Source organism: Chanos chanos, chromosome 1 (genome assembly GCF_902362185.1).
Source record: "Chanos chanos chromosome 1, fChaCha1.1, whole genome shotgun sequence".
Taxonomy (NCBI): domain Eukaryota; kingdom Metazoa; phylum Chordata; class Actinopteri; order Gonorynchiformes; family Chanidae; genus Chanos; species Chanos chanos.
Genome location: NC_044495.1, coordinates 40,539,694 through 40,683,030, shown reverse-complemented (window position 1 = coordinate 40,683,030; position 143,337 = coordinate 40,539,694). Strand labels below are relative to the sequence as shown.

The window sequence follows — 143,337 nt, the reverse complement described above, 5'->3', positions numbered from 1 at the left end:
CACGGCTGCCCCACAAGTGTTTACGCAACAGGAAACGATACTGATTGGATCTGATATAAAAGCAAGGACATATTGTGCTACATGGATGGATGGATGGATGGATAAACAAATCTTTGGATGGATGGACAGAGGGATGGATGGATGGATGGATGGATGGATAAATCTTTGGATGGATGGACAGACAAGAGGATGGATGGATGGATGGATAAATGGATGGAGGGTTTGAAATGACTGTTCCCTCTCTCCTCACCTTCTCAATCTGATCCGTCTGCAGAAGGTCACTTGGTTCATTCAGATTGGGCCTAAATGTTTCCGGCTCTGGATCATTCTTTGCCACCAGACCATGTTTGGAGTTAATGTCTTCCTTGGTCGTGATCTAAACGGGGGAGACAAACCGTTAAGGCTACACATATCAGCAGATAACACTGCCAAACCAAGGGGAGAGTCACAAAGCAAAGTGGGATAAGTAAGGAAGGAACAGGACCAGGGCGGCACTTAGTGGCACACACATTCCTCTTCATGGGACACTATCAGAGTGTCCCATGGTTTGGGCTATGAGAGCCAAAAAGTGACAAACCGAGAATCAGATGATGTGTGTCTCTACATCAGCAATACTTAATATACCAGCTGATGTAGATGGGGAAGCTAAATGGGTCGACTGTAGGGCACAATTACAGGATGAGGACGTTCATGTTAATAGGTTAAATGCTGTCTTTTTTTTTTCTTTTTTTTTGGGCAGTTACAGTGATAAGCTTTCCCATGAAAGCATATGATGCGGGGGGGCTTCACACATCTGTTGTAAGAGGTTAGACTGGCAGCGTAGCAAAAGGATAAGAAGGAGGAATGGCAAATGCAAATCAATGCAAATATCCAAGAACTACACGAGATAGGCAATCTGTAATCTGACCTCTGTCCTGGGCTACCTGGTCATAAACAGTATTCTATCACGCTTGAGTTCTTTTACTTCACTACAAATCATGAGGACAGAAAACTGGCTCTGTCTTAGTCTTGGATGTTTGCGCCATGCCCATGCTGGTTGGGTATGAAGTTAGTGCGAACCAAAGGCACTTTGAAACCACTTTGCTGTTTTGAGAGCAGAGAGTTTTTTTTTCTTTTTTTAAAAGAAGACTGAACAATTTACGTCAACGTCTACCCTATTAAGGTAAACTTGACATTAGAGTATGACACTACTCAATAGTTGACCCAGATCCTAGGTCTAAAAATGGACATACCTAATGCATAATAAACACCACAAAACAGAAGAACCTTCACCTAGGGTGAGTCCCACTACTGGCCTTTCTCAAGCAGTATTATCCCAGCATACTACAGTTCCATTCTAGACTCTCCCTTCTCTCCTCCCTAAAGTATGTGGAGAAGCAGGATTAGAATGATTTGGGGAGCTGATCTGAAGGATTGGACAGGGATGCCCTCATAGGTTCATACTGAAGGAGGGTGTTTTTTTGTTTTTTTGCATCTTAAGCCAGGATCCTATCTCTTCACACTCAGTACAGATACAACTGCCATCTGCTGCTCCTGGGGGAGGGGCATCACCATGGACACCATGGATGCCATTAAAAACCAAACATTTGTTCATAAACTTTACTTTGAAGAAAAACAACTGGGTTAATTTCCTGGGAAAATCCACAAATATATATATATTCTAGTTTGATATGATATAAAATTTATATTGAAGGAAGAGCTTGCCAATTCAAAATGTATAAATATCCATTCCATTATGATGTCATAAATAATGACAATGTGGTATACAGCGTTGCCAAGAGACAATGCCCTGCGTGATATTAATCCTGCCAATCACAGTTGTCCAAGAGTATGACATCAGTGCCCTGGCTCTGCCAACAGCAGCAGACTGGAGAAGACTCTCTGTCTGAGGAGAAGAGATCTGTGTGCAGTGCACCTGTAGGCGTTTGCAGAGTGATCGCAGATCCTCACTGTTTAGCGCATCAATCCGCCGGTAGTATTCAGTCACTGACACTACCTAATACAGAGACAGAACAGTGGTGACTGCACCAATTACCCTAACACAACATGGAGGGGACCAAAGGCACGTTAGGAAAACACAGGATAGGAGAAGTCACTGAGGTTTTATGTTGGGAATGTTAACAGGTCCCTGGTTCCTCCAACTGCAGCCACTGGACCTTGTGCAATCAGAAAAGCACATGAGTTGATGTTTTCCTAACCAAAAATCAGCCACACATTCACAGACTTACGGGCAAGAACAGCCCTTAACAAAAAAAGGTAGAGTAGAATTTCCATAAAAACGCGTTTTGGACATTACATACGTCTATTTATGATTTTGTCCCAACATAGACAAGTAAAACACGACTAAAATGAAAACCCAAAACGTATGATGTAAGATCCAAATGCAACGCCAATATCGATTAATGCAAAACCTAAAAGACATCATCACGTCTCAGCCTGTTCTCTACAGCTGGCCGATCGACACAGTGCCGCAACAGCAGGCACAGAGTTCAGATGCGGAGCCAATCAGATTAATGTAAAAGGATTTACCCAACAAGAACATACTGCACCGTCTGACTGAACAAGCGTGGTCTGTCACAAGAGAGGCGCTTCATGGTCAAGTTAACATATGAACTTAGGCTACGTCAAGAAGCCGCAGAAAGGTTAAGAATCTTAGTATTACACAGTTACAAAGTGTATGGGCGCACAATGAGCCAGGGAAAAGGGGGCCAGACTCATGCGTTCTTTCAGTCAGCACAAAGTTATTAGGATATCAGAACATCAGATTGAATGTAAGCAAAATGATCATCCATTTAATATCCAAATTTGTTGACCAGATGTCTTTCCTTTGCAGTGGTTAAGTGAAACAGACGACGGTGGCCTTAATACCACATAAGTTATTTGACGTAATGAATACATTCAATTGCAAAAAAATCAAAACGTCTCTGCAATATGTCAGAAGTGACTAATCTCTGGCTAACTTTAAATAACCGGTGATTAAATTCAAAAGAGATCACATATTATTAATACTTCAGACGCCAGCTCTGGCTTTTAACCGAGTTGTAATTTCGGTCACAACGAAATACCCTCATTCACATCACACAGAAATGTGTCGAGTACGTTTCAAGATAAGACTTCACATGCAAAGTTAGCAAATCCCTCATAAATAGGTAACCGTTTCTCTATAACACTGGCCATCAAGGACTAGACATAGTTTACTAATATGGTCTCAAAAGCACATTGTTGTCGTACGTTATCCTGTACTATCATACTTATACGCATATATAAAGCAAAAACATCTCTGTCTACTTCGTTTGATTTTACTGTTTCTTACTACTAGACACGAAGCGTAAACGGATTTGCATTTGCCTTTTAAACTGACATTAACTCCCCTGTGTCGGTTACTACCGCAAGTGCAGTGCACAAGTCACTTGCGACTTGACAACACGGCAAACTCCGACAATATGGGAAACAAACAAACAAACAAACACACGGGGGCATGTTTTACCAGGCCAAAGCTGTACTTCGGTATCAGCTGGCATCCTTCTTGAATTCTCCTGGAGAAAAACATGTCTCGCTCAGTGCAGAACAACTCCGTGTCATATATGTTTAAAATTACTCCACCGTTTCGTAGTCAGACGCATCCACGTTCAAACTGCTAGTCCCACATGAACCCGAGCCTTTAAGTGCACTTGGCACGCTCTCTTAGTGTCTGTCATAGACCAATAGGATTACGAGGCTACTGAAAAGTCAACTCGAATTCACCACCCATTCGGATACTAGTGTCATGCATGTTGTCTGCATTTGCTGTAAGTAGGCCAATGTAATTCATGCGTTTAACGCTCTTCAGGTAAGAACAGCAAGTCAGATAAATATCCAGTCTGGCGCGAATAAAAATGACACAGATTGTGCATGCGGCGAATTACACTGGTAGACTAAATCGACAGCTGCTGTTACAATTGTGTCAGGTGTGCTCTCCTTTTGAATATTCATTTTAAATATATTGTTGTTGTTTTTAAATTCTTCAGTTATATAGTATAGCATCCTACTTATTTCAACATACATGCAAGCACAGTAAGACAGACAAGAGGGGGAGGAACCACTCCCGACCAATACAATTTCTCAGAAAACACATATGCAAACAATAATTGGTGCAGTCACTATGGATACAGTCTCATAAAGCCAAAGCAAACGATTTTAACACATCAAGCGTTACCAAGGTACATACCGTTTAAACGTATCCTTTCAAGAGAAAAGAGGTCTGGACTAAAACAAGAGATTTTAAGGGACACTGACAAACAGAAGCATTCGTGCAGTCGTACTGCGACACTAATCTGTTCACGAGCAGAAATCTGAGGACATAAACAGTTCGGATGAAAAGAATACATACGGCAGAGATGAGCTAAAGAGAATAACAAACAGTTAAACATGTTGCAACAGGGCAGATATTCATGACAACAAACAACAACATATCCATGACAACAATCAACAACATGGACAAACCCAGCATTATCAAAAAACAAAACAATACAAAACAAAAGAAAACATCAACACTCAGTGAAAGCATTCATATTTTACAATTTACGCGATATAAATGTTGCCAGCATTAGTAAAACGTAACAATAAACAACAAAACAAAAAAGAGTTAATAAGGACAAAAAAACAAGAGCACCATCAATAGTTAAAAACGCCCAGAGGAGGGCATTTTAACTGTCATGATAATATGTACAAGACTGTGTAAGACAGATAAATGTCGTATATAATGCACGTATTACAGATACAATAAATGATTTGAGAGGAAGGGATGAAGAAGACTGAAAAGACTGAAAGAAAAAAAGGAATTTCCTTACCTCCCACTCTTTAGCCGTGATATCAGGTATGGGTCTTTTCTCCTGCCCGTCTCCGGCCTCCTGGTTTTTCTTAACCACCACAAACCCAGGCTCCCTTTTAACCCCACTCATTTCCTCTCCGTAAACGTCGGGTGTCCACTGGACAAAGAACGCATACAGGTGGTCTGACCTGGAGGGTGCAGAGTGGCTTTAAGAAATGGAGAGACTCTTTCAAACATCTCACAAAAGGTAGAGGTAACAAATGATTTACAAAAAAAAAAAAAAACCTCACAGTCTCTTGACCCAGTGTCCCTAAAATGACAGCTGACACTTATCTTAACTAACCTATTAATTGGTTGTAATAAAGTTGTATTGTTAATTTGTAAGCACTTTTTAAAAAACTGTTCAGGATTCAGTGTTTCTGAACTGAAGAAACTGTGGAGAGCTTAAGTGCATGTTCACTGATATTGTTTGCTTTTATAGAAATAAGAGGCATTTCTGTGGTTGAGAAGAGTCTAGGGTAAAGGTCATATATCTTAAACTAAAACACTGAAGATGTGTTGAGTTGTCAGTCATTATTAGTGTTACTTTACAATGTTATGTTTAATCCCAATAGGACATGGCCCTCCCAAATGCTGCAATGGAAAATGCTAAATATCAGTGTGTCCATTCTCAGAGGATTAAAACACTGAAAAATTGAAACAGACTCACATATAGAGACACATGCACATGTACAAACACAGATTGGTCATATTTGTGATTTACACGACATCCAATGGTAAATATTAACATGAAACACTGCCATCTTTTGAATGCCACATTCTCTTACCATTGTTTATGTTAATTCTGTCGTGGTCTGTGTGTTCCGTGTTGTGCTCTAACTGTGCTTTGCTCTAGATAGTTTCTTTGCGCTAGACTGTGCACTATCCTGATTGAGCTGTGTCCCAAGTGTGCTGTATCTTCACTGTGCTGTCTAGACTGTGCTTTACTCTTACTGTGCTGTGCTCTGAACTGTGCTGGGTTTTAAACTGTGTTCTAAACTGTGTTGTGCTCTTACAGAACTACATTTTGTGGAAGCACAGACATCTCTAAGCTGTCCACCGAACTAGGTCAGCCAGGAAAGATTTTCTATAAAGTCTTTTCAAGACAGGAGCCTGAAATCACTCACTCACACACACACACACATGCACACATGCACACACGCACACACGCACACACGCACAGGCAGACAGTGAAAGGAATTATCTTTTCATAAAATGAAATCATAGAAGTGAGAAAATGACTGATGCATGTATCAGGAATTCAGCCAAGCTGCAGACTCAAAAAACAGGTTCAGTGTTCCATATTTTCTCCCTTGCTCCATTCCAGACAGTAAAAGCGAGCTTTGTTGTTTTCGAGTGTGGAGTCCTTAATAAAAATGTCTGATTCCATTTCTTCATTAAATGTTTTGCACAGCGTAAACATGACATGATCTCACAAACTGGCCTTTAATGCGATTATGCTGTTAGGGCATATTAGACAGATTTACTGCCCTGAAAACGAAAAAGAACATTCTCCAACCACACGTAATTGGTTTCTGAGAGAAAAACAAGTTTCTCCAAGCTTGCCACTGATACAGGACAGATACACAGAATTTCTCTGATGTAAGCAGTCGGCATTCACCTCTGCATGGCTAAATCGATTGGCCTGGTTATGCTCACACATCAGTCATTACCAATCTCTCTCTCTCTCTCTCTCTCTCTCTCTCATTGGATTAACAATACAAAACCTCATACACGTGTCACTGACTGTGACACTGAAGAAAATGATATTTCAAGGCGTTTGAAGCAACCCACAACATTTTGAAGTGCCTTTTTCTGAAATGTTTCTCAATGTTTTTTTGTTTTTTTTAAAGAACAATCATTGAAGCAAAAGAATCTTGTCCTTAAGCTGGTTGCTTGACCCATTCAGCCCAAGAGTTGTCAGTTCTAAGTCATTATAATGTATAATAGAATGTATGTGTCCCTGTGGCTGGAAAGGATCTGCCCAGGCCTGTAAAAAGCGACTACTGCATCAGTAAGAAAATGACAACAATTTTGACTTGCACCATAACCTGATCTCTGACATAAACTGGTCATGAACTGTCATTTTACCAGAAAGTTATTGTCACTTTCTGTCGATAAGAATATACCAATCTCAACCTTTTTTTCCGCTAATGTCCTAGTCTCTGTAACCTGCCCACCCACAAAAAAAAGTGACAGTCCAATGCATAACTAACCTCTTGCCCTTTCATGTTTAAGTGTGAACTGAGTGTGTCCAAACTCTGCTTTTACATAATCATGTCATTGTACAGGTTTTTCTAGGCAGCATTGCTCAAAAACACGGAGAAAGAAAGGCCTTTTTCAAAGTTGTGTGGTGCTTTTGGACAAGCTTGGGATTCAGTTAGCTTGGGACTCAATATTAGTTAATATAGTTAATACCCTGATAATCATTCAGTCTTTTCAGATTTGCGAAAGGTGTCTAGGGTGAGGGTTTAAGGTTTAGGATTTAGGGTTAGAGAAGAGTTCTGGGTTGTGCTGACAAAGTATTCAGCTAGGGGGAGCTCTTGTGTAGATTTAGAAAGATAGCACAGCTATAGCTACATATATATATATATACACACACACACACACACACACACACACACACACACACACACACACACACATATATATATATATATATATATATATATATATATAGCTGAGACTGTAACAGACCTCTCCGATGGGACGGCGAACCAGTACTCATGCTTCCTGTCTCTCTGGGCGTACTGCTGCATAGACGCACTGGCATGAGACACAAAGGTCTTCCGCATGGCCCTGCCAACCCGCAAGCACAAGAACTTATGGGACTTGGACCTCCGTTTCTCCTTGGACTCCAGCACACCTGGGATTAGGAGAGAGTTACATAAGCGTGGTGGGAACAGTTTGGTACCTGTTAGCGGAAACAGGATTTTGTGGTTCTGTCACTGCCAAAAGCAGGGAAGTCTGCAGCCTGACTGGGGGGGGGCTACAAACTTGGACTGAAATGGTGAGATGTCATTAAACAGGTACCATGCTAGGTTTGCCTGGGCTGAAGCACAGAGAGGGTGTTGTTCATGATACTAGGCTGAATAGTAAAAGCAGCTCCGACAAGCGTGAGCTGTTTGTCTGCATTAAAATCCTGATAAACAGAATCATGCTGAGCTAATAATTATTTTTTAAGCAGAGACAGAAATATACACCTATATATGTAATATACACGTATTACCTTCCTCTGTTGCTTTCCCCTCCTCTGCTGAATCCGATGTGGTCTTGCCAGTGGTCACCTGCTCTCCTTCCTTCAGATTATTGGCTGACTCTGTGACATGCATTTCTTTTTCTGCGGTGGGACCAGGTGCTGACCCAGGATCTTCAGCGGCCACGGTATCTGAACACTGTGACTCTGAGGTGGTGCGAGATTTGGGTCCTCCTGCAGGCTGTTCAACGGACATACTCTCCGGAACGTTCTGCGTTGAATGTGCAGTTAAGGTGTTGCCAGTGCTCTGCTTTTCTCCTTCAGTCACACTCTTTCCCTCTCTCTCTTCCTGTCTCGTATCTGTCCCTTCACACTTGACCTTCCTCCCTCTGGTATGTTGGGACTCCGCGGCGCCTGTGGCGGTGCCGGACGTTGGTTCGGCCTGGTTGACTGTCTGAACCGATTCGGACGAGGCTCCGGACGACTTGTTCCTCTGCAGCTCATCTGAAGAGGTAGCGGCGTCGTCGCGAACAGGTGAGAGCTCGGACTCCGTGAAGACGTCCTCGGAGAGTGAGGCCTCGGTACTGCGTGGGGCAGTGCTGGCACTGTCATTGCCTGTTTCGCGTGGGTGCTGTCCCACCTCCTCTGTGGCCCCCCGTGGAGCCCTCTTCTGGTGGCCCGATTCAGGACCTGCCACTGACAGATCCAGATATCTGAAGAGGAAAACACAAGATCATGGTTCATGGGAGGCACTGTAAATGAATACGAGTGAAGCTAGATCTTTAAAAAGTGTAAGAAATTACATATTATTTCTGGATTTAGAGACTGTTGATTAACTGAGAACTAAATAGAATTTATTATTAGCAAATTCATATTTTCTTTGTTGGCAAAAGTAACAAATGCTTTTTATAAAATATTTATCAGATACTTTGTACTTAAAAGAGCACAAAATATTTGTTAAAAGAGTAAATCCATAATTAAGATTTCGAGCTGAAAGTTCATATTTCAGAGTGCGTGGATGAAGAGAACCTTTTTCTACACTGACATATTTTGTCTTCCACCCAGTGTCCCTCAGCAAGTTTTTAAGGGGTCGTTTGACCAAAGATGTGGTCCCGTTTTGGTGAACTTACGGGGGCACAAGCTCCCGGATCCTGCCGTCTGTGATCTCCGTGCACATGGCGGCTGACTGCACCTCCTCTAGGGGACACATGATGCCATATTCCTCGCAGCCCCTCTCCTGCACCAGGAGGTCAGACTTATGGGGGTCGAACATGATGTTGTTGGGAGTGACGAGTAATACGCCACTCACTATCCCCTGATGTGATGTGTGTGTGTGTGTGTGTGAGTGTGTGTGTGAGAGAGAGAGAGAGAGAGAGAGAGAGAGAGAGAAGAGGTGTGTGTGAAAAAGAGAGATGTTGGAAAAAAGAATGAAAAATAAAAGTAACAAACATATAAACACATACACACACACACACACACACACACAGTCTCACCTTGCCATCAGTTATATATTTGCAGTTGATCTTGAGGAATTTCTCCGTCAGCGCCTCCTCTTCCTCCGAGGTCGAGGACACAATGCGGGCTGGGCGGGGCAAGGGGTGTGCCAAAGAGGGCATGGCCAACCTGCGATGGGCGTCGTCAGAGTCCTGCCAGGAAGTGGAGGAGAGGAAAGAAAAGGAAGAGGCAGAGTACAGGGAGGGGCAGTTGTCTCTCCCAAACCATTGCATGTAAACACAACATGCAGAGGAAACACCAATGCATGCAGAGAACAGTACATCGATTCCGGGTTCAACAAAGCCAATAACAGCCATAGAACAATAACAAGCCTTTACTAGCAGGCAAAGTGGCTCCCAGCAGGCCTGAGAGCTTTTCCAGTGCAGTAAGGTCTCTGACATGGGTGAGCCCATGAGACTGTGCCTTAGAGTTCAGAGCTGAAAGATGCCCCCATGGAGTGAGTTTTATTACAGCAATTTGTTCTGACTCACATTAACACCCACAGAATCACTGAGGGGGCCTAAGGGCCCATAATAAAGCATTAGAACACATTAAAATAATTCTCGGACCATCCGAGCGTTTTTCCTTCACGTCCTTTAATGTTCTGTCTAGTCTGTATCTGGCTGTATCTGTATTGATATATTGCAGTATTATCAAATGATTATGAAATGGTTTTCAAATTATTGCTCTAAGATAAAAAAAAACCTCATCTGAGGAATGATTCCATTTAACTTAAGTTACTACACTCAGTTACACACTCAGCGCTGAGGTATTTAAATACTGATAAACTTACACCTCTAACTGACAAACTTAAATCTTTTATTGACAAACTTAAAGCTTTTCCTTCAATATTTCTGTGTCAGTAGTAAAAGTTAACCTACTTTTCAGAAGCTAGAAAAACCGTGACATGACAAACGAATTTATTCTGATTTTTACAGATGATGCAGGTGAAGTCAACTAGAAGCCAGTTTGCTATGGTGTGAAAGTCAAGTCCTTGTTTTCAAGGAGGATTTTTTACTTTTTTTTTTTTTTTAATTAAGCGTGGCACAAATACCTCTTTGGACACAATGCTGTTACTCTTCTCCGTTTCTGACCTAACAAACAAGCTGTTTACCAGGGAAGAGGAAAAACTCTTGTTTACTGAGGCTGTTTACCCTGGTTCATAGTCACAGCATACATTCACTGTGAGTCTGCTGTTTGGTACGCTGAGTCACTGTTTGTCAGAGTAACCCATATACATGACACACAGAGTGTGTGTGTGTGTGTGTGTAGGAGAGACAGAGAGATTAGGTGAAGGAAGGAGGGGATGTGTGTGAGAGAGGTATGGATACAAGTTTCATGAGTGTGTGTGTGCGTGTGTGTGAGTATGTGTGTGTGTGTGTGTAGGAGAGTCAGAGAGATTAGGTGAAAGAAGGAGAGTATGTGTGAGTGAGGTATGCATATGAGCGTCTTATCCATATGTGTGTGTGTGTGTGTGTGTGTGTATGTGTGTGTGTGTGTGATGAGTCATAAGAGGAAATGTGACCGTGTGTGCCCAAATCTTCAGCTTGGACACCCAGTCACCTCCATCCATGACCATCTGGAGCATACAATACACACACACACACACACACAGACACACACACACACACAGACACACACACGCACACTATGCACGCATGCACATACACACATGGACGCACACACACAGACTCACACACACACATTCACATACAGATCCAACTCATAGCTGACATAAGCCATTTGGCCAGTATGTTTCTGATGCGTTAACCTGCTAAGACTCACAGATAAAGCTCTGGAAGAAACTGGTTCTCTTAAGACTGAAGACTGGTGATTGCAGTTTCACAATAACACCTTTTATCACCCCAATTTGTTTTTGTTCCTTTTTTTTTATCCAAAACCTTTATCCACCAACAGCACATGATTGCAACAATACGATAAAACCAGATCAAAAGGATCAATGGCATGATCTCCTTTAAAAGGAGATTCCCCCCCCCCAAATGGATCTTTAGTGGCTTACTAAAGGATAAACAAAAAGACTCATTAATTTCAGGCTTGATGCTTAGGAGCAGCACTGCAACAAGAAAGATGGAGATATGTATTTACACTGACTGTGGATATGATTTATCTCTACAGTTGGAAGCAGAGGCTCTGTGGTGCAATGGATAGCGCGTTGGCCTTCTAATTGCTTGGTGAAGCCACTTAAAGGTTGTGGGTTCGAGTCCCACCAGAGTCACATAAAATGAGTTCTATCTTACCTAAATAAAACAATAATTTCCTTCAGGATGAATAAAGTTCTATTTTATCTCAACTAAAGCTGCAAGAGTGCTGCAAATATCACTTGTTACCACTACTGCCCCTTAGCGGTTATCAGTAATAACACCATTTGGCATTAATATCCACTGCACTAACAGTGGAGAATATTGGAGTAATTCCAGTGTGATTACAGAAAGATTACACTGCTAGCTGTATCATTTAAATCAATGTTCTTCCACAGTCCAGCAGGAAATAATTTAGATCTGGTCTCCCACTTCGCAAACTTGATCACGTTTTACTGCATTTAGCTGTCAAATGATAAATCCTACTTCATAAAATATCGTGCAGATACATTTGGGAGGGAAGATATAGAAAATGGAAATGAAAACAAAACAAACTGTTCAACCAGTTTAGGTCACTGAATTATCACAGCCCTACACAGCTTGAGTAATTGCTTGACTAATTAAGTTTCCAATGTAAATTGCTGTTAGTCAGCAAAAACACCAGCGGAGAAAGAAACAGAAAACCTTGGGACAAGGAAGTCTGCGTTTTTTTTATTCACTGGTGGTCTTAATACAATTCATCAGAGCACTGTTCTCTGCATGGATGCCTTAAGAACAAGGAGAATTAAACAGGAGAATTAAACATAGATTTTAGTACATTCAGTGGCAGCTTTTGTGTGTTTTAGATGGCTTGGGCAATGTCTATGGATTCAATTAATCAGTATTTAAACCAGCAGGAGTTTTAAGGAGAGTAATTGCCTCAATATTTATGCGATTTGGATGAGAGCTGAACTTCAGAGAGCAGAGGGAATCCATTCACTGCATGCAGAAGCACATTCGGAGCATCTGTCTTTCTCTATCTCTGCCCATGTCTCTGTCTCTCCCTCTCTCGCTCTTTTTCTCTCTCTGTCTCTCTAGCGCTTTTTGAATTTTCACATCATGAAAAGCTTTCTCATTTAGAGCCAACTATATTCCATCTGAGCCCATTGCAGCATATCATTAAAATGATCTCGTTAAAAAGAACCCAAAAAAACAATCAAACCCCACAAACTCCTGCGCTCTATGTCACTGTTTTCATATTAAAGCAGTCTGAACCCATTACTGAGGTGACTGTGGCTCCCTCTCATAGTCTTCGCTATGCATGTGTGTATGCATACCTGTAAGCCTGTGTGTGTGTGTGTGTCTGTGCGCCTGTCTCTAATCATGTTCTGTGTGTTTCTATTGATCTTTCCCTTCACTCCATATCACCCAATTAGTCTCCATTCAGCCTTCAGAACTGTGTGTGTGTGTGTGTGTGTGTGTGTGGACACACAACCCATTTCCTCAGCTAAATGTAATTTTCACGCATTCCATTAAAATCCATGTGTTTCCACCCCTTTGACATGACCTCCATAGTGAAGACTCAAGTCATAAGCAGCCCTTTACCTGGTGACCTGGTGACCAGTTCCCTAACAACCAGCTGACTGTGACTAAAGGCTTTTCAGCGTTACTGTTCATTCATGCTGAGTGTGTGCATTAGGGGAAAAAAACACAGGGCAGCAGATTTAACCTACATTCAGAGGCCTGGAAAGGTCAGCCAGTGACTCAGGGTTAAGAGTATACTGGTTTCCAACAACAGGGTCAGAGATATTTACAGTCACGCTACAGTAATCTTAGCATGTCACAATTCATTTTACATATTCTGCCCATCCTTGGTCTTAAAGGTGATGCTTTATAGAATGTATCACTTAGAATGTATTGGAGTTTTCAGATTCATTTACTGTTTTACAAATTTCAGAGATTTCTACTTGATGCCTTTTTTTTTGGAAAACCATCACTGCTAAGATATAAAATATACCTAACCTGGATATTTCATATTCTTCCATCAAGGAAATGACTTGGAAATGCAAGAGATACATGTGAGGATTCCTCGGTTTGTCATCTCTGCTGATTCTGCCAATTTGACATGAACAAGCTGAGGATAAGTAACGATATGGTGTTGGATAAGAGTGTGAAATATATCAAATTTATGCTTGGAGCTAGAAGGGTAAAGATTTGAACCAGCGATTAGAATTAGATTGAATTTATTCAGTCGAGCGGCTGCAAATTAAACGCCAGGCTAAGGACTTGGAGAATTATTGAAGCCAGTGCAATGTGCAAGCTAAGCAGACTGCCGGTCTCTGAAGACAGAGTCAAGTAGAGTGAACATACGAAAACTGATGCATACAGTAAGATAGTGGGGACACACATAGACTAGTGTATGCAGTAAGATAGTGGGGGGACACATAGACTAGTGTATTACAGTAAGATAGTGGGGACACACATAGACTAGTGCATACAGTAAGATAATGGGGACACACATAGACTAGTGCATACAGTAGTATTGTGGGGACACACATAGACTAGTGTATACAGTAGTATTGTGGGGACACACACAGACTAGTGTATACAGTAAGATAGTGGGGACACACGTAGACTAGTATATACAGTAGTATTGTGGGGACACACATAGACTAGTATATACAGTAGTATTGTGGGGACACACACAGACTAGTATATACAGTAGTATTGTGGGGACACACACAGACTAGTATATACAGTAGTATTGTCGGGACACACGTAGACTAGTGTATAGAGTAGTATTGTGGGGACACACGTAGACTAGTGTATAAAGTGGTTTCGTGGGGACACACATAGACTAGTGGGTGCAGTAGTACTGTGAGAACACATATAGACTAGTGTATAGAGTAGTTTTGTGATGACACATATAGACTAGTGTGTGCAGTTGTACTGTGGGGATACATATGGACTAACTGCCCATTTCTAACATGGGGCAGTGTGATGGAGTAAAAGACTGAGAGGGACAAAAGAAATAAAACAAATGGAGTACATTACTGTTTATTGCAGTGGTTCGAAACTCCAGTCCTGGGGACCACCTGCCCTGCCCTGCATGTCTCTGTTTTAACCCTTCATTATCACAGCGCACTAAGCTAATCAGGGATTATGATGATTATGTTGATTATGTTATTATTATGTTGATCAGTGGAATGAGGTGTTCAGGTACTAAACTGAGACAAAAATGTGCAGGTCATGGGGTCCAGTGGACTGGATTTGACAACCACTGGTCTATTACGTTATCCTCACTGGTTACATGGATCAACAAACATTCAGTGCAATGTTGCTCAGCAGCTCAGAATCACTAGCTCTGTCCCTATTCCAATGACATGGCGCTGTGCAGATCCGCCTCTAAAGTGCTAGTATTGGTCAAACCATGTACTCACATCCCCCAAAATGTTGTGATTGGTCAGCAATGCAGATCTCCCTGTTGTAGTTGGAAGGGATCACCAGCCAACTGCTCCTCCTGAGCTTTCAATGTGAGCGTCATTTAAGGCATGCTGCGTGTGATGCTGCTGACGGAGAAATGGGCTGCCTGCACTTCTAAGTACAGTGTGTCATCTAAGTTCATCATTTCAAATATTCATGAGCTACATGGCCATTGAGCAGTTAGTGGGTTAAGCAAATAAGATGCTAACTCCATACCTAAAACACGCAGGTAATGTATAAATTCATTGTTTCAAGTTAATGCCCAAAATCCTTTTATTGTTGCTCTTGTTGTGCAGCTTTCAAAACAAAGCAGTTTTAGAGTTATAGAATCTGACATACTCTTCATTATGTCATGGATCAGCATATTCAGCCTTCACTTTCCTCTCAGAAAGAGCAAGCTTCCCATCTGCTAAATCATACAGCCTGGCACATCATTAACACTGGCCATCTTAAAGGATACACCATACCGCTGCATCAAGTGCCTCAGAGTGACCTCTGACCTATGAGAGCCATCCTGAGAATCCAGAGTGAGAGAGTGTGTGTGAGCACGTGGCAGGACGACAGGACAGAGCGTGACTCACCGTGGTGGCCTTCTCCACGTCGGCCTCTGAGGAGGTGGGGGAGAGGGGGCTGATGGGACTGAGGGAGGGAGAACTCTCAGCGCTGGACACATACTCTGGATCAGGGACATAGAGCACCTGTGATACACACAGCCGCACACACACACACACACACACACACACACACACACACATGTACGCATACATATAAACACACACACACACACACACACACACAGGTCAGCCAACAGAGGCATATCATAACAAAGAATATCAAGAAAAAAAAATAGAAAAAGTCATGTGAAATCCATAAGCTGCAAAAACATCAATGAAACTCTTGAAAGTACATATTGTACTGAAAATATCTGCACACAGCTGGTTGGGAGAGGGCTCCTTAGGGAACAGGGTAAACAGTCACATTGTGAACATTGGGTGGGACAACTGTCACAAAAGCAAAGGGACTTCATGTCAATACAGTATGCTGCACCGAACCGGATAATCCTACTGTACATACAACCCAGAGCATATACGGGGATTAAAGCAGGTACAGCTGTGAGAAAAAGTGTGTGAACTCTTGGAAATTGTTTGGATTTCTGCATGAACAGCTCCTAAAAGGTATTGTGATCCTCATCTAAGTCACCTAATCATAAATAATAATGACAGTCTTATTTAACCAACAACATGCATGGTGTATTGCATAGCTGTATCTACATTTGACAAATGGTTTAAACAACTGAGGTCATTGTTGGAAAAAGCATGTGAAGCTCTGTTTGGTAACTAGCGGAACCTCCTTTTCTGGCAATAATCTCTAACAAATGCTTTCCCCAGCTACTTATAAAACCCTCAAACACACACACACACACCCACACACTTACAGAAGTATGTAAGAGCTGAAATCACCCAGCATTCATAGTGAGTGAACCCCCACGGTGTGGAATCATTTCAGCTCCAATTAGAAGAATGACATAAGCAATCCTAGACACAGTGGGGGAGTAATTGGACAAGAAAACTCCCAGCGTTCCACAGTCTCTCTTTCTCTCTCTCTCTCTCTCTCTCTCTTATCGGAATGTGTTATGATGAATTATTTGCATCCATGGAGAGAAAAGACAGATTGTAAGAAGGCAGAGGAGAGAACAGACTCGTAAAGGTTTTAGCATTTCTCCAGTGAACCTGACATGAAATCTACTGTATTGATCTCACTCTGAGAGACTGCTCTTTCTGGGTGTGTTCACTTACTCATGATTTAGAAAAGGAAAAAAAGGAAGAAAATCAGTGTATCCCTCAAGCAGTCTTCTCACACACACTTTCATTTCTCTTTGCATTGTGCTCCCCTCCTTTTCAATTTCTCTTTCTCTATCAATATCCCTCTTTCCTGCTCTTGATTACTCTTTCTGGCCAGCATAGTACTCCATCACCACTAAGGAATTGTGGGAAATCGATATGAGATGACATGTCATTTTACTGAAATCACTTTTTCTTTGTCTTTCACAGAGCTGCAAATGCATGGTCAGTTTTATGCAGGTTTCCATGGCGATAGAGCCATAGTGATTATCTACATCCTGATGTGTCATTAGCCATCCAGCATCTAGATGCATTTAATATTCCACCTGTAATATTAACTGTTCCTTCTTCTTTAAATTCACTCTTTCTTTCTCTCTCTCTCTCTCTCTCTCTCTCTCTTTCTCTCTCTCTCTCTCTCTCTCTCTCCTTCTGTCTTTCTCTCTCCCCCCTTTCACTCACACACAGAGTCTCCTTGAAACATAAATTATATCTCAGTTTCTCTGTCTTCCACCATTCCTCCTCTCCATACTGATAGAGACTGTATGTGAATGTGTGTGTGTGTGTGTGTGTGAGGCAGTGAGTTTTACCTTGCCTGGTACCACAGCTCTTGAGAAGAGTTTATTCAGTTGGACAAGTTCATTGGGTGTGGTGTCAAACTTCAGGGCGATGCTGTTCAGTGTGTCTCGAGATTCCACCTGTGTCAGAAACAAACACAAGCCCATCATATTCCACTGTCATGCACCACATACACCCACACACTAACACAGCACCTACTTATATTTATATACATCACACAGCAGGCATGACCTCCACCCAACACCACCCATTTTGCTTCATCATTCTTTCAATTAAACACAATTTCATTGACTTGTATGTCTCCCCATTCTCTGACAGGTCAGCCTGAACACATAACACATGCTGTTTAAAGGCTGGGCAATATTTACCAGTCAATATCACAGTCATGATCAACTGTGGGATGGCACACCAGATTATCGTGTGAAACTTGATCTGTATTTCAATACTAGGATCTTTAGCATACTGTTTGGCATACAGAAAATCTCTCCTCACAGAATCTCTCCTCTGTCCACCGAGCTGGGCTGAGCACTGCAAACTGACTGAATATTTAAACACTGAGGGGCAGAGTTACATGTTTCAAATGCAACATGTGGTGATTGGATCAATACTTTGTTTAATAGAAATCTGTATAATCTGTGGTGATCCATGTGGCACATAAAGGGTTAAACATATTTTTGCTGAGTTAATGTGCTACAGCGTGCATCCATACGGTCTGTTTCTCTAAGGGTTTTTATACAAACTCTTCACACATCTCCACATTTTTGCCGGTGACTGCACAATGAGCACCTGAAATGACCTGGATGCAGCGCTCTACGGTACCCTGGCACCGCCCAGCAGAGCAGAGCAGAGTCTAAAAGAAATCAGCTTGGTTTGCAAAAACCTGGAAAGGGAACCTCTTCTACTGTTTCAAAACATCCTGCAGAGCACACATCAGCCGGGCTACCTTTGTCTGACTGACTGTAAAAAGGATTTTTACAGTGCTGTTAATGCTACGGTGTGCGGAACTCTCAGTGGACAGTCTGATTGGTCAAACCAGCTTGACTGGGGGCGGGGTTTTAAATGAGATTGTTTTTATAGGTTAAACAAAAAGAGGAAGAACATGCTCTGTCACATATGGGCCCTACCGTGCTATCATTAACAATTCACGATTACAGATGCAGACGTCTTAAGCCCCAGCTACATTAAACCACATTCACCATTTTGCTTGTCCGTTTCCAGGAAGAAGAAAAAAACATTTAGAAAGCGTGTGTTCTGTACTGATATTTCAATTGCAAGACAAACATTCTTGTCATTCTCTCAGTGTCTGAATATACACACATTGTAAAAGACCCATCTGACATTACTATGAAATACGTTAACCTGCTCAGACAATGGGAATCAGTAAAAACATCCCAGTTCAACACTAAGGCTGATACACACTGATGACAAGACGTACAAGGGTGCAAATCTGTACCGTTTCTTATCTCTTTCCTCTTACACAGGCAACTTTAACAGATCTGAAAGACATCAGCAGCTACAACCACTTCAACATTAAATTCACACTGTGGTCTCATTAAAGGAGAACCAGAACAGAATATCACTGACTATACTCATTTTTCATATGCTCTGTGTCTCATTTTGACTTTAAACATTCCAACTCATTACCTGTAGTCACGCTTCCTCAGAAATGTGAGATTTAACACAGAGACTAATTTAATAGGGGATGCAATTATGAACTTGGTGAAGAACTTCAAAGTGAAACCCTGTCGTTTAATGAAATTCTAATGTAAACATTCTTGTGTTTACACTATCGAGGCAAACAGGATTTTTCAATCACAATGTTGATCCTGATTTAGAAATATTCAACTGTTGCTCCCTTTGTGTCCAACACTATCCAGCCATTTAAAATTCACCAAAATCTATTTGTACATACAGATTATATGCTTTCCAAGGGTTTGAACATTTCTACACTGAGGGCATTTTTGGTTTGAAAATTCTGAGTGGCCCAAACACAGAGCAACAGGGGAGAAATCACTAAGACAACATTGATTGGTTATTTCCAACAGCTGTATCGGGTTTCTCTCTGCAAACCCTAAAATGTTTGGCAACAATTCTGTTTATGTAGTGACCTTGATTATAATGAGTCAGCAAAAGGTTTTACTGGACAGCCAACCTGAATAATATTTTCAGCTAAATCTTGTATGCTATTCCAGAATTTTCCCAATCTTGCATGGGCTTATTTGAGTGTTTTCCCAAACTCATCTCCTCTTGTTACAGACAGGAGTTTGATAAATCCCCAGGTGGAAGGATCTCAGATCACCTGATGGCTCTGTCACCTGATCTGAACTGATGAATCTCATTGGGTATCACTTCCAGCCTCATGAATAATTAAGCGGCAGGCTGTATTCGCTCCATCATGTACAATTCCCCTCTGGAAGAGGTCATGTCTGAACATCAATCAAATGCACAGACACACACACACACACACACACACACAAATTTAAATATGCATATAAATAAACATAAAAGGAGAGGAGCAGAAGACCAAACAACACTAAGCAACACTTATGTTCACAATCAGTGACCTGGACAGGATGACAAGCATTCACTCATAATAAGAATATACATGAATGTCAGAAGGTCACCGGTCTTCTCAGCTGTCCGTTGGTCCCCAGTGTCATGTGACCAGCTTTAAATTTCAAAGCATGCACATAAAGCAGAGACAGAACATTTCTGCTGTTGTTGTTCTGTTTCCACAGCTGAGAAGTTCTCCTCATTCAGAAATCTATTCCAGTAAATATTCTTTTGTTCCCACAGCAAATGAATAAACTGCAGGATGAAAAAGTTGACAGACCTGTTGTCTATCAGGAAAGAGAGGTGGAATAAACCTACGACGTTAACAAACTTTCACAGTATGTGAACTGCTTTGTGTCCAGTTGCGGTGGTAGAGTGATCCAGTGACCAATAGGTTGTGGTCTTGATTCCTGAAGCATGATGGGTAATGGATCCTTGTATAGAGTGCTTAACCTCATGTCAGCCTAAAGAAACATTTTACTTCTCACATAAAAATTAATCATACATTATTCTGTACGAGAGCATCCGCTTATTACACGAATGTTATGTAAAAATGTGATTTTGAAGAAGCCAATATTTAGGAGTTTGTGTCATGAAGACAAGTGAGTGAAACCAATTAAGTTCAAGAAAAAAAAGAAGAACAAAAAACCCATCAGATTTCATGAAGATCCCAAGCACGAGAAGAGAGATTTAGTGGAGGCCATGACAGTTTCATTTTGGTCACATGGATGCTGTGTTTTTGACAGAATAATTTCCATTTAGTTTCCATTTCCTGTACATAAACTTGTACAGTATGAAGGGAAATGTATTGATTCCATCAAGACTTTTAGAACAGGTTTCCTCACTCACTGGGGTTCCTTGGTTGCTGGAGCAACATGTGGATGTGACTTGTTTTAGAGAGTTTCTCTGTACTGTACTGTGTCTCTGGACTGGTCACATCATAATTAAAGACAGCCAATGGGGTTTCTCCACCTTAAAGTAATCTCCAATGAGGCCTCGGTTTCGCCCTGGCTCAGTCTTTTTGACATGTAACTGTGGCAAGACAGCTGAAATGCTAGAGACTCAAGAGGCGAAAATGTTTGCTCCTCACTTTTCTTGCATGTCGAGTAGTTTCGATAAAGTGAAATGTGTATATTTTTGTACTTGATTTTTCAATATTTCCTGTGTGGGTCAGTCTCTTTCTCTCTCTTGCTCTTTCTTTCTCTCTCTTTAACATCCCCCTCTATCCCACCGTTACCACGGAGACGCTCCACCTGATTTGGGGGTCATTTCAAGAACACATGACAAGGCACGGCAACAGCTCAGTTACCAGTAAAGGAACAGGATCTTGCGCTCTCTCTCTCTCTCTCTCTCTAATCGATGGAGATGATGAATGGGGGGAAGGGTCATTTGTGAGTGCAGAACTGAAATGTCTTCTGCTCTCACATAAAGGAATGCCCCAACAGAGATGAAGAAAGAAAGAGGAAGACAGAGAGAGTCAGAGGGAGAGACTGAGGAAGACATAGAGAGACAGAACAGGATGACAAAGGGGGACAGTTGCCTTTTGCCAAAATGCCATTTAAAATCTCTCTCTCTCTCTCTCTCCCTATATATATATATATATATATATATACACACACACACACATATACATATCTATCTACCTACCATTACCTTAAATAATATCAAAAGTATGATTGATTGATGTTGCTGTTTGCTGTTTTGTTTTGCTGTAATGAGTAAAGCACAAAAGGACATAAGAAAGATAAATCTTTGACAAAGAAGAATGTACTGGAATGTATCACAAAACCAAACAAAACAGATTTTACCGGCTTAGCCACTAACAAACAGATGACAGCCCTTATACTCCTGCACGCACACACAGACACACACACACCCAAAAGCATACATATGCACGTTCATAGTCACTCAGTATGCACCTATGCACTGTCTCCAGCACGCACACACACAAACAAAAACACACACACACACACATACACACACACCTCAAGGCTGAGCGACCACTTGTGCTAATGTAAACAAAAGCCACCTGGCGCCATGGCAACGCCCCCCCCCCAACTCACCAAGTACTCCATGGTGCCTTTGGGTTTCTGGAACGATATGCGTCGTCCATCTTTCCTGTCCACTGCACTCTTCTTCTGACCCGTGTCTGAAATGAAGCGAGGAAGAGTACGGGTTAGACTCGACATGGTCTTCCTCTCCCTTCTCCTCATCTCATCTCCTGTTCTCCCCTAACCACCAGTCTGTGCATCCACTAGCATCACACACAGGAGAGAGAGAGAGAGAGAGAGAGAGAGAGAGAGAGAGAGAGAGAGAAAAGCGCAGGCTGGAGTCCAGCACATGGAGGAGTGGCTCAGACCTCTCTCTCTCTCTCTCTCTCTCTCTCTGCCATCACTCCTGCACAGGTCTCTCTTCACCTTGTCACCCCCCCACCCCCCACCCCCCCAGCTCACTGTAGCAGCAGCATCAGAAACAGTCTCACTGCTTTCCTCCACGAGCCCAGTGAATGCCTCCACTCTACAGATATACTCAGTGTATGAATATGGAATATATGCCTCACTGTGCATATGCGCATTTAGTGAAGTCTATAGGTTAATACTGTATGGTGCCTTAGTGCAGGTGACTTGTGTGTTTGTTTAAATGTGTATGTGTGCATGCCCCATGGGAGTCAGCCCTGTTTTAATCTCTGTTTGAATGTAATTAACCGACACAAGCAATAAAAGTAATTAACAGTCCCGAGCACAGCATAGGACAGAACACACTCAACCTATTTGTACAAGCAAAAGGAAACTGCTTTTATCAATAAGTCAATATACCGAATGCTTCCTCTCTAATGTGATGTATTGTGTTTTGTGAGCATGTGTAAAGGGGGACTCTGCCTATTTAAACAAATAAATGTCACTATGTGACATCAGTTTATTTGCCGTTACCTTTACGTTCACAAAGAGGAGTCATACAGTTCATTACTGTACATCTACACATCCTAAACCTCTTCACATATGGTGCAAAACCGGAGCATATAATCACAATGAAAGGTGGAATGCCAGTTTTGGAGTGGTATTTTAATGTGTGATGTGGTTCATGTGTTCATGTGTGTGTGTGTGTGTGTGTTTGTGCATATGATTAATTGAACTGGTTAAACTCAAAAACAAAAGGCTAATACAAAAGACCCATGTTTTCCTTTTAAGAACCATTCCCCTTTTCTCACTGTAAATTTTATATAGTTTATGTATCTTACACCAATTATAGCAGAGTAGGAACTTCACACTAGCAAAAACAACTCATAAATCTTGCCAGAGAAGTCTGGTTATGCAAATGGAGAAGGAGGCAGTTGTGTTTCATGCTCTCCGTTCTGCAGGTGCAGGGCATTTCTCATTGCACATGCCACGGCTCTGTTGGAGCCATATTAAAACATCGCTATGGGGAGAATTTTGTTCTTTTTCTGCATAATAATCAGTCTTTCTGAAGCATATTCAGATGACTAATGTATCTCAGAATCACTGTGAACAACTAACGATCTCTTTCTCTCTCTCCTGCTATCTCCTTCAAACACTCACACAAAAACACACACACACAGACACATACACACTCTCAAAAACACACTTTTTTCTCTATAACTCAGTGGATCCTGCTGGATTCCACTAACTAAAGGCTTTTTGGGCACAGGCCCAAACGTCAAAAAGAAGGGAACATTCCCTTTAACGTAACATATTTATACCTGTAGATCTGTGATGAGTCTGTAGTGTAAAGTCAGTGAGATTAATGAGATCAAAGCCACACAGACACTCAAATCCCACAGATGACAGGGCTTGGTCCTGTGGCCAACTCTGTGCCTCTAACAAGCCTATTTTTAGCCACTGGCTCCAAGCGTCGACGGAAGTGCCCCCTTCGACCAGCTCCCAGGACCAGATGCCTTTCACAGGCGCACGCTGAAGGTAGACAGCGGGGTAGAGGTCCAGACGCTTCCGGGGGCATATATCCTCCGTTATTGCCATGGTTACGCGACACACAGGGGGACAGTCAGGCCTAGTGACTGCACTATCCAATCACACCCAGTCAGAGACGGAAGAGGTACTATAAACAGTACTAAAACTGGATTACTTTTTCTTTCTTTTTGCTCTGAGTTTTTACTTGTGATAATAGTACACAGCGATCACACTGGAGTGGAGATTCCTAGAACTAGAACAGACATAATTTAATAATGCAATTAAATTGACACATTGACTCTAAAAAACTTGCTTTTGACTGAGTTCAATCACCACCAGGGTTTCCTCTGCTCCACCCAGCTACAGAAGGTAGTAAAGCACCAAAAAAGGCCTCATTCTTCACCTCACCACCTGCCTGACAGACTTTAAGCCTCTTTTTGTTTGTCAGTATGTGTCCTGTTTGGAGCTGTTGACTAGAAACAGAAGAATTGGCAGAGCCTTTGAAATGCCAGCTTAAGTAGACAGAGACACTCAAATTAGCCAGCAGGGAACAAGTACTCTCTCACAGAAAACACTCAGCAATAAAGACCGGTCAGGACACAGACAAAGTGATACACACACTCACACACACACAAACACACACACGCACACATCCGCACAAACACACACATGCATGAGCGTGCGCGCGCACACACACACAAAAACAAACACACACACACACACCTAACTGTCTGCTAAATTAATACTAAGAGTGACACAGAGAGTCTAAAACACAGAGACGCTTTGGTAAAACACTTTGGTAATGGATACATGGATGTATCAAATGAAACTCTTTTTCTCTTAGATGTCATATGTTCATTCTGAACGGTGATGTTATACCTGAATTGAAGTGAAGATCAAATGTTTTAAAGAATGGCTTATGCCCATGTCTGTGTACCTATGGTCAATGAATAACTCTTTAAAGATAATGTCTTCAAAATACACTGTGTGAAATTACTATGCTTCAAAAATAAATGTCACTGGCGGAAATGGGCTGGAAAAGTAACAAAAAACATACATTCTCATAAACTGTTGATGAATGTATCAAATGTACTACTATTAATCTCCAAATTAGCAATGGAGCTCTTTTTTCCCCCCTGTATGCAAATATCCCCTGCACCTGATTGGACAAGAGCAGGTGCCAAACAGAGGCTCTGAGCAGCTGAGTTGTGGTGAGTCTCTTGTTTCCATGGAGATCAATAAGTAAGAAAGAGACAGAGTAGGAAAGTGTTTAGGTCAGCGTGAAGAAACACAAAGTGTGCACTTTCCTCTCTCCCTTTTACCTGTCAGATTACAGTGGAGATTGCCTGTTTCCTCTGACTCTCTGGCAGAGGCTGAAACAGCTAAACACGCTCCTGTTGGAGGGAGGGACGGATCATGAATCTCTATGATCTTGGGACAGGAGAGTAACTGACCGCCTATCAATCTACGCCATCAAAATCTCTCCTCTATCACAAGATCCAGCACCAAAGCCTGGGCCCAGGCTGGAATCTTTTCTCGTTTACAGACATCGTAGTTCACTCCCCCAAGTTTAATCTCAGAGTTTCTGTTTGGGGTTGTTTTTCTCTCCTGTTTAAAGAGGACGAGACCATAAACTTCAGTATATCTACGACATGTTGATCTGACAAGTGTTGCCTGCAAACTGTTATATGCCATCTGGACGGTTCCCAAACCAACCTTATCACAGTGTGGGAACGTGACAGGTGGAACTTAGATTCAAAGAGACGTTCTCTTAGGTTTTACTCACACGCAGAGCAATGTACTAAAAGCTTAATCCAAAAGGATTTTCCAGAGTCAAAAAGCTTTAAGGAAAAGATTCATTGTAATTCTCTGTCTATGATACATAAGCTGAGATGTGCAAACTTTTCAATCAGATACAGGCCACATTGCATTGATTTATCAGAGCATTAATTATACCTTTAAAAATCTGAAAACCAATGTGAATAGTGTATTCATAACTAACTACACTCCTGAAAAAAAAACAACTTCTTGTTCCCTTATTTCAGAATCCAGCATCAGACATTTAGTTTAATGCCTAGATAATAATGTTAGTCTGAGAATAATGCTTAGATAGTCACGTACAGTGCTATCGAAACACATCATATTCAAATTTAAGGGCATCATATAAACACATTAGGATTCAACGACAATAACTCATGAGATTTCTGCGCAATGTTATGATAAATACTTTTTTAATAAACAAACCTTTTGATTGGTCACTGGTACTGCACGTTCCACTGTCATCATCTCCAAAGGAGTCTCTGAAGTAAATCTGACGGCGGGGAGAGCAACGGCTCGTGAGAGACTCCGTGGCGGACCGCGCATTCTTCACGCTCAAGGAAAGTTTGAAGTTCATTTCACTTGTCAAACAAAACTTTTTTTTTTTGTTAAGGAAACAAATGTAAAAGGAGAGAAATGTTGCACTTTGTGTGTGTGGTCAACTTGCTGACTCCACTGTCACTGCATGCTCCAACAGGAACTAAAAAGTTACAAGTAAGGAAATCTTTGCCTGTTGGCATGAAGCCACACACACACCCACCCACATGCACACACACACACACACACACACACACACTTTGCAAACTCATTGTCATACTGGTTTTTAATCACTGGTACATCTCTAGTGAGTACAAGTTTACATTTAATGACAAGAAATGAATTACGTCTTTAGAGGTTAAGGTTAGTTCTTTTTTTCAGGTTTCACAGTTGAATATGTGACAAACTCTACAAATAATTCTTGCACCATTTCATTCGCTCTTTAACCTTAATATCTGTCACAACATATAAATATTTCATTAATACACAGTTTTGGTTTGTGGTGGCTGCATCTAGATACATATATATTTTTAAAAAGCGTGTTTAAAATTTTAGGCTTGACTGTCCTACCAATCTTTCGGAGTTGGTCATAATTTATAGAGGGGAACAATGCACAAAGCCATCATACACCTTACCAGAGCTAAAGCTAAACATCTGGTTCCTCCTCGACTACTGGACATGTACATTTTTGAAGAAACAACTGTTTTTTGTCCTTTCATCAGGCTTGAATAACTCTCACGCATTATGTATAAAATTACATGATTTGGAAGAAAAGAAAACTCTAATTTATTTAGCCTGAGGTGGCTTTTTTTTTTTTTTTTGAGAAACATTCTGTTGCTCTAAGTTATACAGGATGGGAAGTGTGTCCTTTCAGAGTTTGGAGTGTTTTTCCAGGTTTACTATGGCGCCACCTAGGGACCAATCAAGTGCCCTGCAATGTGTATATCATTTACACCATTTGGCATGCATGCCAGGTTTAAAACAACAACAACAACAAAATTTCTGAGAATTGAAGGAAGAGGAGGAAGAAAATGAAGAAGAACTGGTGCAATGAAGTGCTAGAGTATTAAATACTCATTCATTTTTCTTATTCTCCTGCCAACATGGCCTCATCTCTACCACTGTTCTTTGTTTGGGAAAGTGACTCCTAAGCCATACACAGGACCAGAGGGTATCAGAACAGCGAATGCACAGGATAACCACATTCACACATATCTGCATACTGTATAACTTTGAACTCTCAAAACTAAGCCTTCAGGAGAAGTTTAAAAGTTTTAACGAAGCAAAGGGAGAACTTGTGGGTAGCAAACAAATAAGGTAGACAGTGAAGCCAATTAGCTTTTCTTAGTGAGACTGATTGTTGTGTAATTGCTTGGCTCTGCGATGACCGCCTCTGTTTGGCATGTAAACAGGACGGTAATTTGACAGACCCTCTAAGGGACCTGGTTTGCTCACTGTAATGTGTCCCTTTTTATAGGTTCTACTGAATCACATCACAAGCATAAAATGTCGTCTCTGGTCACGGGTGAAAACTCAGGCAGGAATACAAGATGAGATTTGTGCTTAATGAAGACGGTAACGAAGGGGAAGCTGACCCACGGTTAATGGGGGCTTTACACATCCCCATTTCATCAAGATGAGGACTACAGTGGAAGGGGCAAGGGCAAAACTCCCTGGGTGGCCCAGAACAGGAATATTCATCTTCGGGTATAAAAATGCCTCCAAAACGTTTACACACCCAGGGACAATTCAGAGTCATGTGGTTGCCAAGGGAACGGTGATGTCTCCTTCTGTTTTAAGTTTGGTAAAATACGTAAGTCGCAGACTTATCTCAGAATGATACAGAACTCTCTGTCTCTGTCTGCTTCTCTCTGTCTCTTTCCCTTACTCTCTCTTTCTCTTACACACGCACATGCACACACACACGCACACTCACACGCACACACACGCACAGAAATAATGAAAAATAGCTTGTGTGTGGCTTCAGGTGACAGCAGACGTGGAATACTGATCAGCTTCTAGTAGGAGAGAGGGAGAGAGAGAAAGAGAGAGAGAGAGCACTAGAGAGAGAGAGAGAGAGAGAGCACTAGAGAGAGAGAGAGAGAGCGCGCACGAGAGAGAGAGGGCTGAGTGTGAGAGAAGGAGAGAGGAAATGTGAATGAATAATAGAGTCAGATGGACATGGATCTCTGATGTGCAGCTCTGCACTCACACACACACACACACACACACACACACACACACACACATACACACACACACACAAGGCAAGGCAGTTTTGATGAAACCCCCTGTCAACTCACAAGCTTCCAAGTGGAATGCTTTGATGACTCACTTTTCAGTAGGACTTCGGCAAAAGGAAAACGGGGAAAAAAAGTGCTGGGTTAGACACCACTCCGCCCTGAAACACCTCCTTAACTCTGTGTGAAATCTCATACACATATAAGAGTTCGGTGAAATACCACAGTATCATCCAAACTGAAAATTCTAGGATACTGACTTGAGCGTACAGAGAAGTCCTTACAACTTAGGGAATGTTACCTGCGCCCATTTTCGGAGCACAATTTTGTTGTTTTAAAGTTCCTTTGATGTTTAGATTTTCTCCAAATGCACCAAGAACATCAGAGCGTGACAAGACAATCTACTCTATGTTCCACTTCATATTTATACAATCTTACCTGAAAATTACATGCAAAACATTTTAAATCTACTGTTTAGAAGAGAAACTCTTTGAACGTCCATTGAACATAATGCTTTTGGCAATGAATTTATAAGAACCTATCCAAGGTCTTGGAAATACTCCTTGCTAAATCTAGGACACTGCTAAAGTGCACATCCTTTCATGAGTGTTTCCTCTTTACTTCTATATCCACAAAATGAAACTACCAGAGGCAATGACTCATGTTTGATGAGCGCCTCATCCCTCTTTCCCCAGCCAAGGTGAGTCAAAGTCTGTGAGTGTGTGTTCACCAGACAGCTATGAGACTCAGAGTCAGTGGACAAGAGTGTTTTAAAGAGCGTTTTCATCTTCTCCATTTTATTGGCTGCTTTTACGACCGCTCAGTGTACTGTGGGGATCAGTTAGAGAGATGGAGCTTTCGTTTGTCAGGGAAAGCTGTGTTTGTCCAACAATACTGATAATGTGGAGTATGGGTCACACACACACACACACACACACACACACACACTGGACTGGTTGCACCAGTACACAGGAGAATCATCAGTCTATCCAATCCTCCTTGTCTGGAGAAATGATTATAAATATTCAAAATCAGTGACATCTAAATGAGCTGAATGGTTTATTCTGTGGGAGTCTAACACACTCGAATAATACAAAACGTGTGTGTGTGTGCATTTGTGTCTGCGTGCATGTGTGCCTGTATATCATTGGCATTATTGACAATAATGTCTTATTACTACTCATAATATTAATATTTGATTAAAATTGTCAATAATGGATACTACAGATACCATTATTACAATGACTGTTACATTTGAACAATGCCAATAAAAATCACAAACATGATGATATGTTTGGAAGTGTATATATATCACTTTCATATATGTCAAATATGTAAATTATTTAGCATCGTAAAGTTGTCATCTTGTATGAGTGCTTTTAAGATATGATGTTTATGTACAGAGCACCTGTGAATGTTTTTTCCACACTGTATGATGCTGGCTGGAAGCACAGCAACGTTCTCCGCTCTCAGTGCCACGGAAACGAGACTAGGATGACGCTGAACGTTTCCACGGAAACAAGACTGGGATGACGCTGAACGTTTCCAACGCCCTTCCCCTGGGGAAGAGAACACTGGTCTCCACGCCGACCAGTCGCCGTCAGCAGGCAGCGTGATCTTTACTGCTCTGGCCCCATGAGCCTACTCACTTTAAACCAATGTTTTCAATCCGCTAGACATTTACATATCTTTAAATCCAACCCCAGTGGTATAATCTTTAAATGAGTGAGGCAGGCAGGACAGCCAGTCCAGGTGACACGGAAACACATGACGGATTGTCAGTTATGCAGGTGACAGCCAAGCTGGTAACTCAAATATGTAATTTACCCTGTTCTTATTTTTTTTTGGGGGGGGGGGGGGGGTGGTAAACATCAATTAAAGATTATTTATGTTTTGTACAGAAAATATAGTGAGTTGCATTGGTAAAAACCTCAAAAGGTTTTCTATATACCTATGTATGGGCAGTGAATGGATCAAATAGATTACATCTACGTCTTAGAGAGATTATTATTGCTTTTTGGTGAAGGAGGCAGACACAAAATGACAAAATGCATGAACAACAGAGGGATTGTGTCCCATGGTATGATGTGTCCCTTTTATGCTTCCTCCTTTTTTTCTGCCCCTCCCTCTCTCTCTCTCTCTCTCTTACACTTGCACACATATGCACATGCACATGAACAAGCAAATAGGAAGCGTCACTCAGGTTCTGCCCCTGGCAGTAATTAACATTAAAATGCAATAGCTCGTGTTTTCTGTGTCCAGTATCGCTTCCCAGAGATGGTGTACGGCCAACATCTGTCACCGCCACAATGCCAAAACCCCCTGAGAACTCACGTTCCCCAAAGACATTGACTGAGACTCAGTCTGCATTTGGGAAGTGACCATAAAGACAATGCTATCGTACCAAATAATTCTGGTTTCTAGAATCAAGATTCAATTCTAGATTTCAGAAGCCATTGCAAGAGTCTGCATCAATTCCATTACAATTTTGCAGAGTTGCATTCTGCAACTCTGCAAAATTCATAAAGTTACCACAGTGTAGTTCCTGCTTCATTACTCTGAACATCAGTGTTAAGTCTCAGCACTTATGTTTTATATATATATATATATATATATATATATATATATATATATATATATATATATATATATATATATATATATATGAGTCTGCTCTCCCACCTTAAAGCATGTTTTTTCCCCATTATCAATAGTGTATCTGATGGAGAGGGAATATTATAAATTGAAGTACTCTGGTCCAAGACTGTTCTCTGTGCGCCTCTAAACATAAAGTCAATAAGAGCGTGGGCCTGCATGTTAATACATCTTCTAAATAATCTTTTTTAAAAAATCTTACAGAAGTTCTTCTGAACGACATTAAGGTTTTGTCTCACGAGCCCAAAAGGAACCGAACTGCATTACAGTCACTTCCCACAGAATGAGGAGGAAAAATGTACTTTTGCAAGATGCAAGATGCATAGTGATAAAAACAAAACTCTACTGAGACTTCTCCTTCAGCTCGCTGATGCGGACGTCATTTTACAACACACCTAGGACACGTGTCTCAGTGGTGCTAAAATACCGACATCACTGCCGAAGCCTCTCTCTCCACCGGCTCCTCAGAGACATCCAGAGACATCCAGAGATGTCTGAGTCCTGAAAGAGAATTACTTCCCCAGAGAAAAAAAAACTCACCTGCCTTTTTTTTTTTAGCTCTGAAGATATTCTGCAGTGGAAAAGCAGGGTGGCAACTTTGTCGCAGAAATGGTCTTTGAGTGCACTGAAGAAATGAAAGATTTTTACCTGACTGTCAATCTGTTTGCTCTGAAACCCTCCCCAGCCACCGACCCTACAGCCCCCTTAACAAAACAAAGAGAGGGCTATGGGACAGACTTTTCACTCAACATCTAGTGCCGCACCTAACTTTGCCCTCACTTCCTTACAGTTCCAAACAATGAAATATTGACTATACAGATAAAGCATATACTGGGACTGAACAACTATTCTCATTTGGCATTACTACCAGCTATTCCTCTCTGCCGTTTAATTTGTTTTAATTTGCTTTCACTAATCACTTAGTGAAATGTTCTGGAGCACATCTGATCCCATGACACTTAAACAGAAACTGCACTTCACATTAGATTCAAATGAAATTGGAAGTAAATTGTGATACACATTCAAGTGCTAAAAGAGGCTAAGGGAGAATCAAACACCCTGACACTCTGAATGGTAATGAGCGATGAAAAAAAACTAGACATCACACACAAACTGTGAGACTATGATTGCTAATTTAACATGGCAGCCCACTGGCACACACTTGCTGGAAATTGGATAGCATTGTTCTCGACTGAAATGCCTGACAGACGAGATCGGTGAAGAATCCCTTTTTATTTTGGGCTTGAGTGTCACGTCCACACCTCTCACATGGCTTTGTGGTTTTGTGGGAAGAGTTTTGTGGGTAGAAATACCCTGCTCTGAGGACAAACCAAAAGTAGAACATGCGTAGTTAACCCAGACAGGATGCAACCTAAGAGTAATTAATCTCTCTATCTCCTTCCCTCTCTCTACCTCTCTTTTTCTGTGTGTGTGTACGTGTGTGTGTGTGTGTGTGCGTGCAGGAGTGAATGTGTATGTGTATGTGCATGTGTGTGTGTGTATGCGTGTGTGTGTACATGTCCACTGAGAGATGAGATCCAGTGCTCTCCTCTGATTACAGGCACTGAGGGATCTTCTTTCCTCTCACGATGAAGCAACATCAGTCAAGAGCATAATTAAGCATGTCCCTGGAGACTACTGTTCTCCCCAAACACTGAACCAGAGGCTCAGTATTTCCTGAGGACACACTCATACGGCCTATCAGCCACAGGCATAAGGTGGAGTAATGAGAACCCTACTCAGAAAGGCTTAAAAATAGCTTTCTAGAGGTTTCCAAAAAAAAAAAAAAAACCAGCTATCACAGTTCACTTAGCTTAATTCCGAGGCATCATTCTCAGCTGTAGTTCTGGGTGCCAACAAGACCGCACATTTGTGCTGTGGCTCAGGGCTATCACACCTGAATCACCTGATTAGCTTGAGAAACAGGTGCACTGGAGTTTCATATTGGCTGCAATGAACTGGAGCTGAGAAACACCAGTTCCCTATAACACATTACCTATGGTATAGCCTCGTTTAAGCTCTCCACGACGTGGACTGCGAACCCGCTGGATGTTGGTGGAGTTGTTTTCCAGTTCTTCAGTGATGGTTGACCGGGCAACATTTCTAATGATGGGTGACGCGAGTCTGTCTTTGACCAGGGGACTGGAGTATCCCTCCTCCGGTATGTCCACTGACTGGGACTTCTTCTTCAGCCTGGTCAAGGAAAAAGGAAAAAGAAAGAACACAGTTCTTAGATAAAGTAGACATTAGTCATATCCAATATACATGAACTATCCGAGCCAGATGTTTCAGATGTGTCGATCCCTCTGGTTGGTCAATATGTAAAAATTCTTAGTGTGTTTTTGCCTTTTCTGTCTCTTTTTTTCTGTGGTTTCTACAAATGAGCTTGCTAAAGTTTCTTAGCCCTCTTAACAGCTTTGAAACTCTAGAGTGTATGCAAATGGATTGATGCTAAAACAAACAAACAAACAAACAAAAAAAAGGTGTTTACAGAATGTGCACCCTCTCACTGCGCACTAATTACAGTAAGAGAGAAAAACAGGATCGCCAGCTGCGATCACAGCACAGCAAAACTGAACAGGAACAGAGCAAGCGCTGAGTTAAAGCAAAGCCCCTGGAAAGATGCGGCTGGGACATGAAAAAGAGAGCTGGAACAAACACTGACTCTAGTCAATCTATACATCACTGACTGTATGTTCCAGTGTACTGTCTGCCACTCCAAGACTGGCACAGACTGGCAAGACTGGCATCTCAACATGTGCTCAAGTCGGAGGCAGGGGCAGTGCTCTATACGCTTATGCAAACTGACATCTTGGACTCCTCAGTCACAGAATTTCCCTATGTTGGTCGTCTCTCTATGTCATATATTAGAATACAAAACATTTCCGCATTCCCACAAAACCAACCTTTGATCTCAACATGAAGTATGTACTGTACATGGTGTTCTTTCTTTTCCTCTTCCAGCAGATCAAAAAAAATATTCATTATCTGTGTGGAATTCGTGAGTTCAACTAATTAGTCAAGCACTGTTTTTTTTGTTGAGTCAGCTAAGAGTTTTCCTTTGTAAAATATTCAAATTTTCTCATTAATGCAAGCGATTGTAAACATGTATATTTTTAACATTCAGTTGATTTAGCATAAAAGTATAACATAAACGCAGGAGGTTGCTAGCACTATGACACTACAGTTAACGGAGCTTCTCAAATCTCTGAGAACATGACTGCTGAAGAAATGACTGCTACAGCTCTGACTCCTCACTGACTGATTCTCCCAAACGTGGGGGGGGGGGGGGGGGAGAGATACGTCTCGCTCCTATGTTTATGAGGTTCCCTGAAGGCTGTATGAGCCGTCCGCACGAGTCCAGCCTGCCACATCTTCCACCGAACTCAGCTCATCTGTCTGGATGCCACTACCACACGTCAGCGACGGACAGATTGCACTACCGCTCTTTCACTCCACATCCCTCCATCCCTCCCTCCGCAAGGCCAAACTGTAAATGCTGTAGCTTTGCTGAATAAGACCCTTGGTTGTATACATAAGCCCTGAAATGTCAACTCATTTGCTAAGTAATAATATTTTTTAAAAAAAAGCCCAGTGTAGAAAGCCTGTAGAAATTGGATGAGAACTTCAGAATGTTACACGGTACTAATGTCTCTGGAGACAAGTGAATGTCTTAGGGAGAACAGTGAAGATATGGAGACACGGCCCTTTTTGTCTTTGTCTTTGTCTTTCTGAATTTTTTTTTCTCTAGACTTTTATTGTGCCACATCCTCTCATAAAGAGTTATAAATCTGGCCAGAACTGATTAGCTAATGGACTTGGGTCTCTTATTTACAACGTGCAGATATTTACTTTCACTGGATACACGAGATGGTCAAACAGTCTACCGGCGGGCCAATGCCTCATCCGCTCCCATGAATAACACAGTCTCCAAGCAAAACCTATCCAGGTCTCTTCTTTAATCTACGGTTATCTGGTCGTTTCACCTTTTCTGCTCAAGCGTAATGGGTTGGAATTAATCCAGATGAGGACACTGAGTGAACCTGAGTAGATATGCCAATGTTCAAACACAGTCTCTGTTTAATCTTCTCGGAAAGCGTTTGTGAGAGTCGAGGGAGGCAGCAGGGGGTGGGTGTTTTAGAGGATAGGCTCTCTTTCTGGGGGTCGCCCTGCGCTAATGAGGGTGAAGGGTCTGGGGCGTGAAATCGAGTGGGTTCAATCGTAACAGCGATTATTGTAGTCCTCTCCCAGTAAACTTGATCAGCATCTGTGTAACCAGCGTGTTTCACAGCCCTCAAAGTGAAGGTTCAACATCACGACAGCTCAAAAGGGGTTCAGATATCACGCAGAGCATCTGCTGTGTGCTAGTGTGCCACAAAATGCAAAATAATCTAAAAGCTTATTACGTCCTGTGTCTCAGACATGCTGATTTTTCTTTGTCTTGTATATCGTCCTTAAGTAAACAGTAAAACCACAAGAATGCTTGTACAGTTAGGTGTTGTAAATTGCCTCCCATTAGGGAAGACCTTTTACTGTAACTAAAACAAAGTAAGCCAACACAGGCCCTCAGCCTTTCTCTCCGTGTGCTGAGTCTACAGTTACAACACCCCATTGCCTATCTTTAACGGTTATTTATTCCACTTTGTTTACACCACTGGCTTAAGCGACCGCACCAAGGGTGATAAAACTCCAAAATGAACAACCATTAAATAGCATAAAATAAGTCTGAAAAAAAAAAGAATTACAGTGCAGTTTGCAAGACATCCTTAACAGTATGTAGGGGATATTGTAATGCTTAATTTTATTGCAGCTTTTGATTAATTAATTTGCAATTAACTATCGTCTGATAAATATGGACAGTGCTATCAATAAATTGTGAGCTGCAGTTCAATTAGTCAAAAAATGATATCCATAGGAATTAAAATTGAAATTTGTGTTAATTAAAATCTGAAAGCAACTCATGAAATCTTTTAAGTATGAGAGCTTGACTGCGGCATAAGAGACATTAGTCAACATGGAATGATGTTTAACAACAGAAAGAAGAAGACGAAATGACTGTGATTACAGCTGATATGCGGATACTGTAGGCAAACATAATAAATGAGACAGATAATGTGAATTAGAAGAGCTATATCAGTCTAGCAAAAGCGAGCTCGAACCATGTACAGATCAACATTGTGATAAGAGAAGAGAAATGGGAACTTGTCTCTGGGAAAAAAAGGAAGTCGTAAGAGTCGTTACCGCCTGATCAATGTGCTCTACCTATAGCCGAGCAGCTGTGAGAGGACATGACTTAGACAAGACAGACAAGGCCTTTGGAAGAGTGGGAGGGTTTGCTGCAATAATACTGTAGCTGATGAGAGGCAGGTTTAAATGATGCTCTAGTCAAGGGAACGAAAGGTTGTGTCTGATTCTGGAATCTAGGTGATGGAGGTCATTGGAAAAGGTTTGTGCAGAAAACCCTCAATATTCAGAACAGGTTGAGATCCCAGAAACTCCATTTTCTGTGGATGAAGTGTGTCACTTCAGCAGTGTGTGAGAATGATGAGGGATCAGAAAATTACACATGCAGTAAAAAGAGAGGTCTACTCAAAGTGTGGCTGGTTAATGAAGCAATGTATGTCACCGAAAAAACAGGCCACCAGAACTGTCTGGGTTCCAAAGACTGACTGTTCCTTTTCTGTAATCACACCCCTGAATTTATGACAGTGACATAGCCCGTGACATTTACAGGACCTATTTAGTGATTTCCCATCATGAATTTAACGCCAATCAAAGTGTCATATTCTGAGGCCCTGTGATGTTGTTACTATTCCTGCATCTGAGAAATATGTAAACCTGAGGCAAACAGGCAAAACATTCTGACAAAACATCGCGATTCAGATTCCACAGTTCCATATCCGGATTCCGCAGTTCCATATCTGTCTTCTGTCACATATCTCACTGTGTTTTATCATTTGAATATAAATATGAACATCATTTGAATATGAATAGAGGGGACATTCCTTTGTCTGTATCTGGGCCTTGCCAATGTGACCCATTCCGGGTGGTCTCTGGCACCCTGTGGACACTGATATTTCAACTCCTGTCTTTTGTTGGGTCAGGCATAATAGATATTGGCAGCACAGTGTCTTTTGCTCTCTCTCTCTCTCTCTGATCGCTGTCAGAGGGTTATTGTAAAATTAACCGGTCTTTTGTATGAAATGGCATTTCCGACGTTATCTGATCCAGATTGCTGGCCTTCCTGCAGTGAAGGCAATCTCAGTGTGTGGCGTGCGCCCATTATGCAGGTACTTTGGAACAAATTCCACGTAATCTACACAGGAAAAGAGGGATCGCACATCTCCTCCAGTCTCTTTTGGTTCAGGATAGTTTGATGAGGGCTGCAGCAGCCAAGACTTGATTAAATTATGTCTAATCACAAACGAGCCATGCCATCGTGTTTACCTAAACAGTAGCCCCAAAGCCACTTACTACACTCCACTGCATCGCAAATCTCCTGCAGAGGGGAATCACAGAATTAGAGAGTTAAGTTTGGTAAACACGGGCAGTCACGCAGTGGGCGAGGTGAAAAGTTGAACAAATTTTAGCTGAGCAAAACAAAAGATCCCGATAAATTTGATCACAAACTATAATTTCCACACAAACCCACCTACCTCAGGGAACCTTGAAGAAAACTGAGAAGCATTTCAATCAGTCTAAAAGTTATGATCTCTCAGCTCAACTTAACCACACATGTAGACAAGGAGCACACTGTGTAATGGCAGTGAAAATAACACCGTACAGTTAACAGCCTGTATGTGCCAGTCAAAGCAAGCACACAAATGAAGTCCACCATTCTTATTCTCAGTCACTCAAAAGGACAAGGGGGTTGAAGGGGGGGGGGGGGGGGGGGGTAAAAAAGAAAAAAAGTGTTGTTTTTGAAGACGCCTTACTGAAGTATTCATGAACCCAGAGACAGATCACATCATACTCCGCTGGACGTCTTAGCCTGTTTTATGCAATTCCAATATTTATTATTTATGGACCAGTGCCAAAGCAAAAAAAAAAAAAAAGATTGTGCAGCATGGCGCAAGTCTCCATGTGTCAGTATCTGATGGTATTCATGTCTTTGTTACTTCATTTGAGTTTCACATTAATGTGGAATTCGCATAGATAACGGGGGGGGGGGGGGGGGGGGGAATCTGAACATTTAATAAAAGAAGTGTTTGTGTTGAACTGGATTCTTACACAGAGAAATGAGTTGCAGTTCTGTATTCCATCCATTGGAGGCCACTATTTCTCCTTTCTCAAATTTCATTTCCATTGAGAAGAGATAGATACAAGGTCACGAAAATAAAGGTTATGGTTTGGGTCAGGGTTAGTGACTAGTACCCATGTGTTTTCAGAGAAGTTTTCACTGGAAGTTATTCAGAAAATAACCACGTTGTGACCTGGCCAAGTACACCCATCAGGTTGAGTCAGGAAAATCCGGTTTTAAAGACATGCCAAAAGTTGACAGATTATTCCTTTCCTCCATCTAATAAACAGCTGTAATTCTCTATTTATCAACTTCTCAGTGCAAGAACATTCCTTTACCAGGTATCTCATTACTTGAGTATTTAGTCTCTAGCATTTAGCCGCATGAATGCTGATTTCCACAGTGTTGAAAGCACCAGTTCTGTCACACAATGGTGTCTGGAAATAGTTGTGTTTTCAAGGTGTCCACTAACTTCTCATTTCACAAGAACATGCTGAAAAACATATGTATAAGACGTAGGTATGTGTTTTCCCGTTCTTGCTCACAGTTGACAGTTTTTTACAGTTGGGTCGCCAGCACTTTGAGGTCTTTGAACAATTTCTTCAAACAGTATGTTGATATGATAATGTGCTTGTCTCTCTGACAGGACGGTGCTGTTGTTGTTGTTGTTGTTGTGGTTGCTGAGTGGCCTGGCATCTGTCAGGACATGCTACTAGGTAAATCATGAATAAAAATATCTCCTTCTGTGCAAACAGTCCCGAGAAGGCTGCTCTCTCCTGATGTTGGAATAAATAGAAAATGCAAACACACAAAACCATCCCTGGTTCAGTCAGTCGCTGAGAAATTCTGCGATGTTTTCTTGTCCAGGCTTTCATCTTAGGAGATGTCAAACTGACATCAACGACGCACAGCCTCAGCTCCATCTGCTCAGACAGATGTTTAGCGATGCTAACGCTAAACTTGAGGGAGTTCACATGCTGTCTGAGGAGCTGAAGATTTGTATTGATTATTCCTGCCCAGCTTTAAAAGGGTACGTAAGCCGTCCGGTCGATAGAGAAAACACCAGAAGACAAGTGCCTTCTGTCTGTGAATGTTAAGTAGCTCATTACTGACGGTGAATTCTGGTGGAGCTGTCGTTTCATGTGAGGGCAATGAGTTTACTAATGTACATCTCACAGCTTTGAGGTCACCACAGCAACCAGGTGAGGTTAAGTTCAAAGTTAATCTTACCTAAGGGCAAAGGTATCCACTCGATCTTCGTGGAGAAAACACATTAATACGTGATAAGGAAGTAATAAGGAAACAGCAAAATAAACAACTGAAACGACTGCAGTTCTGTTTGCGTTATATGTATAGTTAGGAGAAACATGCATGGATAAGGAGGTGTTGGAAGAGATATGATCTGACAATCAGAATGGCTGGACCATCTCTGATTTAACCTTCAAAACTTTGTGTTCTGTATTTTGAAATTCTGTTGATGGCTTTTCAGTCAAAATGTACAGAGGCCATTCACTTTTATACAACACACTCTCCCCCTACCTTCACTCCTCTTAATCCATTGTCAGATTTGACTCAAAACTTACGCTGCACAAGAAGTCACACAGCGATTAGTGGTATAATATGTAGGGGAGGACAACTGAGTTTAAATGGTACGGCTCAGCCACAGCATAATTACCAATGAGGTGACACGTCCAATTAAGACTCTGTATTGACACAACATGTCGAGGGTACACAGGATGTTCTAAATGCCAAAATAAGCAAAGCGTCCATGAGGCAGGATGACATCTTACTACTGATCATTGAGAAAAACACAGCTGCTGCTGCCGCTGCTGCTGTTCTTGTTAATTAAGAAGAGGAGTTCAGTGCTAGTGTCCCGTGGGATTCATTCAGTGTTCAGATAACTTCCAGACTAACAAGGAAAAGTTCTCAAGATATTTAAGTAAAATTAGGGGTTTCATTTAAAACGCGCGCGCGCACACACACACACACACACAGAGTGATTTTAAAATGTAAATTTTTTTACCCCGGTTTAGCTCATTTTCCAAGTCTCTCTTTAGACTGGGCGTGTGAGGCCACCACACATTTCTTCTGATACATGCTAAACCAGCCAGCAAATCTGTCCATACTATGAAACACCACTATTAAGCAATGCACGCACACACATACACACACACTCACACACATGCAGGAGAGCACTATGTATGCAACAACAACAAAAACAACAATGATAACCATAACCATACAGGAAGCTTAGCATTAATAACCACTGATAAGGAAAATTCTTGCCTCTCATTGGTTGGTCCCTGACCCTGGCTGACACGCCCCCTTGCTCTATTATGTGTCCTCAGACTCCCCTAACCACAGTCAGTAAATACATCACAGTCAGTGAAAACGTCACAGTCAGTAAATACGTCACAGTCAGTGAAAACGTCACAGTCAGTGAATACGTCACAGTCAGTGAATAGTTGAAGCCCACAGCTAAGAACATGTCTCTGCACTTTGAGACAGACACTTAACCACATGCATCAGTCATGCTTTGTGAAAATCAGTTAAACAGTTCTACTGCTATAATATCCTGAACTCTTTGGCTGTTGTTTCTATAAACATTACAAATACTTGTGGTATCTTATCTAAGTTTGCTAAAACTGTTACCTGGGCTCTGAGCTTACAGATTCTTGCCTTTGCCTCAACGTTTCGTAAACAGTGAGCGTACTGTAATACTACGGCGAAGCGTTTGGCATTTTCATAGAAACACACGTAGGACAGGTGTGCCATTGGTTAAGACGTAAGATTAACTGCTAAAGAGGTCTGTCCTCCTGCTAGCTAACCCTCCTCAAACATTACATAACAGCGACAGATGCTGAGGAGTCTCTATGGGGCAATCTAACAGGACAACAGGAGCTTTGACCCAGATGAATGGATCTCCATGTTATTTATGGCTCTAAACATTAACCATATATATGACAAATAAAACATGTTAAGAGCACACAGAAGAACATCTGACATGTTTTTTTTAAAAGGAACATTGTTCACACAAAAGCATTGGACCATGCACCAACTACAGAACTTGAACCACTGACAATGAAACTACATCACACTGGTATGATACTGAATTTAACATACAAAGAATCTGCGATGAAAGCCAGTGACATCAGTGTGCACAGTCTTTGGAAATTAAAAGAAAAAAACATTGAACATAAATTACCAACTCAATTTCCACTGCATGGTAGACTGTATTAAGCAATCAGTGTGGAGGCACAGAACACGCTGATCAAACAGAGTTATCAGTTGGGAGAAATCAGTGTAACAATATCACAATGGAGCAACCAAACCAACAGATAAATTATTCCTCAGCTTTTTTCCACATTCCAGGATAGACACACACTTAGGAATTCTGTGATGAAAAAAAGAGGGAAAATATATTAAATATTAAATATTAAATTTCCAAGTCTTTGTTGTAGACGGTTTCAAACACCAAGTTCTGAACTAGGTCAGTGTTTAAAATTTAAGGCTTATGCACACAGCAGCTGCTGTCAAAGTCTAAATGCTAAAACAGTTGAAAAACTGGCACATATTGTCACTATTATTACATGTTCAAATGTAGCTTTATTTATCAAAAAATCCAGCTTTCTGCCACCACCGCATCGACAAATTCTATTCGCACAAGATCTGAAAAATTCCTTTTCCCATCACAAGCAGAGAGACCCATTACTTTTCACCTTGGAAAGTATTCTTTGCATCGTGGCAAAACTTATCTTTCCATACAGCCTTGCTCAAATTTATTTTCTAACCCCGCCACCACCCCTCCAGCATGGGAGTCACATCGTACTTTTTTTTTTTCAGGTTTAACATATATAATAAAGTTACAGACAGGAGATAGATGCACAGACAGGTGAGTGGGGAAGGGAGAATAACAGACAGACAGGTGGACAGATAGGCAAGCAGACAGATAGAAGGACAAAATTGATGAGAGGCAATAAGAGAGCGAAGGATAGAGAAGAAAAGTAAATAGATAAATGTATACGGGACAAGACAAAGGAGTGATAGAATGATGGGGGAAGTCATAACTCAAAAATTCTTAAACGTTTTCTGTTTAACCTTATTTCTTTAATGACATAGGTTTATCAGATTTTGCAAGCAATGTTTAAATGTTGTGATTAGTATCTAAGGTTTCTTTGGACAGCACCAACTACACAAATGAAGAAACTATGCATTGTGTTCATGATTAATGAATATCAGTGTTTCATGTTAAAGCACTTCTCCTTGGGCTGTTCTAAGAGATCGGTTTAAAATTCAGTTATAATCACCACATGGAAAAGGGAAAAAAATAATCTGAAATAGATGCTGAAATGCAGTAACTAAAGGAAGTTCCGTCCATGGTTCCGATATGCCGACATACCTCATGAATTCTAGAAAAGGTTCCATCAAACCTGAAAAGGCTTGTTCAAACACGACATCAGCAGTTCCTTGAGTCTTCAGCCAACGCCGCTGTCATTTGACTGTTGAATGAGCGGTGAGTCAGGAGTGTCTCGGGTCTCTTTCGCTGTCAAGCCAATTTACAACCCTAAGCACCACCCCAAACTGGGACCAATTAAACAAGATCAGGACCAGAGCACTAAAAAAAACAACAACACCATGACAGCTGGAGAGGAAACTGGAGTCTCAGCACACCAAAGGTGTGTGGATATATTAGTGTGTGTGCATGCATGTGTGTGTGGGTGGGTGTGAAGGAAAGAACATGAGAACTACAGATTAATGGGCTTGTATGAAAGCTTCTCTATCCATGTGTTACTGAATCAGAGGTGAGCATCATAAACCCTCTGTGGTTCATAATTTGAATAAAGCAGGTACGCAAATAAATAAATAAACTCAAACAAAGGCCCAAGAATAATAAACTGTGGCTTACATAATGGATGCAATTCAAACAGAATGTCAGGTATGAGCAGAGAGCAAACCATATGCCCACGCTAATGGCAAGACATTTACAGTAACGTATGTATTGTGTGCATAAACAGTGCTTCCTCCACAACATGACAATTACACAACAACATCACTCAAGTAATCAGCACTAGCACACAGCCAAGATCATCTTTCTCTATGCAGCCACTGAGTTTCACTGTGCCAGCGTGGTTTGCAGGTTCATCCCTCACTGTGAAATACTGTTCATTTTGTTCTAAGGTCAAGACTGGGGACAAACAATGTTTTTTATGCTTTTTGACAAGTTACTCACCACTGGTGAAGTGATGAAAAAGTAAAAGGGCATACATCAGCTAAACATTACCATATGACATATCTGCAAAGTTTTCATCAATCAGGATAGTCAACTGCCCATGTACCACTACCAAAACATGAGAAACATGCCTAGATCAGCAAATTTCCACCAGCACAACTCATCATATGCGTTCAGCGTGCATTTGGACATGGGAAAGAAACTGTATAGCGCTGTCTGTTGGACCCACCAATGAGAGATGAGCAACATCAGTCTTGTCTGTTCATTTATAGTCTCAGCAATACTGAGAGGAGAAATCTTCATTTTTCCACTGCTCAAGCAGCGGCAGAATCACAGCATGTCCCTACAGGAATGTCAGATTCACTGAGAAAGTAAAAAGTAAAAGAGAGTCAGAGAAACTCTGCTTGGCTACCAGTGTACTTCAAATTCAGTTCAAACCTATTTTACCCTGGGCTCTGGTTCAAAAGAGGATCATGAAATTATATCACATAAAAGCTCCACATCCCAGATTTAATCATACTTTTTTTTTTTAACAGTCAGCAAATGTAAAATATGTTTGACAATGACAGCAGGTGGATTAAAAAGTGTTTAAAGTATGTGTGTGTGTGTGTGTGTGTTACTGATGCCACCAGAGATGAAAGGGAATACTCTAACCAGAAATTGCCAGAAGATTCTTAATACTGCACACTGAGAGATATGAGTTGCTTTCCAGCACTGTGGGCACGTGGACCTACCCTTTTAAGAAAGCAACCGTTAGGATGAAGCGGAGGTAAAAATATATTCTCTCTCTCTCTCTCTCTCTCTCTCTCTGAACCTGAGTGGTGAGGTTTTATGGCATTTTAAGGCAGACTCTGTGCGTCAAAACAAATAGGATGGAAATCTACTAAATCTACTGCTAAGCCTCTACCTCCAGAGGGAACTGTGGCTTTGTTCCAGAAGCTTCCAAGGTCATGCAAGGATTATCACGTAAAACGTCAGACAATGAGACAGCCTCTAAAAATCCTCCAAGTAATTTGTGTATTCCTCATAAAGAAAAAAAATCAGTATTTAGGAAATGAAAATGCTACTTGTTCTTCCTTACAAAAAAAAAAAACTTGAGGGATTTTGGCAAGAATGAACTCTGAATAGCCGTCAGTCACTCAGCTAAGCCTGGTTTGGGATGGATGTGTGGGGTGTGAAGTTTTGGGGAGTTCTTTGGTCTTTTTTAGCCACTCTAGACTTTGTGATCTCTTTGGAAATCTGTTTGACCTACCTTGACATCCCTTCCTTATAACTTTATAGTCATACTAAATTCACTCCTAACAACTTCCTTAGAAAATCATTGTTTTTGTAGATTACAGTTACAGATATCTAAACAGAGGGTAAAATAAACTGAAAAAAAAACACCAACAACATATATATAATGTGTATAAATATATGTATTATTTATAAATGTAATAAAATAATTGTACCTCAAACTATCCCTCTCAAACAAAGATTACAATTAAACTCTTTAAGATTCAGTTATGCTCTTGATGTTTACTGGTGTCAGATAACGCAAGCACTGCTTGGCTTCATAACTGAGTGAAAAAAGCAGCCTACTAATCAGAGACAACACACTGGTCTGTTTTTCTTATCCTCAACAATGTCATATTGTAGAGAGTTTGTGGTTGCCATGACAACCCACCCCAAAATGAGAGAACTGCTCCAAGGCTGGCCACTTTCTCCAGTCGGCTGACAAAAACCTTTCTAATGTTGGGTCATTGATTTCATAGTGTGATTCTGGACTAGCACCCAGCGGAAACTATTCCTCAAGGCCTGTTCATTCCCTCTTTTATCCAAAGGAGGGGGGGGGGGGGGGTTGAGTGGAATCTTCAGTCACATCATTTGCTAACACACAACTTTTATACCACAAAATCAACACTAACTTTTTTTATTGCTTTGCCTTTTTTGTATGCCTGCCTTTGAAGTTCAAAATACCAGGATACGTTTCTTTACATACATTACAGTTTGCTTGTTTTTTTTAATAATTTCATACACTAGTTAGGTCCTATGTGTATCATAACAGTACATATGTAAAGATGTGGTAAGGAGGGGATATATAACACAGATGGACCCTTAATGAACACTAGGCTTATCTGCCTCCTTCAGCAGTCCTGTACTAAAACCCATTGTCAGCAAAATAACTCCAACACAGCTCCTCTCAAGACTCCAAGCACTTATCTTTCTTTTTTTTTTTTTATCACTCTCCAATCTTCCCGACATCCTCCCCCAAGCCCACATTTTCATCTACAGACGTGTTAACAAGTGAATATTTCTCCATCTCAGCTATCTTCACTTTAACGGCAGTGTATGTGTGTGTGTGTGTGTGTGTGTGTGTGTGTGTCAGGGCAGAGACAGGAATCGTAGTTCAGAAACATATGGTGCATTCACTGCAGTAGTGGAAACTCAAGTAGTGAAACTCAAGTCAGAAAAAAAAAATAGAGCGAAAGTCAGTGCCCCAGCTACACCATGTAATTATAACTAATTTAATCATTCCTCCTACTAGAATCTCGTTTTTTTTCTCTTTCAAGTCAGGGATTGAATCATTGCCTCACCAGGGGAAACAGTTATTGAAATCAAAAGCATTGTTTGAGAAATGGGCAAATATTTTACAGCCATTTCCTTTGTTTTGGAAATTTGTCATTACACTGTGCTGGTAGCAGTTTATTTTCATATTATCCACATGTAAATGTTTGTTAAAACTCGTGTAGAGTATGCAGTTAAATCAATCATTTATTTACACTGGCAAAACATATATGTTTCTTTCTTTCATTTTGTCAATAGTTGTACTTGACGAGTCTAATGAATATAAAAACACAAAAGTAATGACATGTACCAATTTATGCTGCATGAAAAGATAAGAAGAAGAAGAAGAGGAAGAGGAAGAAGAAGAAGATGATAAGATAACACTTTATTAATCCCCAGGTGGGGAAATTTGGGTGTTAACAGCAGCAGAAAGGAGGAAAGACAGGTTAAGAAGTATGGATAAAAAACACAAGATGAAAATACCATACAATAAATATAATATACTATAGTGTAAAAAAATAGAAGTGAGCAATATGAGTACAAACAAAAAGAAAAGAGCACAAACTGTACATGTCGTGCAGAAGGTGCAAAGAGCTACGATGGTTGTCAGTAAACAAAAGCATGGAACAGGTTGGGTGTTTACAGTGTCCAAAGAGTACATGTAGTGCAAAAAGGCCAGTTAAGAGCGGTAAACAAATGATCAGGAGGTTCGGTATTTAATAAGTATTTACTACTACTACTACTACTACCACCACCACCACCACTACTACTAATGATGATAATAATAATGATAATGTCACGTTGCTGGTATGGTGCATGGTACCAAAAAAGTATAAAAACAACTGTGTACTCTATATATAAAGTATTTCTAGGCTTTAACGCATAAAGCATTTCTATTCTTTATTCTATTTTTAAACTTTTGGCTTGGAGTATGACCAACCCAAATGGTATGAATTATTATTTAACAGAGGCCCTGCCAATCCATAAGACAAAACCATTTGCACTGTATAATGAAAAAGCTGTTTGTGTAATCGAAATATAAACTTTTATTTTAAGGCCAACCAATCAAACGGAACCCCAGTGATTCATTTCATTTTGGCCGACTCATACCCTCTATTTGTTTGGGAGTAAAAATAGTACTAGGCTTTTGGGGAAGCTTTTATCCTTTTCATTTTTTTCCTAAGCACAATATGAGTTTTGGGCAGGTGTATATACTGTGTGTGTGTGTGTGTGTATATATATATATATATATATATATATATATATATATATATATATATATATAGCTTTTGCACACCACTTCAGTGTACAAGAGAAAGTTTCACCTGCTGTCTCTCTAGCTATGTCTAACTTTCAGTTTCTCCTTAATTCAAATTGCAAGTGTTTTTGAACAATGTTACAAAATCTGTTTAAAAATTTACAGGACTAATTGTTCATTTTTCATTAAGGATGAACTTTTAAAAAATTAAGCCATTTGAGTCGTGGTTTTTCACTGGCACTGTTAATCTACCTTTGCCATCAAAGAGATAGTAAACGTCAGTACACATTTTCTCTCCCACTCCTCACCACTTCTATCATACTTCTCAGTAGAAGTATAATGCTAATGGGCCAAAGGCAGTGGAGCAGAACCTCAGGTTTGCTGGGCCCAGTAATGAGAGTGGTGCCTGACCCACATCTCAGTGAGCAGCAGACAGACTGGAACTTTCTGATGTCCAGCCCCGAGGAGATAAGCGATACACCGTGACTGAGAAAATAATCACCAAACCTCAGACCAAATTCCGAGATGACCTTTTGGAAGTGGAAGAAGCGTCTGATCTCTTCCAAATGAAGGTGGCGAAAGGAAGCGATTGTGCAAATGAGGGAGGAGAGGCAGAGGTCTGGCGTGTCTGGAATCGTTGAGTGTCTCTGGAGATTTATGGATTTTGTTGACCCCACAACAAATTAGTAAGGTTTTGTTGCCCACTGAATGATCTGTGTCTGACTCCTGTTCTTTTTATGGAAGTTACAACACATGGGCATGTCAAAAGAGCAACAAGTGAATGATGGCTTAAATAAACTACTTATTTAGGCCTATATGTGCTAGCATCTATCTCAGCCAAACCCTTAAGCAAAATACTACAGCTCTAGCTGAATCTTGTCTTTTATCATTGCCTTTATGTGACTGAAATGAAGAAAAAAAAAACAACAACAACAACAACAAAAAACAAGTTCCATAAGTCAAAACAGATCTTATTTCAAACATTATCTGAAAACTCAAACTTTTTTTTTTTTAACATCCACTCCAAACTGTCTTTCAAACTTTTGAATCTGACGGGAAAAGCTAATGAACGTACACACTGATAAAAGACGGCTGAGAGGGACAGAGCCCGTCCAGTTGCAGTAAACACACATGAGGACTCACTGAGGTGCTGATCTGGCCGCTCGGAGAAGAGCAGAGAGGGTGTGTCAGAGTTCGAAAGGCTGGTGCATTCAATTAAGCCGATGTTCCTCTACCCCTGAGGTGAAATCCAAAGCTATCTGCTCAGCACAGAAGATCCACTTAAGAGGTACAGAGTTCAGTGTTTCACTTGGTCATGGAAAGCACATCTTGCTCAAAGCTATACTTCACTGACCATTACCAGCCCCATCTCTCCTAAAGAGCAGGCACAGCACGTGAGAGGATTTCTTAGAGGGAGGTAGTCAAGCCCACGCAGAGCAAAACTATCTCTCATTAACACTGAAGGCAGAAACCGTTGTCAACGGTGGATGTTTGAGAAACAAAGATGTGCTTCTTTATGACTGAAAATAAAGTCCACATATGAGATATTTCTCTCTCTCTCTCTCTCTCTCTCTCTCTCTCTCTCGCATGCTCTCTCCTTCTCTCTCCCTCTCTCCCTCTCTCTCTGTCTCTCTCTCTCTCTCAGAAGATAATTTGCATTTCTGTCATACAGCTTTTTTTCCCTCCTGCTCACTAACAGCCAACATCTCCATCTAAGACATGATCAACGTCTCTTTCAAGAAGGAGCCATTTCAAATTTCTGTTCCCTTTAACTTACTGCAGGTTTGATGTTAGAATGTATGTGTCTCCTTTCTCAAAGCCTATTTACATCTTCGCTCTGCCAGTTCACCGTGAAAACGAGTAAAGAGATGTGAGAAATACAACAGACAGTCTTCGCAACATTCTGCGCTTGTAAAGCTATTCAATGTCAGGTCAACGTCAGTGAAAGTTCAAGTCAGATTCCTACAGACACTGGAAATAATACAGCAGGGATCTCTACCATATTCTAACTGGAAAACAAAACAGAAGTCAGGATTAACCTCCCCCAAAAAACCACTGCAGGACTAAATAGAAATCATCGGCAGAGTTAAGAAAAATGGACCTTGAATTCATGCATCCAATTCCAGTCTAAAAGCTGTTTTCAAAGCTTTAGGCAAAATATTTCATCTCTTAAACTGCTGGCAGAATGTAGACGGCATATTGAGCGCTCTGCTGGGGGGTTATTCATCAGATATAGTGATAGCTGCGTGCATTAAAAGTACGTGTGTGTGTGTGTGTGTGTGTGTGTGTGTGTGTGTGTGTTGTAGGGGCACTCTTAGAGGAAGTATTAGTCATGTAACTGTGGAAAGACCTTTGACGAACCTTACTCATACATTATGAAATCTCTACGGAGTACTTACAGCTGAGAAATAATTATCAGAAGTTAGCACTGAGAAACATTTGATTTGTGCACATTGCCAACGAGGCCTGAATGTGAGTAGCGTTCAGTTGCAGACACCCTGTTGCTCGCAACACAAGTTAACACAATGTTAAGGTGCTTCAGCCAATCTCATTAGTCCATAGCTTTCTAACAGAGCATTCCATAATAAATTCCAAAGCAACTATCATTATTATTATTATTATTATTATTATTATTGTTGTTGTTGTTGTTGTTGTTGTTATTGTTATTGTTGTTGTTGTTGTTATTATTTTTTAAGATGAGCTATGAGAATTATCTTATTTAAAACCTGTTCAACTGCCTGAGATCGTAAAAGCCCAAGTCCAATTACGCCTTCTAAACTTAGTATTTATGCCAGAAAGAGAAAAGATGACCGAGACAGATCGAATGATTTCAGCCAAACTGTCAGAGACGTGCCCTGAACTGACAGTTCCCTCGTTCTCCAGGAAAACTGGAGTTCCTGGACCGATACAGACGCGCCATAAACTGCCAGAAAAATGGGGCTGAGTCTACCAGGCCCTTAGGCAGTGCACGGGGCACAACCACTCTGTGTGTGTGTGTGTGTGTGTGTGTGTGTGTTCTCTCCACTGAGACGCTTTCTGTCTCTCTGTACGCGAATCACTGAGTGCCTCAGTTCTGCTGACATGCCAGAACTACTCAAACTCCCCACCTTGAGTCAGGCGATCTGCACGACAAACATGCATTTACTCCTCAGCTGAGCTACTGCACAACCCCTTAACGTGCCTGTAAACACTATTTACATTTAAAATGCCCAGAATATGACTAACAATAACCAACTTTCATTGATTTCATCTATGACTTTAAAAGGCCACCACAGTACCAATCACTATACACTAGTATTATATTTCTTATCTTACCCCTTAACTCTGAGTGCCAAGAGCACCAAAAATGCACTACACAAACACCCCCCCCCCCACCCGCACCCCCCAACACACACACACTTTTTTTTTTTTTTGAGTAGCCTTGAAAATAGCTTAGTGGCTACCTTTAGCATCTTTGTGTGAAAGACAACAGTGGGGGGGAATCTGACTGAATAGGCAGAATACGTCTACTTTAAAAAATGTAACCAACACACTCTAAGTCACTACAAATCGACTGCTAGAGTGACAAACTTAATTCTGTAAATATATAATCTTTTGGCAGCTATGTAACGTTATAAATCTTTACGTGCTATTGTAACGTAAGCAAGAATGTTACTTACAGGTGGAACTTCTGAAAGCTTTTGCAAAGGAAAACATTTCTGAATGAAGGTCTGTTTCAAAACCTGCTGACCTGTACCCTGCTTTTCCTTGGTCAGCGAATGACTTCTTGTGTAACTTAAGTGTACGAGAGGGTCACGGGGTGTAAAAGGTAAAAGGCCCATGCTGGAAGGGCATGTTTTTACAAACAGACCTGAAACCTCACTTCTGACAAAAATACACTGAAAATGAAAACTGAAAAATATGAGCTTATACAAACTTTAAGGGGCGTCAGTGTAGGGCACAAAAAAATAGACCTAAAACTCACACAACCATTAGTGCAGAGGTACTCAGGGTGAGTAATGCTAAGACCATCTCCTCTGTCTTTATATATTCCACACAGCACCTTTTTTGCACTAAAGTCATAATCTTACTTATATAGTGTGAGCAACCTCCTACAGAACTGCAGAAAGATCATAAATCAGTTTCTTTCATTTTTTCCCTGTTTTTTCTTGTGCGCCACGGACTAAAAGGCCACCTCAGACCAAAAAAAAAAGAAAGGAGAAGAGGTGAATGACTAAATATTAAATGAAGATGGTGGAGAAAAACAGACAAACCTGTATTTAAACACCACACTTACCTCTTAGTGCTGAACATCCTGGGAGGAAGCCTCAGCGCTGCTTCTGCAGTTCACAGCTCCTGATGACAGAGTGAGAGCAGCTCGATTGCTCTCAGGAGTGGACCTGTGTGTGTGTGTGTGTGTGTGTGTGTGTGTGTGTGTGTGTGTGGAGAAGAGAAGAGAATATAGTTACAATAAGCTGTTTCTCTGCCCCATCATATGAGATTCATTACTCGCATTTTGGGAGACATGTCTTTCAACTTGTACTTTTTAACTTGAAAAAAAAAAGCCAAACATAACTCAAAGTATAACTAAAATCTCATTGAGTCAAATGGAGAGTGTACAGTGTGTCAGAGGGGCATAGATGGTGGCACAAACAGCATGCAGATGTAGCTAGATCTTGTTTGCAATTTCTGTTAGCTCTGGTGTTCTCATTCCATGTGAGTACATATATTAAGCCTCCTATTAGATTACAGACTCGTTCATTTTCAACTAGATCTATAGACATTTGAGAAAGCATCCATAACAAACCATATTATATTAAAACATCTTCATCCTCTATGCGAACCTCTCACCAATAAGTACTGCAAGGGTGAAATTCTCTCTGTGAGTGTAATGCAATCCTGAATATATAAACTTGCACCGCATTCAAAATCTGGCGGATAGTTCTACTGTTCTGACATTAATCTTAAATAATCCAATCATCTTCTGCTAAGAGGATTCTCTCGAGTCTTTGAATTGCATTATAGGAGGATGTTCCTTGCATTCATTCACTGTATTTGTGTAACATTCTCAGTGAATCTTTGACTGACAACACCTTTTACAGAAATCTTTCTAAAACTTCAATTCATGTTCCTTGAGTTTTAATGAGAAGCACTGGGGTGGAAGCAGAGGGGCCTTGTTCGCAGTGAGAGTGAAACGGAAACTGTCATAGTGCTACTGTCTTGTCTCTCTGTCTCTTTTTTGAGGGTGACAGCTCCATGTGACAGTTACTATAGCCAAAATGGTCCGCAATGCAGCAGAAGAGTGTCTCACTGTTTGGCAAAGTGAAAGATGGACCCGGCCAAAATGGGGGAATGTAATAGCATTTGAGGCAGTTGGCTAGGCTAAAAATATCCCTCAAGTACTGAGCAAAGCAATGTCTCTGCAACAAACCAAAAGAATAATTAACAAATATTTGGCCTCAGTCATAAAAAAAGTCAGTATATTCTGGAGAGAGGGCCTTAAATCATTACAGGCGGAGATGTTTGACGGAGTCCCCAGAAACAGCTCGCTAAACTTCACACTACAATAAAAAGACACAAAAAGACTTACAAAGTGATCATAAAAATGCAGAACGACACATGAACGATAAAAAAGAGAGAATCTAAAAATGAGAAATCTCTTTTATCAAATACTACACACCAGCCTGTCGAGGCACATTAGCAGTTTTCCAAACCAAAGTCATAAATATACATCAATACACAACACTTTCTAAAAGGCAAAGAACCCGGAAAATTCCCATGGCCAAAGCCTATTCTCACAAAGGAGATCAAATTAAACAGAGAAACTGCTGCGCGGTAAATAAAGCAATTCGCTCTGGATCCATCTACAGGAGAAGTTTGGCTGTCTGAGAAAAGGGTTCAATCATTCATACTGTTGTTAAGAGGGTCATCTGAGTCCCAAAACTTAACACAGCCCGGTGCATGATTCTCCACAGTGAATATAGTGTGTGTTTGTTTTTCATTGATATTATCACATTACTGTGACTCCACCAGTCACAGTACCTGCACAGTATCATTGTATCATTTTATTAATGATACAATATATCTTTCACAGTATCAGTGTATCATTGTATTAATGATACAATATATCTTTCACAGTATCACTGTATTTTTGTTTGACAGGCTTTTTAATTGAGAGCATGTTCATGTTGGTGATACAGATGACATCAGAGGAACAAATGAACACACTTGTAAAACAGTTTAGGGTTGGAATAAACATGATGCCATGTGCTTATAACTGAATAATGTATATGCCCAACATGGCAGAAAAAAAGCACATAAACACAAGCTATCCTGCATAAGTACAGAACATACACACTCAGCTGACAATATCATCCTGAGCTACATGTAACCTTTCCCATCCTCTTCCTAACTATGACCACCGTTAACCAACGAGAGCATTGCTCTCTAGAGTGAAAAAAGAAAAGAAAAGAACAGACAAAAACAATAAAGTTCTTACAGAAGCTTGAGGAAATTCGGGGTGGGGGAGACGACACCAGGAAAAGAACGTCACGCACAGCTCAACGTGCTGCCAACCGGGGAGGGGGGGGGGGGGGGGGGGATGAATAATGCAGGAGCTGTTCTGTAAGGGACAGGGCTGTGAGGCAACTGCCCTCCTTTAAGTCACTGATATTCTATCTCTTTTGCTTCTTTTCCGACTCCAACAAGGGCACAAAAGACAGCTAGTGGATTACTACAGCATTTTTTTAATCTCATATATATATATATATATATATATATATATATATATATATATATATATATATAAAAAAAAACAGTGTGAAAAATACATGAAAAAAGAAAAAAGAAATCAAAGCCAAATCCCTGTAGGAGGTAAATAATGTTTTGCTGAGAGTGCCAACGCAAAGAAAGCGTCCAACGCTGCATTTGTTCAAGCCCATTGGGGGAGAGATTTAAAGAGACTTAAATTCAATAATATCAGCATCAACAGAAGAGAAAAAACAAAGAAAAGCTCTGAGCTGGAACCACACTTGAGGTACTCAGCTGGCTTAGTAACAGAAGTGTTGTTATAATGTAATTGAATTATAACATATGTGATTTTTAGTGCATATAATAGGGACATATGATAGAGGTTTAAAATCCCTAATATTAATAGTGGTTCAAAAAAAAAAAAAACAAAAAACCTGGCAGTTTGTTTTGAGAGTCTGCCTTAAAGCGTCATTAACCCCATCTTGCCCTGAACTGTCTGGGCTCTAAAACACAGCCTCCGCCGGTCGGATCAATGTTGCCAAGAAACACACTCTGCACTTTAGACAGAGGGAGGCTATGTGCATCTAGTTCACCAGTTTTTAATAAAGCTTAGAATGACACAGCAGCTTCAGGCAGTCCTTACCATATAGAGAATGGCAAGATAGATGTGTTCATTAAGCAGAGGCATCTCAGAAATCTGATAGAGGTAAATCCGCAGAGGAAAAGGATGAGATCCTATCACAGTTTAATGGTAGAACTATAATGTCCTCTCTATTTCAATTACTGCAACTATTATTAGCATGAGAGGCGATTATAACAATAAAACTGCATTTAAAAAGACAGGGTTTACTGATGATGACTTCATTACTATTTAAGTTTATTACACTGATTCCTATCAGGGGAAATGGTGTTGCTGATTTTTCTATATTGGTGTGAGACCAGCACACTCGGTATGGCCTATGGCAAACGCTCTTAGGCTATGCCTCTGGTCATATGAGTTTTTTGAAGCAGTCAGTACTCCCACCTATGGTGATGACCTTCCCACAGAGTCCAGCCCAGAACTGCCAATTAGTTCATCCATTAGTTCATCCCACACAGTTAACAAAGTGAAGCATCACTGAGTATTGAAATGGTAGAGGAGTCTTTCTGCTGTTAGCCACTTCTTTTATGATCAATCCATAAATGGAAATTCGAAGTGGAATTAGCAATTTTTTTACTGTTCCAAATGCTGTTGTTTAATTACTGCTGGAAAACATTTTGAGTCTCATTATCGATTTTGCCTTGGTAGTGTTGTAGATGCTGTCATTTATGGAGGTGGAGCATGATTTCCATGGCATTTTGAAAAAAAAAAAAAGTTCATTAGAAGATAATAAAATGAGGACAAAGTTGCAACACTTGCATTAATAGGTCATAAACCAACTTTTAAAAGAAATAGCAATAGACTACCAGCACTTCAATGTCTCAGGGTCTGTTTTCTTAAGGTTAGCTGATAGCTAGGTAAAATCTGTTAACCTATATAAAATATCCATGGGTTTTTACAAACCTTTTTATACTGAATATTTCTATAAATCTATCCCAGAAAAAAGAAACGTAAAACATTACATGACGAATTGTGGCAGTATTTTTGCTTAAGGTTTACTCTTTTTATTTCAAACACAGGGACAATATAAAATGTGTAACTTTTCAGCTGTAGGAAAATATTTCCATTTAAAGGAAGTCTCCATAAACCAAGACATAACCTAAGACTTTTTCTCTTCAATGGGTTAATACAAGCGAATGTTGGCCTTATTTGCCATGTTGACAGAAGGTCAACAGAAGGTTAGGAGCTTTCCCTCTGTCATTCCAAATTTTTTTATACATAGCCATATCAGAGGAAGGTTCACTGTTTGTAACTCCTCAGATAACAGCCAACAGCATACATTTCATATGTGAATGTCAGGGAGCCTAAAACACTGTTGTGTTAATACTTAGTCATTTTATCAGTGACTCTTAGCATCACTGCTCCCAGTCCAAGTGGCTCGACCGGGGCGAAACAGACCGGGGTTTCCAAGTGGATTAAGGATTTGCTTTGCTTAACTCAAGCTGGCTCCATGACCCCTTTGTTCCTCTCTTTCTCCTTGACCTATTTGATTACTGCCTTCTGTTTTCCTGTCTGTTGGCCAAATCCAGCTGTGGCAAAGTTACAGGCAATGTGTTAATTACCGGTGCAAGCTCTAAGATTTCCTGTCAATTTGTGACCAGATTAATCCTGCACACCCATTGATTTTAGACTGAAAAGCCACGATACATGTCTAATGATTTTCGTTTAAAAGGGAAATCATGGCATTACTGGAAACTGCCAACAGTTATGCTTTCTCAGCTATTTCATTCACCATGCAAACACAGTTTGTACTTTGCTCTGTGTTTTTGAGCTGATCTACTGTATCTTTTCTCATGCCTTGTTTATGTGTGAAATCATTTTAAATCATTTTCATCATTCATTATCCTTTTCAGGGTTGTCAAGTTGATACGATAGCTCAAACAACAATAGTTTTATAAAATTACAGCAGTTTCAATAGCTATGGGTTGTTTTTAAGTAGTCTGATTATTGACACCACAATTGCAAAGAAAATCTACTCTTACAAGATTACAGACCAAGTGCACTAGTTTATAATATTACACTGATAAATCAGTAGTGCAGTATATACTAATATCCATTTCCATACATGCAGATTTTTTTTGTTGTTGTTTCAGCAAACACGTTTAAAGTTCACAAAGCTTTATTACTGTAATGAAATTCTGCTAAGGGTCTCAGCGAGTGTGGGAACTACCTAGTTCATTGGGAAAGGGGATTCCTCAGCAAATCCTCAAATAACACTTAACTAGCCTAGTGCCAGCCACACAAATGAAATGTTTGGTTTGCCTTGTTCAGCAGTAAATGTTTAAGGCTGGTTAATGATGTTAGTATCGTTTGGCTGGTTTCAAACACACGAGGCTACAATACCCAGATGGAGGCAGGGCCATTTTTATTAATTATTCAAACCTCTGCTAGTGTAAGATCCCCAGGGAAAAGCACAGCTCTCATTCTTGAAGACTTCTTTCATTAAGCAAATGAAAATAACAATCAAGAGGCCAGTCACGTGCTGCAGAAAAAAATTGCTTTCTTTTCAAAATACACGTCATGTAAATACGTTGATTGCCCCCCTTTGACCATAACACTATAAAAAAAAAGACATGTAAGAACACAGTTTGGAATACCCCACTCAGGATCTGGAATACTAGGCCTACTTATAACGTTCTGCCATGATGGGTTTGTATAGAAGAATTGCAGGAACTAATACACATTCAAATGGTATAGATCCTGTTTTCTCTTTCTTTTCAAGATCCCTCTGATATGTTCAGTATAATTAATTGTTAGGCCCAAATATACCTCTATCAATACGTTATTTTTGAGCATGCCTGGAATAATCGGGATGACTGAAATCTGCGGGGAGAACACGTCAGGTTCGCATATGTTAATTACAAAACAGAGAAGGTCCACAATGACTAAAAGGACGTTATACGTTTATGCGGTTTGCAAGAGCATATGCAAGAGCATTTGCATGAGCAATATTTGAGAGGTGAGAGGTTGAGCGCTGTACTTGTTACAAAACGAAAGTTTTTGCTGACAGACTGGGCCAATGAGACCTCACTCAGGAGAAAATATCAATTGTACTCTAAATTGTATTGTACTCTTGTTGTCAATGTGCAACCGCTTCCATTTGAAGCGATGTTCAACTCATGTGAATTTGTCTCGCCGGGTTCCTCATTAAAAAACAAACTTCCTTATTAAAAACCGATACAGATACACTTTGCATCAATAAAGGAGACATCCTGTGCATGTAAAATACCCAGTAATGGGGCATAGCATGATAATGTGATTGAGTCAGTCTAATTATTATTATTATTATTAGACGATTATTGATGAGTGCAGGGATACAGAGACATCCAGGGCCACATCCATTCCTCCACGACTCTTGTTTGTGGTGTCTGTTTACTGCACAAACAACATCGTAATTTAGTGAGGCCTCGGGCACTCATCCATGACTGTTTGAACAAGGAAAAACACACTGTCCAACGCTGCAATCCCCCCAAACACTTACTCTCCACTACTTGTATTTTTCTGGAAATTAATCTAAAGTTTATGGCACGACAAGCATTAACATGCTTAAAGCTTCAACGTGCAAGGGATAGTTACATTAAAGCAAAATACGATATGTCTTAAGACAGGTCATAGCGACAGGTTATAATCATACAGTCGCAAAAGACAATCACAGTGCATGGACAAGTGTTACGCCAGTCAAATGTTTAAATTATTAACGTGTAATCAGACTTTTTGCGTGGGAACGAAGGGGCAAGGTCTGTCAAATAAACGTCTCAATCAAAGGTATCCCAGCAGTGTTGAGCAAGATAGTGCGAGGCTATAGTTCCCAGTTTGCATCTTTAATGAGACAGGGGCAGAACGTGCCTGTAACTCAATACTATTGGTTTAGCCTGCTATAAGGCTGCATCGTATAGCAGCGGCTTGTTTACAAGAGTAACACATTGGCATTAAGTTAACTAAGTTAAGTCCTCAGCCTGCATCGTCCGTGTGTAATATTTTATATGCAGTAACTGCCTCCATTGGTCGATTGGGATTTTTTTTTCTGTGTGTATTTTCTACTATGAATAGCCCAAATGTCAAATGGTCTACACCTGAGATGGTAAAAGCCCGCAAGTTACATAACATAGTAAACAATTTAACATGCAATTTGCTTTTAAAGGTACATGGGTTTTAATCTGCGGGTAAACTATCTCTTAATGTTGAAAAATACAGGAAAATCAAATTACAAACAATTAAGTGTAGCCTATTATTCGTATTGGTAGCATTCGTTACCATCATTTCATATAGGTTGTATTAGAATCCGAATTAGATTTGACGTTACAAAGACTAAAGATTATCTCTTTTATACGACATCCTATTCAAGATCCTGTAAAGGCAGGGTAAATACAGTGACGTGCCAGTTTTCACACAGACAGTTCTATTTCACGAGGGATGGGTTGAAGTTTAGTAGTCTGTGGCTGAAAAAAAACATCAGCATGGGAACCCTAAATGACCGCTTTGTTATTTTTCCTGGCTCTCGTTTCCTGAAGCTCTAACTGGACCACCGGCAAAATATTCAGTACAATATTTACAGATGAACCCTATAGTCTAACGTTAGTTGTCGCTTACCTCAAGGAAGGTGACGCTTATACATTTCTCAATGAAGCAGCTGACGTCAAGGGACGACGGATCCTAGGAATGTCTCAGACAGCCGCCCTGGTTTGATGTAAATGAATCCAGCGTGCAAACGCAGGCATTTTGACCTGCTCTAACAGTAGGCACTACCATCACTGTCACTTACAGGAGGGGAGGAGCGGAACAAACCAAAACGAGTACATCCTTACTCGTCGAAGTGTGTTGAAGTGTGAAATACGGACCAAGCTCTCTTAAATCGCTTGTTTCCCTTGTTTTCAGATTATTGTTTTTCAGGATACAGTTAAATCAGAGTCTATGAACCTAACTTGAAAATGCCTTATGCTCGTAGCTCAAATTTTAAATACTGGAAAAAGCCTAGAATGAACCGTTTTACCTTTCACTGTTTTGGTACTTGTGTTTCCACTTAAGATTTAGTAGGTAACCCTTGCTTTCAAAAATGCTAAAACCGTCATGTGGACTATTTGAGCATCCATGGCTCCATTTATGAATGTGCTTGTAGTTTACCTGCCCAAGTCTCCAACTTAATTGACAATGTTAGAGCAACTCCTTTGAAATGGCTTTAAAGTGTTTGAATTAGATCAGTTTTTAAAGAAAGAAAAAAAAGTCTAGAAGATGAAAAACTCCATACTCCAGTCCAAGATTTTTTCCCCCCGAAAGAAGCCATTAGAAATTGTCCATCTGCATGTCAAACGTGCACTCTCTCTGTAATGAAATGGACAAAATCAGTCTACTTTTATGGACTAGTAAAGACTCTCAAAGGAACTCTGAATTATTCTTCTGCGAAACCTGGCTGTACAATGACATCATTGACAGCGCCATGGACTTACCTGGATATCAATGTATCAGAGCTGACTGGGACACAGCGGCATCTAGGAAATCAAAGGGAGGAGCATTCACCACAAACACTGAAGCTCCACAAGGTTCTGTTCTCTCCCCATATCTGTACTCTCTGTACACCAATGACTGCACCTCCAGCCACCCCTCCATCAAGCTGGTCAAGTATGCTGATGACACCACGATCCTATGCCTCATCAATGACAACAATGAGTTGGACTACAGGAACACTGTGTCACAGCTGGCAGCATGGTGTACAGAAAACAACCTGGAGCTCAATGTCAGCAACACGGTGGAGATGGTCGTGGACTTCTGGAAATACATACCTTCACATCACCTACTACTCATCATCAACATAGCAGTAAAGGTGGTGGAGTCTGTTAAGTTTTTAGATACCATCATCTCCATCGACCTGAAATGGAAGACACACACATCTAATGCCATCAATTGAGCTCACCAGAGGATGTTCTTCATCAGGCGGCTACAGAAGATGAATATCTCCTCGAAAGTCCCGCACCCAGTTCTACAGAGCCATCACTGAAAGTGTCCTCACCTCCTCCATCACTGTGTGGTATCCCGCATCCTCTGCCCACACCAAACATAGAATGGAATGCATTGTGCGAACAGCCAGCCTGCTCAAAGGCCAGGAACAGGTGCCTGTGAGTGTTCTGCAAGATGCCAGAGCCTTGAAGCAGGCTAGCAGGACAGTGGTGGACCCATCACACCCGGCTCACTGCCTCATCAGGACACTTCCATCCGGCTGCAGGTTCTGCTCCATCAAGACCAGGACCACCAGATACCTGAAGTTTTTTCCCTAAGGCCATCACTCTCTTCAACAACTCATCCTGGCTCCTGCCTCATCCTCCCACTGCCAACCATGCATTGTCGCTTATGCCTTTTACTCTCACTTTTATTCAACCCCAGTGTGCTCTTCTAAGTCTTATTCTGATTTTTTTGTCTTTGTTTCACTGCACTGTATCACCAAGTCAAATTCCTGTGGACGTTGTACATTTGCCAAATGAATCTGATTCTGATAGTCTCTTAATAGACACGATGGTATATGCTTTTCTCTCTGGGCAGTAGTAGTATTCATTCTGCCACATATGTATGAAACCTGTTCGGCATGCTGACGACATGCTGGGACAGAGAGAGAAAGGAGCCAGACGTGTGTTGTGACTGTATCAGAGCTGGCAGAGTAATCCATCACTGTGTCTGAGTGCCACACTGAGTGATTACTGGCTCATCGACACTGACAGTGTATTTCAGGACAGGATGGCTACCACGAACAGGAAATAGGGTACCGGTAAAAGACATGTGCAGGATACAAGGACACAGCTGATAATGGACTGCTCTGAGACATCAGACAATGTGAATAAGTCCCACAAGAGGCAAGACTGCATTGTCAGTGAGCAGTTACACTAACTTTACTGATATAGTGGAAAGAAGCATAGATATTAATAGATATTTGATTAATGATGACTGTCCTTGTGTCAGTTTCTAATTTATTCTTCATCTTTTTCAGGTATATCACATATACTTTGCTCCTTTTTAAGATAGTGTATCCAAATACATAAACAATGATACTGTTATAGAGTGGAGAATGTGAAAGGTAAGTATGTATTTTACAAATTAAAGATTTCTTTGAGGATCATGTTGTGTTATATCTAAGGGATAATTTTATATATTAGTATCCAAACTAAAATATTAAACAAAAGACCTAGTGTTTAGACAGAGTCATTACTAATCAATATCTGTGGGAGAAATTCATTCAAAATGTTTTGCACGAGGTGTTGAGCAGTGCTAGAGAATCACTATACAACAGTGGATGAGGTGGCAAGAAGATCAAGAACCAATAAGGTTCCTCTCCTTCCTTGTCCCGTTTGAGAATGTTTAAAAATGAGAGATGCAAAAATGTATGTGGGCTTAGTTCAGAGGCTGAGAGCTCATTAAGTGGAGAGAGGCAGAAAACAGTGAAAGAAACAATTATGGAAAAAGGAACTGTAGATTGTCGTGGATCTCGTCTGCCTCGTCTGTTATGGCTGGATATCTGTATGCAGCTGGATATCTGGTTCATTTCCTCGGCTATAATGTCTGAAACGTCTTGAGACTGGATTAATCACATGGAGCATCCACCGTCTCACCATCTCTGCCTGACAGCACCTGCCTGCCTGTCACGTTCTGACAAGCATTCTGTACGCTGTATTTTCCTGATGAACGCTGTCAGAAACAACTTCATCAGATAAATCTGAATTTCATTTCATTCTTTTACCATGGCACATACATTTACTTCACCATCATTGAAAAATGCTGAAATTGAAGGTGCAGTGTTGGACTGTGACCAGCTTGAGTTAAACAGTAGAACCTTACATTTTGGGCATGGTTCAGCTTAACTCTAACACTCTTAATCAGCCAATGACAGTAAACACAAGCCACGCCCACTATACGCCTGTTTCTTCCCCCTGTATTTTTGGTTTGATGTAATTTGTGCCTTACTGCTGCCATCTAGGCTTCAGAAGGGATAGTTACACGGTAGCAGAAGGTGGGACTCAAGTCCACCCCAACATCACATTCAAAGCTTTACTTCTCGCCAAATTTTCCCATTTCAGTCATCACTACACAAATAACACACATTTAACCAATTCATCACATTTTCAGTGATGAACTGAAAAGAACAATATCAAAAAATGAAAGAATATTAAAGAATAATATCAGAATCAGATTTATTGGCCAAGTACACACAAGGAATTTGGTTATGGCCGATGGTGTCTCTCTAGTACTACAGGCATATACAGACAATGTACATGTTTACAGACCAGAGTACACAATATACAAGCAATATACAGACAATATGAGACATCAGTATACATAAAGTGGGTGTGGAAGTGCAAACAACAGTAATGTGCATTAAGTAACAGAATGTACATGATCAATGGTAATGTGCATATGTATGAGGGTAGTTCTAAAGAAACAAAACAAAACAAGACAAGACAAAAGAAGTAATGTGCATCACATATGGGAATGGGAATGGAAGTATTGATTATTGTACAGTAGGTAATTGTAGGTAATTGTAGATTTGAGCAGGGTGTAATAACTGTCTGTAGAACAGGAGTAGTGATGTGTAGCAGGTGATACTGCTGGTCAGTTGTTCATGAGGGTGATGGCATGGGGGAAGAAACTGCTCCTGTGTCTGGTAGTCTTGGTGCACATGGTTCTGTAGTGCCTACCAGAGGGGAGGGGTTGAAAGAGGTCATGTCCCAAGCGGGAGCAATCTGTACTGATTTTCCCTGCCCGTTTCCTGGTTCTTGAAGACTACAAGTCCTGGAGGGTGGGCAGGGGAGCACCAATGATTCTTTCTGCTGTCGTCACTGTTCGCTGCAGTCTGTTTCTATCCTGTTTCGTGGCTGCACCAAACCAGACCGTGATGGATGTGCACAGGAAAGATTCAATGACTGCAGTGTAGAACTGCTTCTACAGCTCCTGTGGCAGACAAAAGTTCCTCAGTTGCCACAGAAAGTACATCAGTTGCTGGGCCTTTTTGAGGATGGAGGTGATGTTGGTCTCCCACTTCAGGTCTTGGGAAATGGTAGTACCCAGAAACCTGAAGGTCTCCATGGTTGACACTGGGCTGTTGGATATTGTGAGGGGGAGCAGTGCTGAGGGGTGTCTCCTAAAGTCCACTATCATCTCCACAGTCTTGAGCATGTTCAGCTCCAAGTTGTTCTGGCTGCACCAGAGCACTAGCCGCTCAACCTCCCGCCGATATGCAGACTCATCACCATCTTGGATAAGTCCAATGACTGTAGTGTCATCTGCAAATTTCAGGAGTTTAACAGCTGGGTCCTTGGAGGTGCAGTCGTTGGGGTAGAGGGAGAAGAGCAGTGGGAAGAGAACACATCCCTGGGGAGCACCAGTGCTGACTGTCAGAGTGCCACAGTTGACGTCCCCCAGTTTCCTGCCTGTCAGGAAGCTGGTGATCCACTGACAGATGGCAGGGGATACATTGAGCTGGGAGAGTTTGGAGGAGAGGATTTCTAGGATGATGGTGTTGAACACCGAGCTGAAGTCCACAAACAGGATCCTTGCATATGTCCCTGGGCAGTCAAGATGTTGCAGGATGTAGTGCAGTCCCATGTTGACTGCATCATCAACTGACCTGTTTGCCCAGTAGGCAAACTGCAGGGGGTCCAGCAGGTGCCCTGTGACGTTCTTCAGGTGGGACAAGGCCAGTTGTTCAAGAGACTTCATGACCACAGATGTCAGAGAAACTGTCCTGTAGTCATTCAGTTCTTTGATAAGGGGTTTCTTCGGGATGGGGGAGATGATAGAGCGTTTGAAGCAGGAGGGGTCTTCACACTGCTCCAGGGATCTGTTGAAAATTCGTGTGAAGACTGGAGCCAGTTGGTTAGCACAGGCTTTTAGACAGGGGGGAGAGACACTAGGCGCTTTCGCACCGAACAGTTCTAGGGTCTAATTCGACAGGAACTACCCCCTGTGGAGCTTCCCCTAGAACTACATTCGTTCTAGGGCCTTTTTTCTGTTTGCTTTCGCACCGCCAGTAGGAACGCTGAAGTGACGTAAGCCGGCCGACGGTATAGCAGCTAAGAGCTGTTGTTTACGACTAACCAGGATAGCTGCACATTTTGAAGTACAAATTTAATGACTTTTAAGACCTTTTAAATACCTCCAAAAGGAAAAAAAGAACCATTACTGCGGCAAAAGAAATCGACAAACTAGACTACAGTATACACAATGAGGTTTATTGAATTTGAATGACAGAAATATTGATTGCACATTTGATAACCTATGACTGCCTTCTCATTAACGAAAATAAAACTGTATGGCGATAGACCCAGTCCAATGGAAAAAATAATTTCCCAATGCATTTATGCATTTACCACCGCAGTAGCAGTGACTGACTTGATGGGCATAGTACTTTTCGGGTGCTAGCATAGCGCTTGTGCCTGACCCTTGCTCGCGGCATCGTGTTGTCTTTTTTTTTTTTGTTGTTTTTCCCCGCCGCAGCCCTAAAATCATAAGCTGGATAAACACATTCTTATTTTAGGTTAAAATGCGGATCACAGCCACACAAGCGGACATACAAGCACCTACCGAAGCGGAGTGTACGCTACCTCTTCAATGTACGAATATACATTGGACGTTGCAAAATGGTCATTGTTGGGGGATATAAAATACCGGCAAAATAAAACATAAAAACTATGTGCCCCCTCCTACAATTCCAGACATTTTGAGACATGAATATCAAAAGCTAAATGAAATACGTTCTAACACTTTATATTTTGCACGGATCTTTGAAAATGGCGGTTGCAATCATCGTATACCTGCGTCTGGACCAATGGCTGTACACCTACATCACAAGGTTCCTATTGCGCTGCGAAAGTACCTACCCTGAAGTAGGAGCTAAAAAAGCCCCTCAAAACAGCGTTCTAAGAACTATGATCGTTCAAAGTTCCTGCGGTGCGAACACGCGAAAAAGGGGGTACTTTCTCCAACAGTTCTAAGAACTATGGAAAAGTTCCTCCGGTGCGAAAGCGCCTACTGTCTGGACCTGGTGCTTTCCTGGTCTTCTCAGGAAGAGCTGGCTCACAACCTCCTCACATATCTTGAGTGCAGCCTGAGTATCAGGGAGTGAGGGTAGGGGTGGGGGTTGCCAGAGGTGTGATGGGGGTTATTGTCGTTGAGCTGGACTGTGCGGTGGGTGTGAATTTGTCCCTCTCAAGTAGTAGAAGGCATTCAGGTTCTCGGCCAGGCCTTTGTTTGCCTCAGCAGGGGGAAATGGTCTTCTGTAGTTTGTGATGTCTTGCAGGCCTCTCCACACTGACGCGGGGTCATTGGCTGAAAACCTGTTTTTCAGCTTTTCAGTGTAGCTTCTTTTAGCCACACTGATCTCTTTTGTCAGTAGGTTTCTGGCCTGCTTGTAAAGGGCTCTGTCCCCACTTCTGTAGGCTTCTGCCTTGGCCTGACGAAGCTGTGTTAGTTTGGCTGAGAGCCATGGCTTGTTATTGTTGTATGTGCAGAAGGTCTTGGTTGGCACACACAAGTCTTCACAAAAGCTGATGTAACATGTCACAGTGTCAGTCAGTTTGTCCAGGTTGTCAGTTGCATCCTCAAAAACACTCCAATCAGTGAAGTCAAAACAGACTTGTAGTTCCTGCTCTGCCTCATGCGTCCATTTCTTCACGGTTTTGACCACAGGCTTTGTTTCTGTCTGTAGGTTGGAATGAGATGAACCAAGCAGTGATCAGCGTGCCCCAAAGCTCCCTGGGGAGCAGAACGATATGCATCTTTAAGAATTGTGTAGCAATGGTCCAGTGTGTTATTATCCCTGTTGGGACGGTTAATATGCTGTTTATATTTTGGTAGTTTGTGGTTTAATTTCTCTCTGTTGAAGTCCCCAAGGATTATGAAGAGCGAGTCAGCGTATTTTTGTTCCCAGCTGGTTATCTGTTCAGCCAGGCTTTGCAGTGTGTCATTCGCACTGGCCTGAGGTGGCATGTAAACACCGACCAAGATAAATGAGGAAAACTCACGCTGAGAATAAAAAGGCTTGCAGTTTAGGAATAATGTCTCCAGAAGTAAATACCGATAAGATGAACATGGCTTCTTACATGTAAATTGACATCAGTGGATAAATGGATGAATGGATGAAATTTGGCCATTGTAATGAGATAAGAGATAAAGAGATAAGAGATCAAAACATATAAAAGCACCGCCTACTGACCAATCAATTCTCTTTGAAAATGGCGCCACCATTCCTGGAAGATCCCGTGGACCTCGGTGCGCAGATTACATGATTAATCTTATCATTACAATGGCCAAATTTCATATCCATTAATGTAAATTTACAGGTGAAACAAAAAGCAATTAAAATGGTAACAGCTTGTACTACACTAAAAATTTTTATACAGATCCTTTTCCCCCTACCGTTAAACTATAAAAAAATCTATAAATCTAATAAATTATGAATATAAATCTATAAATAATGTACACCCTATGACGTGTCCAGAGCCATTTCTGAAGAGAATGGATTGGTCAGTAGGCAGTGTTTTTATACATTTTCAGGGGCGGATTTAGGCACAAGCGACATGGGCAGCCACCCAGGGCGGCATCCTGCTGGGGGCGGGGCACACAACGCCCACACAAACAAAATCCAGAATGGTGACATTTGTGTGATCGGTTTTCTATCACTCATTTGTACGTTATGTCAGTGATGTCATGTCATCGTGTCGGTCAATTAACCTTGTCAAAGCGGGCACCCTGATTTCAGTTTGTAAGCTAGGTAGGCTATTGCCTGGGAAGGTCTCCCACTAAGAAGTATAAGATGGGGAGCGGGAGAGGGGCGAGGTTCGGTTGACATCAGGTCTCCCCACTGGAAGCCAGATGTAGGGAGAGCAGAGGGATCTATCAGATAACCTACCTCTAACTTTGTACAGTACTAATGCAATTAGTAAAATCAATCACACTACAAAATGCTACCAAATAAACCACAATTCATTCATAATACTGTGAATATATAGTTTCACAGAGACATTGTTGTATTTTTCTCTGGTTTCTACAAAATCGTTAAGAATGATATAAAACAAGTCCGCAGCTGGGGCGCTGCAGGCGGTATTTTCGCTCCCAGAATAATCAACATAGTCCACATTATGCCAAAAGACTGAGAGGAAAGTTAACCATTGCAGTGGTAACCTAGCTCGCTTCTAATGTACAGTCTCGTTGACTGGGCTGGTATATATATTTGTATTGTTTTTTTGGGGGGGGGCTTTCTTTTAGCTGATCCATAGAAACTCTAGACTAGAATAAACAGAAACACCTTCAGCTCATAGCTAACCCAACTGATATTAATCTAGGATTAATGTTTGACTCTCAGTTATGATGTCACTCCATACCACCAGCCAATCTTATGTCTAATTCGCAAGTTACATAAGGTGAAAATGTTTAAGAAGGGTGAAGAGTACACTGGCTATGCATTGTATTTTGTTGATTTGGGAAATCGGAATGACCATCAGAGATTAGTTGATCGTAAAGCACAATTTCTTTGTAATTCCATCTAAAGTAGGCTACCCTGGACACTGAAAATACGTTCCTGTCCCGCTGGTACTATCCCGCCGAAGGATCCAGCTCCGGCCTCTGTGTTTTGACGGTTTTGATTGCGTCAACTCAGAAGTTGCGAGGTTGCAATGTTGCACACACTATGACCAGAGCCATGCAAAGAGAGAGTCGCGAAGTTCAAAATGCTTAATCACCACGTGATTCACGTAGACCTCAAATAAGTCCAGGAAGGTCTTGGCAGGCAGCTTTGAATGCGTTGATCCAGAGAACTTTTGGTAATTTGTGGTCAAAAAGTGCATTGATTTACAATATTCACAATTTTTATATAGCATGCCGAAATGTATGTGTAGTTACATCAGTATGTTTTCTAAGAGGTAAAATTCGGTAGTATTTGAGGATTAGTGTCAACATCTAACGTTACCTGCCTTGTTGACATATTTCAGGCTAACGTTACCTTGGTTAAAGAGCGTGTTGCTATTGTTTTTTATTATTATTATGTTCTTAAACTTGTAGGGCAATCATGTCCTAATGTTTATATATTTAGAGGGAGGGGAAGGGAAGGAATGTTTCAAAATTCAGATTAATTTTCTAACATTTCTTTAATTCATGGTGGTTTCAGTAATCCCACGGTAACTGAAGGCCTAAGTAAGACTTTATAAGACTTTATGACTTTCAGATAGGACAGAAAGAGACTGACAGGTGACTATCAATAACTGTCATGAATTCATTAAATAAACTCAGAGACACGAGTAGCATGTCAAACAGTTTGTCTGTGCCCTTTGCTCCGTGTTCTCCTTGCATATAGTGCATGTAGTCTACACCATGGTTTGCTGTGCTGCATGGGGATGCTCTAGTCGCTCGGAAAAAGGAGTACGAATGTACAGTTTCCCCACTGACACGGAGAGGAGATGAACTCTTACTAATTATAGTAATACTTCTTATTTTGAAGTGTTAAAATATTATTTTGAATATTTAAAAATTAACCGTGCCATGTCTTCTACTTACAGCTGTTTCAACGATTGAAGAAAGAAGGGATGAGGAGACTGAGATAAGGGAAAGTGAGAGTGAGGAAAGAGAGGACAAGGCTACTCAGGAGAGACAGAGAGAGCTGACACCACCCAGTGAGCCAGCAGCCAGTCAATTAGATCTATTGAAAAAAATTAAAGGGACAAGAAAAAATCACCAAAAAAGCAAAGGCAGCACTAAGAAAATTAAGGAAGGAAAATGCCGTTCTCAAGAAGACAATGCAAATTAGGGCCAAAAAAATTCAAGAAAACTTTTTCAAAAGACCAAATTAAGGCATTAGGCAGACTAACCACAAAAGGGATGAAATAGAGCAATGACACAATTACGAGGGTGTTACAAATTCGCTTTGCTGCTGGTTCAACAAGTTACAAGACCCTGCAGGAATTGCAGATTCCCCTGCCAGGAATAAGTACCCTGTAAAGAAGAATGCAATGTGTTAAATTTGAGCCAGGTGTGTTGACAGAGGTCTTTCACTTCTTAAAACTGAAGGTGGATGGATTGACAAAACTTGAAAGGGAGTGAAAGGCAGGTCACACAGGAGTAGCGACACATGGTTATATGTTTATGCTGGCTGGAACCACAACACAGTGGAAGCAAGTAGTGGCAATACAGTGGCAATTCTACCAATGGAGCAGAGTACAGGCCAATAATTATTGAGATAATACAGGGGGCGGCATCCATAGGGCTACATGTGCTTAATGTCACCACTGACATGGGTAGCCCTAACCGGGCCATGTGGGAATCCTTTGGGGTCGATCACAATAAAACATCAGTGCTACCTCCGGCAACACCAGACAGGCAGCTCTATTTCATGCCAGATGTCCCACATCTAGTGAAAAATCTAAAAAGTGCCTTTGTCCGTGGACAGATGTTCATAATCCCGGATGATATAGTAAACAAAGAGAACCCTCTGGTTCATAAGCCGGTTTTGGTTCTTTTATCGTCTTTTTGGTTATTTAGCAATTGCTGATCGTAGCGGTGATCCATCTGTATTGTCGATGATTTGAACAACAAACAAACCCCGAACCAGACAATTTTTAAAATTTGTCCACGGCGAGTAATCATAGCTAGGGAGAGATGTTTCTCTGCTACGTTGCCAAATGGGAAATGTTAAAGTGTAGAGGCTTAAAATTATTGTATTTTAAGGAAAATTTTCGTACGCGAGTAATAACCAAAACAGAACAAATAGGCGTAAATGTGTAATCTCAGGAAACACATTTATTGAGACGAACGACTTTTACAAATGCGATAATTATCATACATCTGCCAACTCTCAAGCTAGCTTTGTTGATTGCTAATAAAGCCACAATGGAAACAGGACGCTGTCCATGTTTTATTAAATACACCATTTCACTCGTTGGAGTGCAGGGGGAAGGTTAGGGTCAAAGCAGCAGGGAGACCAGATCCAAAAATCGAGATTACCAAACCAAATGGCAAGGTCAGAGTGTTCAACACCACCTATAATAAAAAATTAATTTTTATAGTATATGGTCATGTAAAGGACAAAACCCAACTGTCATTCTTGCTAGCCACCCAGGCAATGCACGATGTTCTATGGTCAGACCACCTCTTGAAAATGTAAGAACAGCTGTCATAGCATAACATTGCTAACTATATCCCAAAAACACACCAGCTAAAATGCTAGCAAGCTTTTATCAGTGCTTATTGTGCTGTTGTTGTGCTTTGCATGTCTTATAGGTAGATAGTTCACTAGTTTTAGACCAAAACTCTTTACAGCTGCCTTAAATGCATATGGGTTTTACATGCCCAGGGCGCCATACAAGCTAGAACAGCCACTGTACGTTTTGATCTGTTATAACGAACATAGCCTGCTCCGGTCCTCCCCAGTTCCGTTATAGTTATATTTATTATTTATTCTTCACTTGCTCCCAAGACCGTTTAACACCACCAGAGTTGCAGCTGGAAGAGTGACGCTAATACTGACTTACACGCCATAAGAATACATCTAAGCAACCCATTAATTTAATGGAATACACAACTGTGATTATTGACAGATCTATTTGTGTCTTAATGATGAACTTTGAAATTGATAAGTGTTGACATAACTAAAATAAGTGTGCTCTCAGCTGTAAAAGTAAATCTTTATTTTTGTAGTCACATAGGCAGGCACTGTACTGTATAATGGGCAATGATAATAGCCAATGAGATGTGCTGAGACTTATATGTGACAGGTATGTATATAACAGTGTGCACGTGTCAATAAAGTTCTCTTGTTCTACGTTGATTCCAGTCGGAGTGTAACAGTTTATTCCTCCGTACACCAACATTAATTTCGGTCTAGCATACACGCTAGAATCGCTGAACAATTCAACTCTGTTAACAAAAGCCTATTAATTTACGCATTCACACAGTCGGCATTTTTTGCCAGTTTTCGATCCTCGCCTTGGCTGCAGCAGCTGTGTTACTTTTAGCCTGTATTACAGATTTGAAATCCTCATATTTGTTATTTGCTTTTTTCGACTGAAATATGCCGCTCGAGACCTCTCCATGTTTGCGATTGGTCATCTGGTGCACACACCGCCCCTTTTACGTGGACGCACTCATATCTAAATTGGGACAGAGCCGTTGAGAGAGGCTCTGGACTGTGGTAACCAGATGTCAGTAAAGTTGTTTATTTGCTTGGTCACGACCTCGTAAAAAACATACATTCATTTCCATCGTAACCGGAACGTAATATTCTCGAAGTTTTAGCGACCACAAAATGTAAAGTTTTCCCGTAGAGTTGTACGTGAATTTAAAGCTAAAGCTGTCCTTCCTTAGATTGTGTGGTTGTTATTGGCCCCCGACTAACTGTTTCCTTGAGTGACGGTCTTTTGCACCTATGGCATTAGGTTTGTTTTCAAATTTGTCCTATCAAATCAGTTCATAGTTTCAATCCAGCCTCCTGTAAGAGATTGAGATCGTTTTAACGAATAGTATTCATTCTGACGAAAACGTAGACAGGTCTTTTGCCTCGATTGGACACATACAGATTGGGGGCGGGTAATGCGTCTAGAAAACAACTCCGCGTGTGCTCTGTTGGCCATTGCCTGAACATTGAAAAGCGAGCGGTAGTGGTCCAGTTTGGTGCGTTTGTTTTGTGATTTGCCAGTCATTTTGGATTGTCTCAAACACTTCTGGACACCATGGCGACCGATAGATCTACTTTGGCTGAGGTTCACAAGGAGTTGCTCAGGAGTGACGATGAGCTGGATGCTGAGAGTGTCGAATCAATGTCTGCTGAGAGTGACGGATCAATGCCTACTAGTATGGACTCTGACGAAGAGGATGCCTTCATGCATGGAATTGATGTGGTCCTCGACAAGTAAGTAGTTTACATACACCTAAATTCACGTTTGTGCATGAAAGAATGCATAATACTATACGTTACAGTATATTTTTCCCTGGCATAATCGTGTAACCTGTTAGCAATTACGCTAATATGAGTTTGCAAGTTGTTGAACGTTGCCTGCCATGCAGTAGTGCTGCTAGTTTATGGCAAAAAAAAAACATAATCACGATTATTTAGGTCAGTATTGAGATCACGATTATTTAACACAAATACTCATTGACTTTGGAAACATCATGTATTTATTAAAGCTTTTTAAAAAATTTGAACCTTGGATTTTCTTGAACTTTAAATGTAAATCAACTGAATCGCGTGATACGAGTCGAAGCTTACGATGTTATACGGTAAACTCGTTAGTGTGAGTAGGAAAAGTTCACATTAAAATAACGATAGAAAGTTCAGTACAGTACATACGCATGTCAGTAACACAGGCGTTTATTATTACTATCAAGACATGTATTACAGGTGATATATTTAACATTATACGCCTGGCAGCGCGATTGCTGTGTATACAAGAGACATGATGGGTTTTGCGTGCGGGAATCTGTTGCGTCCACTACGTCCCGTTCTCGGAGTCCGATAGTAATTTCTGATCTACTTTATGGGATCACGGACGTATATGCGGTCGGATGTTACGCGGCGCATGGCTTTGTACACATTTAACTGAATGATGCGGCACAATAATCGTTTTATCTCGATTATCTTGTTTTCATAATCGTTGGAAGCCAAAATCGTAACTGAAAATAAAATTCGATCAATTTCACAGCCCTAACATGCAGTGTACATATAGCGTGCAACAGCCAGTCTAATGCCTTGTGTTGTTGTGCTTGTGTTCGAAGTAGATGGATCAGAAATGCGCTGGCATAGTATTTAGCCTTAGGCAGTATTTGAGGGCGGATGACATCCCCTTTATTAGCAAAATTACCAAAATGCATTGCCCTTCTTAACCTGCCATGTCCCCTGTGAGTAGGGTGCTCCCACAGGACCATCCTCTCTGTTGAAAAAATAACAAATCACCTATTGGCTGTAAGATTGCTTATGTTGGATTTAAATGTCCCTGTGGATTTAAATGCCCCTGTGTCTGAAACGTCCTGGCTTCCCGATCCGTTCTGCACATGCGCAAAATTGTGCGCATGCGCAGAATTTAAGCTACTTTACGAGCCTGATCGGTTCCACGCATGTGTGATTTTTTTTTTTTTTTTTTTTTTTTTTTTTTTTACTTCGTTTTGTTTTAATGATAGGATATGGTGTAATTAGGTCAGCTGTTGTGTGTGTCAGTAAATGCATATAAATGTTTAAACTCTGTGCTGATATGATTACATTTGTCTTTGATAATGAATGAAGTAAGAAAAGAATCTTACAAAGAATAAATGACAAAATTAGCACTTAAAACATCTGATTTCTTCCATGCAACTGTTTGCGGCTATTAAATCCTTTGGTAATCGATATGTTTAAGTTAGCTGCGTGGTCGTTGGGAGAACATTTGTGAGCCCCGATCAGTAAAGCTAGTTATGGTTAGCTTTTGCTCACCTTGTGAAACTGCTGACGCATAAGCTAAGCAACTAGCTTTGTAGTCTCTGATTTTTCGCGTGTGAGTGATGGCAACAGACATTTTAGAGATATAATGGGTCTAAGGTCAACATACACATGCATTTTATTGAATGCAGGTCAAGCAGTTATTTCTACCATGGGCATTATTTTGTCAATTTTTCAAAATCCCATTACTGATAGGAATTTCTTTTATCAAACTAGAACTTGTAAAAAGGATAATCTGCAGCATACAAAATGACGACTGTCACTTGCACACTATAACACATAGATAAAGAAATGTTTCCATATCTGTGCTTTAACAAGCATTAAACATTTTCAAACACACTCTCACTGTGAATTGCCAGTTGTTTCTGGTTATGTACCCGCTCTGCCTGCCGTCAAGCGTTTCAGTTTCAAAGCAGTCTTGCAGACTACATGACATGCCCACTTCATGAACATGACACTCAAAACCATATTAATTACTGCGGTGAGCAGTCATCAATGCCACCATGACTAATTGGCATACTATTGCATTTGTAATAAGTTGTAAATCCTCAACCAACCAATCAGCATACATTAGCAGAATGCTAGCATTTTGTGGGCTAATTCACTTTCCCTGTAAGGAAAACGAAAGGACATTAGTATTTCAGTCTTGATATATAATTGATACTATATCTAGCAATTAAATCTAGCGACGTAATTTGCGAGGCTGGTGGTGCCTGTATTTTGACTCCTGGCGCTGTTTGTTTTCACTGCGCAGTAGTCTTTCCTACTAGGCTACGTGACGCAGTGAATGCGTGGACTCTTAAGGTGTGTTCTTGATTGATTTTTACAAAGTGAGTGACACTCAGTAATGTCAGCTCACACATCCTTAAAACAACAATTAAGGTATTATCGTGGACGATACATATCGCACATCCCTTATAGCCCCTCAACTGACTTCACGTGGCAGTCATTCAAATTTCACTTGCTAATTTGTGACTGCTGTTTTTCATGAAGCATATATTACATCAAAACTATTGTTAAATACATTCAAAATGGTCTTTCATTAAGATATTTATTTATTTATTTATTTATTTAAGGCCAGCTCCAGCGAGGAAGAGGGCAGCAGCACAAAAACCTGCAACACTAAAGGACAGATGGCGTAACCCCTCGGAGGAAGATAAAGAACCTCGTCCATTTCAGTTTCGCCCCAGGAGGCCCCCAGGGGTTCAGTTGGATTTTCTTCAGAAGGACTACAGCCCCTCTGATATCTTCCAGCTTTTCTTCAGTAAACATGTGATGCGCACCCTGTGCTGCAACACCAACAAATATGCAGCACGGAGGACTGCAGAGGGTCTGCAGAGGCACTGGACGGATATAAATAATGAGGAAATGTTCAGGTTTATCGGCATCATCATCTACCTTGGCCTGGTGAAGACTTCAGCTGCTCGGGACATGTGGAGGAGGGACCGCTTGCACAGACACCCGTTTCCTGCTTCTGTAATGCCTGGGTACCGGTATGAGGCCATCAGTGCATACCTGCACATGAGTGACCCAGCGGAAGATGCCAAGAATGACCAGCTCAAAGGTAAACCTGAATATGATCCTCTCTTCCGCCTCAAGCCGCTCCAGGATCAGATCCAGACTGCCTGCAGGGCTTATTACCACCCGCACCAGAACCTCTCTATAGATGAACGTATGGTGGCCTCCAAGGCGAGGATTGGGATGAAGCAACACATGAAGGACAAGCCTACCAAGTGGGGATTCAAGCTCTTTGTCCTGGCTGACAGCTCCAGTGGCTACACATGTGACTTCAATATCTACGAGGGGAAGTCAAAGACTCAATCAGGACAGGGCCTGAGCTTTAACGCAGTTGTTGACCTGCTCCGTGTGCGCTATCTGGGCACAGGGTACACGGTGTATGTTGACAACTTTTACACCAGCTCGGAGCTCTTCACTCACCTGCGTGGACTGGGTTTTGGGGCGTGTGGAACCATCCGTGAGAACAGGAAGGGCTGCCCAAAGACGACCATCAATGCCCTGCCAAGAGGAGCGGAACGTGGCGACATGCGATGGATCAGAGATGGCCCATTGCTGTTTGTGAAATGGAGGGACACACGTGACGTCATGCTGTGTTCCACTATCCACAAAGCCTATAGCGGGCAGGCTGTGCAGCGTCGGATCAGAAATCCAGACGGCACCTGGTCCGCCGGACAGGTCCCTGTGCCGGAGCCTGTGAGGGCATACAACAAGTTCATGGGGGGTGTTGACTTGTCTGACGCTCTCATAAAGTACTTCTCAGTGTCGCATAAGTGCAGGCGTTGGTATATGAAGTTGTTTCTCCACTTCATTGACATCGCAGTGGTGAACAGCTTCATCATCCACAAGGAGATGGCACTGGAAAGGCAGCAGAAGCCCCTCACCCAGAAGCGCTTCAGGGAGCTGCTGTGCATGGAGCTTACTGATTGTAGGCAGCCAGAGGCATCCACACCTGTAGAGACCGTCATTGAGGCACCCCCCTCGCCTCCACCTCAGAGTCCGGAGCAGAAACCAAAGGGATGCTTCCCTGCTCCAGTTTGTGAGATTTCCACTGACCCTTTCCTGAAAGCAACTCAAGGGAGGAGAAGATGTGTGCACTGCAAGATGAAAACAATCTTCAAGTGTGGATCTTGTGATGTGGCACTCTGCATAGTTGTGGATCGGCTGTGCTTCACAGAGTGGCATGAGCTGAAGAGCAGCTAGGCACACAGACTGTTTGGACATACGTGGTATTGGAGAGGTTTTGGGTTCATTTTTACATGTTGGATAGGGTAATGAGCCATCATGTTGGTTTCCTTGAAGGAAATATCATATTAGCCTGAAAGGGACTTACATTTGTCTGTTCTATGTAGGGGATGCCCTGTCTGTAGCCATGATACCCTAAACTCCCTGCTCGACTCCATGGGTCATCTCCACCCTTCCTCTCACCTTTCACTTTAACAGTACTGGATACAGTGATACTGTAAGCGGTGACGCAATTTCGCCTTACAACCCGTGGTGGAGAGGAAATTCTTTATCTTTGGCGGTGGATTCCATGCACAAGAAGGGATACCATCACTCTGCAGAAAAAAGAACAAAGGACAACGAAGCGAGGTGTTCGTACTGAACTTCCGGCCAAAGTTTTAATGTACTCTTTCATGTGCAGTTGCAACTTCCATTTTAACCAGGTTGATTATACCGGGACCCGTGCAGCTTTATAGAAAGAGAAGGAGACCGGATCCCTTTTCATTCCTTAAAAACATTGACGAACTGTAATTTAGACTCATTCAAAGACTGCCTGACGACCGTCGAATCACCAAGGATCTTCAGCTGACGAGCTTTGAAGGAAAGAGAACTGTTCTTCCTGGACCTGCACATCACGCTGTTCACAGTATAACAAAAGACACACCTTCGATCACCATACAAGAGCAATCTCAAGCATCTGGACAAAGGTAGGCTTTGTGATGTATTTAGCTAATGTGAGGAAAGTGTTGTTATTTGAATTCTTTTGTGATTGAGATGTGCACACTGTGATTCGGTCTTTGACTGTTTGTTATTTTTCTTTTGTTCACTACTTTTGAAGATAGATTGTGCATGCTTTCTTTCTCTCTCTCTCTGTAACTCCCTTTGTCTCATCACACACCTCAACATTGGGACTTCAGTGCTAGTTAAGGGTTGGGTAGAGTTTTTTGGGTTGAAGGCTTAGTTGGGACTAGCCCTCAAGTTGCAGATCCTTTGTCTCCCTCACTTACATGTGTGCTTCCTGTAGCCCAGCCCCACTCTTGTTGGCACCTAGCACACATCCCTGCATGCCACACTCGCATGCCACACATACCTCTCACCTGTGCACCTGCGCGAAGCCTCTCTCCCTCGCTCCTCTTTATCTCTTCATTGCGCAGGTGCGCACACACCCTCACTCTCACACACACACACACAGGCATTTACTCTCTCACTCTCAGATCCACTCCAGTCTTACACTCATTCAATCCTACACTGGAATACTTGCACATAGCCTCACTACCTCATATTACCATTTGGTGCCTTGATTATTACATTGCTGCGCATTATTGATTATACCTCACTACCTCATATTACTGTTTGTGCCTTTATTATTATTGCTGCTCATTATTGATCGTACTTGATCAGAAGTAGTTGATAATTATTGCCGATTATTTTAATAAATTGTATCTTTGGAATAAACTGTTGTCCTGTCTGTTTTTGCTGCAATATTCACTGAAGCCATCCTCTGCCAACCAAGAACTCCAACTGCCTTTGTCAGCCTGGTTGTTTCATGAATGTCACATACATAGTAGTGTGATTGTAATACATTAGTAGTGCAATACCCGCTAAGGCTGTAGCACAGTGACTAGATTATTCCGTCAATTTTAGTAGTTTAATTTTAAAATATTAAATGTCACAATGAATGGTTCATAATTTTATGAGACTGATTTGATAACCCTATAACATCTACATCTTTGACACAAGACAAAACAAACCACACACACACATTTGATGTACAGTGGCAGACTTCTTTTTTATATTTGGAGAGGTTTGGTGGATACTTGGAGACACCTAAGTGCACCTATTGGAAATTTCTGTGTAGCACTTTTATGAATCTGCAGATTTTGTACTTAGTGTTCCAAGAACTTGGTGAATCAGGAAATGAAGAGCATGACTTATATTTGATCCCCCAGCATCGATGCACACGCTGTAAACTCCAAAAACAAAAGGCGTTTTTTGTTTTTATGACATTTTTTCTGTATGTGTTCTCAAATGGAACCTAAATGAAGAAGTAAAAGCCTGGAGGTGAATGAATGTCTGGGTCCAAGTGTCCACTTTAGTTCAAGCCCTGAATGATCATTGTGCAACATGTACAACTTTAAATAACTAGTGTTATAGTCTACAAATCGTCTGAAAATGAACTTGGATAAGCACAAATGGCTTAAAGTCGATTTGTCTTCACTGTAAATTTAATGTGCATAAAACTGGAGGTTTTTATATTAGAAATTGAAATCGATACAAATCCTCATTTCCAAACTTTAAGTGCAAAACATAAAACTGAAACATAAAATTAAGCATTGTATCTCATCTTTTCCTCTTCGGCTTCACTGTGTCCCCTAGGTTTGATTTGGGAGTTTTAAAAAGTCATTAGGAAAGGCCTGGCAGTCCCACAATCCTTTGCAAGTCGACGGGCATATTAACCCGTTCCTTCCCTACTCGTTCACTCCGCTGCGAGACAGCTAATGCTCGGGAGAAACATATTCTCGTCTCTTTTTGGAAGTTTTACTTAACACCCGGGGCACAAGCAGGTATATAAGGAGAAGTAATCATAAGCGTGATACTTCATCTTGTAGTCTTTCTCGAAAGTGCTCACATGGTGTAATTACTAACTCCTGCACATTTTGTAACGTTAGCTAGACAGTCAAGTGAAACGTCTTTTACAAGCTAACATATACCAGTGAAACTTCCTCGCAAGATTCATTTATCCATCTGACGTTTATATTTACTTAAAGAGGGAAAGCTCCGAGGTTTCAAAGTAGTCCTTAGGTCGATTTAATCGTTAGCACTAACGTTAATGTGCAAAATTGTACTTCAGAGCAATATGATAAACACAGATTGGTCATAGCTTTTGTAGGATCTGCGTGAGGATAACTTGTTAAATAATCAAAATTGTTATCATTAAACTGTCGACTTTACGAATACCGCCCGATCTCTGGTCTTAACCTCAAGCCGCCTGTATTTTTATATTTTTGTACTTATATATTGATACAAATCATTCATAGGTGTCAAAATGTATGTTGTCGTTTTTATATGTTGTGAAACTTTTCCCTCGTCGGATTTGCTTGTAGGTTAAAACTGATGGCCTATTACCTAATTATGGGTGTTAGAGCCTAAACTGGAAAACTGCCTAACCTGTTTCTGAAATATTATACCAGCAATAAGAGAGACCGTTAAAATCGATGATACTGAGAAACAAAAGTTTAGATTCCAAGTTCACCTTGACACCACTCACCCTGTAGGCTATTTATCAAGCTGTCGTTTTAAATGTGCGCAGTTATGGACAGAAATGCATAGATTTTAATGACGTACATTATGGCCAACCCGACTTCTGATTTCCTCCAGTTTTGTTCCTGCACAGTTGTCTCAGCTTTTGGGGCATCTGATGTACTATCATTTCTCTTAGTGCCGGAACAAAACCTTCACAATGATCTTTATCTACTCTTCAAAGTGTAAAGTTCTCCCATTTTGCCACATTTCTTGTCATGGGCCTGTCTCCATTCAGTTTGATGCTTTGTTCCAAATTGTTAAAGTATTCAGTGAAAGTATTCAGTATTTAATGTCTGTCAGATATTTACCTTTGTGTGTTCTGTCCACCAACGGATGCTTTAACAACAAACAGTGTATTTGGTCTTGCAGGTTCTTGCCAGGTGGATGTTTGGGCTGAGAGCTCTGTTTGGAGTAGGTCTCCTTGTGACATCACGAGGAGGCGTGGCACTGGCTCAGAGAGGAGCATGTCCCATCATTAATGGCAATAAATACAAACCGGAGCATTCTTGTCGACAAACTTCTACCATGGCCCAGCAGATCAAGTATTTAGGGTAAGAATAAGGAATCAGGTTACATGATTGATAGGGAAATGCAATAGACTTATAGACTCAGCGCAAACACGCGCTATATTGACTCTCACCCACAGCTGATGTGCTTTTTCCAAGTCGCTTACACAAAGATGCATTTTTTTTTTATCTGAGAGTTCACACACCTCTGCAGGAGTTTGGTGCTGAGTGTTGAGCACTTAAACCTGTGGGTTAAGCCATGAATGTGACACTTTAAGCTCTGAACTCCTGCTGCTCTGCTTTTCCTTAGAGATGTTAGAAAATATAGAATTATGAAATGGTTATATTGTGCGTGTTTGTTTGTTTGACTGATTGTTTTAACAGACAGGAGGAGGCTCAGCACATCGATGAGGAGCTGTTCTCTGAGTATAGCTTCAGTGTGGACCAGCTGATGGAGCTGGCTGGACTTAGCTGTGCCACCGCCGTTGCTAAAGTAAGATTTGTACAGACCGGGAATCCACTACACTTATGAAATAAAAACGAGTAGCACTTGGAAAAAACATTTTGTTTGTCCATTTGTTTTTCACACTAATATGTTAGCATAATGCACAGGCACGTGTCACTGCTTACTGCTCCTCACAGTATAGGGAAATACTGCCAAGAGGAATATTTTATATATGTGGTAGAGTAATATTTTAGATATGCGGTAGAGAAATATTTTGTATATGCGGTAGAGACATATTTTATATATGTGGTAGAGTAATATTTTAGATATGCGGTAGAGACATATTTTATATATGTGGTAGAGTAATATTTTAGATATGCGGTAGAGAAATATTTTAGATATGCGGTAGAGACATATTTTATATATGTGGTAGAGTAATATTTTAGATATGCGGTAGAGAAATATTTTGTATATGCGGTAGAGACATATTTTGTATATGCGGTAGACTCTTTCATGCCAGTCACAGTCACAGATTTTTGAGAAGGTCACCATTTCACCAGCAAATGCATAATTCCCAACAGGGCTGTTTCTATTAGGAAAAAAAGAGTCAACTTTACCGTGCTGAGAATGAAGGAAAATTTCATTGAATTTCTGGGATGTCTACAAATCATGGGTGTTCAGTTGAGGTTTAGTGCATTCAGAATGTGCCTGAACTGACTGGTTGCAGTGCCTCATCAGTGTGTATCTGTCTGTCTGATTGAAGCTATATTATTTATACACTTTTTACATTCTAGAGTGTTTGCCTTTGTCTTCAAAGGGATACCCCTTGGCCTCACTGGTGAAAAGCAAACCCACAGTGCTGGTTATTTGCGGTCCGGGAAACAACGGCGGAGATGGGTTGGTCTGTGCTCGACATCTCAAGCTTTTTGTGAGTGATTTTTTCCTAACGGCTGCTCTATTGGACCGTATGTTTCTACACTGCTGTGGGAAGCTAGCAGTGGACTTACTGTATGTATTGGTTTGCTCTTAGGCCTTTAAAAAGCACTGATGTTTTTTTTTCTATAGAAAAAGCTCACATTCACCATCATCTCCTGTCATAGATCTCACTAAAGTTAATCATTCGACCTGTTGTCAGTCATTTCTATGATTCGGTGAAGCCTCCCAGTTTTTCTCTCAGTGTTTTTATATTGATTGTTATTTATGTTTTTGACTGTGTTAAACAATTAGTGATTCTTGGTTATAAACTGAATGCTCTGGGTGTGTTTGTGTGTGTTTGTCTGCGTTTGTGTGTGTTTGTGTGTGTGTGTGTATGCGCATGTGCGTTCGTGTGTTTGTGTGTTAAACCCACAGGGCTATGAACCCACAGTGCTATACCCAAAGCGACCCAACAAACCTCTCTTTCAGAGTCTAACCACACAATGTGAGAAGATGGCCATATCCTTCCTTGAGGAGATGCCTGAGGTAAGGCACCGTTTTAACTTCTCTATACACCAAAAACCCACGTCACTCACTGTTTCTCTGACTATGCATCTGTCTTTATGTTGTAAGCTCATTGCCATGGTTTGTTTGGTATTATTAGGGAATGCAGGTCAGAGAATGTCTCTACACATATATGCTTCGTCAGTGTGACTTTCAGACCTAAATTACATGGTGCTTGGAGGGGACATGTAACACATGTGGTGTGTTTGTTCTTCCACATACCTGTTTGCTTTGTTCTCAATGATAGTTATTTCCAGAGATTTGATGAGGAGGGACTTGTTTTTAGACACTATTTATAGACACTCGCAGGTAAAAAAAAAAAGAAAAAAGAAATGAGTTAAAGAATCTTAAATCGTGTGTTTGGTGCCAGTCACAAGTCAGTTTAACTGAGGAAACCTTGATTTACTCTCATCTTTCAGTTACCTGATCCTCCATAGAAGAGGAAGCCACTATTACAAAACTTGTATATTGATGACATCACCAACATGAAGTTAAATGTTAGGTAGCATACATAAATATGCTTCATATCCTGTTGTGTTCAGGGTGATGTTTGTGTGTATGGTAAACAGTGTATGGTAAACAGTGTGTTCATGTTTTTTGTTGGGGGTCTCTTCAGGCCAACGTGATTGATGAAGCCTACAACTTGGTGATAGACGCCATTTTTGGATTCAGCTTCAAGGGGGCGGTACGAGAACCATTTGGCAGTATTTTGTCTGTACTTAAGAAAATCACAGTGCCCATCGCAAGTGTCGACATTCCCTCAGGTAGGTCGTCTTTTGTAATCGACAAATACTGAGTATAGTTTTTACTATCTCTGTCAGTGATGTGAACTGAGGTGGCAGTAGTTAATTTGTACTGCTCTTTATAATTTTGGGGCACCAGTCCTGAAGGACAACTGCGTTCATAAAAATTAAACAGTAACTGAAGTTGTAAACTCGTAAAGCCATAGAGCTGATGTGGCATGAGAGAAATAGTATAATTAGAGTAAAGTTTTAGTAAAGTGTTTAATGTGATGTTCAAAAACAGTTATCTCAGAGATGAGACGAGTAAACTAAAAGAGAAGCAATGGTGGTCAAGAGGGTGCAGTTATCAGGAGAGCTGAACTATTACTCATGCCAATGCAGTGGAGTAAAGGCAAGTTGTCTTAAGCTCTGGCTGGCAGCAGTTGGGTCTTTAGTGTCTCTGGCCAGGAGAAGAAGTTAATTGTGTCCAAGTCTGGAATCGAGATTTGCACGTATAATTCTGGTGCCGAGGGACGCAAAGACCTTAGCAACAGAGAGTCCTCTGTCTAGAGTCAGAGCAGGCGGCATTAGATGGCATCTGAGATTTATGTGGGATCAGACACTTTGTTGAATGAGACTGCAAGTTTCACTTTTGTTTCTAATTGTTAACTGGACAAACATGTTACAACATCTAGTAGGGTGCAGATTCCACAACATATAACAATGAATTGCTGCAATTCATCTTTTCTTCAGGTGTTATGGTGAGTGTTGAGTAGCCATCAAGCCTGTCCGGGCATAAGCAATGGGCTATCCACAGCTGATGGGGTGGGGTTTAGGAGGGGGTTTGGGGGTTCCTGCATTTGGTAAGGAGAGACATAGCACAGAACAAGAAAACAGATATTTATCATATCTAGATATTTACAAATCACAGTTATTTTGCAATGGAATTAAAACTCACTGTCAGCTACAGCACAGTGCTTTGTATCTATTATAGCATTTCTTTTCCAACTTTGTTACTGTCCATCTTTCCTGGGTTTGAGCCTGTCCTGATGGCTCCAGGTTTGGCCATATCCTAGCAGGACAGGAAAGTAATTGCATTCTTGTCTCCACTTGCAGTTTTCTAAAGGGTAGCTGCCGGTTGAGTGTCTGGTCAGTTGATTACTGTAAGATGGCCCATCAGCTCATTAAGTGGGGACCATGGGGAGATGACTTTTCATTAGCCTGTGCCTTCAAACATAATTGGTCCCATCTAGGTGTTGGGCTGTCGTGTGAAAAGGCAATCAATTCTGGGCGCTGACCTTTTGTTCACTGATAGTTGTCAGGGCAGTTGTGAAGAGTCCTGCAAACAGTGGGCATCTGTATACAATATGAAGATGACATGTTTATCCACAGAAATCATTTTCGCCGCATCATAATTCACCTGAAGTCATTCTGTGGCTTTTACTAGCTTTCCAATGGCTCTCTGAAGTGGGCCTCAAAACTATAACCAATGTGTATCTGTCATAAATACTGTGTCTGCTTTAATCAGACCCTGAACAAGGGGTGTGAGACTCACAGTAAATGAAGTTAACATGTGTTAAATGTTTGTGTAATGTTCCTAACTGCACAGTCCACTTACCTGTTGAGGTATAATGAAAGTTCAAAATCCTAAATCTGAAATCATAATTTACATGACTATACTTTAAAAAAATAAATAAAAAATGGACACTGGGCTTGGTGCAGTCCTTCTGTTGGAACAGCTTTTGGTCTAAAAATGATATACTTATTTTAAATGTCATGTAGAAAGCACCAACACTCCATGAGTGTAATATTTAACACGAGTACAATTGTAATTTGCTGTCTTTAGTTTGTGATGAGCATAACTGTCATTTGCTGTCTGTCTTTAGAACTGTATGAGTAGATCTGAACTTTTCTGCCTGTCTTTAGTTCAGTGTAATTGTAATTCAAGTGTCATTTTAATTAGCCTCCTGTCTCTAAGTTGGGATGACTGTAATTGTAAGTTGACTGTAATTGTAAGTTGATTGTAATTGTAAGTTGCCTCCTGTCTCTAAGTTGGGATGACTGTAATTGTAATTGTAATGTGCTGCCTGTCTTTAGGTTGGGATGTGGAAAATGGCAGTACAGATGGGCTGCAGCCAGACATGCTCATCTCCCTCACTGCTCCTAAGAAAGCAGCAAAACAGTTCAAAGGACGGTATCACTTTCTTGGCGGTCGTTTTGTGCCCCCAGTCCTGGAACAGAAGTACCAGCTCAACCTGCCTCAGTACCCTGGCACTGACTGTGTTTATCAGCTCAACTGAATGGAATTATTCACGAGGCTGAGAATCCAGCGTGTACTGGATTCTGTGTTACCATGGTAAACTGTAATTGGGAGAGTAATTAACCTGGTTTGGAACATTAAGTCAATAAAATCAAGTTTTTGTTCTTTGCTGTCACTGAAAACAATGCCTATAAAAATGCATCATGACTGCATTAAAACAGACTTTATTCTTTCTTGAAAGCTGGAATGGATTAACTAATTAATTTGTCTTATCTACTCTCATTTTGCTGTGCTAATCTTAAATTTGCCTGACTTTTAACTCAACTCTCCATGTGTCCATGTGTCTTCAACATCAAAGGCAATCAAATAAAGTTCAATGGCTTCTTCTGTGTGACAAAAAATTGTGTTGCAGTAAGTTAATTACAGATGAAAGTTTTTCCATTTGTAATTAAGCTGTATTTGTTCCCTTTACAGGGAAGTATGGTAAGCCTTTACATTTTTCAGAACAGTGTAAACTTTGCCATTTTATATTCACACCAGGGAAACATCAAAATGTTTTTCTGTTACATAAAGAAATATACAGTTGATCTCTTTTAGTGCTTAAAAAACTTTATTTCATTTTTCTTCATACACTCAATAATCTCTATTATTTCATATATTTAACATTCTTTAAAATACATGGACAAGAAAATAAATTTCTCACATTACAATCCCAGGACAGTAACATAAATCAAAATTATAGTTTACAAATTTTCAAAGTAATGAACAAAGTGAAACCTAATATGTCACTTAGCTGTGTTGTTCAGTGGGTGTCGCAGCCTGCGACCCATCGAACCCAAAATAAATATGAAATATTACAGTCCAGTTTGCCAAATCAGTCTTACGAATTGGGCCCGTCCTACGGGACAGTAAAATAAACTCTTGGTGGACCTGATACTCTAGGAAACAGTCTAGCCTCGTCTCTACCAGTGTACTAATCCCGCTCTTCATGTAAACTGGCCTAATAAAATGGTTATAGACCACAGGCTGTGTGTTCTAGTTATGAGTGTTTGTCTTTCAGTGCTGAAACAACTCAAAATGTGAAATTCTGCCCATGACTGTGATGGTTCCTTGTAAAATGGCACTGTGGTAAACAGGATTGTACCAAACGACAGTTTAGAGGATCTCTGATTGGAACGTTCATCACACGAAAATGTGATATGAAGATACAAGTCAATGAGGGATTTTCTTTGACTGATGTTGCAAGCTTGTAATAATAAAAACTTGTCACTATGCCATGGTTTCAGATGATGGATTGATAGTAAATACACACAGCAATGTGGAATTGGTGTGTTGGAACATAGTGTCCAACTAAACTGTTTGCTTTGCCTCTACCTTGCTTCTGGATTAGTAAGTATGGGAAGGAGAACTTCCATTGTAGCTAACTGTACTCTTATATATATTTGTTTGTGTGTTTATTGACCAATTATCAGTGACAAAAATGATAAAAGAGAAACAATTCTTTTGGCATTTTAAACTAAATCGAAATGTCAGTAATCAAGCAGGTTGTTATCGGTGACTGTTATTGGTAACAGTTATTGTCCAGTAGACAGTGGCATCTTTGCCTGTCATTTAGTGGTAGGCCATCACTGAAATGAACAATAAGAAGGAATTGGTTATGACCTCATGAGTTGGTTTTAACACTGGACTAATCTGAAGAGCGGATGCACTGAAATAAAGAAACATGATAAAGTTAGAAAAATGTTCAGTTAGAAATCTAAATTTCAGAGACTAGATAACGTAAATGGAAACATATCAGTTCGTTTTTCCAATCTAGGTGGCAAGACACCATGCAGTCATACCACCTGCAGGATTGCTGTGCCCCATGAGTTTTTTTTTTTTTTTTTTTTAGGGACTCAGTAAAATGTTGATGGTTTTGGGAGGCTGCGTTTGTTAAGTTATTGAAGAAGTTGGCGTCTGTCAGTAACTCAGAGGTTTTTACAGCAGGCCTTTCTCTCCTCTTTAGCTTCACTGATCGGTCCCATTGGACTGTTCAGCGTCACAGCACAGATGGACCCTCGTGTGACCTCTCTGCTGGAAACCTTCTTGTGGATCTCTAGGTAAACAACAACAACAACAACATCAACAACAAGACATCAGGCACTCACATTCACCTCACTGCAGTCAAAACACAGTTTATGAGATTTCATGAGCTAGCTATGTTACCATCAGTAAATTTGATGCCAACTGCTGCATGTTATTAAGCTTTCTGAGTGTGTATATTTTAACTGAACTTTCATGAGCACTTTTGTTTGAAATACCTGTTATAACTTCAAGAAAGGCAGATTCAACATTTGTTGACTCCAGTGCTGATGTTTCCATGAATAGCAAGCCTTTGCTTTCTGTTTAAAGAAGACAGCAGAATTCTTTGAGTTAACTGCATAATATTGTAACTGAGTTAAAATCAACTCAATTTAAATCATACATCCACACACACACACACAAAAAAACAAGAACTAAATAAAACAAAAGCTCTGGTAAAAGTGAGCCATGAGGAAAAAAAAACCAACAACACAAGACCTGAGGCAAGGCTGTAGAGGTGCTGGTTTTTTAATGTATTAAGTACTGCAAGTGCGAGTAAATAAAAATATCTGTTACAAAATAGATCATTTTGTAATAGTCTGATTCATAAACCTAATGCTTGAAACGCCTGTTTATCTTCACATGACTGCTTTTAACAGCATCCAAAAGGAAAAAAAAAAAAAAGAAACAGAAAAGAGAGCCAAAACACAGAAAGAGGCATTATGAAAGCAGTTCTGTATTTTATAAACCTTTCTTTTTACACCAATGAAGGCAAACATTTTATTCAAATAAGCCTTCATCCATTGCACTCACAGCTGACACTGTCTTGTTGCTCTCTGAGAACTGCCGGCTGCTAGCACAACCACGCCTGAGATAGTACGAAACAGTATTAAGACCTGCTTGAATGAATACCTGAGCAGGTCAGTGCAGGCACTTGTTCAGTCGCATGTCACTACAAACTGTTCCATATCAGTTAGTATGAACCTCTGTGCTGCTTTAACGTGAACAGCTTGCCTACTGTAGGCTTTAGTGGTTAGTGGTAATGCTGAATTCCTCGAGGAGCAAACTGTACTAAGATGAATGAAGTGACTGCCACGATTTCTGATTCTGCACAAATAGGTATAGATCTCTTTTTTCATGAGAAAACTGTCCAAAATGGCAGCACAGATCAAAGAAAAACAAGACAATGACTGACAAACAAAAAATGTCACATAAAAAAAGGCAGTCTTACATAGACACCTTTTCAAAAGGAGGGCACAGTGCAAGGCAAGACAATGTAAAGAAAACAATAAAATGGAATGTAAGAACTGAATGGAGAAGACAGAAACACGTGTACTAGATTGACTCCTGGAAAGATCATGAGATGCAGGAAAGTGAACTAAGAATAACTAAAAATATGGGTTTTTTCATGCTGTAAAGTTAACTTTGTGACAAACTAGGACTTTTTTATGCCAACATATTTGTGTTGCTAATGAGTCACAGGAAAATACAGCGTTAGAGTGTTAATAAAGTGAGAGGTCACTGTGCAAGAGGAGTCATATTAATTTATGCACCTGCAAAATCTTTGGCCTCTTGAGTGGGCACCGTTCTCTGGGAGGTCAGGTCGCATTTGTTGCCCACTAACATGACCACGATGTGCGGATCCGCGTGGTCGTACAGCTCCTTCAGCCAGCGCTCCACGTTCTCGTAAGTCAAGTGTTTGGTGATGTCATAGACTAGCAAAGCTCCTACTGCTCCTCTGTAGTACCTACACAACCAACATACCGTACAAGTGTGAGGATACAACGATACAGTACATAGTATATGCAGAGATATGTTAAATGTTGCTATAGACTTCTCAAAACCAAGACTATATTCTTATAAAATGACTCCAAGCTGTCCCAAAACGTGCATTTTCCCTCTGAAGTTTAGTGCTAATTTTGCTTGTAATGAGGAGGAGTTGTCCCAAGTTTGACAAAACATCTGAACTGAGTTAAAAGAAGAATATTGCGCAGAGGTCTTACGCAGAGGTGATGGCTCGGTAGCGTTCCAGCCCAGCCGTGTCCCATATCTGCGCTTTCACGGTGACCGTTTCCAACTGAATTGATCTCGTGCTGAACTCAACCCCAATGGTCGTGCGACTGTCATGATTAAATTCGTTCTTGGTAAACCTCGACAGCAGATTGCTTTTCCCAACCCCAGACTCTCCTATCAAGACCACTGTGGAATGACAAAGATGAAAAAATAAAATAAAGGATGTGTGGGAAAATGCAAAATACGGTAGATGTCGTTTTCTGTCCATGGATGTTAAAAAGTTCGTATATAAATATCTTATTGCTCTTTTTGTGAGTGCTTATTGTCAGTATCTCAAACGCAGTAGTTAGAACTACACGGCCTGTTTCTGTGTGTTGCAGGGACCTGTCGATTTCACACATGAACTGCACTGAAAGCTTTGACGGCTAGTGTAATTTTGTCCCTGCCTGACCCAAAAGATGACCGTATGCTTAGGCGGGGCATTTGGGCATAAATTTTTTGAATGCAAAAAACACAATGTCAAGTTTAGACATGACAAACATAATAAAGAGAGAGAGAGAGTGAGAGAGAGAGACCTTTTACTTTGAAAAGGAGGGAGGGGGGATAGGGAGTCATTCAAAAACACAAAGCACACGTTACTGTCATGTTCAACTGAAACTGGTTTATAATGCCCCCCCGCCCCTCCTTGCTTAGTTTAATTATTTTGGGATGCTCTTTGGATGGTCGATAATGTTATGTTTGGGTATAGTTCTAGCGCTCCCCCTAGTGGCATATATAAACGCAAATGACACGTCATTGACAGGTCAGCGGGGAGTTACCTGTGTGAGACGGCAAAGAAAGAACGCATATAGCAATTTAGTGCTGTGGTTCCAAAAAGTGCTTTGCAGTGGTCTTTTATTAAAATAATTGAAATACAGCTGTCCACACAATAGCTGTTTTTTTTTAAAACAACTCCAAACCCCCCTGCATAACAAAGCACATACCGTTGGCTAATAAACATTTTGTTATTATGTTTACACATGACTCAAAGAACGCCTTTTCAGCTGTGTAAAAATGAACCCCTACTCAGTGGACTTAAGATTCCCTCCGTTTGACACTGTCTTCAACTGAATCATGCTTCCACAATGCACGTAAACCAGAGGACAGACTTTGGAAAGAAATTTGACAACAGGGCGGCGACCCAGAACAGGTTTTTTTTTTTCACGGTGTCCGCACGACTGCACAGATTCCATGAAATATTATAGCAATCACTGACGTTCAATTTGTAACTGAGATATATCTGTCTCTCGACGTAGATACTTAAGCAAGTCCCTATGCCTTTATCAAAGTTTATTCACAAATAATGCAGCAAAGGGTCACTGTTTTTGTATAGGTGGCAACCAGAATATTTATCCAACATGTAACATGCTCTGACACGTTGTTCAAGTGATCTGGGAAACAGAATGGATCTCTCACCAGCAAAGTGTCTACAGCTGCTGTCCTCTGGATTAACTATTCTGGACATGAATCTGTAAAGTCCTTACGTGATGAATGAGCTGAATGGATCCTGAAAGACTTGGAATGTTTTGCATTTTCATACTTTTTAATTTTTTAAAGGATTTGTTGTAACATAGTAATACTTTTGGAATGGTTAAGGCTGATCAGTAAGAAAACAGCTAATAAGACAAAATTCATCATTCCCAGTGGTTGGTTTCTGGATCAGAATATGAATAACCCTCACTGTGATAGCTGTCACTCAGTGGTAGTATGGATCGATGCAAATTCCCTCTTATCCTCAAGAGGTGGAAAAAACAAGAAGAAAATATTGAAACAGAAAAACATTTTAAACAACAACAACAACAAGAAAAAAACCTTACCTTTGAAGACAAAATTATAGCCCATTTCTGACGCCATGTTGAATCCTAGGTGGCTCAAGAGGCCGGGGGGAAGAAAGAGGGAAAAACTCCAGTTTTGAGTGGCAGACAAACCACTCTCCTGTCACTGAGGTTTCTTATGGACTGGCTCTTCCTCATGTTGTGTGGGGTGAGGCACACAGCAGGTGGAACAGGTAAAACTGCCACCAGACAGTGATTCAGAAGAACGAGTGTATCTCACTAGACAATCTCACAAACAATGTGTAACTATTATTAATGAGAGTTACAGTCTTGTGTCTGACGCAGGGGGAGGAAATGCAATTTAATATGTACTTAAAGTATGCTGTGACCTAAAAATGTAATGAAACAACTACTTACTGCCAACCTTCTCATGGCAAAAAACACATTACTCTGGGTTTTGTTTCTTGAAACCTGAGATGACCTTCAAACTATACATGACTTTACAGCAAGTCCACAGAACGCCACAAAGTTCTGTTCAGCTGTGCTGTTGCCATGGGAACAAGGGGTCTTTTCCACCAGCCCCAGGGTCCTATGTCTCACAGAACCCGAAACCTATGATCTGACTACAGCAGCACAAAGGGACTGTGAAAAGATGAAGTGTCATCAAACAAAGATTTTTTCTGCTGTCCTCTCTCCAGCTGTGCTCAGGGCATCAAGTCTGTGTGTGATTTGCATTTGATCTGTAGTTGTTTGGAAAAATGAGTGGTGGTTTGCTTCAGTTTCCTCCCAAGTTTTAAGTTGGCTGTCCTCAAACCAGGTCACAAGAACATCAGCGTGTCTCGTGTCTGAGTCAACTATGTTCAATCAGTTTTATTTACACAGTACATTACATGCTGCAACAGTTGGATACTAGGGGACTTACCAAACAGTAATGACATCACTAAAACACTCTGTGGATAAATACAATGCTAAAAAGATGTGTCTATTTGTTTATGTTCTGTGTCTGAAGGCTTTTGTGTTTTATTAGCCCTGTAAGGACCACTGTTGCAAAATTACATACATCACTTTTAGCTATCCTAAAAAAAATCTGTACATGTTTTTTTTTAAGACCATATTTACATAGTCAGTGGGTCCTATTGTCTAGCCTCACAATGCTACAGGACAGTAAATGTGTATATAGGTCTGGCCATCTGGCCATGAACTCACACATCCTGGAAAACTTTCCTTCAAGCTCATCTCTTGTCTCAAGTAAGTAAAACGGCTTAAAGATTTTTTTGTGATTATTATTAACATCTAGCACATTTAAATATTTAGTTACTGTGGAATACATTCATCATATTAGAGTTTGAGCTTGTTATGTCTGTGTTGCAGGTGAGGTTCGTAGCCAATAGGTGAAGATGGTAGTCAAACTAGCATGTGAACCTTACACATTACATGGGAGCATTGCACTTCTTACATGTTCACATATGGAAAAAATACTAATAGAAGTACAATGTCTTTGATGATTCACTATAAGTTCTAACTGTGTTTTTTCTGTTAAAGTTTTGAATTTAGACCAGAGTTGAATTGATTAAATTATTTCTGGTTGAAGTATTTGAAACTCTCTCTGTAGCAGTATGTGAAACTATCTGTATCTTCAGTTAAATACATTTAATGCATTGTTCAGGGACAGGTGAGAATGTTCTTGAATGTGGGGATGTAAGTGTTCTGGGAGGTTGTGTGTATTCTTTTTATTATGATTAGTAGAGAGCATAATAGGCAATCCAGACAGTATTGTGTGACTTCTGTCGAATGTGTAAATAGGATTAGGATTAATTTGCATTGAAATTATTTAGCCTGGAAAATACTTACCACTTTTTCCATTTCAGAATGTCACCAGCAAAGAGATACAGTGTGCAGGATGTGATATCATCCAAAATGGAGAGAGTGATTTTGAGATGGGACTGTCATTGCAAATGAATACGCCAACATGCTATGCAGTGAGTGCAGTGTTCGTCTTTGCTTTTCGGAGGAAAAGAACTGTCTTCGGGACTATCATTGCAAATGAACATGGCTGAACACTGGGAACACTAAGATTTTATCCTGTTTTTTAATTGTCAAACAACTATTCATAAAAAAATATAACTGTCGTGTGATTATTACTCGTGATATATACTGTTATAAGGCTACATAAGCAATCAACCCTGCAAATGAACCCTCAGTTGTTCTGTGTATTTGTTCAGACAATGTGAGTACAAATACAGAACTTCTGCTCCCAACTAGGCCCAACGTTGCAATGTTGCATCACTTCCCTAAAAACTTACTAAAATGTCAAAAAAAAAAATTGAAAACCCTTTAATTTCTGCATCACAGGCCTTCTACAACATCTGAAAGGTGAAAATTTGCTCATTTTGTCTATATGTGGGCTTTACTACTAAGTCTATGCTGCCAGTTTACTTGACCAAAGTGAGTCAGTTACCCCTGGGGTATGGCTTTCTTCAAATGTAGAAAATCTGTGACCATGCCACCCTGAGTATTCATTGCAAGTCTACAAGACTCTCAAACCAGTGAGGGGAGTTCCTGTACAGTTAAGTGAAAGTGTAAAGTGAGGAGACAAGATCAGTTTTACCAAGTTTATTAGCGGCACAAAAACCTGACAAACAAACTGTAAATTAGACCTAGTTCATGTTTCCCTTTTTGTGATTAGTCAAAGTGTATGTATACTGTTGATTATGTTGTCTTTGTTGTGATGACCAATCCGTGTGATAGGTTGTGTACTGTTATTGTACTCGCCAGTGTGAATGATGCATTCCCCTGCTAACACATTTGCAAATTAATTGTTATTCTTGATCCTTGATCAGTGTTATCATTTATGAAAGACTGATGCCTAGCAATGCAAAATGAATGTGCATCATCGTTGAATACAGAGGTTAGACTATTCAGTACTTTTGTCTTGTCTAATGATTGGCACTATGTTTGATTGGGCAATCATAATGGTATAATTTTTTGCTGTGTTTTGGCTGGGAACCTGGCAACACTACAAGCATGACCCTGACCAGTCATCGTGTGCTGCCTTTCAAGACCTTGTGCAAGTTCATAAGTCATCAGGGAGGACGACCGTCCCATTGATCAATGTCAAGGAACATGTCATAGGAGATGTCAGACTACGTAGGAAAAATGCAAAAAACTCTACACAAAAATTGTGCATTTAGTTGGAGTCCTCTACAAAATTACAGTGGATTTTTGCAGATTATATCTGTTGTGTTCTCACCCCTTTATAATTTTGAGATCTTTCCAAGCCAAGCTTCTTTTCATAATCCAACATTACATTTCAGCTGCTTACATAAAGCATCACAGTTCATCGATTAAGCCACAAAGATGATACTCTAATGTAGTATCCAGACCTGGACCATTTTCAAAATATTTCTTCATTTTAGGTAAAGAAAAAAACCTTAACTGTGATGTTATGTGGTGAATTAATTGTTCAGATATCGGGCACATATTGTGTGTGTGGCATCTAAAATATTTTTTTATATATATGAATGTGTTTCAGGCATTGAACATCCACACAGATAAACATATTGTATGAAGACTGATAATACAGGATAACATGGAGAGATAATGGGCTTCATTAAACTAGCAAGACTATAGTGCATGAGTACCATTCTACCAACAACCAGTTATCAGTAGAGTAAAGAGCTAAAGCCAGTCTAGAGAGCATTATTATATGTATGGAGGACATATTAGATTGACCAGGTGTCCTAGTTTAGTTGGGACAGATCTAGTTTGAACCCCCCCCCCCCCTCCCCCGCCAAAAAAAAAACAAAACACAGCAATGACCTAGAACTAAACCCCTATCGTGTACTCAGCTGATCTGCCACATCACAAAAATGATTGATTGCGTGGGCAGGAGAATTCCTGGGTCTCCAGTGATTAGATTAAAGCTCTCTGTTCAAGGTTTAGTTTGTCCGGTTGACATAATAAACCCATATTTAATTTGAGATGCCTAATTATTCACACAAAGCATAGATGTAATCATCGAAGTGGAGACAGTTTGTCTATCTCTTCACAACCGCATTCTTGAGTCTCCTGCACAAAGATAAGCTTACTGTACATTCTGTGAAATCCTGAAAAGGCTAATATGTTGAAACATTGATAGAAATCAAGGCATTTCGGTTAAGCAGCTTCCTTAACAGTAATTGTGTATTACGTTATTTTTATGTTAGCTACATTTATTAATGATTCCTCCAGGAACTGGTCGCAAATCAGCAGTTTTGTGAGTCATTGCTTATTTTCTGTGTTAGATCAGGTAGAGATTGGACACACAGAAAATTCCACAATCAGGATTGCTGTTTGATATATGGATTATCACATCATTGTGGGTTTCTCTTCCAACTCTCGTTGCTCGTTGCATTCCACACCAATTGGTGGCGGTAATGTCTTAGTATCGGTAGCAGTTCTGCCATTAAACTTTACGGGTCATTTCCGCTGTTCACACGCCGATTTCAACATGGCGGCGGGACCTATATCAGAGCGAAATCAAGGTAGACAAATAATTCAATTGTGTGTTTGATATATCTCTATATGTTGTGATATTTCTGATAATTTTAATGTTTCGCTGTAATTTATTAAGTGGACATAGTTCACAGCATGAAGCTGAAACGGAGCAAATCGGACAGAGAACCACTATAGCTAACTGCAGATGCCCGCAAACTCTGATGGGGAACTTAACGCTAGTAGTATGCTAGCTGCTTGGGTCGTCTCTGTTTTTGTTCGCGTACTCACCTTCAAATACAAGCACGTTGGACTTGTTTAAGGACTGTTTGCTTTACTGGTTAGCTTTGGGGTGTAATGGTTATTCTGCTAGGTATTAATTCGTTCTACTGAAACATGCCGTGGCTTAATTGTTCAAGTTAACCCAGTTGTTGACTAGTAACCGAGCGAATTTCTCCTGGAGCTTGCTAGCCACAGTTTACCGGATCATTGTTTCACGGGTGCATCATCGGTACATCAACATTGTGTTTAACAGAAGTTCTGGATTAGTCGGAAACGAGATTAAAATTGCGAAATATGAATATATAACCTTTAAACAAAGAAAAATCTTCTTTTATGTTTCTGATCAATTACTGTGCTAAAATTGGGCCACAGAAGTAAACTTTGTGTAGCATCAAAGGGAATTATCTGTATTTTTTTTCTTTCTCTGTAGATGCCACAGTATATGTGGGCGGCCTTGATGAAAAAGTGTCAGAGCCACTGTTGTGGGAGTTGTTTCTGCAGGCTGGGCCAGTAGTTAACACACACATGCCCAAAGACAGGGTAACGGGTCAACACCAGGGTGAGTATGACACACACATACAGCGGGGAAAAGAACAGGATACTTACTGTTTCTTAAGGATATTTGCCCTTGCAGTTTTAATATGCTGCAGGCTGGAATTTTTTTTTTTTATCACCAGTTGGCCAATGCAAGTAGCTCTAGAGTTTTAAATGTAATTTTTAAGTCATTTAAATGTAGCATACATCTGAACATTTTAAGAATCAAAACATTTTCAAAAATTCTTAAAAACTGGAGGGTTTTAGGATTGGTATCAAAATAAGCAAGTATCAAAATAATAAGAAAAATCCAGTCTTCTTTGTGTTCAAACACTATGGATTGGTGTCAGGATGCCAATACAGTAAATATTTACAGTAAATATTAGTTCAGGTTTGTTCATCTCTTCTCTCTGTCTTCCCACAGGCTATGGTTTTGTGGAGTTTCTCAGTGAAGAAGATGCTGACTATGCCATAAAGATTATGAACATGATAAAGATGTATGGCAAACCAATAAGAGTCAACAAAGCCTCAGCCCACAATAAAAACCTGGATGTCGGTGCCAATATCTTCATTGGTAACCTGGATCCCGAGATCGACGAGAAGCTCCTCTACGACACGTTCAGTGCCTTTGGTGTCATCCTTCAGACGCCCAAGATCATGCGGGACCCGGACACAGGCAACTCCAAAGGCTACGCCTTTATCAACTTCGCCAGCTTCGACGCCTCTGATGCTGCCATAGAGGCCATGAACGGCCAGTACCTGTGTAACCGCCCCATCACGGTGTCGTACGCTTTCAAGAAGGACTCCAAAGGCGAGAGGCACGGCTCCGCCGCCGAGCGCCTCCTGGCCACCCAGAACCCGCTCTCTCAGGCCGACAGGCCGCATCAGCTCTTCGCAGATGCCCCTCCGCCTCCAACTGCACCCACACCCGTCATGACCACTCTGGGAACGGGGATGCCCATGCCAGGTCAGTCTGAAACGGGGTTTGGAAGTTTCATCATTTTATGGGTTGAGGGTCATTATTTATGATTAGAATTCAGTAATGATTGGATGATCTGAAAGCATACCCGAGACGGGATTAGGAATGGCAACAAAATGTGGTAATTCAGTCAGAATGAGACCGCGTGTACTAGGGATTTCACTGTACTGTAAGAATGAAACATCATATTTAGCACTGTCTTAACAAAGTTTTACAATCCATCGTAAATGTACTGACCCTAATTTAATAATCAACATAGGAAATATTGTGTTGTCATCACCGTATGTGTCATACAAACTTACCAATCTCCAGTAGTTCCTGTCACCTTCTACTCGTTTTAGCACTGTTAGAGAGTAGTGAATTGCAGTTGTTAGGCTTAGTGCAGGTATCCAATGACAGAGACTGAACCCCTGTCATTCTAAACATATCTCTTTAATGTGGTTGAACAGGTTTGCCCCCTCCTGGTGCCTTCCCTCCCGTGCCACCACCTGGATCAATGCCTCCCGGGATGCCACCGGGCATGCCCATGCCTCCAGCCCCGGGCACCCCAGCACCCCAGGGAGCAACGTCAGGGCCGCCTCCCGGACCTCCTCCGTTCCCTCCTGCTGGCATGCCTCCTCCAGGTGACTGCACTGTCACATCTGACTGCACTGTCATGTCCACTGACACAATTTCATTAGCGTGTGACACTGAAGATGTTTATCTCTTGTCTCACAGGAATGCCCCAAATGCCGATGCCTCCCCCCGGACCCCCTGGTATGGTGCCTCCCCCACCCGGCCCCCCGGGGTCCAATCAACACCGCGCACCCCCACCTCCAGGAATGCCCCCTCCCATGGGAATGCCGCCCAGAGCACCATTTGGCCCCCCCATGGGTAAGCATTGGAGCAAATCCATGTTTTTTTTTTTCTTTTTTTCTCTCTATAATTCAACCCATCTGTACAAGTTTCTGTCTTTATCTGTCAGAGTCTCTGTTTTGGGTGGCAGGACTTGCAAGTGGTTTAAAGTTTAGAATTTTCTAGTCAGCAGCCATGAGATACAGAAAATAGAAAATGGGTGTCTTGAGTTGCCTCTGACCATCAACAATATTTGTATGTAGTATGTATATAAAAGTCTGTAGCATGTGTTGACAGGTTTAGCCCATCGAACACTGCACCAAATTTACCATTCTGCTGTCCTGTCGTAGGTCCTCCAGTGCCCCCCGGCATGAGGGGTCCCCCACCCCCAATGCCCCCTCCAGGTTACGGCGGTGGTCCCCCACGCCCACCCCCATTTGGCTTCCAGCGAGGGCCCCCAATGCCGCCTAGACCCCCTGCACCACCCCGCGGTCCCATGAGGGGACCGGTCCCCTCATAAACTGGACATTAAAACCATTATAATTAATGCTTTCTTTTTTTTATTTTATATTTCATTGTGTATTTTTAAAGATGTGATTTCCACTTATTGATGAGTTGAGTGGTTTTTTTTTCCCCCTAGTTGTTATACAAATCCTGAACTAGCAAGGAATAAACATTTTGATACAACAGATTTAGTGTGATTTCTGTTCATCTGTTCAGTGGTGTGGTGATAATCGCACTGCGCATGATGTAACGTAATAGTTATGAACAAAGCTTGAAAGTAAATTGGTCTCAATTTTCAAGTTTTTACATTATGTCCAGCATGTGGATAAAACACAGATAAAACTGTCAACAAAATGAATCACATTTGTCCGTCTTCTAATATGCCTTCATTTTTCACATTTGTGGACTGTTATATAGGTAGGCTGTGTTTTACCTTCATCTTCACTGTGCTGGTCGCTCAGCTGTGGGTTTAAGTGCATTCATGTTTTAATTTAAATTTTTTCTTCTGTGAAACAAGCAGCTGATACATAGTTGTGATTTTTTTGTGACTTTTGATTGAGCACTTGAGCACAAGGTGCAATTACTTTTAGATGATCATATTTTTGACACTTTTGAAGGCAGCCTTGAATGAAGAGTAATATATTGGTGTGCTTGGTTAACAAACCTGAATATGAACAGTTTGCTGGCAAGCAGCCCAAATGTTTCTTGAAGTCCTGCTCATTCCTAACAGACAGGTCTAACTATTTTAAACAAAAGTTTCAAAGCTCATGAGCAGTGGATAAAGCAAACTTTGTCTGGGTCCCTCATAGTAACAACTTTTATTTCTTAGTCCAGTCAGGAGTTCCAGTTCATAATATTAACTAAGATGTGATATTATGTGTAGTTTATAATAAGCACAGCAACACCTAGACATTTTTTTTGCTGTTGTTGTGACCATGTATACCAAAAAGTACCCAACCAGGAGCTTGGCTATTGAAAAAAAGTTTATTTATCAAAAATATAACTGGATTATGTTGTTTATGCTTTTAACTTTTATCTAGTCCCTTAAATGCATAACCCTCAAAGCAAAGCCTGAGTTGTTAGACCTTAAAAGATCCTGACGCTTCACTAAATTTTCAAACTCTTGATTTTTTCCCCCTCATAATTCCAATACAGTAGATCAACCCAGCCCGTTCTGAAGGACAAACCTCTGGTGTCCATTAGTTCAAGACTTCTCCACCACAGTTCAACCCAACAAGCTTTTTTTTTAAAAAAAAAATGAGTGTAATGGTGTTCCTTATGGCTTTAACTTACTTCAACTTAAATAAATGGAGCAGAAGAGGTCAAATTCAGATTAAAACATGTAAAACTTTACAGCTATGCTATTCAAAAGTATCCGGGTCACTCTACTGCACTGGAGTCATGTGAAAAAATCATGCAAATTTGAAATCAATTAGGAACACTTCTGTGATGGATCAGCCTGGAAAAGGGGTCTTAATTTTAGAACTATATGATATAAAAATACAAAATGAGCAAACTAATCCAAGGTCTTTCAAAAGACACCAAGGTTGGTTACACCTCTTACAAATTCTATTTGTTTCACACCACTTAAATAATCGCTATTTCCTCATTGACTTCAGCATTAACAGTTTAAGACACAACACACTTTTCTGTACAATTTCACACAGGTTTCACCCAACAACAACAAAACCCTTCACCTCTGTGTCATGGATGTGATCAAACCGCTCCTTTTGTTCAGCACTATTGGGTCGCTTCTTGTGACTGCATATGGGACAGCTAGTCCGTCTTTCACCTTCACAAAAAGAATACAATACTTTCATAACGACAGTCTGGAATAAACAGAAACGGCCCTAATCAGAAGAAATCGACAGTCCAATGTTACTTCACTGAAAGTGGATTCTGGTCTGTCATTAATTGTTCTAAAATGCTGCCAACCTTACATCAACTCAAGGTGAATCACTTTACAAGGAGCTTGTTTGTTTTCAGATGACAGTGTAACTGTCAAAAATGATAAACAGACTAAAAAAAATCCCTCTGGATATACATTGATAATGTTCAATTTCATACCATGAAGTGACTTACAATGTATGGCAACACTCAACAAGGAATGTGTTGAAGCTTCTGACTTTAAGAAAAGAAAAGAATGTGAACTGAATGCATGAGTGGGTATTTAAGATATTGTGGCAAAAATGGGAGACAATTCATGCACTCAGGCCATTCGTCATGACATCACTGACGAAGCAATTTAAAAAAAGAAAAAAAAAAAAAAAGAGATCAGGCCTGAGAGAAATGACGCCTGGTTGTCCTTTTACTAAGTTGCGGGTTTCTTTTCATATTCATAGAACACCAACATTGGTTCTCAAACCAACTTTCTATACAATCACAGTGGAACAGGTGTACTTGGATTCAGTTCTTGGACTGCTCATACATTTATGCTAGATTCAAATTTCAAAATTCAAGAAAGTCTGAACTTCTTCAAAACACAAGACAGAGGGACAACTGTAACCATTTTTTCCCTCCCAAAGCATGGAAAAAAAAGAAGCACAGAGAGAGAGCACCGACATGAAAGAAGAGGGTGGTTTACAGAACATATCGAGTCCTTCACAATCACAGCTGAGTCTGTCCCTGTGAAAACCCCAGGATTGTGATTGTAGTGCAGGTGCGTCTCGTGTGTACAACTGAAATGTCCGAGACACTGTGAATACTCTCCAAAAGAACAAAAAATGAAATATCCAAGTCAGAGGCACTTCTTTGGCCCCATGATCACCACGGATACAACATATCTTTTATGATGGTGGGAGTTTGCTCCCCCTTGCCCCCCCGCCCCCAAAAGAGACGAGAAATACTATCAATGACAATTAAAAAAAAAAAAAAAAAAAGTGAAACACAAAACAAGGTCAAAGGACACATTGGCACAGAGGGAAAAATACACAAAACTGAGGTGAAAATACAAAAAAAAAACAAAACATGCAGTTTGGCCTCTCTGAGTCACATTACTGTTGAAGTCCCATGTTCTCCGTGTCCGTTATGAAATCGCTTCCGTATGAGCGGTGGTGGTCTCCTCTAGTGTTACCTGCTCCTCTATGGAGTCCATTTCCTCCGATTTGATGACGATGCCATCTTCGGAGAGGAGCACAACCTCTTCGCCTCCCTCCATCTGGGTTTGTTCCTCCAAGGCGACCTCCTCCTGCAGCACCACATCCTGGCCCAGGGGTGCGGTTCCGTTTGTCTGGCTCTGCCCGATGGCCTCCAGCTTCATGCGGTACTGCTCAGCCTCCTGTTCCTTACGCAGGAGCTGCTGACGGTATTCCTGAGCCTTCCGGTTCGCCTCCTGCAACTGCCGCTGTAGAAGCTCCTGGAAAGGACATGAAGACATGACAATTAAATAAGAAGAAGAAAAATAAGAATGTGAATATTTGTGTGCACAATGTGTGTGTGTGTGTGTGTGTACACACACACACACACACACACACGCCGTAGTAACATATTTCACATATTTCTTCTCATCACACTAACTGTGTCCTCAGCTTCCGTGTGATTGGACGAGACTTCGATCTTCCTCTTGCGTGCGGGAGGGGGCTCAAACTCTTCCTCTACCACCTCCTCTGTGACCTGGTTCGCTGGCACTGCCAACACTGAACACAAAGAGAACCGTACGGTCAGAACTTCCCCTCTGCTTTCAATGAAGAAAGTCTAACAGGAACAACAAAGCCTTTCTATGCAAAAATCCCAAAATCTTGCTATTGGACTGAAATACCAGACAGTCCTGCAGATGGCTGTGGAATTTTAGCAAGACTTCATACCTTTACACTTTAACGCTGTGCCTCAACACGCGATGGTGGAAACAGGGCAGAGTACAGACATAACTTTGACACTGCATTACAGTTAAGGGCATTTGTTTACGGACATCCTCTGATTATGCCATGCTCTCTCTCTTATTTAAAGATGGCTTAAGGTGTGTTGTACCTTGCTGACCGTGTGGCATCGTGACAAAGAACGACTGGCCGAGCCCGCCTGTTTGGAGGTTGCCGTGCTGATCTGTTACTATGGTGATGACCCTTTGACTTCCATCGCTCATCACCTGCTGGATGCCCGGGTCCAACGCACTTGCCGCGATGGCTTCTTCTGTTTCACCTGAATGTGTAGTATGAGATAAAAAATACCTTGTTGTAGAGTTGTGGTAAAGAGGCAGTTCATGTTGAATGTAAACTTTACGTTTAAGCACACCTGGCTGATGAAAATTAGCTGCTCAGCATAACTCAACAGAAACACGTCAAAAAAAATGAGAAACACAATTTCAACGCTAACCGTATGCTTTTCCAGGCTTGCTCTGAGTTTACACAACTTGGGTGAAAGTTTATTTTCGTCACTAGTGTTTGCCAATGAAACATACAACAGGGAACCTGTGGGAAACCTGTGAGTTCCTCCACACCTGCACCTGTGCTATTGCTTAAGATATGAACTCCCGTATCCTAACTACGGCTAACAGAACAAACAGTGACTGTTAAAGATAGTCTGGTCATGTGTCCATGTAATATTTGATGAATGCATGTTGTTGGCTCTAATCTTACCTGAGGTGGTCTTGATGAGGTCAGCTATGTTTACTACACTCCCCTGAATTCCCGGGATGCCCTGGATAATAAACTGTGGAGTGGCGGTAACACTCGTAACGGCTGTTTCTGCATTCATATTCACCTGGTTCTGCATACTCTCCTACAAAGCAAGCAATTTCAAAAATCAGACATCATAACTACATATTCAGATAGACTACAACTAAGACTACAGATAATAACATAGAAAAACATCATAACCTTCTCATAAAAAACTACACAAATTAAGTTACTCTGAGTTCCAATTTCTGTCATTACTGACACACACACATATACACACACACACACACACACACGCACACACACACACACGATTATCTGAAGTGTTTTTGTAGATGTAAAACTACAGCTCCAACCTGTAGTAAGTGCATAAGTTCAGGATGTTGGATGTCCACGGCGATGTCAAAAGGCGTCTTGTCAAACTTGCTGAGGGCATGGGCGTCGGCACCGTGCTTCAGTAGAAGCTCCGCCACTTTGGGATGGCCGTGTTGAGCGGCCCAGTGGAGAGCCGTCATCTTCAGCATGTCTTTGGCATTGATATCTGCTCCACTCTGCAAAATAAAGCAAGAGAAGATTCTAGGTTAAGTTATATGTTACATCTGGGAGGTGATGTTTAATTTGTCACTGAATCAGCTGATTCGAAAGCTGAACATTTTTGTAGGGAGCTGGTTAGCCATCGGGTAAATGGACTAAACACATCAAGAAAACTACAGATGACCTCAGTATTAACCCACATGAGATCTAGTCATCATTCATACACTGACTGATATACCTAAACCCCTGCTGAGACATTTAAGATTTTAACCCAAGTCATGATGTGTACAGTGCCTCTAACTCAATCCTGCAGTACTACACTCCCAGAAGCACTATGTTTTTTCCCAGCTTCCCCAAGTAATGCTTATTGCACAAACAGACCAAAATAAAATAGTCTAGTAATTCAGGAAAGCTGCTCACTGATGCCGTGACCTAGGAATACAGAAAAACAATCTTGGCCAAAAGAGCATCTTTTCTGCGACTCTAAGGAGGACTATTAGAGAAAATCAGTTCTCTGACCCTAATCAGAAGCTCCACAATGACGGTGTGGCCCTCTGTGGCAGCCATATGCAGGGGTGTCCTGTCCACTTTTGTTCGGGCATCTCTGCTGACACCTGCCCTCAGGAGGACCTCAGCGGTGGAGTAATGTCCATACTGGGCAGCCAGGTGCAGGGGTGAGGTCCCCAACTGACAGTGGGTGGAAGAGGAGGTGGTGTTCAAGAACACAGAGCATAAAAAAACAAAACAAAAACAAACAAACAAACAAACAAACATGAGCTCTTTTGCTCTTTTTCAAAATCCAAATAAAGTACATTTTAATTTTATAGAGTGTCTCTGAACACCCATATAATAGTTGAGACAGCACTAACATGGGTAGTGTTCTAGACTTTGGCAACATCACAGATAGAAACTCATCAGGTGTGTTAGAGCAGCTACAGAGAAGACATTTACCCAGTCGGTGGTGAAGGGGGCACCGTTGGCCATTAGGGTCCTGACCTCATCATCCTGTCCCTTTCTAGCAGCCTCCAGCAGCCGCTTGCCCAAATCCACCAGCGACATCTAGTGAAAAGAAGGAATTAAAAAAAAAAAAAAAAAGAGATGACATTCAAAGCAGCCTTAAATGGTATTTTGGTTAAAACACATGAAAGTGAAACACAGTGAAAGCAGATTCTATGCTATATTTTGTCTTATTTGATAAACAAAACACTGTACCCACAAAACTGTGGCTGTGGCATGCTATATATACACACACATGTGTGCACTATTTCCTGAATTCAGCATTAGAGAATACGGGTGTATCCTAATTTGGTAGAAAGGAAAAGATCCCTTATCCACTCACCCAACTGATTGTACACGAAATAAAACATTTGTCACTATATTTCTCTACATGGAGCATAGAGTGTTGGCATATTCTGTTTGTGACACTTGTTCTATTGGTAACCAAATTGGTTTTCATGAGTATGTTGACAAAATGCAATGTAAAAAGAGAGAGAGAGAGAGAGAGAGAGAGAGAGAGAAAACCTTTTCTTTAAATCTTAAGGTCCGTCGTAACAACCAATCTGGGAATGATTACTGTGGGATCTTCCTCGATTCTCACTAAGCGAACTTTGTATCATGTTAGAACTTAATAATGCAGTCTATAAATAAAGGGATTTAAACAAAGTTACCAACATTGGCTTTGGTCGAGGGGATTACGGTCAGATAGCGATCAACATGGTAAAATAATAAGAACCAGCCCCTCTTAAATGGCATACGAGTCCCAAAGGTACCGGGTTCCCTCCTATTTGAACATCTATTTGCCTGAGATTAGGCCTATGAGTTGTTTGCGTCTGGAACGGTCCATTAAGTGAGGCCATCTGACGCAAGAGACTAATGACTGATGGAAAACAAGAACGTGGCTGCTTTAATCAACGTCGATGCCATCGCCTGTATTTGATTACAATAAAAAACGCAGCCTTTAAACCTTAATTTCCTTCATCGCAGGAAACACATCTTACAGCTTGTATGTTTTCCGGGGGAAGTTGATGTAGATATTCTACTTTTGTCTAAACCCGAAAAACTACTTCCACATCCGGTTTATATTGTTCTTCCCACGGGCAACATCGTCGCTTTCGTGCATTTTTCAAGAAAAGTTTTTTGAGCAAGTGTTTTTAATATCAAGTTACATAATTTCCCCAAAAGCGAGAAATGGATATGCATCGTTACCTGTGCTGTGTTCTTCGTTCAACGTCTTCCGAACAATCGATCAATGGTGGAACTTTTCAAACCACTTATCAAACGCTAGCCAGTTAGCTCGCGTTTCAACAACTTCACATTGTCTATTTTAGATTTGTTATGCACAGTGATTTGCATCGAGTTCACAACGCCACACCAGGCACGTATCGTGTAGCTAGCTCACTTCAGGCGCCTTGTTGCGCGGGAGTTTAGCAAACTCACTACCAACTTTAATAAGCACGCAAACGAATGTTATACATGAAGTAAGAGTTATAAGAGCTATCTCCAGACAGATAACTTACCCTTACACGTCGCTTGATGAAGGTTTTCCCGGTCCTAAATGTCTGTACACAACGACCAGGCAATATTTTCCTAGACACACTTCTTAAAAATAATACAAATTTTACTATTTCAGCAGAGTACAATATGACGGCCGCGCTACTCCGGAAGTACTAGGTCTGATCACATTGTTTGGCCGCACTCTTCTTACGCAGGCTCATCAAGAATATGCGCACATTCACCGATGGTGAAGCAATGTGCACTCAAAACGGTTACGGTTGAAAATGTCGCATCCAATTCAGAGTACACGTTAGCAAGTCGAATGCAGCACAAAACAAATTTATACTGTTCGTTGGGGTTAAATTGTTTAGTTTTAGCGAACGTCTCTCAGATATTTTTGGGAGCTTTTCACTTATTCGTGTCGAAACAAATAAGTACTCTTACACGTGTTTAAGAAACGTTTTAGCGTTTTATTGAAGATGCCGCTTTTAGGGACCCTGGGGGGAAATAGGAGTTCGAGTGAAAATAACTCAAGAATCCGGTCCAACCTGCTCCTTCGGTATTTATCCTTTAGCAAAAGAATTCCAGCAGTTGTCGCCAGCGTTACTATAAAGGAATTACTTGAGTAAATTAGGGATACAGAGTATATTTCAAACAGGTGGCATGTCATCATTTTGAGGATTGCTGGGAATGCCGAGGCACCTACTCTTTTGGCCTCCACTGCCGGATGATTTCTCCACGATTTTGAAGATTAAAGATTAAGATTAGATTAAGAGAGGCGATGGAGTGTATCTTTCTACAAACAGAGGCAAGATAGTTTAACGTTAGAGGGAAAGTTGCCGTCGGCTAGAGTCAGCGTAGCACAGTTGCGAGTAAATCTGATCAAAGGTGCATATTGTTTCACTTATAGTATTACTTTTATGGGTAATGGCTGTTTAGCTAGTCATTTCTCACTGTTGTTGCAATCTCAGCAGTGTTGAACAGGCTGGCCAGTCAATAAAGACAAACATTTCAGACTTTGTGTATTTGTATGGACTTTGTCTATATTTATATGTATTTCTCTAGACTTAAATGTAGCTTACGTATAGTAGTAATATGAAGTAACTGAAAAAGACTTTGAAAATTCTAATGAATTGTTTACTGTACAATCTGGTGAGAGAGGAATAATTTGAGCTGAAACAAAACACAAAAAAGAACCAGCTCTTTTATTCACAACTTTGGAAAGAGAAAAAGCCAAACCAAGCAAAATACAAACAACATAGGAGACCAAAACAGTCTCTCGCTGTGTTCTGTGGGTCAACCGTGTAGTTTGGATGGCTCATCAACAAGCTATCTGTGCAGGACCTTAAATTTGCTCTTGTGCAGCAGCTTTGTGGATTCCGCTTGGGGAAAAAAACATTTCACATAGTAGTGCGTTCCAGTCCTCAACAATGCTTGCTTTTCAGCTGAATTCACTATACGAATCTTTTAGTACTGACGTAGACACTCTTCAGTTCCTGAACAAGTGGCTTCAACTGTCAGAATGAGTGAAACCAACTATTAGGAATGCCTTATGCTTTAACAGACCAAAAATGCAACTTCTGTAATGAACAAACTATTTAATATATGTATACACACCATATCAAACTGCTATTACAAAAAGTGGTGTTTTACTGATGAGCAGCAGAAATGCTTGACATTGTTGGAGCATACTGATGGGAAGGTGGAGCAGGTAGCCTTAGTCTTTTTTAACGGTGCATGTGAAACAGTGAGTCAATGAGCAGGAGAAATGTCCCAAGTCTATTCATAATCTCATTACTGGTCATGGGAAAAAGAGCGGTATTATATCAGAAACATTTTAACCAAAATTTCAGCTGAATCTGGGAACTTTCTGAACTGGTTTTAGTGTGTCTGGATAAATTCGTGTTTCAGTTTGGATGTGCCTCTAAGTTAAAGGTTTCAGTATCAGTACAGTACTGGTTTACTGTTCAGAACCACTGGGGATATGAAAATTACTTAGCAAATGGACAGATGACAAACACAATAGATATCAAGTCAAAAGATATTCCCTTGGTTACCAATAGAAGGCAAGAACCTTTCAACAGTCAATTCAATGTCAATAGGGATCAGATGGTTTTTAACCAGGCAAGTTCGTCACATTTTATTAACAAGGATTTCAGTCTAAATTGAAAACAACCTCTAGTACAATAAGAAGAGAACTTAGGACAAGGACAGCTTGTCTACGGGGTTCTGCACCAATCATTTACTTGATCTGTAATGTGGACTTTCAGAGAGTGGGTTCTCCCACTCCCTATTTTAACCCAAATCAGTAAAATTTACTTTAAATAAAGCACTTTTGCCAACCGGCTCAGGGAAAAGACACAAAACAATTCAATCATAAATCACTGTAAACAGATACACAGGTACACGCACATTATAAGCCACACACTGCTTGCAACAGTAACCTTCCTGAGGCAAATGGCTCCCTCTAGTGGAGGGGTTTCATGTTATCGACTGAATGTCAAGTAGATGGAGAAAATGGTTTTGAAAGTAGCCTTTTTTTAAAAAAAAATACCTAAATGATGTCCCAGACATTCATAATACTGTGGCAATTTATGTCTGTGGGTTTCCTTGAGTAGTTTGCGCGATATAGACAGGAGTGGACTAACCATATCAAGGCAAACCTTTCCTTAATCTAGCATAATTTAATTACAGCCTCTAGTCTCATCAAATTTGAACAGTTGTAGTTGATTAACTACTTAAATGCTAGTCCTGATGGTAGTTGGGGAAGGATTCTTCTTCTTCTTCTTATTTTAGAGTTGCATGTGCCAAAAACATAGCTGTCTAAAAAGGCAAGCTCATTTTAGATTAGCAATTTATGGCAGCAAACAGCCAAAGACATTAGCTGCAAAAATAAAAAATACTGACCAAATGCACAAAACCTTTTATTTTTGCCACGTCTCAGGGGTATCATAGACTCCTCCGTTTTGCATTTTTGATTGCATTGTAATTTTGATTGCTTCAGATGTTGTTTCAGGTGAAGGAATCAGACTGATTATGGAGGAGCCTAACTAATATTGGGGTAACACATTACAAACGCTTGATGAAAAGATGCTGTGCTTGTGTCCTGGGTCTTGTAAAGCGAGTGTGTGTGTGTGTGTGTGGGGGGGGGGGTTATGGAGACTGTTGAGAGTTAATGGACTCAGATGGGCTCCAGTTAGTGGCTCCCATTCTCTGTGAGGAGCGGCGTTCGGCTGTTTATGTGACCATCCAGGAGGCTCGTCTACAGGAGAAAGAATAAAGAGACACTTCTGTTTACAGCTCTTTAAATGACTCGTATATTAACTTGCATTCATGTTCTCAATGACAGAGATATATTACCAACAACTGATAGTGGATTATGCCTAACAAACAAAGGCAATTTTAATGAACTATTTTGTTAATCTGGTCAATGGCTCTTAAACAGTAACTGCAGTGGTCAGAAAGAGGAGCTTTATACGTATTAATTGTACTCATTTGAAACAGTGACATTCTGTCTGTAACTTGGATATACCGCCACTGTACCTAATCCTGTACCTGCGTCTAAAAGCTGCTCACGTGAGGCTTAATGAAAGAACGCAGAGGACTTACATCTTTGGGCTTATAAACTCCCAGTCTAAAGCGACAGCAGATGACATCCACAAAAAAGCCTACAAGGCCGTGAATCATCCCTAGTAATAAGAGGTGGTAAAACAGAAAGGCGGTTTTAAGTCATTCATTTTGGCGCCACCTTGTGGTCAGCATGCATTACTTACAACAGGGCTCATAGCATATCCAAAAGCACCACAAGTTTTCTTAATGGTCATCTCCACATAAAGGACAATAATAGTAATCAAAGAGGCCAAGGAGGCAGCTAAGATCGCTCATGTCCTTGTTATGCCCTCTTACCCGTTGTGGAGAAGATTCCCCCAATGATGCCGCAGAGCCGAACCAGGAACTGCCAGAGCGGCATGTGTTGCTCGGTAACCTTGACCATCAGAGAGCTGATGTCATACTTCATGAATATCCCTGAAACGCCATGGCTGCCTGCAGCATGGTTAATCACGCGTTCCTGTGTCAAAACCAGCAGAAAACATCTTTCAGTTTCCAGTATGTCATACAAGCACTCCCCAGTTACAGACAGTAAAGCCACTCATACAAACTCTGTTTCATCAGGCAAAGACCTGTGTGCTACTGGACGAAACATTATCACGGTTAGAGGAAAGTAAGAAGTGCTTCAAAATGGGAAGGAAGCCTTCAGAAATGACAGAAATGTATGCAATGTGTGATGCAGTAACAACAGTAATACTGTAGAACAATATTGTCCTGGCAAACCCTATGCATCACGATGACTGGCTCATTTTTACATGCTGACTTCCTTTGCCGATACACAAACTAACTCTTAAGTGACTAAAACTCTGGTATCAGTCACATTACACATAGATACAGTAACATCTAAAATATTTTAAGGGATATTTTGATTAGTGTTACATATTAATATTACACATTATGCCCATTTCTTGAGCACAAACGTTTAAAATGTCTTAACTAAAAAGAGCGGACTAAAACTTCACTCTAAACATCTATTTCATTAAGCAACTTCAAAAGAATATAGACTTATAAAATAGTAGTAAACATGGTGAATGGTAAACGTTAATGCAACTTGTATAAAACTCACATGAAAATTGTGTTTCAATAACATTCAGCAATTCACAAGAGCCGCAGAGGAACACAACAAGAGCACAAATGGTGCATGGGTCATAGGACCCTGACCTTTGACCCCTGACCTGAAAGCTCAACCATTTCTCTACAGTCCCTATTCACAGTGTCCTCCTGTGACCTTCACTCGTGACCTACCCGCTCTGTGACAGAGTACTGGTGAGTGTCAGCTGACACTTTGTAGGTCTGCAGCTTGGTGGGCACAATGGTGATAAAGTACTGGAACATTTGATTATCTGACAACAAAACAAAGAGAAATGAGAGCAGTCAGAAACACAAACAAACATAAGCCTGTTTGTCAACAGTAAAACGCAATAATAACCTTTACTCTGGTTTTTCATTTTGTAGCATAGATAGGTCTTTGATAAAAGACAGAATATGGGAGTAAGGGGGTCTACACACCTGGACAACTCATGTGTTTCACAAAATGACGGAAAAAAGAAGAGGAGCAGCTGACTTACGGTCCGTGCAGACTTTCTCTGTGCCGTCCAGCGGGTTCAGGATGCCTGGGATCTCCTCTCCGAAGGACAGATGGTCAATCCGATGGGAGAAGTTATATGCTATAAAACAAATCGTCCACGCACTTACTCATACAATACACTGTCACAAAGAACAAGGTTTGTCTCAGGTAATATTTGTCTAGGTATGCTCATCTACAACTATATATCTATGTGTGTGTGTGTGTGTGTGTGTGTGTGTGTGTGAGAATGTAAATATACCAACTCTCGCTTACTTTCATGGCTGACGAGGGCGGCTAAATGGGCGTGGCCTCTTGGATGCGGGATGGCCCTGGGGACGAATGATCAAAGACTACATAACACAGGAACCCAATCAACAGACCAGACCGGAAAACATTGGTTTGTATAACACTTCCCTACTACCAAAACTCAGCTTTATCTTCCTCTTTCCAGGGCAGAGTATAAACGTGCGCTGCAGAGCGTTAACAAAGACACAAACAAAAACCTACAGTTTAGAAAAATTTCCTGTGTCCCAATCTTCAGCCATGACAAAGCAGTGCTTTGAGGGTTTGAGTTACGACTGTGTTGAATACGCGTCGGCCACAAACGACTGGAAGTGTAAAATGTTGCCAAAGTCTCTGAAAGCAGCAGAGATATGGCGTACAGAGGGTGTAGAGGTGACGGTTAGTGCAGAGCGGGAGGGGGGGAAACTTACTTGCCCACAGTAATGTGGAAGTTCCCTGCCACTTTGTTGACATAGAGGTGACCGTGTATCCTGCAGGCATTCAGTGGCTGATTAGGACTGTCCTCTCTGACCGGGGAAAAAAACAGGATACGAAAGAGTGAAATGAGTGTTTTCAAAACCCTTTACACATGGCTTCTAGACAATCAAATACCATCACAAGATCTCAGAGAGCCTCACAAAGAAGCGTTCTCTCTTTAAAACCTCTAACTTTCTCCCAAATAACACTCGCTCTCAGTGTTTTTCAGCTCAGTGTTACTGCTCTGCCTGTCATCACACTGGTGCTAGCAAATCCCCTGATGTTTCTTGACTGTGACTGTGATGGTGAGGTGATTGTAACGTGATGGTGACTGTAATGTGACCTTGGGGGCAGGGCAGTGGGGGCTCCTTTCATGACGTTCTTAAACAGCACGTCCTGCAGCGAATGTTCTTCCCGCAGACGATTCTGAATGAGCAACAATGTCCTGAAAAGAAAACGTGCAGTTTACAGAAAAACAACAACACTTGCTCATCCATTAACATGACATGGGAATGGTAAGAAAAACTATTTATTTAGAGTGGATTTGCATTCAGATTATTGCATCTGATCTGTCAAGCTTTGTTATAATGGTGCACCTCGAGCCCAGTGGTAATGTAGAAATGTGTTACTGTGCCTATTATAAAGGTGTGGAAACAAGGGGAATTTAGACATAAATTACATATTTTTAAAATGACAGCATTGTGTCCTATTTACCTCTGCCACAGTCTCTGCTGAGGTGAGAGATCAAACACTACCTGTAAAGTGACCAGTGGGGGGAAAAAAAGTTTAGAGATACAAAAAGTTGTAGATCAACAAACACACACGCACACACAGAGGTAAACTTGTCTTCACAGAGAGATCCAAGTTCTTTTATTTCAATAATCATACTCACCGGTTCATACTGCAGGCCGTCAGATGCCACCATGGTCTCGGCCAAGTCCAGCACATCCGCACCCACAACTACAAACACCAAACATTCACACAACAGCTTAGCACACACCCGCAACTATAGACCAAACATACACACAACAGCTTAACCTGGGATATGAGGCTTCAGGCTGGAGTCAAACATTCAACAAAGGCTTGTTGTTGTTTTTTTTAAACAAATACAGATAAATCAAAAAGAAAGATCTTATCACAACACAGCCATCAACGTAACTGTTTTGTTTGCCGTGAGATAAATGGCCTGAGGTAATACCTCAGTTTAAAAATTCTCATGTATAGGCACTTTTATTTGTTGTGCTTATCCAGGGTTCTTGTTTAACAGTAACCTCAAAGTGATAAACTGTAGAGAGTGTGTGGATATATATGAAATCTTACAGAAAAATACTTACATTGGCACCTCATGGCAACTGTAATATCAATATTGATTCTTAATTTACTGAGGAGGGAAAAAAGACAAGAGAAAAAATAACAACAAGCAAAGGTGAGCAAAGGTGAACATTTTGGTTTATACAGAATGATCTCCTTATTTCCATGACTGACACAGAGGATAATAAATATGGTATGGTTGTGAATGTGCTACCTGGAGAAGTCTTTGTCCACCTCATACTCATACTTCATCCACGTGTCCCGATACACAAAGAACTCAAAGAATGCCAACAGTGCCATTGCAGTGAAGGCAATCAAAGACACTGTGGTAAAAACAGAAATGGGCTACTTCAGTACCACTTTGTCAATGCGCCGTTGCTGAAGATCTTTTATTTCCATTACGAACAAAAAGACGCCAGACTGGTTTAGTTGTACTCTAATACAAGCATGTTTATCAACATTTGTTTACATTACTGAGCAATAGATATGTCTAGATCTTTACCAACTTCCTGTTTAGAGGTCAGCTCCTACAGACCTTGTCAACTCAAAGACACTACTGAGGCACTAGGCCTAATGGTCATGAAGTTACCAATGAAGTCAGCTAAGCCACAAGCCCTAAATTTTGTGTATTTTGTGTTAACTCAGGAATATGATGGTATAAAATAATGCCGTGAATTTCCAGTGATAGAGAAAGCTCACCAGTTCCACCACTTGCAGTCGTCTCCACGTAGCTCTCTGGAACCTTCGGAAAAGCATCCAGTTCCTTCACGAGATTGAGGGCTTTCTTCCGTGACAGTCTCCTCATCTTCAGAGCAATCTTCCGCTTCTTCCCTCATGTACTCAACCTGTGATTTATCACATATGCCGCGCGATGCTTATGCCAGGAAAACAGAACACTGACCTTTGCATACACCATCTCTCTCTCTCACTAACTCACTCACACACACACACACACACACACACACAAATAAACAGTAACTCTGATCTGCGTCACGTTATCGGCGATCTGTGTATAGATACAGAAAACGGAATCCTCAACTGTAACCAATATCAGCGCTGTGGGCCAACGTAAGATATAGGTGGGCAGCGACATGGTCAACACGCTAAGCTGTGCGTGAAACCGATGTGAACTGTTCCAGCGTACATTAACCTACAAGAAATATTGCTGACGAGTTGAGAATATTCCAACAACAGCTTTCAACATGAGAATAACAATTCAAGGGGGCTGCAAGTCAACTAAACCTTAAAGTTGCCGATGGTAACCAGCTGCTTTGTTGGCGTTAGCTAGTTATCTATTGCATATTATCTATCTTTACCTTGCAAATGCTTTTAGACGTCCATTATTCGGCGTTCAGCGTTTAAATAAATCCATCATCTTCCCATGATTCAAAATGAAAACATCACGGGACTCTTTCTCATTCAGTGGGTTATCCACTGAAGTTTGTAAAGTAGTAGTAACCTCTATAGAAATATAGCGCTGCCTCCCTTAGATCCGAAACATCAGAAGTTCCGACAAGGTGTTCCGGCAACGTCACGTTATTCTCTCACACCATAGAACTGACGAATCCTTACGAGGACTTCGTTTTTTAGCGCCCCCTGCTGAATTCTCAATGACACACCGGGAAACAGTATTGTCTGTTAATCTGTTTAATAATCACACTTAAATAATTTTGCAGCTTCTTCATTACTTGCACAGAGTTACACAAATGCAACAGGAAGTGCCATTGTGGATAAAACCACAATATATTTTATTTATATTTACAAGCCCTCCCAAACAACAAACCATTAATTATACATTTCTGCATTCAAGCATTTTCATAATCCGTACATATAAACTTGACTCAGCACCTGTCTAGAGGTGTACTGCTGTGACAGAAATTAGGGCAGGTTAACATAATAGCTTTAGTCAACATCCTTTCAAGACACTTCTCCAAGCACCTACAATTTTTTTCCTACTGGAAAGTTTTACAGCGACATCACTTCCCAAAGCAAGCTCATTAAAGCCAAATGGTTAACAGAAACAATGTGTTTGTCAAATAAATTTTCTTTTTTACAAAGAAAAAAAAATCCTCAACCATCCAAATCAAGATATACACTTTTAAACAGATCAAAAACACAACTTGTAAATCTTAAACTGTTGTCCTTTGCAAATGTCACATGCATAGGAAAAATACCTTATTAAAAAACAAACAAAAGAAACAATAATTTTTCAATAGTGCAAATAAATGTTGCTACACCTCTTTCACTTCTCTCTATCGCATTTACAAATCCACATTAACCTGTTTGAAAACAAAAGGACCTTCCTCATGGGACAGATCCAAACACAATATGCACATTTCTATAAATACTTGTACAAATCATACCCTCAAACACAAAAAAAAAGCTGAAAGATCACAATACCTCACTGTGTTTAGCATCATTAAATCAGACTCTCAGCTGAAAGTAACCACCTCAGTAAGTTTCCACTGAAATATGGAGTCTGACCAAAACACAGCCATTTTGTGAAATATGTAACCTCATTCTGTGATAAGACATTCCTTACAAGTTGTTGTTTATGTGGATTCAGTGTTTAAAGTAAGAGTTCATCTATTTTTGATCTTTTCACAACTGTGTTCTTCACTTAAAACATTGCTGAAAAATAACTGAGATACATGCAGCTGTGATCTGCATGAGTGTGGAATGCTCAACAGGCTCAATTAAACCTAGGCATCATTTTTTAACTCCTTTTGGGGGATAAAACGTCAAGACAACATGTATTCATTACATAATTACAGAAGTATCACTAGTTGTCAATTCTAGTAGACCCATCAGACTTCTTTAGTGAAAATAAAATCAAAGTACACCAAATGGTTTCAACTTTCAAACTCGTAATATTTTAGAGACAAATGAAAGTAATATATTCTCCCTGTAAACACTTTTATTGCACTTGACTGTGTCATATGGATCTACGAATTCAGAATGAGACAGTTGCTCCAGTCTTGGCCTCAGGTTGGTAATATACCCATATTACACTCTCAAAGGGAAGGCACACACTGGTGAAAAAATGAAAAAACTGATGAACTTTTTCTTTCTTTAACCACGGAGTTAGGACAATACTTTTATAGTAGTAACCAATAAGCGCAAAAAAAAAAGTTTCAAATGGCTGACCATTTGCACAGAAAAAGTGCAAACTTAAAAAAAACCCCCAAAAAACAAAACCCAATTTCATTCTACTTTCTCGCACAATTGTATGAACTTGTTCTAATTCATCACTATGAGGCATCCAGTTTAGGGCTCTACACTTCAGCTGAGTCGGGCCCCTCATCCTGCAACACTGCTTTCTCTGCACCATCAGAGGTGGGTGTGTCAGGCTGCTCCTGCGACAGCTCTTCAGAGCATCGGCTGATTGTCGGCGAGATGATATCGGGGCTGGAGTCGCACGACTCTGTGCTTTGTTCGGACGTGGCCGTGGTGGTCGCGGTGGTGGCCACGCTGGGGGGGACGTGATCGAACTCGTCGTCATCGTCTTCGAGGACGGGCGACTCGTGGACATCTGGGGGCGGAAGACAAGTCGAAACGGTAAGCGTTGAACTTAATTGTGGCAAAAATAAGATTGGTAAACAGATCACTGTTTTCTCATGATGCAGTTGTTTCACTTAAATAGCACCATGTTGATACAATTCAAGTCAGACTTACTGCTAAAGGCATCTGGATACTGTTTGGCAATCTTTCCTTTTAATGCTCTGAAGGATATAATGAAAAAGGGAATCAATCCACGGGTATTATGTACCAAACTTTGAACATGCCATCACAAATCAAAGAGACTTTTAAAAGTTTAGTGTTATACAACTCTTTTTTGGGGAGGGGTTATCAATAACACCTTATGCGTCTGAAGATACTGTCCAGGTCCTTCTTCATCTCCACCAGAGTACGAGTGTGGAGCAGGAAGTGCTCATTCATTTGCTGAAGTCGCACGTTGGATAAGCCGTTGAAATTTATAAGCATCTCATTAGTCTTCTCAAAGCGATCCAGCCTGGGTGAGAAAAGATAGATTGATTACTCTTAGGTATGCAAACTGTTTTATATTACAGTGTTTCTAAACCCAGCCATCAACTCCCCCAGTGCAACCCACCCACCCCCTTGGCCTGCACAGGCACAGCTGGCCCAACAGATCATCTAATAAACGATGAATCAGCAGTGAACCATTTGAATCAGCTTTGCTCGTGCAGACCTGAGAAACAAATATGTATGTAATCTTAGGGGATCCTTCAGGAGTGAACCGAGAAATACTGTGATACGGAATAGCTTACACAAGTCCGAGAGCAGTTCGTGGTATTTACATGAAATGCAACGTAAGCTCACACACTGCATTTGCTGTTTATTGAATTTAGTTTTTGAATTTTCACGGGGATACTGCGGGACACCATCAACAAGAGGATACTCACATGTGTCTTTGGGCTTGAATAATGGCGTTTACATCCTCGGAATTTACCATGCTCAGCATTCTATTGCAGAACATTCCGGAGGCTGTGTTATCCATGGTTAAAGCTTTAACGTTGATTTCCGACACTACGGTCAAGACAGCGCTGTGCTGCTAACGATTACACAAAAGCGATTTGCTTAATTTTACTTAAGCAAGCTGAGAAATTTTGGGCGACGTTGCAACGATTAGCTATCGACACAAGACCAGCAGTAGTAGAGAGAAAAATCTTTTTTTGTAGCTGCACATGAATTCCGAATGATGATCAAATCAACGACTTATCAGCTTGCTGGACAGAGGTTTCTTCAGAGGCGGTGACTGATTGACTTCTTCCTCGGGGTCTTTCTAAAACATTTTGTTGATAGATGGATACAGAATATTAAGGTGTTCGGTTTCCGTAAAAGCACACACGACAGTCACGGTTTTTACATGTTAATTTCTAACATTAAAGTTACTTGTCCTGGGTGTGTTTTGAAGCTGATTAACAACACACAAGGCAGACATTTTTACTGGGAGTCACCTGACAAGTAATATTTATGATGTCATTTCCGCTAGCTTTGCGGCTCGATAATTCGAAACTACGGTATACGTATGTTCGGGATAGGATAGCAATTTATACATTGTCATGTTTGAGACGAGTAAGCTTTAATAGACAGTTTTAGCACTTCGGAACTTCAGAAAAATATTAAGATATAAATAAATAAGAGTTAACCTATCAGAACATTTGTTTCAATATATTTAGTGTACTTAAAATTATAATAGACAGAGACTGCTGACAAGGTGATGGAGGCCTTTCTTGGAGAAGACATGTGGCTTTGTTTACATCAGGGAAAATGTTCTGCCATTAACAATATACTCACCAGTTCAAGGATGGAAAATTAGATTTGAACTCATAACGTCAGCCTGACAAGTTTTTTGGATCCCAATGCCGAAAGACCATGAAACTGTCATGTAAAATAAATAAGTAAATAAAATCGCAGTGTCTGTTGTGACAAATTTGATTTTTTTGACAGCACAATTTTACTTATATTGCAAACAGATTCCCCAAGTAATGATTTACTGGAATCAACTATAGTAAACTCAAATTCCAAAATTATTAAGTTTCATACCATTGTGTTTGGTATGTGATGCCATTTAGAGCAATCTGAGGGATGAAAGAAAAAAGAACATGTTTTTTTGCTTTGCTCCTTTTTTGTGGTACCAAGATTTCTTTAAGTATGAGATGTTACTACTTCAAATAGGAAGATGAAGCTCTTCCACACTCTATGACAGAACCTGCAGGTGAATGTGAGCTTTATTTTATTTTATTTTATTTTATTTTTTTTGTAGTACCAAAAGCCCTCCAAAGAGGGATTGGTGGTTCAGTTTTAATACAACCAAAGATTTGTCTCGTGAACTCCACACAAGACGACTCTGCCTTTGAGTCTGGACACTGTTGACATGGGTTTGCATTGACAGACTAGAACGATATACTGAACCAGAACTGACAGACGTTTCAGCCTGCTTTGCGGCTTTCCCTGATTTGGTTATTGCTCAATGCTACGACACACGGGACAACACAAACAAATCCTCAGGAAAACACAATGTGGCCTGACAGTATTTGTAGGTTGCAAACATAGGAAGAGATTGCCAGTGGCATTTACTATCTACCATAGAAATCCAAAGCAGTTGTGCAAACCGTGGGTTGATTGATGAGCTTTAGAGACAACCTTCCCTTGTGTTGCATTTGGACATGGCTTGGGATGCTGGGAAATTGCATTGTGGGCAATGGCGACACCCTCCACCCTAACACAGAGGGGGTGTCTGTTGTTATAAGTGTTAGCCCTCAAAGTAAAGAGAAAGGATAGAAAGTGATGGCAAACTCGAGGAAAGCAGAAAAACCTCGGAAGGGCCGTGTGTGGCTTGCTACCGTGAAGTTTCGAACCGCACCAAACGAAAGCATCCTGTGGTGCCTGTCTGCTTGTGTCCAAGTTTGGGTTCTTGTCATTTAGGAGGGATTTTTTTTGGGGGGGGGGGGCAATTATAAATAAATATTATTGCCATTGCTTTTGTTGTACTTTGAGGAGTTCCCTGGAAAGGTACTTAAATCAACTCTCTGCATCCTTAGAGGTTCTTCCAAGGCAGAAACAGCCTTAGGTGTCAGAAAGCAGCAGTGTAGTAGCCATTCTTCCCATGGCTCCAGGTCTCCTGGGGGTGCTTTAGAGCATTATAGAGAGGTGACTGTGAGACTTTCTTTTAACTTGCTTGGCAATGTGAGCAAGCTGAGAAGATGTCTTGCCACAAGTGTGTGGTTTTCTTGTTAAATGGGAGTCTTGCCATCTGGCCCAATCAGATCACAAAGCTACGCTGTATACGTGGGCCCCTGTATCTTTACTGTAATTGCTGGGCTGTCCCTCCCCCCTTAACTTTTGTGCAGGCAGTATTTGTAACTCTCATGTCCAGCAGACGAATGGCATTGTTGTGCCGGCGGGTTTCTTCAGTGTGGGGCAGTCATGGGGCACACCTGAAAATAAGTCACTTGTCTGTTGAGCAATGTGACTAAATCTTCTCACCATTGCCTTTTCAAGTAACAAATGCCAAAATCTTAGCCTGCACAAAGTTCAGGAGGGCTAGCCCAGCAAGAACAATAAAGATGCGGGGGCACATGTATGTAGCATGGCCTTGTAATCAGCCTCTCAGAATCTGTCTCGCTTTAGGTCACGCCTTCTTCTGTGTGCCGCGGGGAATGCTGGGAAGCTGGCTGTGGGGCTTTTTTTGTTTGTTTGTTTGTTTTGTTTCTTCTTTCTCTCCTTCTTTTGATAAATTTGTCAAAAGCCTTTGATGGTGTTGATTTGATGCTGGCAGTGGCTCCTAAGAATAGGCTTGTGTGATGAGGCAGTGTGAAAGTTCAAGTGCCCCCTTTGTGTGCGTGTCCCTAAAGGGGAATATGGTGGGGATTGGGAAAAAAAATGCTATCCCACCTGCTCCCATGATGTGACAGCTCATGTCAGCAGGGGTGGTCTTCTTGTCTAGGCAGGTTGTAGGTTGTCACTATTCGGTGTTACATTTCTTTAACAGTGATTGTGGTTTGCACAGTGGTTTGGCAAACTGTACCCCAGTACTGTCCAGTTTTAAGAAGCTTGAAAAAAACATGCAGCTATTGGTGTGAATATTAACAACAAACTCTCTACAAATTTCTCCTTCTCCCACACTCCACATTCTTATGGATGAGGAAGAAGAACAGGTTTGCTCATTTCTAAGCGCTGGAAATTCTTGCCCATCTCCTCTCAACACAATATCACTTCATTTGAATACCATGCTGTTAAAGTCACTACCCCTCTCAAAATTGACATTTTTGTCATCTTCCTGCTGAGGAAGTGGACTTGCTGCTGTCATCCATTCCAGAAGATAGCAGCATACTCATTATCCTCGGTGATCTGAACATATACCTAGACAAACCACAAGTCACTGATGATCTCTCCCTGCTGATCTCATTTGATCTCAGACAGCTTCACACCCCAGACATGCACATAGCTGGAAACCAACTGAACATCATCTTGTCATGTAATTGTATGTCTCATAACCCACTCATAACCCCCAGGTCAGTCCCCTACACACATCTGATCACTTCTTCATTATATTTACTGTCTGTCTCCCTTCATCACCTACAGCCTCGCCTCCAGTTTTCCTCACTCAACGTGATCACCGCAACAGACACACTGCTCCACCCTAACCTCCTGCCTTGACTGCCTCTGTCCACTTACATCCAGACCATCACGCATAGCTCCCTCAGACCCCTGGCTTCCTAATGCTCTCCACAGCCAGCAGACCAAACTCAAGGCAGCTGAGAGAAGATGGTGTAAATCTAGAAAGACTACTGACTGAAATGAGTCTCAGTCTTTTTCATCACCCTTTTCTACTAATATTGCACTTGCCTCAGCTTCTTATTACCAGAACAAAATCGCCAACACTACAGACTCACATAAGCTCTTTTCCTCTTTCAGCACTCTCCTCAACCCTCCTGCAGCTCCACCACACAGCTCTCTTTCTGCAGATCACTTTCTTTGAAGAGAAGGTGGCTACCAACAGCAGCCAGTTCTCCTCACCACACATGTACTCTTTCTCACCTCCCACAAGCAGCATTGCACTCTCTACATCCTCCCCTTTCACTGTCACAGACTTCTCCAAACTTCTTGCTAACAGACCCACGACCTGCCTCTAAGACCTCATTCCCTCTCACTTTCCTCAAGCCATCTCCCCCACACTTCTCCCTGCTCACTCACATCATCAGTGCATCACTCATGACAGGTACAATTCCCATCATTTTAAAGTAGGCTTGGGGTACTCCAAAGCTCAAGAAACCAACACTTACTCTATCACTTAGAGAACTATGGACCAGTCTCTCTCCTTCCACTTCTATGTAAAACTCTTGAAGGAGCTGTCTTCAACCAGATTAACTACGTTCTGATACATAATAACCTGCTGAATCCTGTGCTGTCTGGCTTTGAGAATGGTCATTTGATAGAGACTGCCCTGCTCTCGGTTGTGGACGGCCTGCGGGCAGCAAGGGCAACCTCCAAGTCATCAGTCCTCATTCTTCTAGACCAGTCTGCAGCCTTCGACACTGTCGACCACCAGATCCCCTTGGACACACTCTATGACCTAGGTATCAAAGGGAAATCACTCAGGTGGTCTGACTCCTACCTCTCAGGAAGAACCTAAAGGGGATTGTGGAAAGGTACGGTATCTAAAGCGGACGTGCCTCAAGGATTGGTGCTTGGAACACCTCACAGGGCTGTGTCATCCAGCGGCACAGCTTCTCGTACTACTGCTACGCTGATCACAACCAGCTCTACTTGTCCTTCCCTCCAGAGGATACCTCTATCTCGGCTCGCATCTCTGCATGCTACACAGACTTTGCAGCCTGTATGAAAGAATACCACCCCCAGCTCAACCTTTCTAAAATGGAACTCCTGGTCATCCCATCCTATCCCATCCCACAACATCCCATCACATCGCATCACATCACATCACATCACATCGCATCGCATCGCATCGCATCGCATCGCATCGCATCACATCACATCACATCACATCACATCACCGTCCAGCTCAGCTCTTCCTCGCTCCCACAGTCCAAGTCCGCCAGAAATCTAGGAGTTATGATTGACGACCAGCTGACGCTAAATGACCACATTGCAGTGATCTTCAGATCCTGCAGGTTCACTCCGTATGACATTAGGGAAATCATATCTGTCAGAGGATGCAGCCAAACTGCAGTTACAGTATCGGTATGAAATATATTCATTTCACTAGTCATCTTCAATCTGGACTACAGCAACTCTCTGCTGGCAGGTCTACCAACATGCACCACCAAATTCCTCCACTTGATTCAAAATGCTGCCGCACGCCGGGTCCTCAATCAGCCGAAGTGGGCACACATCATTACCACTTTTTGCCACACATATATAGATGGATATACACAATCCTTACAGTAAATAAAAAATGTGGTCATACTTTCTATCATTTTCCTGAGGCTTGGGTTCAAATCCCTTGTTTAGGTTGAGTTGCATTGATTCTCCCATGTTCAATCAGTTCCACAACTGATTGCTATATATTCATCATTTCTTATCTTATATTATATAATCACTTAGATTATAATCGATTTTGCAGACATCTACAGCCAATGTGATTTGTTGTCTTTATATTTCTTCTGAATGGACTGTATCTCTCGCTCCCTGGACACACTTGATAATGTGGATAATGATTTCAACCTCATTTTATAAAAGCTGATATAAAAGTCTTACAGTCTTGCCTTTGCATGTCTCAAACTCCAGAGTACACTTCCCAAATACCTCTGACATATCTCAGATGTGTCCACCTTCAAATAATTGAGAGTTCCTCCATTTTTGCATATAGTTTTTGAAATGAAAAAAAAATAGTGATAGGCATCAGCATATTGGTTGCTTATAATACAAGTGACAAAATTGTAAAAGAGCTTAACACAGAAATAGAGATTTTTTAGATCCTCCTGAGCCTATTGATGTGAGTTGGAATAAAATAAGGCAGATCACACACTAGAACTGAGAAGTGTCTGTTAGAAGTGCCCACAAGAGTTCAAATTAATGACCAAAATAGTTTTTATTTGTTGTAAATAAAGCTAGAGTAAATAGGTAAACAAACTCCATGAGTTTATACCCAACAAAACTCGTCAAAGTTTGGGCTTTTATTTTGAAGATTTGATGACTCCTTTTTTTTTTTTTTTTTTACCGGAAATGGTATTTGTCGATGCTTGTACTGTGTATGGGGGTTATACCATTTTCTCCTCGTTCTCACCTATTCTGATTAAGATAACTTGCTGAAGTAGACGAGAGCGTGAAATCCATCTACAATATTATTTCTTTTCACATTATTCGAAAAGGCGCGTGACCCCAATTCACGAAACGATTCATCTGTAGGAATCTTACGACAGGTATGTTAATTCTCGCTGAATCGAAGAACACTGCCTCAGCTGTTAACGTTAGCTTTCTAGCATCCATATTTATTAACAGGTAGCCGGCTAAGCTAGCGAGCTTGTCGGAATCGAAGGTTAGATTAAAAATGTAATCGCTTTTTAGTTAGCTCGCTGTCTCTGTGTTATCAGTTTTGTGAATACAGTTTATATTGTAATAAAAATGTAACTTTTTGATGTTTGTTTTGGATATATTTGGCCCCAACATCTCAACGATATTTGTCCCTTATGGCTAGCTGCACCTTTCGCATGTAATGTTTGAAAGTTTGTGTCGTTTTCAGACAGCTAGCTAGCTCCTGATGAGTTAGCTGGGTCGCCCGCACGTTCTAACGCAAATGAGTTTAGTGCTTTCTCAGACTCAAGTTTTGATAGCTGTCAAATGAAGTTGGCAGAGCCACATATGACTATGATTATCGATAACAGCTAGCCTGTGTAAGCTTTGCTGATAACATGTCGCAACTGGTTAAACTTTAAGCTCAGTGCTAGAATATGTAGAAGTTCAATATTTGTTTGTTTAGTCAGACGCCTGGAAATAAACTTGAAATCAAATGTTACTCAACTCTTCAGGTATAAGTTAGCGTTTGGTACTTATTGTTTGGTACGGGTCATATATCGTTCCGAGACTTGCATCAAAATATGGGCGGTTCAAAGTTTAAATTTACGTTAACTTCTAAATTTGTCTCAGCTTTGAGTGAGGTTCCTCGTTCAGTGCACCACTATATATAAATATATTCTCTTTTTCACCACCACGCTTTCAATTTGAAAAGACAAACAAAACAAAACAAATAAAAAAAAATCTCTTCACAGATTTTCTTGAACAGAATGGCCATGGACTGGTTGGGCAGTCTTGTATCGATTAACTGTGGAGCGACGCTGGGAGTGTATCAAGGCGAGGTGTCGTCAGTTGATCAGTCCAGCCAGACCATCTCTCTCAGGCAACCATTTCATAATGGAGTCAAGTGTCCTGTTCCAGAAGTCACGTTCAGGTGCTCTAATTTGATGTATAATATCATTTCCTTGGTAATGCACAGCCTTACTCATGTGCTTTCAGGTGTCAGAGTCCCTTTGTTTGTATATTTTTTGTGTGTATACTAGGGATGTCCCGATCTGATCTCAAAGATCGGTATGGGGGCCGATCAAGGCATTTTTAACTGATTGGTATCGGCTTTATTCAGCACAACCCCAAGCCTGATCCTTTGTTTTACACCAGCTGTCACACAGGTGTCATAAACAGAGAGCATAATTTGTAGCAGAACGCGGCTAAAATGTCTACAGTGTGGAAATATTTTAAATTGGGAAATGAAAGCAGTCCAGCAGCCGCTTGTAATGTTACTGCCACATTTCGTGAAGCGGCAGTAACACAGAGTTGCGTTCAATAGGCTACTACCGCTTTGATATGGCACCTAATAAAAAGGCCAAAAAGTTATTGTAAGGAGATTAAATAAAAGCGAATACTTACGTATATTTTCTGGTATAACTCCCATCTGGGCACACATCTCCCTTAGTCCAGCGTCCATGCTTATTCGCCAAACACTACCTAGTCAGACCATTTGTGTGTGTTCGCAAACGCTCACAGTGAACTCAAAGCAAATGAAAAACTGATTGAAAATGTTCTCGAATGTTTGCCTGTCTTTGCTAATTGAATGCACCTCAGGTTTTCGCCGTCTTTTTTTGGGGCTTTGGGAGCCATGGTACGCCCTACCCTCTCGACACTACATTTCAGACACTGCCCCACCTGAGCTTTACAACAAGGCTTACGTTGTTATTTTGTAAAACTAAAACTAAAACAGAAAGCAATAGCTTGGATGCAGGCAATTTTTTTAATGCATTGCTATTCAACTGTCAATCATATACACTGAATTGATTTTAATACCTTTAATGTACATGAAATGTGCACTGTGCAACTGTATTATCTAGGAAAATAAATGACTCAGATCGGGATCAGGGGCAAAAAGACTTGATCGGGACATCCCTAGTGCATACATAACTAGTAAACAGAAACAACTCTTCGCATCATTAATCTTTTGTTTTTGTCTTTTCCTCTGACATAACAGTGCAATGGACATCAAAGAACTTAAGATCTTGGACATTCGGAATGGATCAAGTGGGAACGGGATTATGCAGCGCAGCATAGCTGACTCCAGTTCCAGCTCGGCTGTACGCGGAGGGCATGGCAGTAAGGCCAGCATCGCCCCTGTAAACAGTGCTCCGGTTAACGTGCCCGGAAAACCTGAACTCAAGACGCAGGAGGGAGGAGCTTCTCCACTGCAGCACTGCTCAAAAAGTTACGGAGAACGCCACGTGGACATGTCTGGCCAGAGTAAAGGCTTCAGACGGAGACACAATTCCTGTGAGTAATCCACTGTGTGCCTTCAGAAGACATTCGACGTTGGTTGTAGGCTTGTAATGAAAATTTCTGGATTCATTCCCAAGTGTATTTGCCATAAGGTCAGTCTGAATAGAATCCCATTCTATTGAACTCTGTTTTGATGTCTGGAGCCTTACCTTGGGAAATGACAAAGAACACGGAGCATGTTTTGCTCTGCCTCTTACTGCAGTGGTGGTAGTTAATCAGTAATTACTGGTTTAATTGAACTGTAATACTGTTGCAACACGACTGAAGAAATAGTGGAAAGTACAAGCTTGGTTTATTGTAGTTATAGTATTAGTATAAAATATATTGTTCGGTTTTCCTTTCTTTTTTTTTTTTTTGTGGAGAACCAAACAATATCAGTGGACAACCAAATTGGGGAACAGATCGCTTGGTATGTGGTAGCAGCCTTTAAGTAAAGCTGTCCTGAGAATGTTTAAATAAGATCAGTTAATTGTTTACTCGGTGACGTAAGTGTACACACTTCAATCTGTAGGAGGTCTGGAGTAGTTTTTCAGGAAGAAATTAAATGAGGCTTAGCATGTGTAATTTCACATTAGTTTTATCTGACTCTCAGAGAATTAAATTTGTCCTGGATACGTTATAGTACATTCATGTATGAAAGAGGAGAAACTTGAGCAGTAAAACTGAGAACAACACAAAAACTGGCATATATTTGTCTTGCTCAGATGGTATATGTATATATATATATGTGTGTGTGTGTGGGGGTGTATGTTCATGTTCTAAGATGTTCCTATGTTTCTGTCGCTATCCTGTTCCTCTGTAGGGTCCTCCAGCTGCCGTGGCCCAAATCAAGCCACTCCAAAGAAGAATGGGATGAAGAATGGAAGCGTAATGAAGAACAAAGACGACGAGTGTTTTGGGGATGGCATGGACGACGGCCTGGACGAGGACTTTGATTTTGAAGGGAACCTGGCGCTCTTCGACAAAGCAGCTGTCTTCTCTCAGATTGACACGTCTGAACGGCGAGGGAACGGGGCGCGGTCGCGTGGAACACCCGGAGAGCAAACCCCGTCTCGTTACCGTCACGACGAGAACATTCTAGAAGGCAAGCCTGTTGTGTATAGACAGATTACAGTGCCTCAGCCTGGAGCGAAGGAGTACTGCACTGGTAAGTGTTTTAGGTAATTGTCAGAGAAGGTAATTAAGAGGGTGCATCAGGGAATCAGAGTCTGTGATATAAAAGGGCAGTTGACATAGAAAAGGAATCAGTGAATAGAAGAAAATGTTTGTCTGTCAACAATTTTTTCCTCCCCAGTTTTGGATTTGTTAAATTACCCGGTTTTTAATCATCCCTCAGACATTATTGTCATTTCATTGATTCCCCCAGTTCAGCTACACAATGAGTCTCATGGATCCCAGTTAAAGACTGAAAGAGTCATGTATCAATGACTGCTGAAACCTGACAAGAAGGCCTTTGTCTTTCCGTCTCTCTGTGTCTTAAGACTCAGGGCTTGTGGTTCCCAGTATCTCCTATGAGCTACATAAGCGTCTGCTGAGCGTGGCCGAGCGTCACGGCCTTTCTCTGGAGCGTCGGCTGGAGATGACCGGAGTGTGTGCCAGTCAGATGGCCCTCACGCTCTTGGGAGGGCCCAACAGGTATGTGGCCGTGTGACAGAGGAAGGAGAAAACTCTGCCTTATGATAATTGTGTTTGTTATGTGTGTATTTACGTAGTCTTTGGTCTGTGTTTGTGTTTGTCTCCTTCTCCATGGCGGTGTGTTGGCAGGCTTACACCCAAGAATGTCCACCAGAGGCCAACCGTGGCCCTGCTGTGCGGCCCCCACGTGCAGGGAGCCCAGGGCATCAGCTGCGGGCGACACCTGGCCAACCACGAGGTGGAGGTCATCCTCTTCCTGCCCAACTTTGTCAAGATGTTGGACGCAGTGACCAACGAACTTACTCTCTTCAGCAAGACGGATGGCAAACAGGTCTCCAGTGTCAAAGGTAGTAACAAGAAACTCTGCTCTGCTTCTGAAGCACCTTGAGGTTCACTTTTCATTATTATAGTGTCCACTATAATAATGTGACCTCTGAATACCACAAGCTTAACTATGGTGTTCCTCAGGGATCAGTCCTTGGCCCTCTTCTATTCTCTATTTACATGCTCCCTTTGGGTGACATTATTCGTAGTTACAACATTAACTTCCATTGTTATGCTGATGATACTCAGATTTTCCTACCTATCCAGCATAATGACCGCTCTGAATTGGCTAACCTTGAGGCATGTCTTTGTGCTATTAAGGGTTGGATGTCTTCAAATTTCCTGATGCTTAACGCAGGCAAGACTGAAATGCTGGTCATTGGTCCCCCTACGCATAAGGATCTTTTTAGTGATCTAACTCTAAATTTTGACAACTGCATCATCTCTCAAAACTCTTCAGCTAAGAACCTTGGTGTGATTTTTGACTCTAGTCTCTCGCTAGTCACTCATATCAAGAACACAAGCAAAACTGCCTTTATCACCTCCGTAACATTGCTAAAATTAGGCCCTTTCTAAGTATAGCTGATGCAGAAACCATTGTTCACGCATTTGTCATGTCTCGCCTCGATTACTGCAATGTTCTTTACTCTGGCCTGCCTGGCTCTAGTACCAATAGTCTTCAGCTGGTCCAGAATGCTGCTGCTAGAATTCTGACCCGAACGAAGAAGTTTGATCACATTAGCCCTGTCCTGGCTTCCCTTCATTGGCTCCCAATTCATGCAAGGGCAGATTTTAAGGTCCTCTTATTAACATATAAAATTTTACATGGGCTTGCGCCTTCCTACCTGTCTGGCTTAATTACATCCTATAACCCACCTCACACCCTGCACTCTCAAGATTCTGGATTATTAGTTATTCCAGTAGTTAAAAAGAAGTCCGCTGGCAACCGAGCCTTTTCCTACCGCTCTCCCTTCCTTTGGAATGGTTTACCTAAAGAAGTTAGAGAAGCAAACTCTCTTAGTACCTTTAAAACAAGACTAAAGACTTATCTATTTTCTCAAATATATGCATGATATAATTTTGATTTGACTTTGTTATAGACATGTAAAGCCCTTTGAGACTATAAATAGTGATATTGGGCTCTAAATAAATATTATTATTATTATTATTATTTTGGTGTTCAGTTTCCGTTGTTGAATTTCGGTTTTGTTCAGTTTTTGAAGAGGGTTTTGGCAGCGAGGTGGTTGTGCGTATTGGTCAGAGGATTTTGTAGTTTGCTGTATGAAACACTTCACATTTATGCATACATCATCAATGAAAACAATAAACATTTTCACTACTGTTGTCTCAGACCTGCCTGATACCCCAGTTGACCTGGTCATCAACTGTTTGGACTGCCATGAGAATGCTTTCCTGAGGGACCAACCTTGGTATCGAGCAGCGGCCGACTGGGCCAATCAGAACCGGGCTCCCGTGCTAAGCATTGACCCCCCGGTGAGCGGACAGGTGCACGCAGTGGAAGCCAAGTGGTCTCTCTCTCTCGGCCTGCCCCTCCCCTTGTCAGAAGGAGCCGGCCGCGTCTACCTGTGCGACATCGGTCTGCCCCGTCAGGTGTTCCAGGAGGTGGGGATCAAATACCATTCGCCCTTTGGCTGCAAATTTGTCATACCTCTGCATTTGCCGTGACGAGGCCCCATGGTGCCCGCAGGAACTTGACCTTTGACCTACGGCCTGAAGAGCAAGGTCACAGGACATGAACCAGCCTTAAATTTTCCCGTCTTTGCCGAGCTCAAGCGATATTCACATTCACGAGTCTTTCAGCTGAAGTGACACTGAACACGCACAGATTCTTCTTTTTTCTTTTTCTTTTTTTTTTTTTTTGAACTGCTCTTTCGACATAAACACAAGAGAAGAGCAGAGGAGTGTGGAGACACTCCTCTCTTCTCATACAGTGATCACCAAAGCGGATCACTCTGGATATGTTTACAGTTTAAAGTTACAGTCCGTTCTGGCCGACCTCGGTCCCTGCTGGAGTGGCACTGTGTCTGTTTAATAGTGCTTCTTAACCCTCTGAGCAAAAGGAATGGTTTCTTATGTCACATCTGTTTCTCTACACTCGTTTTGGAAAGACACTGAATTTACCCAGTTGGTGAAAGAGGTTGAAAAATCACACAAACAAACAGACCCTTATGATTGGAAGAATGTGTACAGAAACACTTAAGGGGCTTTTTTTTTTCTCTGATGCACTTGGATCTGTCAATGATATTTTGGTCTCTTTTTTTTTTAAATTTTTTCTTTGACCACAGTTCAAGCTGAGTCTTTTCTGTGAACTCAGAGAGAGAATTTTGGATTGTCTTTAATTGTTTCCTTTCTGTCTGTCGGGAAGATGGTTCTGTGTTTCCTTTAAGAGGAAACATGGCTTATGAGGTCGTGCCAAAGTGATTTTCTGTGTTTTATAAACAGAGAATAAGGTATGAAGCAATTGATGAGACTCCACTTTTTTTTTTCTCCCAGAGTCACAAAGCGGAACCTCTTATTGTGTTATGATCAACATTGAAGACATGAATCGCTTTAAAAAGCTTGATTATTTTGACCTGTTTTTCTCTGGAGAGGTTCGATGTTGTAACACTCTTAAAATAAGGATATCTTCCTTCTGTAAAATAAGATAAAGAGGATACCTTCAAAGTGTCTTGTTCATTCTACCGTGTGTGTGTCTGAGATGTGAGCCTGGATAAACTGACTTCATTTTTTGGAAGAATGTTTTGTCAGAAATATTCGTTTCATCACCTTTGACTGGGTTCATGTAACAGATATTTTTTGAAATATCTTTTTTTTTTTTTCTTTATTCCAAATTATTGTGTTGACCACAAGCGACAAGAGGTGTTGTGTTTTATCACAGATTAGTCAGCTGTAATATTAGGTAGATAAATGCCTTTTTGTTGTTGTTGTTGACATGGTTGAGCTTCATCCCTTTAAAGTGCTAGCTAAAGCTACTAATGTCTGCTTTGTTATATTGATCTCTGTTGAATGCATAGATGAGAATTTGCTCTCACTTTCTATGTCCACTACAGAAATCCCCTTTGTTTTGCTGTATTACAGCCTATGTAAGGCTATAATGTATTACTTTCAAAAGTAGAATGGAATTGGTTTATACTTACAGGCTAAGTTCATGGAATATTTTTTTTCTGGTTACAGAGAGTGGCCACAACCTGACAAAGGCAATATGATAATTGTTTGAGTGCCCCCCCCCCATTTTATTTTCCTTGGTTTTTTTTTTGTTTTTTTTTAATTCATAGTTTGTAAGATTGGCATCTTGTGGGATATCTCCCTTCTCCCACTCTTTGTTAAGTCAAAATCAGGTACATAGCTCTCCAAAAGCTGAGCTTCAACCTTCAATCCAAATAGTTCTCGAAAAACATGAAGTGCAGCATCATTGTGATGTCACAGAACATACTGCTCCTCTAGAATTAGGAATTGACATAATTAATATGGGCATCATAAGGTCTCGCATTTTGAGGTGTTTGATAAGAAGAGAATAAATGAACGGCATTAAAAAACAAAAAAAAAAAAAAAGAAAGAAAGAAATGGGAATTATTGTGCAGATAGACACAGGATTCTTCCCTGGTCGGCGATACATTTGTATCACTATATACGAGCTACATTCCCTTGGGGCAATATTGGTTTTTGTTCATATACAATCATTTTTGTTTAATGTTAAAAAGTGTAGAGCAAGATGTCATTTTCATTAGATTTTTTTTATGAATATGTATATATTTCATTCCTCTTTAGCATCTTCTCAGTTTCCTGTGCAGTGCTGAAAGAACCACATCCTTTTGCCTCTGATCCTCAGAGAAGAATATTCAGGCAGCTTTTGTGACCGCTTCTTAGTTAGAATCAAACACACACACACCAGAGGGGTATTCCAGGAAGCAGGTTTAGTGAAAACTCAGAGTTAGTTAAGTCACAGAGAAGGTCGTAAATCTCCTAATAAAAGAGCCCTATGGCTTTGTTTTGCTAGAAGAATGAAGCCGTAGGGGTCTGCTATTCGGAGGTTTACTACTTTCTCTGTGACTTAACTAACTTTGAGTTTTCACTCAACTTGCTTTCTGAAATACCCTCCTGATCTTATCTGTTCAGTTTTCCCTGTTCTTCCTGAGCTCCCCCACTCCACTTCCTGGTTGATTTGTCTGCTGCTGGTGTTTGACAATGCTAAGGTGTCCAACCTGGTTATGTAGCTATACAGTTCTTCTGTTTAACAGTGTTCTTGCTGTTTCATTAGGGGCTAACAGTTGACCGGCCGTGTTTTGTTCTAGTAAACATGTGTTTCGTTTTCTATTGGCTGGGCATAAAATCACACTGTTTGTTTTGACTTGTATGTTGAATTGACTTGAAGTTTAGGTGAATTATAAACATAAGTAGGTAAATGGTTTACCTATATCCATTGAGGAAAGAATCATTTGCTGGGTGAATCAGGTGTGTTAATGTGGGAATAACAACAATCAAGGTAATAAGATATGTGATGTAAAAGACTCTACTGTTCAGTATTGTTCATTAACCCTTATTTTGTTTGTTTGTTTTTTTGTTGGTTCGTTCATGTTCTTGTAGCTCTGAAGTTAAGTGGAAATAGTAAAATCCCATTGTCCCTGTTCCCTTTGTGTGTTGCACATTTTTCAGCTCCAGTCTTGGTGGCCCAGGCGACTACATGCTGTCTGGTTCGGCCTGGCCCCATGGCACCTGATTCATCTCATTTAAAAAAGTCTGTGATGAGTGGACACTTTGGATCCGGTGTATTTTATGCATAGCTGTACAGTGTTGTGAGTTCTCAGGACTGGGAAACGGGGAAACGCATCTGTACACAGATGTTTCGTGGTCTCTGTTTTTGTGGGCCCACCCGACTCCACTTTTCAGTTCTAACCCAGGACTAGCACAACTCAACTGAACTCAGAAAGCACTGGTCACAGGGTTGCGGAGGAATGGATATGACTGATCTGTGCTGCTGGGTAGCTTCCAGTAATTCATTTATCTGGTGCAAGTAATGAAAAGGGACAGATAATCAGTTAAATTAGTTAAATCAAGGCTGCTCTTGGTGGGCAAGAACAGAAATATGCAATGCTCTTGGGTGTCAGTGTTGGGGTTGTAAAAGACTGGCTTAAAAGTAAATCTCTAAGGGCTTATTTAATCACCCCTCCACCCCTACCCCCCGTCCCGTCCCAGTAATGTGCCAAAAATTAGTTTTTGCTTCAACCTTTGTTGGCTTTCCCCCTTATTATGAGATGTTTGTGAATAAAGAGAAAAGCCCTGAACATGGGAACTGTACAGTGATACAATCAGACTTTTTCTTTTCTTTGTTTTGTTTTGTTTTGTTTTTTCCCCCTCTGCCCATTTAATGTTGCACGTTTGATCATTTTTATGTGACAGATTGTTCTTGTTTTTGGCATAAAGACTTCATATGTGATTTTTTTTTTTTTGACTCATGTCTGTGTGAGAGATATCCTGCACTGATGATATATTAATGTCCATTTGTGTGAGTGTGTCTCAGCGCTGCAGCTATGAATCCCGCATTCCTGTGTGTGATGTTTACACATTTGAGAAGAAAGACTGTGTACACTTATTGCTTAACTTAATACGTGAAAAAGGAAAAACAACAGATTTGGAGCTGTTACTGTCAACTTAAAATTTTCTTGTGCTGTTCTCCCCTGGTAATCCAGTGGACATACTGCCTAGCTAAAGTCAATTGACTAATTTCTTTAGATTGTTGGAGATGGCTCGCTATGTGACAGTGGTTAGTCTACGGTCGCCATAACGACTTGACCAATTAGGAACGATTGTATCTATCCTAAGCTAATAACCAGAAGCCCAGTGCCCAAGGTCCACAATTAATGCATTTGTCATTCTGTCTTTAACGATTGAATAATTTAAACAAAGCTTTTTGAGAATTCACTCACATTTATCACATGGTGGTTCAGCTTCATTTTGTTTTATTTTTGCTTTTGTCCCGAGAGTATACGAGATTCTATTTGTTTCTGAGTTATATATATAAAAAAAGTTGTAGAGCATTACATGAGATTAAACTATGGCATTGCAGTTATTTTTACAGCTGATCCCTAAACAACCACCGAGTGAGTGAATGCCAGGTGAACTTTTTTTTCCCTTCACTTGTGTGCTGTATGTCATCTCCTCAGTAAGATGGTGACAATAATGTGACTAACTGTTGGGAGACAAATGTGTAATTGATGCAGTGACACAAGAAATGAGCAAATGCAGAGAATGAACAAATGAAAATAAAATAAATTATCTTCTGAACGGTTGTGTTATTAAAAATTCATATTCACTTTAATAACAGCAGTCATTTCACTGATACATTTGTCATATTGCTTATTAATTGAAATAAATCTATTAAGTGAATTGTCTTAAATACGACGGGAACATAGCTTACAATCAAGTATTCTAATAGTTCAATTTCTCTTTTCATAGGAGAGAGTGCTGTGAATGCTATTTAGTTGGCTTTTCATCTTAATTGTTGCAATTCATCATTTGGCCACAGGCCGGCGCTCGAGCCTGCTATTACACGGTGCCTCGGTACGAGGTAAGAGGTGCGCCTAGTGAGTGAACGCATGCGCGTTGTTACTGGCAGAACGAAAGAGATCTGTTTCCTCTTCGGGGCCCTGTGAGATTGAACAAACGACAGCTGGAGTCTCTACGTCTGTTGCGCTTCCGTGCCGCTATTAAACTGGATGCTTTCGACCACTAACATCAGAAGCTCGCACCGTTTTTTTTGGTTCTTGCTCGCTGTAGTATTGCAACAACTACATCTCCTTAGTAGAGTCGACGCTGTTATGCCGAAGAACAGTCAGCGTTCGTTTATCAAAACGTAATGGCTCGCATGGCTTTATATCAACGGAATGGTTTGACTGTTCAGAAGCGTATCTGTTTGCACGACTGAAAGTGTCACCTTTACAGTCGCTTCACCTTTGAGTGGGAGGTGTGGTATTTTTTTTCTTTTTTGCATCGGAAGTTCTAACAATCATTGCTGCAAATTGCACTGCAACATAAGCTAGATTGTGCGACCACATCCGTACGGGTGCTCCTGACTACTGTTGACTTGGTTTTGTACCCATAAACAGACGAATGAAGATCAGAGGAGAAAGCCATTGAAAATCTCAGCCAGCTGCTCCATTCCGACATTTGTACTCGGAAATTATCACCAGCTGGGTCCTGTGCATCTCCAGTGGACACAGGTATTATGGTCCTTCAGTGATGTTACGTCAAGTGTGTTTTAATTTGCGCTTCTTTCATAGCTCATATCGTTGATGGGGTGAAGAGGGGGGGGGGGGGGGGTGTATATTGATTCGTGTTTCGCTTGACTTCCGTTAACCTCTCTCCGGTTATGTCATTTTCTAACAAAAATGATAACGTGTTCGTTGACAAGGAGATTTCATAATACATTTAGAAACATGTGTTGAACTCAATACAACTGTGCGATGTTGCTCACCCCGTGCGTCAGTTGATTCTGTGGGATGCTTTCACAACTCCTGAGGGATTTAGACAGCTGTACTGGAGACGCCCTCTTTACAAGTTATCCATTCCAGTTAGCGTGCCTTTATTATGTATCAATTGGGGTATCAGTCGCTCTCACCGCGGGGTTCATGTTACCGTTAGCCATACTCAAGAAACTCATTATACTCAAGATACTGTTAGGCATAATCAGGACACTCAAAACACTCGAGATATTGAAAGCAATTAGAGTTAGATTCTCGGTTCCTGATACGTTGTATTTCCTTGCCACTCTGAATTTACTGAACGAGGTACTGCACGATGCTGAAATGGTTATGCTGCTTTCTACATAGGAGTATCTCTCATTTGGTGTTAAGTCTGCTGTAGTCACTTGAGTCTGTGGAGTTTGGCTTCCTTTGTCTTGCTTTGATGTTTTAATATCATTTGAGTTATTAAGCTGAAAAAAAAAATCATTATGCCACCCAGAGACAAGCTCCTTTGGACTATTTCAACACTTGAGACTCTCGCTGGAATTCTGAAAATTTGAGTGGAGTGTGTTTCTGTTCAGACTTGCACTATTCTTCTCTCGAAAAAATGTGAGCAAGACGTTCAGTGAATGTGTTTAAATACAGGAAAATTCCATGATGTGACATCCAATACCAGTTGTAATTGCTTGGTTCTGAAATTGGCATCTGTTAAGAAGACCCGTCACAACGTAAGGAGAAAAAATATATAATACTAATTTATTTAATACCCCCCCCCCCCTCTCTCTCTCTCACTCACTCTCTCATCTCTCACTCTCACTTCCTCTTGTGTCTCTCTTGAGTCTGTGGCTGTGTCACTATGTCTTAGTGTCTCCCTCCTTTGTCATTTGCTCAGCTGCTGCTGCTCCCAGCATGATTTACTCTCAGAATAGTCACATTGTATGTTGGGGTGTGGGATTTAATTTAGGCTGTGGAGGTCCATCTTCAGTACAGCTGTCTCAGTGACACCATCTTGAGTTGCTATTACTGAGCCCCTGTCCTGCTATCCAGCAAACACAATCCCATCTATATTGTGTTGTGTTGGTGGAGATATGTACTCACAGGAAATTAATATAATGACATCAAAACAGAAGCTGACAAAAAGCATGAGGCAGTGGCATGGCTGTAAATAAACAAGAACATCTACTGTGGAACACACACTACAGTCATTTCAGAGGTGACGAGTTGGAATCGATCCAGTTTTTGCTTTATTTTATTTTATTTTTTTAAATGCCCATAAGGTTTTTCTAATCTTCTTTGCTGCAGAAAACTCAAAGGATCTATACGTGAGTGACTTGCACACTGAATGAGTCTTTTTTTCTAGTGGTAAAACAACTTCTCAGAAAGCAGGAAATGAGAGAGCAGAGAAGCTCAATGCACTGGAGTGAACCCAGAGTCCAGTGTATTGTTAGTCTGCCACATATGACCGTTGCTCAGATGAATCACATGATTGAATTCCAGATTACTCCAATATCATACTCAACAACAAAAGACTCTCTCGTCTCAACGCTGATGTTAGCATTAAATGCTCACTTAATCAGACCAAGCTCTATTGCGCTCAAGTATCTGAGCAAGTGAAAAGTTGCAGTTTTTTTTTTTATCCATCATTCCAGTTAAAGCAGGGTTGTGACTTGCTTTGCTTTATGTCATAGGAATAGTTTCTGCATACTCTTTTTTTTCTGGTTTTCAACAGACAATATCCTCTTTCATGATTTTGAATCTCTGGTTTCCAGCAAGTTCATCGTGCAGATGATGTTTTGTAGAGAGCTCTCTGTCGTGTTGTCTGTTCTACGTAAGACTGAAAAAATCCCAACAGTCAAATGGCCAGTTATTCAAATACTGGTCTACATATAGTAGCCAACGGCCGCATTGTGTTTTTGGAGCTGATTTGAATTAATGAACGAGCGATGGATCTAGACAGAGTAGCATCAGAAGGTCACTTCCTCTTACTGATTTTGTATGCTGAGCAGTGTTTCAGTGGCCGCCTGGAACTTGTCAAAGTTCTAGAAGCCAGCGTTTTACGATCAAGTGAGAGCGGCACTGTCAGCATCATATTAGGGTTATTGATTGTTTTAAGGAATGATTTTTTTCCTCAACGACCTGTCAGTTTTATTTTTCAGAATTCTCCTCAGCAGTATGTCACAAACCCAGTATTTTGAGTGTTGTTGCATTTTTGTTGGCTTTCTCTCTATTATTTCACAACATCTTATCTCCACTTTTATTTTCACCTCACCGTCATCACATTTCCCTCACCGTCATCATGCTGTCTGTATCCACCTGCAGTGAAAAGCCCAGTAAAGAATCCTCTATGATTTAACATATATAGTTTTCTAATTGCAAGAATAGAGAAATTCTTTTCTGTCTTGGGTTATTGTGAATTTTGTGAATGCTGTAGCGATCCATAAAACACAGTTCAGTCTTTATAATTTGATACATTTCAGGGATTGGCTGAGGTCATATGTTAGATGTCTTATCAACCATGTTTACTGAATTATTATTGCCCTTTTAGCTGTACAACTAACTAGCCTGTCTTTCTTTCTTTCTTTCTTTCTTTCTTTCTTTCTTTCTTTCTTTCTTTCTTTCTTTTTATAAGAGACCTCAGCACTTTGGACTGAATATGACTGTGGTTTATTTTATATTTGCCATAAACTGAAGTTCAGTGTATCTTGTTTGGATGCAGAGCCCTGTCATTTACGATGGGGTTTCCCCTGCTCTGGATTGGCTGGCTATTTTTTTTCCCCCTCTGTATTTTCCTGTTGGATTGAAAAGGACGTTGCGGTACATGGATAATCTTAACTTTTATAGGCCTTAGTTTGTGGTTTTTATCATTGAATATAAACATCGCAATTTGTTTTTCCACCAGTTAACTCCACATTCCAGTTCAGGCACTGTTGAAACGTCATTTGTATCATCTGAAGTCAAACTGTTTCTGGGATGGCCTTATTTGAATGCCTTTTTTTTTCCTGGTGATTTCTCTGTAAGTTAAGGTGGAAATTGAACAAGTCACATACTCCAAAGACAATGTTCAGCCTTCTTATTGTCCTCATCCCCCGACACCATTTTGTAAATTTTCACTTCCACTAGACCCAACCATGACCCATGAATGCCCTCTCACCCTGCTTATAATGTGAAAATGAATACTTCTGAGGAGACTGCGATTTGTTTATATTGTGAAAATGAATACTTCTGAGGATATCGCAATTTATTCCTTAGGCTCAAGCCAACTTCTACTTTCTCCATAATGTTTCATTTTACACATATACATACAGGGCTGAACACAAGGGGTTTTTTTTTGTTTTTTGTTTTTTCCCCCAATCTCGCGTAGAGCAGCTTGCATCACACAATAGTCTTTACAAAACGTCACTTCATTACGAACTTTCTGCAAACTAGAGATTTGAAATCATGAAAGAGAATATCATCCAACTGAAAGTCAGAGAACAAAAATATATTTGAAGTATTGAGAAGACAAACTGCGAAAGCAGTGGTTGGCTTAATAACAGGGCTGTTGCTGAGGCTGAGTGTGGCATGGTTAAGCAGTAGTGTGTACAGTGGGGTTTTTTGGTCCAGTCTCACTGAAAGTCTGGAGACTTTGCCGGTATGTTTGTCATGACTGTGTAATACGATCTGTCAGATTATTCTGAACCTCAGTGAAACATTCACAGCTGACGCCATATCTGGTTATAACGTGATGAGTGTTATGAATGGAGTTCGTATCACTCTCGACCAGGGCTGGTGCCACGTAGGTGGTAAACCTCTGTTTTGCAGTGTGTCTTTTGACAAGGTTTGATGGCCTTAAATGGATTACAGAGAGAGAGAGAGAGAGTGAGAGAGAGAGAGAGTTGGTATCTGTGTCATATGTTGACATGGCTGTGACTGTGTAGTCAGTGTAGCATTTGCACCAGTATCCAGCTGTTTCCCTCTGGCTCTGTTTTTTCCTCTTATTTTATATGTTGCCCCACACACCACAACATCTGGACCCCAACATTCTCACTCAGTACAGGATGATGAATAAAAAGCTTTTTTTCCCCTCTTATTTTCTCGTAAGCTTCTCTCTCCCTCTCTCTCTCTCTCTCTCTTTTTTGCCCTTTCCTCCACTTCCCTCCTCACAGCTGATTTATACAAAGCGACCCTTCCTGTTTTTGTTGGTAGTCTCCGGGCTGCCCCACTGCTACTGTAACAGCTCTGAAGATGACAGGGCAGAGCCATTCAACCATCAAAGGGAGCCAGCTTAACCATTCAGCCCAGAGGGAGTGGTGCGGGTGAGGCAGGCTGTCCAGAGAGGCCCCCCTGCCAAGGGCTGGTGGATGGATGGAACTTAAAAGGCATGAGGGGAAAAAGGGAAGGGAGGACAGATGGTAGTTATTAGTCAGGCTGGTGACATGCCATGCGCTCAATTTGCGGACTCATACGTCAAAACAAACGTGCTGACCTTAGCGTTGGCACAAGACCGTGGCCGTTACGGTCTCTGGAATGACTTGATGAGAAACTTCCAGAAACATCTGTTTACACCCTCACCGCAGTGTTAGATGCCGCGTCGCGCTTGGCTCTGGTTTCTTTATGGTAACTGTTCAACTTGCGATCCCTGAATGCCATACTCAGTCTACATCCGTCAGTGCCAGCCCCGCCCCACACATCAACTGAAAACGCTTGTCTCTTCATATTTAAATGACGGACTCTGTATTCCTGTCTCCTGTGGCACCTGCCGTTCCCGCTGACACGCAAATGCCACATGCTCACCTGCCAGGAGGAATCTGTCTGCACACTGTTCCTTTTCTCTCAAACCCTTACAGAACTCCAGCCTTTCTTCTCTCTACTTGGAAAGCTTGCTACTGTTGCTTTTTCTCAAACAAACAAGAATACTTTGTGTTGTGCTATATATGTATACTGTCTCCATTCTTCTTTAATACTTGTGCTTCACCTGTTTTCTTCACCTGCAACAAAAAACGTCATAAAGTAACAGTGCACCAGTCATTTGTTGTTTGGGAGAAAAGCACATATAGTAAAGAAAATTAGCTAATTCAGAGTTTCCTAAAAACATTTTCAAATGAGGTTCAAAAATCATTTTTAACAGATGTTTGAATCTTGTTATACATTTTGTTTTTGTCCTAAAAAGACGCACGCCAAAAATCTTTTGCTAAATCTTTCGATAGATGTTCTTACAAACAACAGAATGTAATGTGTTTTAGTGCCTGACTTCATCAAGTGCAAGGTTTATTTAGCTGTCTTTAAGATCGTAATTAAAGAATAAAACCAAAGTGGAAGAAGACAAACAGTGGCCAACACACCTCTCCCTTAATCCTTGAGATAGTAGAGAGGTCAGATCAGAGACTGTTGGTCATTTTTGTGTAGCATTTATGGGTTTCCAAACTGCCACTCTAATATGAGGGAGTGTTCTCACTTCAGAATGTACTGCGTTGAAATGTAAACACAACCACCGCCTCTCCAAATCCACTGTTTCTCACAGTGCCCCTCCTTATGCCCTAGACTGAAACTCTGTGTCAAAACTAATGTTTATGCATTAGTTTTGACACAGAGTACCTGTGATTTTAATTTGATCACAGTTTAGAGATGAGGGTGTAAGAAACACACTTGTTGTGCTTTGTGAGGAGTGTTTGTCTCTGTCGTACGCGGGGTGAGGCAATGGGAATGCTCGAATGGCCTGGGGACAGAATACCATGAGCCTGTCTGGTCCTGCCCCGGCATCCAGACATCAAGCAGATAGTCAAACCTTGGCATTACTGTTTCTCGCTCTCTCTCTCCCTCTCTCAATCACTCTCTCACTCTCTTGTTCCCTCCTTGTTCCCTCTTCTTCTCACAAACACACACACACACGAAACATTTAGTAACCTGAAGGAAGTGTCAATACACCTGTTTTTTCTCTTTCTTTCTTTCTTTCTTTCTTTCTTTCTTTCTTTCTTTCTTTCTTTCTTTGTCACTGTCGATCTATTGGAACAATGGGATTTAAAGGAAAGAAAAAGGTAATGCCGTCCCCTCTGATGACAGGTGTTTAGTCAGTCAGTCAGTCAATGCTTCGTTTGTTTAAACATCTAGTTTGCATCTGCACTGCAGTTTCTTTTGCAGCTTCTGCAGGAGTCACATAGCAATAGCAGGAGGGATCTCTCCGGAGATAAATGTCTGCACCGAGAATGCAACATTTGCTCACACACACACACACACACACGCACGCAACTCCCTTTTCGCTTTCACATATATACACACCCTAACAGAACTACAGAGCCAAAAAAGGATGAGGGCTTGGGGCTCTATCTATTAAAAAAAAAAAGGAAAGAAAGAAGTTGGTGAGGGGTGGAGATGTTTTCTTTCATTGGGGTCTCCACTGTGTGACAGCGCTGGTTAGACCTGAGCGACTGCACACACTGAACATAATCTTCTTCATGCACAA

General features: G+C 41.0%; 10 protein-coding genes across 11 annotated transcripts in view; 5 read left to right on the top strand and 5 right to left on the bottom strand.

Annotated features, from left to right (window-relative positions):
* oxr1b (oxidation resistance 1b) overlaps positions 1–22,160 on the bottom strand; it is a 23,761-nt gene extending 1,601 nt beyond the window's left edge. Inside the window, exons 1-10 of the mRNA XM_030789753.1 lie at positions 22,134–22,160; positions 17,529–17,636; positions 15,682–15,798; positions 9,539–9,691; positions 9,176–9,360; positions 8,079–8,758; positions 7,547–7,715; positions 4,830–4,998; positions 1,916–1,996; positions 233–376 (exon numbers count right to left, since the gene is read on the bottom strand). Coding sequence (XP_030645613.1) covers positions 233–376; positions 1,916–1,996; positions 4,830–4,998; positions 7,547–7,715; positions 8,079–8,758; positions 9,176–9,360; positions 9,539–9,691; positions 15,682–15,798; positions 17,529–17,636; positions 22,134–22,145 — 1,818 coding nt within the window. The 5' untranslated portion in view covers positions 22,146–22,160. The remainder of the gene's footprint in view (positions 1–232; positions 377–1,915; positions 1,997–4,829; positions 4,999–7,546; positions 7,716–8,078; positions 8,759–9,175; positions 9,361–9,538; positions 9,692–15,681; positions 15,799–17,528; positions 17,637–22,133) is intronic.
* Positions 22,161–72,583: 50,423 nt separating this feature from the next.
* Positions 72,584–77,040, top strand: LOC115827093 (piggyBac transposable element-derived protein 4-like). Its single transcript, XM_030791010.1, has 2 exons — positions 72,584–72,762; positions 75,399–77,040. The coding sequence occupies exons 1-2, from the start codon at positions 72,584–72,586 to the stop codon at positions 77,038–77,040; spliced, it is 1,821 nt and encodes a 606-aa protein (XP_030646870.1).
* A 2,500-nt stretch (positions 77,041–79,540) lies between these two features.
* On the top strand, positions 79,541–86,171 carry naxe (NAD(P)HX epimerase). 2 transcript variants are annotated; one of them, XM_030789872.1, is made up of 7 exons: positions 79,541–79,625; positions 80,734–80,915; positions 81,255–81,363; positions 82,133–82,243; positions 82,666–82,776; positions 83,411–83,558; positions 85,614–86,171. In XM_030789872.1, the coding sequence occupies exons 2-7, from the start codon at positions 80,749–80,751 to the stop codon at positions 85,814–85,816; spliced, it is 849 nt and encodes a 282-aa protein (XP_030645732.1). In that variant the 5' UTR covers positions 79,541–79,625; positions 80,734–80,748; the 3' UTR covers positions 85,817–86,171. The 2 variants fall into 2 exon arrangements, with proteins under 2 accessions (XP_030645732.1, XP_030645741.1); XM_030789881.1 differs by having other exon boundaries at positions 79,542–79,625; positions 80,717–80,915.
* Positions 86,172–87,743: 1,572 nt separating this feature from the next.
* On the bottom strand, positions 87,744–91,743 carry rab25a (RAB25, member RAS oncogene family a). The gene is made up of 5 exons (XM_030789927.1): positions 91,707–91,743; positions 89,841–90,036; positions 89,391–89,584; positions 88,077–88,157; positions 87,744–87,871 (listed from the first exon to the last, which is right to left on the bottom strand). Exons 1-5 carry the CDS (start codon positions 91,741–91,743, stop codon positions 87,744–87,746), a joined length of 636 nt encoding a protein of 211 aa, XP_030645787.1.
* A 4,410-nt stretch (positions 91,744–96,153) lies between these two features.
* On the top strand, positions 96,154–99,317 carry sf3b4 (splicing factor 3b, subunit 4). The gene is made up of 6 exons (XM_030789846.1): positions 96,154–96,187; positions 96,850–96,978; positions 97,378–97,920; positions 98,382–98,555; positions 98,650–98,805; positions 99,117–99,317. Exons 1-6 carry the CDS (start codon positions 96,154–96,156, stop codon positions 99,284–99,286), a joined length of 1,206 nt encoding a protein of 401 aa, XP_030645706.1. The 3' UTR covers positions 99,287–99,317.
* A 2,937-nt stretch (positions 99,318–102,254) lies between these two features.
* gabpb2a (GA binding protein transcription factor subunit beta 2a) lies at positions 102,255–107,055 on the bottom strand. Its single transcript, XM_030789835.1, has 8 exons — positions 106,931–107,055; positions 105,366–105,473; positions 104,934–105,101; positions 104,237–104,431; positions 103,842–103,983; positions 103,237–103,404; positions 102,787–102,905; positions 102,255–102,625 (listed from the first exon to the last, which is right to left on the bottom strand). Exons 2-8 carry the CDS (start codon positions 105,471–105,473, stop codon positions 102,296–102,298), a joined length of 1,230 nt encoding a protein of 409 aa, XP_030645695.1. The 5' UTR covers positions 106,931–107,055; the 3' UTR covers positions 102,255–102,295.
* Positions 107,056–108,973: 1,918 nt separating this feature from the next.
* On the bottom strand, positions 108,974–115,644 carry ergic2 (ERGIC and golgi 2). Its single transcript, XM_030789859.1, has 14 exons — positions 115,470–115,644; positions 114,853–114,998; positions 114,368–114,476; positions 114,177–114,223; positions 113,735–113,802; positions 113,557–113,597; positions 113,186–113,287; positions 112,797–112,892; positions 112,357–112,412; positions 112,085–112,183; positions 111,762–111,859; positions 110,814–110,976; positions 110,517–110,596; positions 108,974–110,169 (listed from the first exon to the last, which is right to left on the bottom strand). Exons 2-14 carry the CDS (start codon positions 114,956–114,958, stop codon positions 110,104–110,106), a joined length of 1,131 nt encoding a protein of 376 aa, XP_030645719.1. The 5' UTR covers positions 114,959–114,998; positions 115,470–115,644; the 3' UTR covers positions 108,974–110,103.
* Positions 115,645–117,406: 1,762 nt separating this feature from the next.
* On the bottom strand, positions 117,407–119,093 carry kxd1 (KxDL motif containing 1). The gene is made up of 4 exons (XM_030789939.1): positions 118,578–119,093; positions 118,013–118,165; positions 117,829–117,875; positions 117,407–117,685 (listed from the first exon to the last, which is right to left on the bottom strand). The coding sequence occupies exons 1-4, from the start codon at positions 118,670–118,672 to the stop codon at positions 117,429–117,431; spliced, it is 552 nt and encodes a 183-aa protein (XP_030645799.1). The 5' UTR covers positions 118,673–119,093; the 3' UTR covers positions 117,407–117,428.
* A 5,851-nt stretch (positions 119,094–124,944) lies between these two features.
* edc3 (enhancer of mRNA decapping 3 homolog (S. cerevisiae)) lies at positions 124,945–131,249 on the top strand. Its single transcript, XM_030789764.1, has 7 exons — positions 124,945–125,063; positions 125,910–126,088; positions 127,157–127,452; positions 128,261–128,605; positions 128,940–129,093; positions 129,223–129,440; positions 130,769–131,249. The coding sequence occupies exons 2-7, from the start codon at positions 125,925–125,927 to the stop codon at positions 131,101–131,103; spliced, it is 1,512 nt and encodes a 503-aa protein (XP_030645624.1). The 5' UTR covers positions 124,945–125,063; positions 125,910–125,924; the 3' UTR covers positions 131,104–131,249.
* A 5,060-nt stretch (positions 131,250–136,309) lies between these two features.
* The window catches only part of csk (C-terminal Src kinase), a 21,666-nt gene continuing 14,638 nt past the window's right edge, over positions 136,310–143,337 (top strand). Inside the window, exons 1-2 of the mRNA XM_030789822.1 lie at positions 136,310–136,399; positions 136,542–136,655. The gene's annotated coding sequence lies outside the window, so the exon portion shown is untranslated. The remainder of the gene's footprint in view (positions 136,400–136,541; positions 136,656–143,337) is intronic.

Bases quoted from the DNA above. Each gene is read 5' to 3' on its own strand.
- gabpb2a (XM_030789835.1), bottom strand. From the start codon at position 105,473: ATGTCGCTGGTGGATTTGGGCAAGCGGCTGCTGGAGGCTGCTAGAAAG. The intron at 104,432-104,933 runs GTCAGAGAACTG...TTTATTTTGCAG, and splicing joins TTGTGGAGCTTCTGATTAGG to AGTGGAGCAGATATCAATGC. The intron at 102,906-103,236 runs GTACAACACACC...CTTTGTGTTCAG, and splicing joins GATGCCACACGGTCAGCAAG to TGTTGGCAGTGCCAGCGAAC.
- naxe (XM_030789872.1), top strand. From the start codon at position 80,749: ATGTTTGGGCTGAGAGCTCTGTTTGGAGTAGGTCTCCTTGTGACATCA. The intron at 80,916-81,254 runs GTAAGAATAAGG...TTGTTTTAACAG, and splicing joins CAGCAGATCAAGTATTTAGG to ACAGGAGGAGGCTCAGCACA. The intron at 81,364-82,132 runs GTAAGATTTGTA...TTGTCTTCAAAG, and splicing joins GTGCCACCGCCGTTGCTAAA to GGATACCCCTTGGCCTCACT.
- LOC115827093 (XM_030791010.1), top strand. From the start codon at position 72,584: ATGGCGACCGATAGATCTACTTTGGCTGAGGTTCACAAGGAGTTGCTC. The intron at 72,763-75,398 runs GTAAGTAGTTTA...TATTTATTTAAG, and splicing joins ATTGATGTGGTCCTCGACAA to GCCAGCTCCAGCGAGGAAGA.
- kxd1 (XM_030789939.1), bottom strand. From the start codon at position 118,672: ATGGATAACACAGCCTCCGGAATGTTCTGCAATAGAATGCTGAGCATG. The intron at 118,166-118,577 runs GTGAGTATCCTC...TTTCTCACCCAG, and splicing joins ATTCAAGCCCAAAGACACAT to GCTGGATCGCTTTGAGAAGA. The intron at 117,686-117,828 runs GTAAGTCTGACT...TTCCGCCCCCAG, and splicing joins GTATCCAGATGCCTTTAGCA to ATGTCCACGAGTCGCCCGTC.
- ergic2 (XM_030789859.1), bottom strand. From the start codon at position 114,958: ATGAGGAGACTGTCACGGAAGAAAGCCCTCAATCTCGTGAAGGAACTG. The intron at 113,803-114,176 runs GTAAGTATTTTT...TGGTGTTTGTAG, and splicing joins AGTTGCCATGAGGTGCCAAT to TTGTGGGTGCGGATGTGCTG. The intron at 110,977-111,761 runs GTAGGTCACGAG...GTTTTGACACAG, and splicing joins AGTACTCTGTCACAGAGCGG to GAACGCGTGATTAACCATGC.
- edc3 (XM_030789764.1), top strand. From the start codon at position 125,925: ATGGCCATGGACTGGTTGGGCAGTCTTGTATCGATTAACTGTGGAGCG. The intron at 128,606-128,939 runs GTAAGTGTTTTA...CTGTGTCTTAAG, and splicing joins AGCGAAGGAGTACTGCACTG to ACTCAGGGCTTGTGGTTCCC. The intron at 129,094-129,222 runs GTATGTGGCCGT...GTGTGTTGGCAG, and splicing joins CTCTTGGGAGGGCCCAACAG to GCTTACACCCAAGAATGTCC.
- rab25a (XM_030789927.1), bottom strand. From the start codon at position 91,743: ATGGCGTCAGAAATGGGCTATAATTTTGTCTTCAAAG. The intron at 88,158-89,390 runs GTGCATAAATTA...TTCTTTAAACAG, and splicing joins AGAGGCCAAAGATTTTGCAG to AAAGCAAAGGCTTGCTATTC. The intron at 87,872-88,076 runs GTATTTCAAACA...TTGTTTACCTAG, and splicing joins CTTTCTTGAAGTTATAACAG to AGATCCACAAGAAGGTTTCC.
- sf3b4 (XM_030789846.1), top strand. From the start codon at position 96,154: ATGGCGGCGGGACCTATATCAGAGCGAAATCAAG. The intron at 97,921-98,381 runs GTCAGTCTGAAA...GTGGTTGAACAG, and splicing joins AACGGGGATGCCCATGCCAG to GTTTGCCCCCTCCTGGTGCC. The intron at 98,806-99,116 runs GTAAGCATTGGA...GTCCTGTCGTAG, and splicing joins ACCATTTGGCCCCCCCATGG to GTCCTCCAGTGCCCCCCGGC.